The sequence below is a fragment of the Haliotis cracherodii genome, unplaced genomic scaffold (assembly GCF_022045235.1).
Source record: "Haliotis cracherodii isolate W230 unplaced genomic scaffold, xgHalCrac1.p SCAF_49, whole genome shotgun sequence".
NCBI classification, from domain to species: Eukaryota; Metazoa; Mollusca; class Gastropoda; order Lepetellida; family Haliotidae; genus Haliotis; species Haliotis cracherodii.
This window is the reverse complement of record NW_027266307.1, coordinates 1-144,179: the sequence shown is the minus strand read 5'-3', so window position 1 is coordinate 144,179 and position 144,179 is coordinate 1. Positions and strand designations below refer to the sequence as shown.

General features: G+C 41.0%; 2 protein-coding genes across 3 annotated transcripts; both read right to left on the bottom strand.

Moving 5' to 3' along the window:
- Window positions 1–5,159: 5,159 nt before the first annotated feature.
- Window positions 5,160–8,491, bottom strand: LOC139441924 (ribosome-binding protein 1-like). Its single transcript, XM_071222670.1, has 3 exons — window positions 8,321–8,491; window positions 6,251–6,880; window positions 5,160–5,171 (listed from the first exon to the last, which is right to left on the bottom strand). The coding sequence occupies exons 1-3, from the start codon at window positions 8,489–8,491 to the stop codon at window positions 5,160–5,162; spliced, it is 813 nt and encodes a 270-aa protein (XP_071078771.1).
- Window positions 8,492–50,979: 42,488 nt separating this feature from the next.
- On the bottom strand, window positions 50,980–135,978 carry LOC139441918 (calcitonin receptor-like). 2 transcript variants are annotated; one of them, XM_071222665.1, is made up of 14 exons: window positions 135,901–135,978; window positions 128,336–128,465; window positions 90,590–90,706; window positions 81,414–81,511; window positions 76,243–76,334; window positions 73,327–73,453; window positions 70,202–70,355; window positions 69,047–69,113; window positions 66,379–66,442; window positions 60,751–60,836; window positions 56,959–57,094; window positions 55,752–55,793; window positions 55,246–55,390; window positions 50,980–52,430 (listed from the first exon to the last, which is right to left on the bottom strand). In XM_071222665.1, the coding sequence occupies exons 2-14, from the start codon at window positions 128,460–128,462 to the stop codon at window positions 52,387–52,389; spliced, it is 1,299 nt and encodes a 432-aa protein (XP_071078766.1). In that variant the 5' UTR covers window positions 128,463–128,465; window positions 135,901–135,978; the 3' UTR covers window positions 50,980–52,386. The 2 variants fall into 2 exon arrangements, with proteins under 2 accessions (XP_071078766.1, XP_071078767.1); XM_071222666.1 differs by having other exon boundaries at window positions 55,358–55,390.
- Between the last annotated feature and the right edge of the window lie 8,201 nt (window positions 135,979–144,179).

Below are 144,179 nucleotides of genomic sequence, written 5' to 3'. Positions count from 1 at the left end.
AACATATAATGTATACTGAACAATCACAGTTGAGGATCATTAACAGCTTCGGGGATTATTTTTACGAACAAAATATCCCGAAAATATTAAAGATCCATAATCCTTTTGTCCAGTAAACAATCCTGCAATCACAGACTGCTTTGGATTGGAAACCCGTTTTCCCGTGTTTGATGGAAGAAGCCATTCTTCAGCAGATCCTCCGGGGAGTACTCGAGTTGAGGCTTGATGCTGACGTGTCCCAGGCCACATCTCTTACGCACTGGCCAGTCTTTTGGTGGTAATTGCAGAAGAAGAGACGTGCTATAACATGTGGCATTTCCTTCACTTAACGCTGCGTGTGTTGCACCTTCTGATTCTCTTACATAGATTTCCGATATAGAGAGTCCTTCAGTTGTGCTCTTTGATGTTTAATGTTGACAGAGAAAGTGGAATTTTCGACGAATCCGAATGAACCAAAATAGATCATTGACAATTGTCGTATGGAATTCTTAATGATTTCTTCTTCCGATTTCCTTATACGACCCTACGCGTTGGTTTCTCATCCACTTTTATCCGTATTTAATACTGAAATGCAAGTCTGTTTCAAGTCCTGATACTCGTGCTTGTCAAAACTCCTTTATCGACACAAGATTCAGGGGTAATGAAAACTTACAATGTTACACACACACACGCACGCACGCACGCACACACACACACCAACAACAACAAACACACACACACACGGCGAAATATCTTGTGTCGATAAAGGAGTTTTGACAAGCACGAATATCTGAACTGTATATATATATATGTGTGTGTGTGTGTGTGTGTGTGTGTGTGTGTGTGTGTGTGTGTGTGTGTGTCATATATTCAGCTCTGTCCGTCTGTAAAGGCAAAATGGAGCCACTGCCCATTCTTATCAGACGCAAGGCTCTGTATGAACAATGACTTTCCGTCACCATCAGGTCACTGCATTTGCGATGGGGAGCTACGAAGCGTGACGAATGTGGGGCAATTCATTTCGAAACAGGAAGAACGACTTTGCTGCTTTGAACTGTATTTAAGATAAACCACTGTTTCAATATTACGTTTTTTATGATGCCCTGGTATAATGTCACACATTGATATCAACTCTTCAATGACATGTTAGAATATGCCTCTGTGGTCCGCCAACTAACTGTATCGAATCAACGTTAGGCTCTAACTTGTTTTTGACCCCATTAGAACATAAAAGAATCCACTTATCGAAGAACATGCTTACCCTTTCGCCAAAATTCATATAATTATCACCGCTACTTTGCTCTCACGGCAAATGGAATCTGATGCGGTGGTAAATTGAGATGGGTTATTCTCTGGCGTTGACGTTGTATATTTCCTAAGTATAACTTACGTCGCAAAATACCTATCTCGGTTTTCCGTGTCATCTAAATCATAGGAAGCAATACGTTCAAGCTAGATAAGTAAAGACACGACGCCCTGATAAGTGTATTGTAGAATTCACTGGCATCGCGTGAGCTTGTTATTTCACCAATTGGTGTTGCATATGACGTATTTGTGACGTCGTGTTTACGGCGCCAAAATATTTGAACATCATGTCAAGGCCAAATACTAATCTTAATCCACATCCGAACCTAAACTGGAAAACATAGTAGTGTGTTCACTACATGAAACGAGTGAGTGAGTGAGTGAGTTTGGTTTAACGCCGCTTTTAACAGTATTCCAGTTATATCGCGGCGTGTCCGCTTAATGTGGGAGGAAAGCCCGAAGTGATGCAGGTCTCAGACGTTTACCACTTCGGTGAAACCCACGAGCACAGGTATGGTGCTGACAAACCTAGAAACATAATCGGGGCGAACCGGGATTCGAACCCACAATCATAGGTTTCTGGCGTGCCCAAGGGACGCAACTCTGCACAGCGAATCGCGGCGCCTTAGACGACTGGGCCACCCGTGCCCCCTACATGAAACGAACTAGCCGTATATATAGTGTACTACTCAAAAGAAGTAACATGGCCTGACAGATTAACTATAGAAATATGAACGAATAGGGTGGTCCTTAACTTCTTCAGAGTAGTATGCAACCTTATCTCAGTATGTTGTTTGTTTTAGTGAAGATCTGGGTAATAAAAGAATTGGTCTTCAGCAATTCAGCAAAAAGGCGACTATGCTTGTCGTAAGAGATGACTAACAGGATCGGATGGTTAAGCTCGCTGACTTGGTTGATGCATGTCATCGTATCCCAATTGCCCGGATTGATGCTCATGATGTCAATCACTTTATTGTCTGGTCCAGACTCGATTATTTACAGACCGCCGTCATATAGCTGGAATATTGCTGAGTGCGGCGTTAAACAACAAACAAACAAACAACATCTTACGTCGGAGTGCGAGGACACTCTATCAACGAAGTCACCGTGCCACTCGATCCTCAAGGGCTTTCGCGCACGAGGGGCGGTCGGGTAGCCTAGTGGTTAAAGCGTTCGCTCGTCACGCCGAAGACCCGGGTTCGATTCCCGACATGGGTACAATGTGTGAAACCCATTTCTGGTTTCCCCCGCCGTGATATTGCTGGAATATTGCTAAAAGCGGCGTAAAACCAAACTCACTCACTCACTTTCGCGCACGATGACATCGGTTATGAGGTTATTCACTTGTTAATGCTAACGATGTTGACGTATATTTAGGAGATAAACCTACTGTGTTTTGAAATTTGATGTAGTCCCACTGTAGAATAGATACCTCTTTTTTATAATTTTGAACCGAGCGCTTTAGCGCGAGGTTACAAATTATAATAAAGAGGTTTCTATTCTACAGTGGGACTACATCAAATTTCAAAACACAGTAAGTTTATCTCCATTCTACCATGACTGCAACTACGCTTTGAAAACGGCGCTCTCTTGCAACGCGCAATAACACCGGTGCACAGGTCCGCGATCTTAGAACATTCCGAAAAGTGGTCACAGGTAGTTGTATATGTAAGAAATATTACTAAAGTTCAAGATTAAAAAACATCAAAGTCGTGAGTAGTTCATAATAAGTGTTCAAAACACATAGTTTTTCAAACGAAGTTGACAAATAACACTCCTAACTTAATCCAAAGAAAGATGTTTTAATTTCTATCAAACTGTTGCACACTGTTGAACACTGTGGACTTGGCTGTCGTTTCTCGGAAATTTGTGAGAGAGGTCGTTTCTTGGAAATCGAACATGCCATCATTTCTATTGTAGGGGTGACGGGTAATAGAAAAAGGTTTTAAAATGCTAAACGAATATATTTCTACAGCAAACTTTATGAATAAACATTCCCATATACATTTAACATGTCTAAGAGTTATTAGGTAGATAGCAATTACCCCCAGTAAACAAGAATAACATCAAAGTAAATGCCTCTCTACCCCGAACTTGGATGTGGCAGAACTTGACCTAAATCACGGTTACTCACACCTCACAACTGTCAATGGCTGACAATCATGTGTTTACATTAACTTGATCTAGTTAAAAGAAGCAAGATGACAACCCCGATCTATGATGTGGTTCAACATTTACCTGTAGATTTACTGGGATTGATCGAGCCTGCTGGTACATCCATATGCTTACTAATGGAACTGAGTATGACTGAACAGCCACTGTTTAGGCTGCAGACGAGCCGGATATTTTGAAACGAGGAATCTGCATGGTGTGGCCTGTCAATTTCAAGATTTCACGGATCCAAAGCCAAATAGTGACAGAACTTAAACATTTGTGGTCCAGAAATAGTAGGTCGTGTATAATTTTTATAATGAATTTCATCAAGTTTAATAAGCTGTCACTTCAGTTGGGACATTGTTATCGTGGACTTTCGAAAGGGAGTGTTCTGATGCACTTTCAAATCCCCTCCTGCCAAATTCCAACGGTGGTGGTTGACGGAGTTGGTAATGGATATCGATCAGAAAAAGGTTTGTAAACACCATGTTGTCATGAATAAAATGTCTTCAAACATATTTTATTATGTTATATTTCACTTTCATTGTCGGTTGTTTCAATATGAAATTACCTGTTCGTGGGTTTCAGAAAAAGTTACCAAAAAATTAAAAAATGAACAATTATTATTTTCTATCTTTTTAAATTAGATATCACTCTTTCACTTATTTTGAATGTGTGAATCTTTGAATTATACCTCCCCACCCTGAAATGAGAACCGTCCTAACGTGTACCGGTTGTCACTGTACCATCTGCACTGCACTCTCAGTTATGGCTGCCAAAGAAATTGTTAACAGTAACGGAGGAAACCAGAAGCCAATTAACCCAGTACTGATGCACAGTGTGATGCTGTTCAACATTAACACGTTGACTAACTGTCCCTGCTGATGTAATGTTGTATTTTTCAAACAATTTTTATAATGTTATTGTTCACTTTCATTGTCGGTTGTTTCAATGAGGAAATAGCTAAAATTGTTCCGATTCTGGTCACCATAGAACATTTCTGTAGATCTAACATTTTCATAAACATTTCATTTGTATGCAAAAGATATGCCTTCGTTAAATCTTTTAATGTCATCATCGAAGCAGTCAGGGTTGCGGCCCAGAACGCCCCAAACATTCGATATCAAACTACCGTATTTCCTCTGTTTGACAATATACGCCGTCTATTAATTTCGCGAGAGCCCTTGACTCGGCGTGTATTAGAGACCTGTCTGGTATTAGAGACCCAGCGTGTATTAGAGGAAATATAGATATGTTTTACAGTTCATATGGGGGTGATCGATCGGCAGCCATTTTCTGTGAATCGATATGTAGGCTATCTATGTATTCATACGCACGTTTTTTTGTGAAAAGGCTTACTATATTTGAAAGGGGTTTCCGTAGCAAAAAGGAAACCTCTTTTTAACCAATCAGAATCAAGCATTCATCAATGTCATGGTAGAATCTTGAATGATTGAATCAATGTACGTTTGACATGCTAATGCTAAAAGAGGAGGTTGGGTAGCCTAGTAGTTAAAGCGTTCGCCCGTCACGCTGAAGACCCGGGTTCGATTCAATGTGTGAAGTCCATTTCTGGTGTCCCCCGCCGTGATATTGCTAAAAGCGGCGTAAAACCATACTCACTCAGTAATGCTCAATATAAACTATGGAAACGTCTCAATTTGTGCACTATGGACCATTGTCCATTTGTTTTATAATAAACAGTCGTAATATGTGTTCATCTACAATGCACCCTGTATAGAAAGTAACACTTGGATGAGAAAATGTTTTGTGGTAGTATTGTATGAATATTAAACGACTCATTCGTTCTAGTTGCTTGTGGATTTGGAGTTAAAATATGTACATTCCGTGTCTGATGGTGTTCTTTGACAAGACCACAGAGAGGCACTTTCCCTTGACAGACAGCTCAGGACGTGCTATGACGTTGACATTAATGCAGCGATCACACACAACCACGTTTGTGTCAGTTTGATTGACGTTAAATTAAAAAAATAAAAAAGGTTAACGATTTCTCTTCTTGTAACAAACATATTGTCAGTATGTTGATACCCTTTGCAAAATGTCAATGTGTATTTGTCGACCAAAACCAAATCAAATCAGCAATAAACATTCCGGTGAAGTAATATAAACACTGGTAGAATGCTCCATGGTTACAGTTGTATTGCCAACTTTGGCCATGCGTACCTGCTATGTCGATCTCATTAAAGTCAGATCTAAGTTCTCTCTGCCGCAAAACAAAGATCTGACGACATCCCATTACGGGTCACGTCAGAACGACCTTTCGCGAACTTTGACCGACCACTGAAATGTCTAACAAGACGTCGACATCAGCCAATTAGAAAGCAGCTTTACGACACTCGTTTCAACCTGGCGACTTCTATTTCAGACTATGCTTGAAAATATGTTGACACAGATCTCGATTAAAATTTTGAACAATGAACAAACATTCCGGAATGTCTAATATATAGTTGAAATTGTATGGCAGTGCTTCACACGTACTGTGCAACGCCTCCTCCCTTCAAAAGGTTATCCCACGGAAGCGAGAGATATACGATAATTTTGAAGGAATCAGTCGTACGGGCTGAAACAGTCGTTCAGAATACCCCGTGTTAACGTTTTCGAGTTGCATGATTAGAAAACACCTTCCGACTGTCACTTTAATGATTTGGTAAGCGACGCTTTGATTGGTCGGATGAGAGGTCGTTCTGACGTGACCCGTAATGGGATGTCCTCAGATCTTTGTTTAGCGATAGCAAGAAATAGGACATACATGCATAATGTGCTGCCCGTTGACACATTTGTACATTTGTACCTGTAGTGTTGCCAACTGAGCCTTGCGTACCTGCAGTGTTGCCAACTGAGCCTTACGTACCTGTAATGTTGCCAATAGAGCCTTACGTACCTGCAGTGTTGCCAATAGAGCCTTACGTACCTGCAATGTTGCCAACTGAGCCTTACGCACCTGCAGTGTTGCCAACTGAGCCTTACGTACCTGCAGTGTTGCCAACTGAGCCTTACGTACCTGCAGTGTTGTCAACTGAGCCTTACGTACCTGCAGTGTTGCCAACTGAGCCTTACGTACCTGTAGTGTTGCCAATAGAGCCTTACGTACCTGCAGTGTTGCCAACTGAGCCTTACGTACCTGCAGTGTTGCCAACTGAGCCTTACGTACCTGCAGTGTTGTCAACTGAGCCTTACGTACCTGCAGTGTTGTCAACTGAGCCTTACGTACCTGCAGTGTTGCCAACTGAGCCTTACGTACCTGCAGGGTTGTCAACTGAGCCTTACGTACCTGCAGTGTTGCCAATAGAGCCTTACGTACCTGTAGTGTTGTCAACAGAGCCTTACGTACCTGCAATGTTGCCAACTGAGCCTTACGTACCTGCAGTGTTGCCAACTGAGCCTTACGTACCTGCAATGTTGCCAACTGAGCCTTACGTACCTGCAATGTTGTCAACAGTGCCTTACGTACCTACAGTGATGTCAACTGAACCATACGTACCTACAGTGATGTCAACTGTGCCTTACGTACCTACAGTGATGTCAACTGAGCCTTACGTACCTACAGTGTTGTCAACTGTGCCTTACGTACCTGCAATGTTGTCATCTGAGCCTTACGTACCTACAGTGATGTCAACTGAACCATACGTACCAGGTGTGTTGCCAAGTGAGCCATGATGAGCCATGTATACATACGGCGTCGCCAACTGAGCTAAGCGTAACTACAGTGTTGCTAAATGAGTGAGTGAGTTAATATTTAACGTCACATCGGCATTATTTCAGCCATATCGTGACGGGTGTTGCTAAATGAGCTATGCGTACCAGTTATTTTGCTAATTTGGCCATGCGTATCTGCCATATTGTCAACTGAGACATGCGTACTTGCGGTGTTGTCAACTGGGCTAAGCGGACCTGCCATGTTTTCCAACTGGGACATGGGCAACTACGCTGTTGCCAACCCCTTCAGTGGCAGTTCATTGTGATTTGCCTGTAACACTACAGATTGCATTATGAATTAAAATTGATTAAGTACAAATGTGTTCCTAAGCTAAGAACTGGCAAATCACATTGATACAAACTTGCATTGATGCAATATGAAGACAGATCACGTAAGAGCTATATAAAATTAAGGAGGATTACTGACATTGATTGACGTTCAATTTCCCACGCAAGCGTTCCCATTCTTCTCACATTTTCCACATCAACTTGTCAAATTAGCTTTCAGGGAGTGAATGTTGTTTAATACCGAAATCAGCAATATTCCAATTACACTTCACGGTGAAGCGTAAATGAGGCTTGGCCAGCCTCACAAAGGGCAGGTCTTACAGAGAATACACACCGATTCCCCCCCACCCCCCAAGATCATCCTTAAACAAACGATCCTCTTAACTCGGGTCGTACGGCATGCGTGAAGTACAGTAGACCTAATCTTTTCGAAGTTCCCTAAGGAAACTTAAGGTTGGACAAGAATATAGTAGTAATACTCCTCTCAAATCACGCCAACTCTTGGCCACACCAGTTCTGGTTAAGGACAAAGTTGTTTTAATGAGAGCTCCAACGGTAATCCCTTATGATCATCAAACCGATTATAACAACTTTAAGTTGATCTACTGATCAAACAGGCGAGAAGGGGAAAGTCCATTACTTCCTTACATTATCCTCGCATTATCCTCGTTTAAGTGTGCAGAAACCGAAAAATGGCTCATTAATCTCAAGGGAAGACTTGAAACCGAATACAGAAGATTACACTTATCACCCACAATGTTATGGAATTGTGTGATTGCAGCCTATTGCCAGAGACTGTCCCTGGCTGGCTTCTTGGAAAGAGCAAATCACTGTTATTTCATTTCATATTATGTATCCTAATGTACCAATTACAGACCATACTCATCTGATGTAAATCATAGGTGGAATATCTGGAGGTTCGCCGGCATATCGACGCCGGCAGAACCATGGGGGAACTGCGAGGAGCCCCGAGTTTCAAGATGGATTGCGATAAGCTCTTTTCACCCATTTGGGACCGGAGATTGAGGGCATTGCCTGAACCTTGCATTCTCAATGGGTTTTATCGGCCTTGGAAGCATTTAACTAATCGCATAAATATCCGAGCTAGTGTTGGGTCAAAACGTCCCGTAGACCATTTATCTATTGATACGTTTGTAAGCCGACGCCTTTCTGCTCTCAATGTCAAGAACTAACCCTGGATCCACGAATTACAACCCATTGAGGTAGTGATTTCATAGAAAAGAATATTTTTTAAAATGTCAACATGCATCTCTGGTAATACAAACTACTACTCGCTCGAAATATCACGGATATCCCTCGTTGATTATTTCCCCGTCAAGGTTCGAGGAAGAGTTAAGTGACTTTGCAATATTCCAGCTATATGACGGCGGTCTGTAAATAATCGAGTCTGGACCAGACAATCCAGAGATTGACATCATCAGCATCGAGCCACGCGATTGGGATACGATGACATGCATCAACCAAGTCAGCGAGCCTGACCACCCGATCCCATTAGTCGCCTCTTACAACAAGCATAGCCGCCTTTTACGGCAAGCGTGGGTTGCTGAAGACCTATTCTACCCCGGATCTTCACGGGTCGAGTATTCATGTTACACTGCAGCATAGTATTTTAGTGGCTTAGCACAATCAAACCACCATTAGTTCGGACTAGTACTCACGCAAGCACGCACGGACGCACGCACACTTGCACGTTGCGATATTAGTGCAATAATCTTGAACGCGACGTTAAGCCCAATTTCACCTCACCACTCTCAATGAAGAGCTCCGAGTGAGGGTGTTTCCAAATTTCCTTAATATAAAACGTCAACACCAATGAATAACTAGTCTTAATTATCGGAAACCTAACTCGTAGAGATATTGCTCGGTAGTAATATTACTATTTGTAGACGAATATTAACATATCGTTTGCCTTAATAGACAACACTAGTGCTATGCCAGGTCTACTCTGAGTGTTTAATCTTCGAACAGAGCAAATCACGGAATGTTTTCCCTGTATGAGAGACAACCTGGAGACATTTTTCTTTACCTCAGCAGATATATTGACCTTATTTTCTGTAAATGTAAGAAGAAATAGTTGAATAAAACTTGACATTCGGCGCCAGATATCCACGCTTACTAACATATAACCCTAAAATTCTATTCAAGGTTCACAATGGGTTTTTTTAATGTGAAATTAAAATGTATTTGTGGTTTCAATTACACTTGATCTATCGCCACGAAAACTTTGAGTCATATGATATTACAATACTATTAAATCCCCATCGACAAAAATAAATATACTTCCGTGATATCAAATCGTTCGTGGTTTGGTAGCCATCAGTGTAGAATGGCCGACTTGATCCCTAAATAAACTACCAGGCAAAGTAAATATACACTTGAAACTTCATACTTCACTCTGTTCATTACTGTGTACAGTGAAATAGAGACGCCATCTGCGCGTCACCCGTTGTGGTCGGTTGGTTGGTGTATTGTTTAAAGCCGGACTCAGCAATATTCAAGGTATATGACGGCGGTCTGTAAATAATCGAGTCTGGACCAGACAATCCAGTGATTAATATCATGAGCATCGATCAACGCAATTGGGATCGATGACGTGTATCAACCAAGTCAGCGAGCCTGACCACCCGATCCCGTTAGTCGCCTCTTACGAAAGCATAGTCGCCTTTTACGGCAAGCATGGGTTGCTGAAGACCTATTCCACCCCGGGACTGTTTTGAGATATTCACTAATATGATGCATTTGATGTCGACTATGATACCCGTATCAACCACACCATCGAATAGCTATTTCATGTTTCTTTTGTTTTCTTGCCACCATTAAATATGTATACTTTCTTTAGCCCCGCGGGGGCACGGGGGGCCCAGTCGTCTTAGGCGCCGCGATTCCCTGTGCAGAGTTGCGTCCCTTGGGCACGCCAGAACCTATGATTGTGGGTTCGAATCCCGGTTCGCCCCGATTATGTTTCTAGGTTTGTCAGCACCTTACCCGTGCTCGTGGGTTTCACCGAAGTGGTAAACGTCTGAGACCTGCATCACTTCGGGCTTTCCTCCCACATTAAGCTGACACGCCGCGATATAACTGGAATACTGTTAAAAGCGGCGTTAAACCAAACATACTCACTCACTCACTCACTCTTTAGCCCCGCAGTTTATTTCTTTTTTTGTTAAACTGATTTTTTAAAATGAAAACAGTCACGTTATGTTTTTTTTTGGTTGATAATATGAAACTCTTGGCAGGAATTTTTAAATGTGTGTAGGACATTCTTATGAAAAAGAATTAGCAGACAAACAATGAGGGATTTCAGAGACTGAACAACTCAAACTTGCCAGGACTGACAATTTGCCCGAGTCTAGCCTCCATATTTTTTTATATTTTTATGACGAAACAAAGGTATCAGTTTAAAATGATTATTAACGTATGGACTGAGTTTGGCCGCTCGTATATCGCCATAAGCATTTTCAGACATACACTCAGAATGCTGTTGAGAAAACATAAGCGCCTCTGTAGCATGCGAATTTTTCTTTGAAACTGTCACTGGTAAGGCCAAGGAAATGTGAAACCCGTCGCAAGGAATTCATTTAAAAAACTTTTACGGGATCAGAAACGAATTTCCGGTTCTTACGTGATTCAATGTCGCATGCAATTATTAACATGAATTCTGAAAATCAATATCCAAACCCAAAAGGGTAATTGCACCAAACGTCCTATTTTGATGACAGGTGGTGGCCTCGTGAGACTAGTTAGAAACAAACTTAATTTACTTTTATTTCAAGTCTTCTCGTGATGTCATTAAGAGATATAGCAATGTATTTAACTGTAAATCTAAACACACAGTGAAGAGAATTATTGAAAACTGCCATGCAACACATGTGATGAACGGGTGGGTCGGGTAGCCTAGTGGTTAAAGCGTTCGCTCGTGACGCCGAAGACCCGGGTTCGATTCCCGACATGGGTACAATGTGTGAAGCCCATTTCTGGTGTCCCCCGCATTATATTGCTCGAATATTGCTAAAGGCGGTGTAAAACAGTACTCACTCACTCATTAGATGAACTGTCGAATGTACCATCTGTCCCTAGGCTGAAAAGATATGCCTTGATTATTGTTTTGAAAAAAAGAACATTTCATTTCGAATATATCGATGTTGAATCTGCCTTATTCTCATTATGCCGTTATTGAGAACATGAATACAATTACCCATACCATAGGCATGTATTTGCCTACGACAATAGCTCATCACCAATTCTAGTGTTTCAGTCAAAGTTTATGGTGGTCAAATCAGTTGTATACAATGTTCATTGCTTTGGGTTATTTTTGTTGCTGAGTTGTGTTTTATGCCGTTTATGCAATATTCCAGCAATATTACGGCGGGGACACCAGAAATAGTCTTCACATATTGTACCTATGTTGGGGTCGAACCAAGCTTTCTTCGTCACGAGTAAACGCTTAACCACTCTCCCACTGCCATACATTTGTTTCTAAATCTTGACGTGATGACTACATACGTTTACAGTCCGTAGATAACATATATATTCAAATGACATGCAACTAGTTGATTGTGGATACGTAGGTAATATTACTTACATGGCGCGGTGCCAGCCTGTCTATTACACACAAATAAACATGCATTGTTTATCACCTGGTATCTTCACTATTTGATAGTGATTCATAAACACATGCTCTACAATTCAAATCTTTTCAATCTATTTCAGTATTCAATTTAGAGACAAAAATACAATAAAATCTCTTCCTTACTTGCATATTCAGTACGGCAGTATGATTAGTGGTTTGGAAAGTAGTATATACAGTTTTCACCAAACCATAATTCATGTGAATGGATGTTTTTTCCATGAGATATTTTACATATTGTTTGCAAACCTGAATACATTAATGCATACACAGATAGATACATTTCAACAACAAAGAAAGTTTAATGCAGCTATTGATTAGCATTGGTGTGCTTAGCCTAGCAGACGACACTTCACTACTTTGCATTTTGATCTGAACTATTTTTCCCACTTATCTCTCATTCAATTCCTCTGCAATGTATATGCCATAAATCAGCTGGACAACAAAAATAACTTACCATTCTGCCATAGTATTTGTGCAAATGAGGTAGAAAATGAGTAACTAATGTAAACAGTCTGTACAGGAAGTACTTCATTTTGTGCTACTTACCGAACAACTTATTTTGCCTCCACGCGGTCCTCTGCTGGCTCTTGAGATTCCAAGGGTATATTTTAAAACACATTTTAATCAAAATGTTCAAGAGTGATAAGTTGGCATCCAGCTGTTTCTTGATCTACATATCTGAAACTTATAAAGTCAGCAATAAAATACCGTGGAACCTCAAATGCATGGTTAGCAGTGAGCGTTTAGCTACAAGACTACCATGATATCGATGGAATCATACATTGAATAGCCGTGATTTCTTTCGGATTTACGGCGATCCATTCAGATAATTTGTACCACTATTTTACCTTTACACTTAATGGAATCTGTTTCGGCAGATAATCGAGAGTGGTAGTTCCCTGTCGTTGATATTTCATATGAATATTGAAAGAACTTTAATTTGTCGCTTTTATTTCCAATATATTGTTTTCAGTTTATATTATTTTATTATATTCAGAATACAGACAATAATATGCTTCATCATGCATTCAAAGAATTTCCTGAGCCGAAAGATTGATTTAGTACTTATGAAAAGCGTGCTTCTTCATGCCCACATACAAGGCGCGTATATTTGGATGACACCTTTGAGATAAATTGTGCGTTGACAGTATAATAAACACCCTATAGTTAGTATAGTACGCTGTCATGGAGATTACGTATGTATGTACATATGTATACTTAAGTTTTCGTGTAGCTTGTAGCAGTATACACATTCAATGCTGTCCTGTGTAACAGTTCAAAGGTAAATGTCGGGACTTTCGATTCGAGTTGTTTTTGATAATGAATCCTTTCAACCGTTTTATATTCGAACATGACCACTCATTTCCTGAAGTATTTTGCTTTTATTCAGATCCACTCGCTAGTACTATCAAACGCCACCAGGACCAAAATTCTGATCTACGTGGCACAAAGTTTGTGGGATAGCTAGCCAGCAGTATTGCTTTAATAGAATTGGCCATGATATCCCCGGGAACCATGTCAGACATTGTGTTAGCGCTTCCTGTGTCGAAAGTGTATTTAAGCTTCAGTCACACAGACAATGCGACCGCGATGCAACCTCTTGGCGACTGATTTCCTTTTTAAGTCCCGTTTTATCACAATATAGATAATGATTATCGATAAGATCGTCTTGACTGGGCGCCGCCATTTTGTTTGAAACAAATGCAGGTGATATGAGAGGTGGAATCTGATTGGTCTATAGGAGAGGCTTAGAAGGGACAAAACTCGTAATAGCCACTGGTGGCGCTACGATCGAGTCCAGGAAGTCCAGCCTAGTTCGGCAAGGGTGGAAACTGGACTTTTTAAAGTCAGTTAACTCTCTTGGTCTCGGGAAGATGAGACCGGTGCAACTACTTCTGGCCCTATTTGGAATTAGGGTTTAATCGCCGATCAACTGAACAGGAACTGGTCGGTGACCAGTTGTCGAACGATCACCGATCGAAACATAATGCATATATAAAAAGGGTGCTTTTCTAAATCAAATCATTTCTTTGCAAATCGTCAAGATGTTAACAGTTGCAGTTGCTCAGCCTGCAAAGAATAAATCAAAATGCTGCAGTTGCTGCCATGATGGTGTACAGAAGGTGAGGTAGTGAGGTGAAATGGGGTTTAACGTCGCGGCCAAGATTATTGCACTTATATAGCGACGTGCATGTAGGTGTGTGTGTTTGTGTGGCTGCTTGTACTAGTCCGGACTGATGCCGATTTATAGTGCTAGCTCATTGAGATACCATGCCGCAGTTTAACATGAATACCCCACTCAGACACAGTATACTGACTCCGAGCCGACCAGTCCTTGTTTTAGCCCCTTAATGCCGAGCGCCAGACAGGGTAACAACAAGTGCCATCTTTTAACGTCTTTTGGTATGACGCGACCGGGGATCAAACCCCGGACCTTCCACTCCCCGGGCGGACGCTCTACCACTAGACTAGAGGCTGTCCTGGTGTACAGAAGAATGAGAAGGACACGGCGAAGACAGTATTGGCAGAGACCTTGGATCGCAAAAGGGCCACAGCTAGGAGACTAGGAGAATCTGAAGGCAGAGTTGGAGAGAGAAAGTCTTGGTGATTTCGTTGGCTACATCAGAATGGAGCAGACCTGTGCACCACAGCAGTTGTCTCTATTGTATCTTCTACAATTTCTGGTTCTTTTGTTTTCCTGCCTTTACGGACCATAGTGATGAATGGAAGTAATTGATGTGAACTCTCTGAGTACATATGACAAAATGCTGTAATGCCCAGACGGGTCTTTCATACACGGGGACATGCTGCAAACCCAACGGCGAATGATCGACGCACGCTTGGAAACCACTTTGCAACCGATCGACGACCGGTCACCGATGAAGCGACGGCCGATCACCGCCTCATCACTGATCAATCACCGATAGCTCGCTAATAGGTTGCAAAGAGTCAACACTCTTGTGTACACGAAACCGATCGCAGCACTGTGGAAACCGATTAAAATAACACCACTTAGGGACCTGTAAAAGACCAATGAATCCTCCATGCGACCAAATCGGTCGAAGCGAGTCTTTTGTGCATGTTCGAAAGACTGGTTGCGACCAAATGTGTTTTGGGCGTCTCTGAAACCTTGTAGCGACCTCGATGAAATCTTTCAGAGACCTCTGAAACCTCATTGCGATTGTGAAATATTTTGGTCGCCAGGAGGTTGCATCGCGGTCGCGTTGTCTGTGTGACTGATGCTTTAATGACCAGTACAGTAAACTACGGTTATAACGAACACGCGTACAACGAACTGACCGATATAACGAACTTACTTGATAGCCCCGGCCATGTGTTGCATATATGCTGTATACATGCTTATAACGAACTACGGTTATTACGAACTAAAACGAGTGGTCCCTTTGACTTCGTTATAACCGTAGTTTACTGTTGATAGTTTGTTCAATTGACCTGACCACGTTTGTAATATATCAGAGTTAGTTAAGTTTAACGCCGCTTTGAAAATGTTTTGACGTATTTGACAGCGTGGGGTATTTCTGTGCGAGAAAAGTGACGCATGTCAGATCGAGAACAACTTTGATAAACATATTAAACGTCAAAGCCAGAGAAAAACCAGTCTCTATCAGCCGCACTCAAACAATTCATATAAAATAGTGTGTGTTGCCTGCCGCCGCACATCAGTACCCCTGGCCATGCTACTGTGGCCTGTAAAGAAACCAGACAATCAAGTGATGGCCAGAACATCCACGATAGCGTTCTGACTGATTTTGTTGAAACCAATAATGAACCGTCATTCCACGCGCGTGTATCCCATTCTGTATGCAAGCATGCATCGAATATGCGTTAATTCTATGTATGAGTGAGTTGGGTTTAACGCCGCTTTTAAAAGTATTCCAGTTATATCGCGGCGTGTCAGTTCAATGTGGGAGGAAAGCTCGAAGTGATGCAGGTCTCAGATGTTTAACACTCGGTGAAACCCACGAGCACGGGCATGGTGCTGACAAACCTAGAAACATAATCGGGGCGAACCGGGATTCGAACCCACAATCATAGGTTACCCTGCGTGCCCAAGGGACGCAACTCTGCACAGCGAATCGCGGCGCCTCAGACGACTGGGCCACCCGTGCCCCCTCTATGTATAGGGATGGCAGGAGAGTTGTTCATACCGGTGCAAAATGCAGTAAACGATTTCGTTGATGCTCACCATAATCCTCCACGTACACTTATCCCTCAGTGTCAACACTGTGGTCATAATTTATCCTCATATTGATTTTATTTATTTCGAGGCAATAGGGCCCCGCAGTATAACAATGTACTATCATCTTTCCAGGACCTAGATGTCACCATGAGTCAGATCAAACTGGAAAGCTTCCTGGTCAGTCTTACTTGACCTCAACAAGGAAATTAGAGGTCCAATTAGATGTCATTTGCGTAAGGAGACGCGGATTAGTTTCTGTTGTTGATGTCTTTTATACTGACAGAGGTGAAGGTCACCTTGCGCCTACACGGTATTAGATGTATCTCATCTGATGTTCACCCTAAGCCTGTTTACAAACTAGGGTAAATTGAAATGATATTAACCTTGGATACTACCATTTTATCTAACTCTTGTCATCTATAACACGGGCGGTTGGGGAGCCTAGTGGTTAAAGCGTTCGCTCGCCACGACGAAGACCCGGGTTCGATTCCCGACATTGGTACAATTTGTGAAGCCCATTTCCAGTACCGTGATGTTGCTGGCATATGGCTAAAAGCGGCGAAAACCTCACTCACTCGTTCACATCTATAACATGTGGTCTAGAGGTTGCATCGTATGCCAGGAGAGCGGAAGGTCGGAGTTCATACCAAAAGATATCTTATCTAAGTTACCCCTTAAGACAACCTAAGAACTACATAGTAATTATATAGTCCCTAAAAGTCATGGCATGAAAATAAATACATGGATGCATGTTATGATAACACTACTGTCAGCTGTCGTTAACAAGTAGATGTTACGAACCTGAGGACCAAGGTAGTCATGGATAAATTATATCTTATATCAGGAGAGAAGAACTTCTTCAATAGCATGGAGAGAGGAATGTTGGTAGTTTGATCTCCGGTCACGTCATGCCAAGAGACGTTAAAAGATGATAGTTGTTGTTGACCTGCCTTGCGCTCGGCACTTAGGGGGAAAAAGGGTGGACTGGTCGGCTAGGAGTCTCACTGGGCTAGCAGTATGAAACTCGCCTTAGTCGAGACTAGTCCATGCAGACACACGCACGCACGCACGCACGCACGCACGCACGCTCGCACGTCGCTATATAAGTGTAATAATCTTCTTTTTTTTCTTTTTTTTATTATTCCACTTTTTTTGTCGTACAGCATTTCATACATATTAATGTTCATACTGCGATTCTTAAAACAGCAACAGAATCATACATCATGGGGGCATATGAACTAAGATAATTCAGTATTTTAGTTGATATGGTTAAAAAAATAGTTTGTGGCAACTGGACCAAAACTTCACAAACTTGTTGTAGTTACAGTTAGAGTAAGCTATCGCTTTAGTTATAAAGTAGTAATTTGCCAACTCTCTCTGGATCAACTCGAAAGACAACTTTTTTTTTTAAGATAAAATTTGAATATAGTATCTTTAACGACAGGGCATATAGCATTTAATGGATCATTTCCTTTAAATGGAAAGCCCAGTAAAACGTTTTCTTTGGTGAAATTGATATGAATTTCCGCCTTATTATTTATCCATCCTTCAAGTTCGGCCCAGAGAGAGTTAGCGTTTTCACAATTCCATAGTACATGAGAAATGTCAGCAATAACTTCATCACAACTCGTACACAAGGGAGAATCTTTATATCCCACTTTAAACAGGTATTTACCAACTGGAAGTATTTGATTAATGATTCTGTACTGAAGCCAACGCAATTGCACACTATCAGTACATCGGAAGGGTATTTCAGTTATATTTTTCCATTCATAATCTGTATAATATTTTATTTCATTTTCCCATTGCTGATTGGCTGATGTCCTCTGAAATGTTGAACTCAGTAGCACATCATAGTAGTATTTTGAACCCTTTGGACTCTTCGTAAGTACATGAATGTTAAATGTAAATCTGTCCAGATTCATCGTACATTTGAACTCATTATTGCGTTAAGGTGTCTAATTTTATTTATTTTGATGATGATGATTATTATTATTATTGTTTTATTTTATTTTATTTTATTTTATTTTATTTTATTTGCTTAATTTTTATTTATTTATTTATTTATTTATTTATTTATTTTAGGCTTGTTACCATCTTGATCTGCATTGTATATATATACTCTTGTACCACCGTTGGTGGTTTTTCAGAGAAATAAGACTGAACTGAACCGTTAACAGCTGAATGCCTTTAGGGTCTGAACGCGTTTTGCAGTTGAACGTATTAAGGGTCTAACCGTGTTTTATTACCATCGGAATGTCTTCTGGGTCAAAGAGTGTTTAACAGATAAACGTGTTTTGACTTGTACCCGAGTATTGTCCAGGGCCTATCAAAATCACTGCAACGTGTTGAATACACCCAACACATCCATAACATGGGATGGAGGGAAAGTTATTGCAGACATTCGTGTGACCGTTGTTATAGGTCTTTCACTGGACTTGCGAGATGGTACCCTATAAATTTGCCAAGAGTGAGCCGCCTGGTTTTACGCCGCTTTCAGTAATACGCCATAAATATCACGGCGCGCCTTGGTTAAACTACCATCGCTAGCCGCTGACGCATATGAATAGAAAAGGTTACTGAAGCGAACTGAATGTGCGTAACATATCTGGGTGATCACAAATACAGAGATTTTTTAAATAAACTGAAGACATAGGTGTAATAAAGTCATCAGGCTAAACACTAGTCTGGATAAAATTGATCAAATTTTGATGTTGGCAACAAGAAGAAATAAATATATAACATCAACATCTAAGCCAGGTTTACCTATATCTAAGCCAGGTTTGCCTACATCTAAACCAGGTTTACCTACACCTAAGCCAGGTTTACCTGCATCTAAGTCAGGTTTACCTACATCTAAGCCAGGTTTACCTACACCTAAGCCAGGTTTACCTACACCTAAGCCAGATTTACCTACATCTAAGCCAGGTTTACCTACATCTAAGCCAGGTTTACCTACACCTAAGCCAGGTTTACCTACACCTAAGCCAGGTTTACCTACATCTAAGTCAGGTTTACCTACACCTAAGCCAGGTTTACCTACATCTAAGCCAGGTTTACCTACACCTAAGCCAGGTTTACCTACAACTTAGCCAGGTTTACCTACATCTAATCCAGGTTTACCTACATCTAATCCAGGTTTACCTACACCTAAGCCAGGTTTACCTACACCTAAGCCAGGTTTACCTACATCTAAGCCAGGTTTACCTACACCTAAGCCAGGTTTACCTGCATCTAAGTCAGGTTTACCTACATCTAAGCCAGGTTTACCTACACCTAAGCCAGGTTTACCTACACCTAAGCCAGATTTACCTACATCTAAGCCAGGTTTACCTACATCTAAGCCAGGTTTACCTACACCTAAGCCAGGTTTACCTACACCTAAGCCAGGTTTACCTACATCTAAGTCAGGTTTACCTACACCTAAGCCAGGTTTACCTACATCTAAGCCAGGTTTACCTACAACTTAGCCAGGTTTACCTACATCTAATCCAGGTTTACCTACATCTAATCCAGGTTTACCTACACCTAAGCCAGGTTTACCTACACCTAAGCCAGGTTTACCTACATCTAAGCCAGGTTTACCTACACCTAAGTCAGGTTTACCTACATCTAAGCCAGGTTTACCTACATCTAAGCCAGGTTTACCTACACCTAAGCCAGGTTTACCTACACCTAAGCCAGGTTTACTTACACCTAAGCCAGGTTTACCTACATCTAAGCCAGGTTTACCTACATCTAAGCCAGGTTTACCTACATCTAAGCCAGGTTTACCTACATCTAAGTCAGGTTTACCTTCCATAAGCAGATATGAGTGTTGTTTGTATGTTTGCTGTTTAACGCCGCACCCAGCAATATTCCAAATGACGACGGTCTGTAAATAATCGAGTCTGGACCAGACAATCCAGTGATTGACATCATGAGCATCGATTCCCGCAATTGGGATCGATGACATGCATCAACCAAGTCAGGGAGCCTGACCACCCGATCCCGAGCAGGTGTGAGAGAATAAATAAATCAAGACCCAAGAAGACTTGTTATTTGCAAGATCATTCAAGCAAATTGAGAGACATACGCTCAATAAATGAAAGCGACAAATCCCGTTTCAAACTCTTAAAAATCTCTGCCATTAGAAGACTCGGCTGTACGATCCCGACCTTGTCATGAACATGCGTTTATGAATCACCATCAAATAACGACGACACGCTTGCTAAAGGAACGACTTGAACCTTCAAGTACACTTCTCTTTGACGTCAATACCCTGAGTCCCAGCAGATCACGTTCTTCGGTAACAATTGTGGCATTTGAGAACAAGATATTTTTATATTGGCTTCAACAAATCACCTCATCAGAACACCCTTTGTATATACCCGTGGGTGTAAGATAGCAGGACTCATCAAAACTTTAAAATACTTTTGGATAAAAACGTTAAAACAATTTGCTTTCTTAATAGTTCTCTGACAAGAGCGGTAAAGGATTTCATTACCCAGTTGGATCTTTGAACGAATGATTTAGGCTACAACACACTCTAGTTACATGATGTTTTATTGCGTTGCCATTAAGACATTAGCAGTTTTGCCTAGTTTGATATTTGAACCATCAGCGTGTAAACATTTACTTTGTCTCACGCCCGTGCCATTCGTACACTTGTCACCATTAATATGAAAATATCTCACACGGTTTTCGAATACAGTCAGCTATAAATGACTTTGTGTGTCATCGCGCACGAAGGGCATGCTCCCCTCACAACAGTTCATAGGAATGGGCGTTTGTCGTCTAAATTAAGTATTCGTACATGCTGTAATCAAATAATACCTGGACATATAGGTAATATTTATATAATTCCTTCATGAGGATAATGAACCCTGTCGTGCTGTCACCAAATATCATCAGATCATCATTATAAAGATTTTTTTATTTCTCAACAACTGATAATTTGGCGACGATGATCCACATTTTCATTGAGATTGTACAGGAAAAGGTGCCACGTTGCAATTGACGTACGTCCTTCGAGAACAATCTTAAAACACACACTGAAGTTGACATAATGTTCGCTGCAGAGCGACATGTAATTCTTCAGTTTTCATTTCTTTCAGCCTCCAGAGAAAACAATAGTAGGGTGTTTATGCCTTTGTCCGCCACAATACATACATTTGTATTCGTTAAAAGCAGCGAGATAGATGCTGTCCTGTGAGATCTTTGTCAACTTGTTTCATATGGCAATTTGTTCCTCACAGTTTTTACTCAACTAATTTTCTCTGAGATGTAAACCTATTGTTTGAATTATAATCGTTCTTATATGAAACTCTTTATGACTAAGTAGACAACGGCGACCTGACCGACGTATAACTGCCATTTTATCAAAATAAAATCTTTGACAAGCACATACGCGTATTTGTTTGAATATTGTGTTTTTTCCACACTTTTATCAGGGTATGGTGCTGACAAACCTAGAAACATAATCGGGGCGAACCGGGATTCGAACCCACAATTACACGTTTCTGCCTTGCCCAAAGGACGCAACTCTGCACAGCGAATCGAGGCGCCTTAGACGACTGGGCCAACCGTGTCCCCTGTATTCCAATGTGCAGATGGAAGTCATCTTATGTACAAGTGGAGGTGAGGTTGATTCAGTGGTATATACATAGGAAGTCACTGGTTAATTTCATTTGATAGACACACACACAAACATACGTATTTAAAATGATACCTTTAGAGCAATGTGAGCGTTTGGCTTTTAGCAGTACGCGCATTCATGGGACGCTGTCATGGGATCGTTTATATAACAGTACATGAAAGGACCTTTGATCTGTTTTTATTTCTTGGATTTTCCGGTCATTCATTTATTTAAAAGGCTTCCCGACAAGGTTGTTTTCCACAAAGCATCAGTTTGACCTTTTAATATTCAAACATAACCATTCATTTCCTGAAGTAGTTTGCTTTTATTCAGATCCACTCGCCAGTACTATCAAACGCCACCAAGACCAAAATTCCGAGCTACGTGGCACCAAGTTTATGGGATAGTCAATCAGCAGTAATTGCTTCAGTAGAATGGGCCATGACACTTCCGGGAGCCACGTCGAGCATTGTGTTAGCGCTTCCTGTGTGGATTGGTGCACATAGTGACCTTGTTACTAAAACTAATGGTGTAATACATTTTAACGAATCAATGGGCGTAGAGTTAGTTGAGTTTAATGCTGATTAAACAGTGTTAATTTTTTTCACGGATTTGCGAACAGCTGGTATCATCACTATTTGATAGTTATCAATGGATATATGATTTAGTCGGTATGGTACAAAGGACACTGGCTTTCGCAGACATATCTTTTGAATAAAAATAAAGGTGATTTGTCACTTTGTTTTTATTTTTAGTCCAAAGTTGTGCAGATCAAGTACTATTTTGGTGACACACACGAACATAGGTATACTACTGGCCAACCCAGGATTATAATCAGAGCAAATTGGGATTCGAACCTACGACTAGCAGATACCTGCATTGTTGACGACCTCTAATTTGCAACACATTTATGTTGAAGGTCAAACTGTTGCTTAACCTTCAGCATGCTTTAGCTAAAGAATGTATAGAAATTTAGACCGTGGTACGTACTATTTTGGCTGGTCTAATAAACATATTTCAGGAACATTGCAAAACAGAATTTCAACCTTTCGCTCACAAATGGTTGTGTTTGATGTGAAGACAATTCATCGTATGATAAGCTTTGAAGGAGCGATTCTAATTTACCAACGACACATTTTTAATGAGTATCCATAAAAACAACAAATCTAAATTGTTCTACTGATAATTTCGTGTTTCGTGTTTTGGCCCAAAACTAATAATTCTTTAATGTTCCAATCTATTTTCATCCAGATATGTACGCCGTCTTTGCAAATGTTGGCTACATACTAATTTAGTGGACACAAGTTATGGATAACAACTTCTTTAGTTACTGTAAAGGCGGCGTTTCGGTATAGATCCTTGTACCGTTGTCAAGCAAGACTGAATGATGAACATATATAGAATACATATAGTAGCTAGAGGATTTACAGTAACGACAATTGCATGCAAGAGAGAGATTAACATGAGTAGGTTAAGTAATGACAACAGAAGGTTAATACCGTAGCAACATGATGGACAGAGAACACATGATGAGGAGTCTATAAGACAGAAGGCCAAACTGGATATGGATGCATAGGTGGGTGATTATTGCTTTATGGAGTCATAGTAGGCGGATGGGATGTAATAGCCTTGATCTCCCAATGATTTTGCTTTAATAGCTTTGAGGAGATGCAATTTGCTGCTATTTAATGATATATCTTGTAACAAATATGCCAAAACATCCCGGCTGTAAAATTCATTTTTCGTTGGATATTTCATGCACTTGGCAATTTACACATCATTGCATCACCATAATAGGGTCTATTAGATACATACTTATCTGCCCCTGATTTGCATGCACTAAGCGGCAGAGTTTTAGGCCGTATAACTTCCGGCGCGTACAAGCTCCTGTCGCTTATATACCGCGGATATGAGAGTTCAGTCAGGCGTAGTTATCGTTCACCAATCTTTCTCCACGCCATCTTCGAATCCTAAATATTTAGCTTGTTTCACAAATGCTGTCTTTTAACTAATGTACATACGACTTTCAAATGTCAAATGAAACATGTTTCAAAGTTGCCAAATCCCTCTAGCATATACTGTTTCGCCGTCGCACATAAATGTATTGTTGATTGAAATGGATATCTGGTGCCTTATTGATTTGGTGAATTTTGTAAGTGCATATTGTGAACAGATACTTTGTAACTTTCATGTGTGGAAAGGTGTTGTTTCATACTGTATATTCTGGTCTCTGGCTGTGAACATCTGTATATGTTTTAACCTCAGGCTGTTTATAATATAGTTGTACCTTAGGTTAGATTTAAAGAAACTTTCTCTCGGTCTGCCAAAATTGCAGCTGAAAACATTTTAGTTTCGAAATACGCGCCGGAAGTGGAGAGTTGTCCGGGAAGACTACTCTGTCTAATATTGCTTAGGGGTTTCTGACAGAGCCTATAGCTGTTTTCGGCATCTGTTTCATTCGTGATAATTCAGATGTTCAGAAACAGAAATTCTAAAATTGTCTAAAATAACTTATGTATTATTATAGGTCAGTATGGTTCCCAATTATTTGTCTAGATGGAAGATATGAAGGTAGAGAGTCATAGAGCTTAATGCTTGGGCAGCCACGTCTTGGCGAGTCTTCCTTCTTGACTCAGATCAAGATGACTTCCTGACAGGACAATACTCCATTGAATATCTTCATCTCAAATGAAGTAAAGGCATCCCTTTTTCCAAGCAACCTCTTTGATGTCTCTCTCACTGTTCACGGGAATGTCTCTGAGCACACATTGGGGCGATCATTAACACTTGCACACTCATATCTAGACACAAAAGAGAAACATTTAAAGAAAAAAGAAATTCGAAAATTTATGTGTAGGCACGTGGCTAATGTGCCTATGGGCAGCTACGCCCCTGGTAACTGGAAAACTGTGAAAAACGGCGTAACTCTCCCAGCTCCCTCTCCCTCTGATGTCGATAATCTAGTTATGTTAATGTTTATATTTTTATTTCGAGGCAACAGGGCCCCGTAGTTTAACCATGTACTATCATCATTCCACGACCTGGCCCTCATCGTGAGGCAGATCAAACTGGAAAGCTTCCTGGTCAGTCTTGCTTGACGTCTACAAGGAAATGAGAGATCCAGTACACAGTATCAGATGTCTCACATCAGATGTTCACGATATGCTTGTTTACAAACCAGGGAAAATTAATACACCATTAGTGTAGGTGTTGACTGATCTATGAGGACAATATACATATATAAAACATCAATGCCAGAGATTTTTATTTCTCGATTTTCCGACGTAAGTGATTACATTGGGCGTAAAACCCAAAATAGTAATTCAAATTATTTGACACCGGGTGTTCGCAAAAAGGATAAGTATGTCTTGCTCTTCCGGTTAGCAAGCTGTCCAGAAAAATGACAAATTACAACTGCAGTTGTCCTTTTATTGTGAACAGTATCGATGACATTTTCTTCTTGGTTGATGTATAATATGAGTGAGTGAGTGAGTACGTTGTGTTTAACGCTGTTTTGAACAGTTTGGGAAGAAAGCCGCATAAATTCCAGCTCCAGCTTTTGGTGTCTTCATTTCAGATTTTTTTAGATAAAATCGAGCATGCTCTTTCTTCGAAGTTTTTCAAAGATCGTCATTCGACGTTGTGTGGTTTACACCATAAAATGCCTAAGTAACACTTTCAAAACGATTTATGGCAGACCTGTGGGGACATTCCGAATTTGAGGCATCGATGATAACATTGATGTCCGATGTTGACTTGTATCGTATATTACCGTGTTATTTTTCAAGTGACGCTCGCCTTACCGCGAACACCTAATATCATCATCCTGGGATAGTGTTAAGTAAGGATAAGAATTTATGGATGAACATAGCCGTGAGATCAAGGCTATTACATACCCCCAGCGTACCATCAACTCATTAAAGAGCCCAATCAGCCATAATCCTGTTGTTTATATTACTATTATCCTTTGTTTATGTCACTGACTTCAGCGTTGAGTGTCAATACTACCCCTGTGTGTACATAACAGGTTTCTCTACTCCACTATAATTACATCTGATATCTACTCCTATTTGTATATATACTTGTCAACCACTCAGTATATCACTTGCTTGATAACGGTGATAGAACCTACACCGAAATTGACCGCCTCCGTGGTCTAGTGGTAGAGCGTCCGCCCGGAAAGCGGAAGGTTCGGGGTTCGATCCCCGGCCGCGTCATACCAAAAGACGTTAAAAGATGGTACTTGTTGTTACCCTGTCTGGCGCTCGACATTAAGGGGCTAAAATAAGGGATGGTCGGCTCGGAGTCAGTATACTGTGTCTGAGTGAGATATTCATGTTAAACTGCGGCATGGTATCTCAGTGAGCTAGCACTATAAATCGGCATCAGTCCGGACCAAAATACTCACGGAAATGAAAAAAAAAATGTTTTTCTCAATTTAAAAATCGACACAAAGTGTTACATAGCTGTAAATACGAAATACCAAAACAACTCGAAAAGTACTAGTCTGGATTTGCTAGTTTGATCTCAGTGAACAATAAAAAATGTACTTTACAGGAGGTAATTTGTCGGCACTTTCAACATTCAAACATAAAACTAAGTCCAAATTGACATAGCAGAAACAGACTATAGGCATTATTCACCTGTTCTCACCTGTCGTCAAGGTGTCATAGGTCACCTTGATCTACTTACACCTGGTTATGCCCTGTTTCACAATAGTCTGTTTTATTCACATTTATACACACTTTTACGTGTAAAAAGGCATAAAAACATTTGATACGCTGTTTTTGTACCACGGCCCAATTAGTACTAATTTAGTTGTTTGAATGTTTACATATTTTGTATATCAACTGCATTTATTTAAGATCTGAGGTCGAAAAAACAGGGGTTTTTTTTCATTTCCGTGAGTACTTTAGTACAAGCAGACACACAAAACACGCACACGTACATGCACGTCGCCATATAAGTGCAATAATCTTGGACGCGACGTTCACCTGACCCCACCTCACCGAAACGTCACTCTTAATTGTAATAAATTCTTATCCTTACTTAGTACTCCAACTTCTAAATGCCTAACAAAGAGATTATAATTTCGCTATTATTTATTAACATAACTACTTCAAGGTTTTATCTATTTGGGGTTTCAGTTTTTGGTGAACATGCTGAAAGGATGATAATTATCATTGCACAATTTAACCTGTAAAGCTCACCTTTTCTCAAACACCTGGTATAATCACTATTTGACAGTGATGCATAAACACATGCCCATGATATAGATGGAATCGTACAACCGACTCTGCCTTTTGCAGAGATTTCATATGAATATGGAAAGGGTTTTGTTGCTTTTATTCATTATTAATTTAGTGCAGCCGTTTCGTGACAAAATTCACTTTGTGAAAAAAGCATGAAGCTTGGCACAGTTGGGGGTAATGGCATTCCATTTTTTAGATATTGGGCCACCTAAACAATCCAGTATTGCCGCCATGGAGGACTGAAATTCTAATATACACACCACCTAAGTATAGTATGAAAATTGAACATTATTCCTCCCACATTACTTGCTTTGTACTAACATGTCAAAAGAGCTGCATAGCAAGCTAGCCACTGACGGTGACGAAGTCTGGAGGCCGAAACAGACCTTTCCGGATCAACTGAGGATTGATGGGAAATATCAGTAGCACAGTAATTTGAGCTTTTGTGGTCTACATTACCACACGCTTCTAAATGATTCCAAGAACTCCTGAGATGTAGCTTTTAGTCACAGACGGGTTTGCAGAGCAAGGTGTGACTTTGTTGTGCCACATTTAATTTGTACACCACTTTGCAAATGTGGTCGCGACTGTGATCACATTTAATTGTCCCTAGCCAATAAAACCATTAGCCATTTACAACATTTTTCAATATATTTTGTTCTTTAAATATTCTGTTGTCATTGTGTTCACCATATGAGTATACAATATTGGTATAGTGAATTGACTGTAATGATGTATGTCTTAAAGATATGCCGAAGAAAAATAATATGCATATTTTGTTCATTTTTTCACACTTTAGATTACTGAATCACAATAACTAGTTTATTATAATAACGTTATTTACTTTACGGGTGTCATGTTGGGTAAATACAATCCAAAATGTTCATTATTCATAATATATTTAGATTGTGGGTCATATTCAGATGAGATATACAAGAATTCATTCCTACATGGCGGCCATATTGGATTTTTTTGGGTGGCCCAATATCTGAAAACAGTTGGAATGTTGTTCCCTACACCTGTGCCAAGTATCGGGCTTTTATCACAAAGTGCACAATTGACCCTATGTCTGTCACGTGACGTCTGCACTAGGAGTATCAGAACGAGCGGCCACTACCGTGTTTTTGTCAGTGGTGGCTTGGTGGCGTGGTGGCGTGGTGGCGTGGTGACTGCTTAACTCCCATGGTACGGCTGTGGTGTTTCTTATGATTATGAAAAGAGTTTTGTCGCTTCTTTATATTCAAATGTGTACAGGCAAGAATATCGACAATGGGTTGTGATATATCACTAATGTATTTTGTTAAACTGCGGCATGGTATCTCAGTGAGCTAGCACTATAAATCGGCATCAGTCCGGACTAGTGCAAGCAGCCACACACACACACACACACACACACACACACACACACACAATCACGCACGCACACACGCACGCACACACGCACGCGCGCACACACACACACAAACATTACCAGAATAAGGGGCAAGAAGTAGCCCTGTCAGTCAAAAAATGAAAGAAGTTGTTATCCATAAATATTGCCATGTATTCACTTTTGTTGAAGTATCGTTCTAGGATTAATCAGCGTTTGAAATCATCTATCGATGTCGTCCAGACTAGCCATGTTAATTATTATGTGTCATCCAGTATACCGATGTCTTCACTTCATATGCCAAGACTCTCAAAGCTACTGACACATGGTATTGCTGTATATAATGTATTGTCATCGAGGAAGCTTCGAAACAGATTTTCCAGTGCATTTTAAATATGCAATGTGATTTGAGAGAAAAATCAGCAAGCATTCCTGTGTTAAGTGTGTGCAAAATTAGGTTTCGAATTCTGGAATGTTTGGTCTGTATCTTCAAAATATTTAAAGGGCATGCCTCAAGGTGTCTGCCTAACCGACAGCTTGTTCCCTTTCTTCTTTGTTCTTTCAACATACTCCAGACAAGATATTCGAGGCACACTCATTTAATTAAAAAAAAATAACATGTCCCATTTTCGCCAACGACATTCGTTGTCAAACGAAGACCTTTTACGGTTTCGTTTATGTAACATAGAACACGTTTTTTAATACCCATGGTAGGGGCGAAGTCATTTCATATTGGAGCCCCAGGAGGGAATTCCCTTCGAGCCCCATCGGGTTATAACACTTTTATATTGCTCTATTGATCAAATGGACGAGAAGGGGAAAACCCATTACCGTGTTACATTTCCCCAGCATTAATGTTTTAGATCATGAGAGTTGGAGAATAATGTGTTAATCTCAAGGGATTACTCGAGACTGAAAAAAGGGCTTAGACTTCACACACTCGGCGTGATCGCACGGCTTCCTGTCAATATTCAATGTTCTGTTACAGACTGGCAATTACCTTTCAAAGAAAATAACTTTCGAATGTTTTTTTTCATTTAATGGCATCAACACCATGTTAGTAATGTGTGACACATATATGATTTGATTAATTAGATAGTTAAGGCTGTGAGAATGTACATCAGCTATGTTACAGTTCTCAATCGGTCGATGACGTCGGATGTCTTGTACGATATTGTCCAATAATATCCTGGCGTCGGACAGTAATCTATTTGATCCATTGTACCTGGGTCCTTTGTGTGACGAGCAAACACTTGCTATCCTGCAGAAGATCATGATTAAGGACCAAGATGATTTCACACTGCGATCTTTATCAACAGAAGTAAACACATCCACTGGATTCGATCTGAGATCTGTCAACTGTTACCCCTTCAAGACTATGGTACATTGGATATTTCACCTTGTTGGTATAATATTTCAATGCACCTGTAAAATGATACATGTTCCTGTTCCATACAGTTTTAGTTTTTTCTTTGTAAGAATATGATCAGTAATTTTCATTTCCATCCCACAAAGTCTAGCCTCGAAGCTTTGCAAGTAAGTATTCATATTTGTATCTCTGTCTCACGACAACCGTCGAAATATAACACAAACCTATCTTAGTTCAATCATAAGCCTGCGTCGTATTATGGGAGTTGAGATCGTCTAAGCGCTGTGGTCGTTTTATTGACCTGGAGTCTGTCACAGCAGCCTGAAGATGAAGCAGACAATCAGCTGTGGAAGATAAGCCTGCATTGACACGGGTCTTAGACATTTAGCACTTTGGCATATATAAAACGTCAACGTCGGGGAATAACCACTCTCGATTAACTGCCGAAACAGATTCCATAGGGTGCAAAAGGCAGATTAGCGGTGAAAATTAGAATGGATCACTGAAAAACACACGAAGGTACAGGAATATGATATGGGCGAATCTCGGAATGAAACCACACCCAAAGGATTATCAATTGCTTTGGGGACGTAACTCTGACCGTGTCCCATCAAGCTGAGATGTGATGGTGAACAATTCACCTTTCCACAGTTTCATCTGTTTCAAGAAGTGGGGTAGAGATATCGGTATTTAAGGCGAGCTAATAATATAACAATCAGATTTCAAAATAAATACATTTCTTAAAAAGGACCGTAAAGAACTAAGGGGCTAATGTTAACTGTTCTAATGAGTTCTTGTCACGAGTTCCGACAAGGTCTGGTTGTGTGTTGTGATAGGAGATGCTAACCCCTGGACACTGTTAGTGGGAGTCAGTAGCCCAGCAAACGTGGACAAAATAATCTCACTGTTGCCGTCGGGAAACAATCCGACTTTCCGGAGATTGTAAAACGGAATATTTTAGTTCGTTTCTTTGATAGCAAATAACACAGTGACTGACGAGGATTATTGAAAATCTATAAGTACCCGATATTTTATTGAATTGCAAAAGAGTAGTTTCCGTCACCATGCGCCTTCTGTTTAAATAACACTCATAAAAAAATTCTGTTCAGATTGTTTTTTGAATAACAGTTGAGGAGTTACGATGTTAACTTTTTAACACATCAATGTTGCCTCCAATTTTGTGGCAAATGTAATATTACAGTTGATGAGCGCGGAAAGCCCATCAGACATTTATTGATTTGATCAAAATAAAAAAAGCAATTATCTTAAAGACATTTTGATTATTGCAAGTGGTAGTTTTTTATGTTTGCACAACTTATGTTCAAGTGGCGTCTATATTCACGCTCCGAATTACTTTTTTGTTCTAATGGCATGGGCATATATACATGTACTTGGTGTGTGATGCACATATCAGTGCTGGTGGGTCAAACGAAGGTGATGAATGATAACGACCTGAGAGATGCAGCTGATACGCTATGATCAAACCGACGTAAACGAAACTCACAGTTCTGCTGAAATTGTATGAGGTTGATTAACTGGTCGAGTGTTTAATCAGTTTGCTTTCTCCATCGAGTGTTTACTGAATTAAACGAACGCTATTCCTCTATCCTTTACCTATATATGCGTTTCAAATCATGTGCAGCAAATCTTTTGATAAAACAAGCTAATATCAAAAATATTTGAATTAAGTTCATCGAAGCGAATTCGGGATATGTAGAGGGCAAAACACTCTTCACAAGACTTTATGATTTCAAGTTTATTATAATCAACTTTCACTTTTAATGTGTTGAGCAATATTCCTGCAGCATCAGCCTTTGGTGTCTACATTTAAAACTTTTTCAGCTACAATCGAGTATGCTGTTTCTACGAATATTTTCAAAGAGTGTCATGCGACTCTCGCTCAATAGTTGTTTGATCAAGATTACAACACTCAAGGCCCCAAGAAAACTTTCAAAAGGCGTAATTGGAGATATTTCAAATTTGACACATCAGTGACAAATGATGTCCGATGAAATTCCCTATTCTGACTAGTGCCATATGTTCACGTATTTTTTTTAGGTTAACAATTGACTTGGCTTTGCATGTGTTTGTGACGGGTGTCACCAGTGGGACAGGATACGCTCACCTTTTCACTAACATTTGGTATCATCACATTTTTACAGTGATTCATAAATACATGCTCGTAAAGGTAAAATGATTTCTGCATTTAGCAGACTTTATGATTATGGAAAAGGTTCTGTTGCTTTAACATGTGTACAGGCTGCTAAATCAACTTTAATGTGCCAGAAATATATCCATGCATAAGGGCACTGAAGCATGATTAACCCACAATTATTGCCTCATAGATAGGCATCCAAATGTGCAACCTCCTTAATTTCTCTTTTGTTTCTTCATACAAATCGGTGTCTGTACATGGCGCTGCCGACCTAGCTGAAGGAGGGAAATATAGCTGCAGCCTCCGGATCATGTCTCAAGACCTCGTCGTTGTAGAGGGCTGGCATAGGAGTGGTTAGTTCTTCTCTTGCTCTCTTCCTTAAGCTGCCAAGGAACTGGATTCTGCTGGTGTCTTCTGGTGGGTGGTTGTGTACAGTGAAACTTTTTGAGTAAGCGCCTACTAGCTCCTAACTCATTTATTTCCTGAGAATTTTCAAACAGAATTACTGGCCTACTCTTATTAATCAATCCGCTAATCATGGGCTGTGACTATTGTTAAGTGGGTAGACTGGCTGTGTTTGTTTAATTAATCCCACCTACTCCACTGTCTTACAATGGGTGTCTCACTAATGGGATGTCTTACTAATGGGATGTCTTACTAATGGGATGTAACCGGAATTTCTGCTCGAATTGGCAAACACGGGAATTTGACCAAGAATTTGAACTTATACTTTAGGTATATCGATGTTAGGATTTTAATAATGGTCAAATAACCGATTCCCTTCCACTGATATACGACAAAATATATTGCTGTGCGTGTATGAAACAAATATAGTGTCTGCATTCAAATGTCATATTAAGTTATTGAACCAGCCAAAAACAACACAGAAAATCCGTCAGTCTAATTTTTCAGCGAGACTCGTTCCTTCAGCTGAGATTGCAACGCACTTTCACCCCGAAACAAATAGCACTTAGTTGGTCAGCATGTCACGCTCGAGATCGTAGTTTGTCACAGGGGCGAACACCATAGGACTGCACCACATAAAGCTTTCACACCTCTTTACAAATGAAACACTTTTGAAAGCGGTGTTAAAAAACGAACTCAAATCCTAAGTCGTGTGTTCACTTAAATGATGGGATTTCACATCCACACGCATCAGTTCTGTCCTTTTGAACTTTCGTGTTTAACAAAACACTTGGTTGCCTTCTTTAATCATCTTTTACTGGTTTTATTTGAGATTTAGATCCTCAACAAAGTGCTTGAAACACATTGACAAATTTAAAATGGAAAATTACAAACTTCAGTAGAGTTTAATAACGTTTTTATTATGTAATATGTGATGGAATACTGAAATTATCTTAAAATATAAATTTGATATCTCACCTGGATAAACATGGCATTAATACAATATTAACGTAAACCTCAATTGTGTATGTTTGTTTTTCGAGGCGTGGTGTGGTGAAATGATTTATAATCGTCCAAGATTATTGCACTTCTATAGCGACGTGCATACACGTGTGTGTGTGTGTGTGTGTGTGTGTGTGTGTGTGTGTGTGTGTGTGTGTGTGTGTGTGTGTGTCTGTGTGTGTGTCTGTGTGTGTGTGTGTGTCTGTGTGTGTGGCTGCTTGTACTAGTCCGGACTGATGCCGATTTATAGTGTAAGCCCACTGGGATACCATGCCGCAGTTTAACATGCATATGTATACCCAACTCAGACACAGAAAACTGACTCCGAGCCGACCAGTCCTTGTTTTAGCCCCTAAATGCCGAGCGCCAGACAGGGTAAAAACAAGTACCATCTTTTAACGTCTTTTGGTATGACGCGGCAGGGGATGGAACCCCGGACGTTCCGCTCTCCGGGCGGACTCGCCACTACTAGACCACGGAGGCGGTCGTTTGTTTTTAGACGATTAGAAGTCGATTATTCCAGAACTGATCACTATGATCTTTATTCCTCCACAGGGGAGTTAAAGTAACATTACAACATCTGAGGGCCGTCATGCACCCGTGACAATGTTTGGACTGAATGTACCAAACATGTATCATAATTAATGCCTACCTACCCAACCCAAGTTTTTAACTATAAAATACAGAAGACCATGTTTTTGGTGCTTACGAGACAGAATGTGCAAAGAAGATGCGATGGATGAGCCTGTCATGCATTTCGACTTTAACATGTCCAAATAGCTTAGCATATATGTGGACGTAGTTTAGAGTTCTCATTTGATACTATTTGCCTAAGGAGAGGCGAATTATGTTCTCTTATTACTTGTCATTACCGTGGCAGAACCGACGATCACATACTCCTACATAGCATTGTATCAAACGCCAAGATAATGCTCACGTGTCAAGGTCATCTCGAAAACCAGAACTGGGGTCTACATAACTTAAGGCTTAATTATAACACGCGTTGACGTTTTGACAGTTTTTTGCCAATCATAGGTCATGTTTTGTTGGTGATCAGAATCAACATGTTGAGCAGTAGAAGGAAATATCAAGGCTGAAGATGTTTGATGAAATTCAGGCTATTATTCAGAAAAAAAGTCAGTTTCCGCCTCATTATGTTTTTATACATAGGAGTTCTATTCGCTTATTGAAACACAATCACTTAAGTGATTCTGAAATATGCATTCTTTCAGTTTTAACACAACACGTGCTTCTACTTCCCACAAATATTTCGCAAAAGGTGCAGTTGACTATTTACCGGTACTGCATTCATATATTTGAAACAATTTTCGAAAACAATTGATAAAAATGCTCTATAAAATTGATGCACTTTAGGTTGTCCAATAGAAAATAACGAGGAAGTTGGGTTTTTTTGCTCAAGGTGACTTCCATCGGAATGTAAGTTAAATGTTAGCTTTGCACCAGAACAGCTGTAGGCGATGCCTGTCCCAGAGAATACTCTTTCATCTTACAGCTTTTGATAACAGCAAAGTAGTGAAATACAGGATTGATCAACCTGAATTGGAGATCAAATTGAAAGATTCAACTGAAATTATTTATTTTGATATACCTTGATCTATGACAAAAGGTTAAGATGACATCTTCACAACGATTTTTTAAACAAATGAATGAACATTTTTCAAAGGTCAAATTCCCTTAAATATGATATCATGATACCATATGCCCCAACACTTTGGGTCTTCATGTCATACAATGATTCAAATAAGAGCGACATAACCTTTCTATAATAAAAGAAATATCTGCTAAAATCATAGTCCATTGTACGATTCCGACTGATGATATCAGGTGTTCGCAGAACCTATGGTGACCGTAAGGCGAACGTATCCCGATCACAAACACCCATCACAAACACACGCAAAGGCAAGCCAATTGTTCATTAAAAAAACACGGGAACATATCGTACAAGTCAAAATATGGAATTGCTTCGGACATCGTTTTTGTCAATGATGCAACTTTTGAGCAAGAGTCACATGGGGCTCTTTGAATCCTTCGTAGCAAGATGCTCGATTCTACCTCAAACTCGAAATTTGAAGCAATCCTTCTTGTCATACAGTCTTGTGAATACGTTTTACTCTGTATCTGTCAGCCGTTGTATAGCTTTCACGACGAAACATTTCCCTATGTAAAATGGATGTCCCCTTACCAGATTCTGACGGTCTATAATCTGCAAAAGCCCCACACGTTATGTTTACATGTGTAAACAACATGACACTTGGCGCCATCTGTCTGAGGTTAAAAGCATTAGCATCCTACATAATAGCGTACGTATTAGCTCGTAACATACATGTGGAAAATATGTTTACATGGGTTGTCATGATCAGCTGCCACTCACAGTCCACGATGGTCGTTGATTTGGTGTTTCAATGCTATGGCGTCCTACCGTCTTTCTGAGTGGGAAATCGCCTGCTACAAATTAATTCAGCACATCCAACTGGTAGAGGTTTTTGTTGTGAGCTTTTACACCTCTTTTAGCTGTATTCAAAGAATGTCAAGGTTTCAACGATTGTAGCCACGTGAGAAGGCATATCAAGCGACTGATGTGACCGCTAGGCCACCTCGGATGTGTAGGAGCGTGTACACACTAAACTGTTTGGGTAATGTACGCTTCACATGTGCAACCGTTTGACCATTATGTAACACGAAGATTTTGTAATTCCGTTTAACATGCACAACCACTTGAACTGTTAGTGTAACATGCAGATTTGAACTCGAAAATTGGTGTAACATTAGGCAAGTTCGTTTAACAAGATAAGTGCAATCTTTTGACAATTTGTGTAACCTCCAGATCGGGAATTACGTTTCACATGTGCAAGCACTTGAACTATGAGTATAACATGCAGTTTTGGCAATTACTTTGTGAACTCGAAAATTGGTGTAAGATTGGACAAGCACGTTTAACAAGATGAGTGCAATCTTTTGACAATTTGTGGAACTTGCAGAACAGGCAATTACGATTGACATGTGCAAGCACTTGAACTATGAGTATAACATGCAGTTTTGGCAATTACTTTGTGAACTCGAAAATTGGTGTAAGATTGGGCAAGCACGTTTAACAAGATGAGTGCAATCTTTTGACAATTTGTGGAACTTGCAGAACAGGCAATTACGATTGACATGTGCATGTACTTGAACTATGAGTATAACATGCAGTTTTGGCAATTACTTTTTGAACTCGAAAATTGGTGTAAGATTGGGCAAGCACGTTTAACAAGATGAGTGCAATCTTTTGACAATTTGTGGAACTTGCAGAACAGGCAATTACGATTGACATGTGCATGCACTTGAACTATGAGTATAACATGCAGTTTTGGCAATTACTTTTTGAACTCGAAAATTGGTGTAAGATTGGGCAAGCACGTTTAACAAGATGAGTGCAATCTTTTGACAATTTGTGGAACTTGCAGAACAGGCAATTACGATTGACATGTGCATGCACTTGAACTATGAGTATAACATGCAGTTTTGGCAATTACTTTTTGAACTCGAAAATTGGTGTAAGATTGGGCAAGCACGTTTAACTAGATGAGTGCAATCTTTTGACAATTTGAGGAACTTGCAGAACGGGCAATTACGATTGACATGTGCAAGCACTTGAACTATGAGCATAACATGCAGTTTTGGCAATTACTTTTTGAACTCGAAAATTGGTGTAAGATTGGGCAAGCACGTTTAACAAGATGAGTGCAATCTTTTGACAATTTGTGTAACCTCCAGATCGGGAATTACGTTTGACATGTGCTTGCACTTGAACTATGAGTATAACATGCAGTTTTGGCAATTACTTTGTGAACTCGAAAATTGGTGTAAGATTGGGCAAGCACGTTTAACAAGATGAGTGCAATCGTTTGACAATTTGTGGAACTTGCAGAACGGGCAATTACGTTTGACATGTGCATGTACTTGAACTATGAGTATAACATGCAGTTTTGGCAATTACTTTTTGAACTCGAAAATTGGTGTAAGATTGGGCAAGCACGTTTAACAAGATGAGTGCAATCTTTTGACAATTTGTGGAACTTGCAGAACGGGCAATTACGTTTGACATGTGCAAGCACTTGAACTATGAGTATAACATGCAGTTTTGGCAATTACTTTTTGAACTCGAAAATTGGTGTAAGATTGGGCAAGCACGTTTAACAAGATGAGTGCAATCTTTTGACAATTTGTGGAACTTGCAGAACGGGCAATTACGATTGACATGTGCATGCACTTGAACTATGAGTATAACATGCAGTTTTGGCAATTACTTTTTGAACTCGAAAATTGGTGTAAGATTGGGCAAGCACGTTTAACAAGATGAGTGCAATCTTTTGACAATTTGTGGAACTTGCAGAACAGGCAATTACGTTTGACATGTGCAAGCACTTGAACTATGAGTATAACATGCAGTTTTGGCAATTACTTTTTGAACTCGAAAATTGGTGTAAGATTGGGCAAGCACGTTTAACAAGATGAGTGCAATCTTTTGACAATTTGTGGAACTTGCAGAACGGGCAATTACGATTGACATGTGCAAGCACTTGAACTATGAGTATAACATGCAGTTTTGGCAATTACTTTTTGAACTCGAAAATTGGTGTAAGATTGGGCAAGCACGTTTAACAAGATGAGTGCAATCTTTTGACAATTTGTGGAACTTGCAGAACAGGCAATTACAATTGCAAGCACTTGAACTATGGGTGTAACATGAAAAGTGGGCAAATATGTTTAACACGAGCAAACACTTGAACTTTTAGTGTAACATGCAGATTTGACAATTACGTTTGACAAGTGCAACCACTTGCACTAATTTTGTAATATGCAGATTGGGTAATTGCATAGTCAGGTTAAGTAGGTTTCCAGCACTTAAGTGCTTGACGTAGGAGGCGACACAATTTGACCAGGTGTTCAGGCTATGTGTGTTCCTCATACTATCAATCACTGGTTTGTTTAACTCAGACTCCATTATTCAGAGAGCACAGTGATAGAAGTGAAATATTGAGACCGCGTAAAACAAGAAATAAACAAACAAAACTTGATATGTCTTATTTTGAATATTATAAAACTGCAGTACAAATTTGACCCAACAAAAGGAAGTTTCTGATATTTTATTATGAATTTCCTTCTCCCCAAAACCGAGTGTATAGAGTGAGTGAGTGAATTTGATTTTACGCCGCTTTTGGAAATACTCCTGCAATAGCACGGCTGGGGGCACCGGAAATGGGTTTCACACATTGTACCCATGTCGGGAATCGAACCCGGGTTTTCGGCGTGCCGAGCGAACGCTTTAACCACTAGGCTACCCGACCGCCCATCCGAGGGTTTAGAAGTGTTACAGGCTAGAGGGCAGCGATAAAGATACCTGTGCATGATGTGTATGTGTTCTTCATACGTTAGTAACCGTTATGTAAATGGTACGGCATCAATTAATTGACAGCACGATATCTGTACGATTGTAACGTTAGGCGCCTTTCTTCTTGCATACAGCTTACGATATAGGCGGAAGATAAACTGACTCTGCTTTTAGTGTAGATTTCATGTAATTATGGAAATTGTTTTGTTGCTTGTATTTCTATATTTTCATTTATCCAGATGCTTCCATGTATTTTGGAAACATTTACAAACGACATTGATCTCAATTGTATAAATGTCTGGTACCTCTAGATCTTGGGCAGTTGGTACACTGTATGTTTCTCCAGATGGTCGTAAAGTCATATGCAATCAGTGCCAGATCATATGCTGCAAAGCTTTAGAAGGATCCACTGAAGGGTCGTCAAATTACTATTGTCGTGGAGCAGTTACAAAATATGTCCATTGATAACCAATTTCGGTTTCCGGACTTCAACTTTAAAATGCAACTTTGTAAAGAAAAGATCATGTGTTTTGTCATGCTATTACAAAAATACGATCTTAAAATATGCCTATTCAAGTCCAGACTGAAGCCGACTTTATAGTGCTACTCAGCTTAGATACCATGCCGCAGCTGAACATGAATGCCCAACTCAGACACAGTATACTGACACTGAGACGACCTGTCCTTGTATTATGCCCTTGGTACTAAGCGCCAAACACAGTGACAACAAGCACCATCTTAAAAGGTTTTTGGGAAGACGCGTCTGGGGATCAAACACCGATCTTCCGCTTTCTGAGCAGACGCTCTGTCCACTAGGTCCCACATAAAGTGTGAGATTTGCACAAGGTTTTATTATTTGTTTAAACAATGTCAAGAGAGAAACAACAGCGACACAAACTATTCCACAATCATAAGGATTTATACGATTCCGCCTACAGCACGTGAGTCACTATGAAAAGTGTTGACACCAGGTGTTCGCGAAAAGGTGGGCGTATCCTATTTCGCCGGTGGCACCCGTCACAAACACATGCAAAGGCGCGATTTTTTTTCATCATGCAGTTAATGTTTGGTCGACCCTACTATTAAGTTCCACATATCTATGTTTCTATCAGCATTATCTGATCGTATTGGAGTATAACTGGCCTTCTTGTTTGGCATATTCTCCTGCGAGGGAACATTAGTTACAGAACAATTCTTAATAAAAAAATTAATTTGACGTTTACACGATATACGGTTTTTCCATTGGACGAGAGGATGGTCACATGACCGCGAAATTGACATTCATAAGGTATGAACGACAATATTTGACCTTAATACGTTTTTCACGAGATCGTGTTCTTGAAATGACTAAAACACTAACGGACTACTTCCACATTCCTGGGGAAACTCAGAGTTTCAGTATACATTGAGAAACGTCAGAGAGTTTGACGGCATGATTGTTCACGAATATCCTCTCTACGGCCTATCCTAATGAACAAAACGAAGAAATGCACATCCAAACTATCGTAGTATCGACTCGATCCGTGTCTTGGCTGACAGTGACCATCTTCAGCAATCTATGTATTTACATTAGTGTCTGTTTGACACACCTTTAATCACCTTTCAATGATCGATAAGTTGATCAATGATGACAAACACATGTAACCGCCACAGGTTCATTAACAACTTCGGAAATCTCTCCCGTCATGTTTATTGAATGTGTAGGCCATTTTGACGTCTTGTACTTGATGTACCGTAAATGTATTACGACGCGCTGTCATGTGACTGATTAACTGAGGTAGTTCTTAACAGACCTTTCTTGTCTAATGAGGTTATCATTTGAGTACATTTGTTCTAAAGAGACTACAAAAGTTGTCCCTGTTGAGCCTGTTGAGCATACATAAGCTCATGTCACCTCTCGTTGTGAGGAACTATTTTATTCCGCGATACAGCTGGTTGTTGTATGGCTGCCAGTGTAAACACGAAGTCATACGTACTAAATATAATTGTGTATAGATCAAGGTCTACGTCATTTGAGGTAAAACTAGTTAATTGAAAAATCATAAGAATTGACTTTCAATTTGTGTGAGTTCATTGGAGTATGAACCTTCATAGAGTGAGGACCAAACATTGTATGAACGTCGTGGCAAGCTCCAACGTTCATACAGTTTGGACCTCAATGAAGGTTCATACTCCAATGAACTTACACAAAGTGAAAATCAATTCTTAATTTATGCAGACATGGGCACTTTCTTTCATTATTTGATTGATTTAATCTTTTCGATGTGATTTAGGAGCGTGAAATTTGTGATTTAACACGTGAATAATTTGTAGACAATGGAACTACAATACAAAATAATCTAAATGCAATTAATGTCAAGCAAGCCCTTCCTTGATTTCCCACTTCTGTCAGGTATTTGAAGACTTCCTTCTGTTTTATGGTCACAGCAAACCCTACTTGGGGATACAGGTAGGCTGGGGCATTTCGCTGTTAGATTGCCTCCGTCAGTCATACCTTAATCCTTGAGAGTGGACTCCGATATCTACATATTTGCTGGGCCGACTTGCAGGCAGAGAAACCAGCGAGCAGTTTGGGTCCTTCAGGATACAGATGACAGTTGAGGCGAGCCAGGGAATACGATATACTGTACAATCTCAACAAAAGAGTAACAGTATCTTTTCTTTCATCAATTTCAAGTTAATGATTACATATTTATTGTATATCATGACTTCAGATTATTAACCCACTTAGATGGCAATTGACAGAGTTGAATGCGAGCCTTTAGAAACATACGGCGTCTATTGCACATGATAAACATGGGAACATGAAACTCTATTTTTTCCCTAATATTGAAAAATCGGCAGTTTTTTTAATCTTCGGACATTATAAAATTCCAATAAATAATAATGAAATATATAAAGGTAGCATTTCAGAACATACATCTGGTACCGAAGACCTAACATAGCCGTCATTCACTCACTTTAATACTCTCTCTCGGGTTTCTTGTAACCATTTAATATAATAGTAATCATGTAATGTCATGGGTAAAATATTAATCTAAACATTTTTAAGGTTTTCAATTTGTTCATCAGAGAAATGGTGGTATTGTAGGGTTTCAATGTGTTCGTTCGCTCTGAAGTGTGATAATAACCTTGCTCTTTTTTCCTAATGTTATCTATCAGTCTGTCCTGAAATATGTCCAATAAGAGAACATGCATATACCTGCAAGTCTGTTAAGGGATTATGGGAAATATAATATGTAATTCACTCATGGAATAAAAATAGCGAAAAATATGTTCTTACTTATTCTCTGAAATGATAATATTTCCCCCCCTCTCACAAAACCTACATTTCAGTTATAGGATTGTTGTAATAACCCCTTTCTATAATTGACAATTTCTTATGACTTCAATCACACATATCCCTTAAAACGTTTTTTTATTCTCATTTCATCAGTCAGTATTTAATGGCTTTGGATATTTTGCATGTAACAAATTGAAGTCTGTAACAGCGTACAGCCACTGTACCCAGAACGTGGGCGACATAGGCATTTTATAATCCCCACAGTTTAAGTATGTCTGGTTACTTTATACACAATCTGTGAATTTTCTTTATCGGTTTTTTAAAATTCTATTACGTTCTCGTCACAATTTAGCGAAACAATGCGAATTCGTAAAACTCAAACACTTAAAATCCCTTCTCACATTCTTATTGCACATAAAACATTGCCTGTATTAGAAAACAAACTTAGAGGTCACCTTAAAACAGGTAGCATGCGGAATTCAGCTGCTGCCAAAAGTTATTTCAGATTGTCTACAACATTATAAAATGTGCGGACTTCTTTTGTTCTTACATAAGTGTATCTGCACCGTGATTAAATGCTCAGAAATATTGATGTCATGTGACAATGCCAGCCAGAAAACGATATTATGAAGGTTTGTAGGGTGCACTGCAGCAGTAAGGGACACTCTTGTGTTCTCGCTATCAGACATATTCCCATAGTACTACTTTTTATGCAATAATATTACTTTTTTATGCAAATTTGTTTACGTGACGGGTGCTACCGGTAGGGCAGAACCTGCTTACCCTTATGGCGAAAATCTGACGTCATCGCTGATTTTCAGTGACATACCATCTGTGTCATCCCTTTACGGGGGGCACGGGGGGCCCAGTCGTCTAAGGCGCCGCGATTCGCTGTGCAGAGTTGCGTCCCTTGGGCACGCCAGAAACCTATGATTGTGGGTTCGAATCCCGTATTGCACCGATTATGTTTCTAGGTTTGTCAGCACCATACTCGTGCTCGTGGGTTTCACCGAAGTGGTAAACGTCTGAGGCCTGCATCACTTCGGGCTTTCCTCCCACATTAAGCTGACACGCCGCGATATAACTGTAATACTGTTAAAAGAGGCGTTATACCAGACTCACTCACTCACTCTTTACGCCCAATGGAATTGGGAGATAATCGAGACTGTTCATTCTCTGGCGTTGACAATTTTATATTAACAAATGAATAAGTCTGATATAATTCGATTTATCATAAGAGTCATATTGCTTAGATTGCTTTATGGAACGGAGTAAATATCAACATATGAACTATAACGGGAATTATCTGGGCATCAAGAGTGAGTGAGTTGGGTTTAACGCCGCTTTTAACAGTATTCCAGTCATATCAGGGCGTGTCAGCTTAATGTGGGAGGAAATCCCGAAGTGATGCAGGTCTCAGACGTTTACCACTTTGGTGAGACCAACGAGCACAGGTATGATGATGACAAACCTAGGAACACAATAATCAGGGAGAATCTTAGATTCGAACCCACAATCATAGGTTCCTGGCGTAACCAAGGGACGCAACTCTGCACAGCGAATCGCGGCGCCTTAGACGACTGGGCCACCCGTGCCCCGGCTACTTCGAAGACTCGTCTGGGGGGCGTTGAAATGGTCCCTATCGCGAAGCGGTAGCACGAAAGACCTCGATATTTCTTGTTTTGAGGAATTTTATGTAAGGCCATATTTGGAAGTCCATGATAACTGTATCCCTGACGCTTATTGTTCGAGCCTACAAAACACAAGTGAGGGACAGTGGGTTAGTACAACCTCGCCCGCTACTATAATGGTAAGTACCAACTGTTAATCTTATTGGTGTATATATTTGCCTAGGAAAAGCAAATGACCGGGAAAAGCGGCAAACAAAGATTGCGGCGCAAAATAAGGGTTCACGTCGCCATGCAAATTTCTGCGCATTGATGGGCGCAGTCTAAAATTACTTCCTTCCGGTGTCCGGCATACTGCATTCTTGCCTGCTGGTTCGGACATTTTTTTGTCATTCAAAAAATCGACATGCAGCAAACAAATCTATTGAAATACTGGCATCGTGATGCTTTCAAATCCATTGATAGTGGGCCGTACTAACACGAGCGTTGGCTCAGTAAAGTATGAACGGATGTGTGCATTTTCATATTAAATATTTCTTCGCTCAACGTCAAGGCCAAGGTGTTTTCAATTACCGCTTGTTTTTTACGTTACATCCATAGTAAAGTGTGCAGTCACGTGGTTGGTCATTGGAAGCACGCTGAGCCGCTGGGTTGCCTAGTGATTAAAACGTTCGAATGTTCGTGTTCGATTCCCCAAATCCAAACCTCACCCATCAATACACGTGTGCAGACTTTGAAATACTTGGCCACGTGGGTTCTGGCATTATTATATACAAGTGCAACAGTATCTCCATACAGTAAAATAAAGTTTTATTTATTTATTCATTTATTTATTTATTTATTTAATTATTTATTTATTTATTTATTTATTATTATTATTGTTGTTGTTGTTGTTGTTGTTGTTGTCGTCATTGTTGTTGTTGTTGTTGTTGATACACTGATTGTGGGTATCATGGATGGCTTATTGACCTTACGTGTGCAGTGTTTCAGCGACTGTTTTCAGCCTAGCAACGTTTTATTGACGTAATTCATTAGTCAAAGCCATCATTTTCAAGTCTTTGCCCATCACATTATACATAATTCGAGACCCGATGTAATCATAATCAAACACTGGGTTATAGCAAGTGAGTGAGGGAGTGAGGTTTTACGCCGCCTTTAGCAATATTCCAGCAATATCACGACGGGGGACACCAGAAATGGGCTTCACACATTGTACCCACGTCGGGAATCGAACCCGGGTCTTCGGCGTGACGAGCGAACGCTTTAACCACTAGGCTACCCGACCGCCCCAACACTGGGTTATAACATTCAAGGCCTTAGTAAGACTTTCAAAATGTTTTATGGAAGACATGAGGAAGACATTTCCAGGTTTGATGCATCAGCGACATGTACAAATGTAGTGCCCCATGCAATTCCTACTTTTACATGTTCCCGTGGGTTTTTTTCCAGGTCATTAGTTGACTTACTTTTGCATGTGAAAAGGGATGGAACATATATTTAATAACTCAAAACGGGGAATTTTCACCGGACATCAATTTTGTCACTGAAAAGAAAATGAAAAAGAGCAACATTGAACTTCCCGTATCCGCCTGTGTCGCTTCCTGCAGACCGTGGAACCGGGAAAACCATTGTCATGTACAGTAAAGTACGGTTATAACGAACTCAAAGGGACTACTAATTTTAGTTCGTTATAACCGTAGTTCGTTATAAGCATATATACAGCATAACTACAGGCAATAGTCGGGACCAATAAAGTAAGTTCGTTATATCCGTCAGTTCGTTATAAGCGTGTTCGTTATAACCGTAGTTTACTGTAATCTACTTCATTTCTTGTACTTTTCCACTTGGTTTCATTATAGACTAATAAGGTAATTTATTGCAGATGTCAGCGTTTTGAAGTACATTCGTGAAGTCCAAATACATATCTTTTATGGCAAAAACGCTAGCAGCGTGATGATGGACAGGGTAATTATTAACCAATTATGTTATGTCAACTCCACCATTACGACGGCGGTTTCTCGAGATCTGGCCATGAATCAAACACCTCATTCTAGAATGCTGTATATGAATATGTTTTGTGGTTGATTGAGAAGACTACATTATTTCGATAAAAGAACACTGAGATTCCCAATCACTAAATCTTCAATTAAATTGCATAATGCTTCAGTTCGATCTGTTGGTACGTGTGTAATCGCCATTGAGTCGCCCCTTCAGGGATATTTCAGCCATGGAAACTAACTACAGTATGTAAAGAGTCAGAGTCTTCTTGCAACGTCGACCTTGACCTTTCATCTCCATTAACCACGGACAGTAAATTGTCGTTGCTTCATTTTATATTAACGTTTTCTTTTTAAATTAATTTCCAGAAACGATTTCTGTTTTCTGAGTCATACGTCACCTTATGACCATCATCACAGTTTGACGTGTGGTGTGCGACTATATTATTGCCCTGTGATTCGTACATGTTGTGGCTATGTTGGAACATGTGTCAGTGTGTGTGAAATACGTAAGTGTGGGAGAGTGGATATACGACTTTGGAGTGAGTGTAGTGTGAGTGTGGTGTATGTAACGTGTTTGTGATGTGATGACTGTGTGATGTGATTGAAGTGTGTGTGAGATGTGAGTGTGATGTGAGTGCGGTGTGAGTGTGATGTGATTGTGATGTGAGTGTGGTGTGAGTGTGGTGTGAGTGTGGTGTCCATGCGGTGTGAGAGTGATGTGATTGTGGTGTGTGTGGTGTGGGGGTGTGATGTGATTGTGTTTGGTTGTTTGTTGTTTAACGCCGCTCTCATCAATATTTCAGCTTTATGTGTGTAATGTGTGTACTGTGATTGTGGTGTAAGTGTGGTGTGTGTGGTGTGAGATTGATGTGAGAGTGATGAGAGCGTGATGTGAGAGTGATGTGAGCGTGATGTGAGAGTGATGAGAGTGTGATGTGAGAGTGGTGAGAGCATGATGTGATGAGAGTGTGATGTGAGAGTGATGAGAGTGTGATGTGATGGGAGCGTGATGTGAGAGTGATGAGATTGTGATGTGATGGGAGAGTGATGAGAGTTTGATGTGATGGGAGCGTGATGTGAGAGTGATGAGGGCGTGATGTGAGAGTGGTGAGAGCGTGATGTGATGGGAGTGTGATGTGAGAGTGATGAGAGCGTGATGTGAGAGTGATGAGAGTGTGATGTGAGAGTGGTGAAAGCGTGATGTAATGGGAGTGTGATGTGATGAGAGTGTGATGTGATGAGAGTGTGATGTGATGAGAGTGTGAAGTGATGGGAGCGTGATGTGAGAGTGATGAGAGCGTGATGTGAGAGTGGTGAGAGCGTGATGTGATGGGAGTTTTATGTGAGAGTGATGAGAGTGTGATGTGATGGGAGCGTGATGTGAGAGTGATGAGAGTGTGATGTGATTGGAGCGTAATGTGGGAGTGATGAGAGCGTGATGGGAGTGTGATGTGAGATAGATGAGAGTGTGATGTGAGTGAAGTGTGAGAGTGATGGGAGTGTGATGGGAGCGTGATGTGATGAGAGTGTGATGTGAGAGTGATGAGGGCGTGATGTGAGAGTGGTGAGAGTGTGATGTGATGGGAGTGTGATGTGAGAGTGATGAGAGCGTGATGTGAGAGTGATGAGAGTGTGATGTGAGAGTGGTGAAAGCGTGATGTGATGGGAGTGTGATGTGATGAGAGATGAGAGTGTGAAGTGATGTGAGCGTGATGTGAGAGTGGTGAGAGCGTGATGTGATGGGAGTTTGATGTGAGATAGATGAGAGTGTGATGTGATGGGAGCGTGATGTGAGAGTGATGAGAGTGAGATGTGGGAGCGTGATGTGAGAGTGATGAGAGTGTGATGTGAGAGTGGTGAAAGCGTGATGTGATGGGAGTGTGATGTGATGAGAGATGAGAGTGTGAAGTGATGGGAGCGTGATGTGAGAGTGATGAGAGTGTGATGTGAGAGTGGTGAGAGTGTGATGTGATGGGAGCGTGATGTGAGAGTGATGAGAGTGAGATGTGGGAGCGTGATGTGAGAGTGATGAGAGTGTGATGTGAGAGTGGTGAAAGCGTGATGTGATGGGAGTGTGATGTGATGAGAGATGAGAGTGTGAAGTGATGGGAGCGTGATGTGAGAGTGATGAGAGTGTGATGTGAGAGTGGTGAGAGCGTGATGTGATGGGAGCGTGATGTGAGAGTGATGAGAGTGTGATGTGATGTGAGCGTTATGTCAGAGTGATGAGAGTGTGATGTGATGGGAGCGTGATGTGAGAGTGATGAGAGCGTGATGGGAGCGTGATGTGAGAGTGTGATGTGAGAGTGATGAGAGAGTGATGAGAGTGTGATGTGAGTGAAGTGTGAGAGTGATGGGAGTTTGATGGGAGTGTGATGTGATGAGAGTGTGATGTGAGAGTGATGGGAGAGTGATGTGAGAGTGATGGGAGTGTGATGTGAGAGTGATGGGAGAGTGATGTGATGTGAGTGAAGTGTGAGTGTGATGTGAGTGAAGTGTGAGTGTGATGTGAGTGAAGTGTGAGTGTGATGTGAGTGAAGTGTGAGTGTGATGTGAGTGAAGTGTGAGCGAGATGTGAGTGAAGTGTGAGCGAGATGTGGATCTGAATACAAGTAGACGATGAACAGAAGTCCTCTACAGTGTCGTCAAGTCACCCAACAATTCATCCAAACAATACCCCGATTAATAAGCTGATATGTTCTCTTAACATACAAACAACGACTGTTATGAAAAATATTAACAGTTATTTATTAACACAAAATATTACAGACAATGACGCGGCGTTACAGATGTCACATTAAGGATATCTGCTGACCTGGTTTTGTGTGTTCACTGCGCAACTGGAATTGTCGTGTCAAGAGCTCTATATATCTTAATTCACTGCATCGCCACTATGACGAGATGAATCACACTCGGGCTGAAGTCATATAGTAAAAAAATACAGCATAAAACATCGTTCAAAAAGTTAATTAGGCCCTTCTTTAGTCAGGTTGCGTGCTTGCGGCAACGGTTTATGAGAGTAGCGCCGCAACGTTCTTTTAAGTTTAAACAATGACAATACCATTTATCTCAACGTCACTGGGTGACGACCGCAGCGTAATGTTGCAGAAATGTATGTTAGTGCGAAAGTTTGCTGGTTTTTTTGCTTTGCTCACGATTGTGCATTAAAACATATATCGAGGAATACTCATTTTTTCTTAAAGATAAACGTATGAAGCATCTGTTGTTAAAAATATTTCAAATAGCTTTGTACCATTGATAAAGCTGTAATGTAAATTGTTTAACGCGGTAAGTGTTTGCACTTACAAACCTCTGTAGGAAGTGTGAATTTGACGCGGCAGTTAACAAGTGAGCTTTGCGCTACAAAATGCATACTTATCGCCTTCTTTTCCAACTTGGACAGGCGGTACAGGTGGCCCAGTTGTCTAAGGCGCGAACTTCGGTGAGTGAGCAACCTGTGACTGTGGGTTCGAATCCCAGTGTTTCTAGGTTTGTCAACACCATACCCATTTCACCAATGTGGTAAACGTCTGAAACCTGCATCAAGTTGGGCTGGAATCCCACATCAAGCTGACACATCGTGGTAAAACTGGACTTAAATGATATTCAGGAATACTTAATCCACAAAACAAGAGACCAGCGGGCATCCTTAAGACGGTACGCTTGTTCTGTAACCACGAGGCATTGTGAAACATCCTGACTTACATCTCGATACAGTGACGTTAAAGCACATTACTAAGGATACAAAGTTTACATGTGTTCACGAAAACAACATGTTGTGAATCTTATAATTTTAAAACGTCATAAATACATAACATACTCACCAAAGTGATGTTAAACCTGACAGACTCAGAGTGTATAAGTCTGGAAGGTAATTTAAGGGACCGACGTTTAGTACAATATCTGAAAAACTATTGGACCTACTCCAGTAAATAGAGGTTATCACGCGAGTGTGTTTGGGGATGGTAAATATCCTGCATTAGGAATAAACATTGTATTTAGCGAGCCTTGGCGAGCTAAATACATAGTGTTTATTCCTAATACAGGATATTTACCATCCCCAAACACACAAGCGTGATAACCTCTTTATCATATAATGTCATTCTGTAATTCTGTGCTTCAAAATCGCTTTCCCTCACTCACAAACATTACCGAAACATTGCGAGTTTTCCTGGAATGCGCGCATTATTATTTATTACGTCACAGGGTAAGTGATATGTCAGTCGGACAGTGACAGTAGCCAATATAGTTCCAACTGAAATCTGTTTCTTATACAGTGGCGAAGCAACATATACGCAAAACAACAATTGTTTTTAATTGCCTTTCGCGGCAATCCATCGGTCTGTCCGCTAGAGTAACTGCCCTTTGTCAAAGGGAAGCTACTCTAACCCTAGTCTATGAGACGTCACGGCCACGGTCAGACGTTGAAAGTCGGTCTGTCCTGTCATGATGATAAGAAGTGTAGTCAGATGTACACACAGCGACAAAACGAAACAAGGTAACAATTCAAACATATTTCCGCCAAATCCAACTATTTTAATTTGTGGAGGAGGTTTCAAGCCTCAGAGGTCTACAAGCACAGATATGGCTACTGATCCCGCTTGGCTAGGACTAGTGCCCTCGCCAAATTGTTTCGAAATTTATATCTCCAAAGTTGCCAAAACTTATAAAATGCCTTAGCTACGTCACAGTTAGACACAGATTTTCAGAATATTAGACTGTTCTTTTGATAATGATAGCAATTATCCCTGTAGTTTATCCAGATTCCCGATGGTTAATTCTGACTCGATCGCCGAATGACATGTTTGTTTATAAACAGTGAAAGTAGTCCCTACTTGACCTTTGATATTTGCATCTCTATCCGCATATGACCCCAACGGATATCGTTTTTATCCGTTGGCTTTATCCTGCCGAGAAACCTACCCATTATATGATAAAAGTTGGTATAAGATTATTAAACAGTCCTACACTGGTGGTGGTGATGGAGTGGGTGGGTGACCTGGTTAGATGCCGCTATTAGCAATATGTCACCAATACCACAGCAGGGGACAGCAGAAATGGGGTTAAAACATAGGACCGTTAGACAGTTCATCAGGCGATGGCAGCAGTGTCATGGTAGTGGAGACACATAATACCTTGACACAGCGTGTCGTCACTGATTTTCACCTATCCATCCATATAATTTTCACCGCTATTTTGTCTTTTCGAATCAGTGTCTTTAAATAATCGAGGCTTGATATTCTCTAGCGCTTTATATTCAATAACCCACACAAATCCTAGCCATAGATACTATTCCTGTTATTGTCAGTAAAATTAACAAAGAACCAAAAATATGTCCTGTCATTATTCCACGTCAGACGGTGTCAACAAATTAAAGGGGGGCACAGGTGGCTCAGTCGTCTAAGGCGCCGCGATTCGCTGAGTAGAGTTGCGTCCCTTGGCCACGCCAGAAACCTATGATTGTGGGTTCGAATCCCGGTTCGCCCTGATTGTGTTTGTAGGTTTGTCAGCACCATACCTGCTCGTGGGTTTCACCGAAGTGGTAAACGTCTGAGACCTGCATCCCTTTGGGCTTCCCTCCCACATTAAGCTGACACGCCGTGATAGAACTGGAATACTGTTAAAAGCGGCGTTAAACCCAACTCACTCACTCACTCAACAGATTTAGAGATTACTTTGTTTGAAGCGAGACCCTATACATTTAGCATAATATAAAAATCAAGTGGTGTTTGAATCAAGCTTGCAGGAACTGACATTCTGCCCGAGAACAGCCCTTAAGAGGTTTAGATACAGTTGAAACACTGCTATGTACAAAACCTAATGAGCGAAGAAGTTCTATCACACCATACATTCAACAATGACAATGTAACATGAAGACTATGTCGACAGTGCATGTGACAATGGTCACCAAACAACACTAACGTCAAAGATAGAAAAGCACCATATTACGAGTTCGCGCGATCAAATGTGAACACGTGACTGAGCATTCAGAGCTAATATTTCCATGTCTAAACATCAGAACTGTAACAATGGATTTCTGGAATGATCAATGTCATGTACGCATGCGCAGTGTCACGTGTTCCTCGGAACTAGCTTCGATGCGCTGTAGTCATCTGATATGAGAACTGGTTCTAGTACATGTATGCGCAAAATTAATCTTTCACGAGAACTGTTTTTTTCAGTTTATGGATGCGTAGTGTAAGCCTGGTTTTCGTTCACGTTTCGTAGACAGACACTGCCTCTGTCTATATGTCTGATTGAAGTTCCTTGGCATTTTAATAGTTTCAAGAAGGATTTTCCAGAGTTGTCCTGAAATAGCAAACGCAATAAGACCCTTCTCATTCACGAATTAAACCAAAATGTTTATGGGGTGAATCAGTCACTTTCTGTAAATGGCCAAGTCTGATGTGACGTACTTCAAATAATGTTTCTGTATAGAGGAGTAACACGTCGATCCAGAGTCATCTGGAACTGTCCAAAATGAACATCCTTGAAACAACTTCTGTATCAATAAAATTCTTTGGCTTTCCAGAAAGGCCTCACGGGGCGTGAGCTGTTATCAGTGTGTATATACGCTTGTCTTAATGTTGTAAGAACTGGGCTCAGTCTTTGTCAGTTGTTATCTGAACTGGGATTCATCATGCACTGCATCTCCGCGACCTCCTGAAACAAACCACACAAAAACCATAAAAAGAAAAAAGAAAATATAAACATGAGTAAATACTTGGGGTGGTGCACTGACATGTTTCCATGACGGTACACATTTAAAAATAGTACTACACTATGTTGTGTTGATAGCACGAAAAGGTATGTTACAGATGGGTGAGTGAGATAGATTTTACGCCGCTTTTAGCAATATTCCAGCAAAATCACGACGGGGGACACCAGAAATGGGCTTAACACATTGTACTCATGTGGGGAATCGAACCCGGGCCTTAAGCGTGATGAGCGAACGCTTTATCCACTAGGCTACCCCTCCGCCCATGTTACAGATGAGGAAACAGATGCAGGAATAATTTGTTAATGACGACATATTGAAAGAACAATCAACTTTTTTTTAGAAACAGTCGGTAATAACTAGTCCGCCTGTAAAATTTATATACTTATTGATAGTGACTGGGTAAGGTTAGTTTTCACCGGCTCCAAGAATATTGCATCATTATATATTCTTGAAGGGGGCACGGGTAGCCCAGTCGTCTAAAACACCGCGATTCGCTGTGCAGAGTTGCGTCCCTTGGGCACGCCAGAAATCTATATGATTGTGGGTTCGAATCCCGGTTAGCCCCGATTATGTTTCTAGGTTTGTCAGAACCATACCCGTGCTCGTGGGTTTCACCGAAGTGGTAAACGTCTGAGACCTGCATCACTTTGGGCTTTCCTCCCACATTAAGCTGACACGCTGTGATATAACTGGAATACTGTTAAAAGCGGCGTTAAACCCGACTCACTCTCTATGCTTTAAAAATCGTACCCGTTTTGGGAAACGAACACGAGCCCTCGGCGGGACAGGCGATCGGTTTAACAACAATGTCACCCAACCGCAACACATGTGAATATGGACAAATTGAACACTAAGTATTGGAACATCTACTGGAACATCTACTGGAACATCTACTGGAACATCTACTGGAACATGATAAGGCAGTGTGGACAGACATGGCACTTAGCTATAGTCAAAGACCATTCGTAACTGACGGGATTGTCAATAAAGAATGCTATCATGCGGTGATTGGAAAGGAATGCTAGAAGATGCTAGAGGTACTAGTCTAGCGTTGTGCACAGCCACTGCAGGTGGTCACAGCTGAACGACACTGCATGCATATGCATCAGCTGGTCAGACTAAGCAGCTGATTGGATCATGCAGTCACGTGGTCAGTCAATCAGAGGTATGTTGACGAGAGGCATGCTTGTGGATCAATTAGCTCAAATACACATATAAAGAACTTACAGTGATGACTACGATTTTTAACCTTGTATACTTATCGAATTATGTTATGGGAACAAATACCTTTTTGTCATCGTTGTTATCCATTTAAAATGTCAGGAAATATTATCAATAACCACTTGCCAACTGCTGTTTGCTGCAACAGCGGGGGTATTATCGTAACCTGTTTCATGCACACTTCAATACTGTTGAGTTTTTAATTCAGTGGTATCGAAAAGGGCTAAACGTTAGTGTTTCCTGTCACAAAGCGTGTTTCACTGAGAGCAATAGTTGATTAAGTCGATAATAACGGGCTTCCGCCCATAGCAACAGTCGCAGTTCCACAGATATCAATAATCGGTAATACTGAAGTTCCACAAATAGCAATAATCGGTAATACCGCTGTTCCACAGAGAGCAATAATCGGTTATACTGGAGTTCCACAGATAGCAATAATCGGTAATAACGGAGTTCCCCAGATAGCAATAATCGGTAATAACGGAGTTCCACAGATAGCAATAATCGGTAATAGCGGAGCTCCACAGATAGTAATAATTTGTAATAGCGGAGTTCCACAGATAGCAATAATTGGTATTAACGGAGTTCCACAGATAGCAATAATCGGTAATAGCGGAGTTTCATAGATAGCAATAATCGGTAATAGCGGAGTTCCACAGATAACAATAATTGGTTATAACGGAGTTCCACAGATAGCAATAATTGGTAATACCGGAGTTCCACAGATAGCAACAATTGGTAATAACGGAGATCCACAGATAGCAATAATTGGTAATAACGGAGTTCCACAGATAGCAATAATTGGTAATAACGGAGATCCACAGAGAGCAATAATCGGTAATAGCGGAGATCCACGGATGGCAACAGTCGGAATACTTAATAACCGTGTTCCACTTGTAGCACAATCGGTAATAACGGTGTTACACAGAAGCACTGATCCACCGATAGAAACATTCGTGGTCAGTTTTATGTACCAGTATTCAGTTATTAGTAATATTCGTAAGAGACACTTATTGAGTTTCATTAAGCCATTTGTGATACCGTTTATAACGTAATAAAGGTCACGGTAAATCTTTCAAAAAGTTCAATGATAGACATACGGAGGGCCTTTCAAAATTTGAGGCATCAGTGACCAAAATAATGTCAGATACAATTCCTTATTTTGACTTAACCGTGTGTTTCCGTTCCCGTGTTCCTGGCACATGTACAAATAAGCAAATTGACGTGCCTTTGCATGTGTTTGCGAGAAGTGCCACGGGTAAGGCAGGATTCTCTCTCTATTTCGCGAACACTTGGTAGCATCACTTAAGTGTGATTCATAAACACATGTTAATGATATAGTCTAAATCGCAAATTGTACTTTTTATAGCAAATATTTGTAACAATTATTAAATTTTATTTATCATTATATGTGTATTTGGGTTTTCTGGGTTTTTCTGGGTTTTTCGGTGAACATGCTGAGAGGGACATAATTATCTTTGCACAAATTAACCTGTGATTTAGTGGCATAGTGCCTTGAGGAGGAGCGGCCACTACCGTTTTTGATCAGTGGTGGCATGGCGACTGTGCTTTCCTCCCACGGTACGGCAGTGGTGTTTGTGAGACTGCGCCGTCTCTCCGAGTAGCCCGGATCATAGTTATGGCGTACCTGATTCCACTTCCGGCGGAGCACCGTCATCACCTAAAATAGTTCACAGCAGCATTCGTTAATACATGACTCTATATGAGAGACTACTGTTTTGCGTCGTACCAACTGTTTAGAGGCTATTATCGGCTCTTAATGAACAAATATAGCCTCGAAAACACGTGTTTAGTTGTGTAGCGTCACAAACTGAATTAACAATATTATCTGAACATAATTTTTGAATCAAAAATGAAAATGTAAACGGCTTAAGTATATGAGATATTTCAATATATCATTTTGTTCTGATTAATAATAGAGTGTGTTAAAGGTCATATTGAAGATATGTTGGTTGGCCCAAAGACTGAATGGCGAAACAAGAAGAAAGGTAAAATGTGAAGTCAATGTTTTTATACTTTACCTCCCCATTGAAGAAGCAGAAAATTAGCGCTACAAAGACGCCCTGTGAAAAGAAATGATACATTTAGAAAGTCCACTCTGTTTATAATTCAAAGGCCATACATGCAAAATTTATGAATATAGATAACCAGCATCTCCGTCTAGACATGATGAATTAACTTACACCATTCTGAACTGTGACACTGTTTACGACACAGTTAAATTAAGACAGTATATAAATTTGTCACATCCCATAAATAATGTCTTTGTAACCAAACCATGACACTACATTTCGAAGCACTGGGAAATTCTGTGCCCGGTGATGTAAGCACTCCCTGGTAGTGAAGGGCTGCAGAGACTTTGCCAAGTCTTATGGTATTTGGATTTGAAATATTAAATGATTAGGAATTAAATTATACATAAATTTAAACACTGTTCGCTATTTGAAAAAAAATGTTTGGGATCCTGTTTTATTTTTGAAAAGCATCCGTCGTCAAAATAATCATTATAGAATTATTGACAATACAAAAAGCCATGTAATGATAATTATGTAGATACTCAATGTTTTAAAAGCGCATATCATCACGAAATTATCTAATACGGGGAAGAAACGCACCGCAACGCAGATAGTATGTAGGTATTCTGTATGATGGCCCAGTCGTCTACAGTTTAACACCGCTTTGAACAGTATTCCATTTATTTCACGGCTTGATGTTGGATGAAAGCACGAAGTGATGCAGGCCTCAGACGTTTACCACTAATATTGCTTTATGGAACGAGATAACTGTAATTTCTTTCCAAACCAAACTTGCAACTTGATGGGACTGACACGGCCAGTATTCCAGTAATTCCACTATTCCAGTAATTTCACAGCATGTCAGCTTAATGTGGGATGAAGCCCGAAGTGATGCAGGTCTCAGACATTTACCATTTTGGTGAAACCAACGAGTACGGGTATGGTGCTGACAAGCCTAGAAATATACTCGGGACGAACATGGATTCGAACCACAATCATAGGTTACTGGCGTGCCCAACAGGTAATTGCGGAGCATGAGACGACTGGGCCACCCACGTCCCTCATTACATGCAGTAGACATAGGCCATCTTGACCGACATGTTTGTGCAAGCGGGTTTGTCTGTTCCTTCTGCATCTTTGTCTGTACCAGGTGGCACAACATGGTACAACACTTTACCACCTACATGAGATAGGCTGGCGGGTTTGTCTGTACCTGATAGGAGACGAGGAACGCTGAGACCATATTGAAGATGTAGACAGGCCTGGGTCCGCTGTTTGGCCTGAAGGGGATGACAAGGTATTGGAGGCCAAGGAGGGGGATGAGGATCAAGATGGCCCGCACAGCGCGTCTGGGGAGAAAAAAAACTGACCATGAATGCTTTTCTTTTGTTTTATTTTGCATCTGTGAATCAACACTTTCTTATTGTGTCTTACCTGTGTAAACAGAATCGATAAGATTCGTTTAACTGAAGTTTCATGATCTGATATCAATCGCTTTCAAATAACTATAGCCCCTCTACTCATTTACCCAACTGACCTAGGAATAACGGATGGGAATTATTATTATTATTATTATTATTATTATTATTATTATTATTATTATTATTATTATCAAAATAAAAAATACAGCAAAGAGGGTTTGGGTGATCCTGGCACAGTCAGGCTGGTTAGGCTCATCATCAGTTCAGGGCCCTCTACACGCAGTCCAGACAACGAATGGGACTTCTCCCAGGAAGCGCTGCCTAGTCAAACCCACCAAGAACTTTTCGGAGAATGTGAAGACATAATCTACATTTCATATTTACATTTTGATGCAAAATCACACATTGACGGTTTCGAGTTGGAAGTGACTGGTCCTGAGTAGCGAACAGAAAGCCTTGAAGTTCAGGCCAGACGACTTCATCCAAGCGAAGGACTCTGCAGGATTGCTGATCTTCTCAACACACTGCACATAAACTCGAAACAGTGGTCGTTCAGAGTCTGGGCCGACTTGATATGGCACTTCGCTTGGTTGACACTCATTTCTGTACCGCCCAGATGTACAAAATCATCAACAAAACCAACACTGACATTGAGATTATGTCCAACATCCTTGGCTCGTTTTAGAAAATTGTGGAATGCCTTGTTTTCATCATGAGTCTTGACATGCTTCACAAGAGGATTATCAGACAAATAAATGTGACTGTGCATTAGTGCACAAAACAATTCTATCATGAAGAGCCCCAACGTTAATCAAACCACGTCCTCCCATAATGATTGGTAAATATAAGCCATTGAGGGAAGAGCGATGGTGGTGGGATCTATATATTGTCTGAAATGATTCTTCGTGTGAGGGTGTCAATACCCTGAATTTCTTGTTTTGTCCAATCAACAACACCAAAAAATATGAAAGGACGGGTACAGCATAAGTATTTGTGGCTCTTACTTTGTTGCGAGTGTTCAGCTCTGAACTCTAGATTTTCTTAAGTCTACATTTGTACTCTGCCGGAAGTTTGTCCTTGATATGGGCATTCTGGAGTTTATCCCTAATCTGCATCCCTAAATACGTATAGGCCTGACCTTCCACGAGATGGTCAATAACTCCTCCTCCAAGTAAACTGACTTGCCACGTTCATTATTATTATTATTATTATTATTATTATTATTATTATTATTATTATTATTATCATCATTATTATTATTATTATTTATTGACACAGAACTCTCCACAAGACTGTATGACAAGAGGGATGGCTTCAACTTTCCAACAGTCAACTTTATCTTTATGTGGAGCAATATTCCTGCAGCTCCAGCTCTTGGAGTCTACATTTCACAACTTTTGAGGCCAGTCGGGCATGCTTTTGCCTCCACGATTTAAAAGAGCGTCGTACGACTCTTACACAGAAGTTATTTGATAAGGTTACAACATCGAAGGAGTAAAGCTTTCAAAACGTTTTATGGCAGTCATGTGGAAGACATTTCCAATTGCAAGTTTGACGCATTAGTGACAAAAAAATGGTGTCCGATGCAATTCCCTATTCTGACTTGTACTAAATGTTCCCGTATCCTTTTTCAACCAAACATATGACATGCCTTTGCATGTGTTTGTGACGGTTGCCACAGGTGGGGCAGGATACGCTCACCATTTCGCCAACAAACGCGTCCCTTTTTGGCAGAAATTTGTGATAAATTTGGAATGGGATTTGTCGCTTATACGTATCTACATACATTATTATATTTAATAACGATATAAGTGTATTGTTCATAAACATTATAATTTTATATACACAGTTTCATAACTTAATAAAAGGCGACATTAAGTTAACAGTTCTATTTCATTTCATAATACAACGCAGATTTCTGTTCTTGCGAATATGGAAAGAGTTTCGTCGCTTGTATTTTTTGTGTAATGTTTTCATTTCATATCTCTATTTTCTCCTCCATCAAACTTGCGAGCACCACTCATTCTCTGTGGAAGATTGTACGGAATTCCTCTTAGTTCTGTGATCAAATTATCTAGTTAGAAAACATTCTGCAGCGACCCAGTGTCTGGTGCTCTGTCAGTCGTATGGTTCAGTCTTTAAGCTGTCATCTTCCTCGTATATGGCTTTTCAAACAAGCCATAAAACCGCTACATTGATTAAAAAAACTAATTTGGATTTGGCATCAACGAATCTGAAAAACCACAAAATAGTTTGATTATTGTATGAAAAAGACATGTTGTTTTAATCGTGTTGACCTTACTGGTAATAACTGGGCTTTGTATTTGGCCACGAATCAGTTATCAGAACATTCGCCACCGATCGCTCCTTCGAGACTCTGATAAGTATGGATATAACACATCTGTTAAGCGAGCTATATCAGTCAAATCATCAGTTAGTAATTGGTTGTTTCTCCAACATAAACAGTTAGAGGCAGATTTAATGTCTTGGTCCAGACATTTCTTTTGTTGTACACAGCATTATTTCTAAAAAATGGCACTGGGCTTATGATGGAACTAGTGGACTTACAGTAACCATAACACGTCAACGCCTGAGAATAACAAGTCTTGGTTATCCGCCCATATTAAGCATGTGTTTATGAATCACTATCCAACTGTGATGATACCCGGGCCCACTTGCACAAAACGATTTTAGCGCTAAGATTATCGTAAGCCTATGTTAACGTATGGGAGTTACGGTCAACTTAGCGCTAAGATCGCTTTGTGAAAGTGGGCACAGGTGTTCGCGAAGAGGTATCTTCCCCTCGTCACAAACACTTGCAAGTCAAATGTTCACCTGGAACAAATTAAAAACGGATCATAATTATATTGTAAAAGTCAAAATGAGGTACTGCCCGTACATTATTTTTGGCACTTATTTTGAAATGTCCTCCACATGTCTACCATAATACTTTTGAAGCTTTACTAAGGCTCTGTACCCTTATAAAACACATCTTGTGTAAGAGTCGTTGAAAGAGCATGCTTCATTGGATTTCATATGTTATGAAATGTAGACACACAAGTCTGGAGCTCGACATAGCGGGACCTATTATATTTGAAAAGTTGAAGTCATCCCTCTTGTCACATGGTGGACACTATGATGATGTCATGATCGCACCCGAACATCGCACCCGAACATCGCACCCGCATCCATCATATGATCATTAGGAGCCGCTCTTGTAACACTTCAATGACAGCACAAGACATAACACAGTAGAGGGGGATTCCGGTTTAGAACTGACCAACAGCAACCTATGCTGGTCGTAAGAGGAAAGCAAATGGATCGCGTAATCTGGTTCGGTTGATTGCGTATCATCGTACCCTGATGCTCGCAATATTAATCACCGGATTGCATGCTCCAGACTTGATTATTTTACCGCCGTCATACAACTGGAATATTGCTGAGTGAGGCGTTAAACAAAAAAAACAAAAAACAAAAAAGTACATTCCAAGCTTTTAGAAATATTGAGTATATTAAGAGGTTTACAGAATCACTGGTTGCTAGGTGATATGAAAAACTAGCAAATAAAAGGCGATATGACGTACCTATTCTGGTGGTTTTCACTTGAGTTGAAGGCACGTAGTTTGGAACAAAGGATACGTAGAATATTCACCAGAAATAAAAGATTGACCTGAAATGAAATTGGGATGAATTTAAAACTCTGCATTGGTGACCATTGCACATTCATGATAAGTGTTTAAGCAATAACTAACTTTATCATGGAAAAGTTGAAAACTCACTTTGTTTTATAATCTTTTCAATTGTTTACAGATGAGATATAAAGTGACCTATCGGTAAGAATATATGACAACAAAATCACACAGATAACATATTGTCTGATAAAAGATATCAAGTATTCAAACTTATTCCACTTTTTGCTTACGATCTTAAATAAAGATACTGTCCCAAAGCCATTAGGTAATGAGAGCTAAATAGATTTGTAAACGTAAAACATTAAGAATCAGTATCACGGATCCTCAATGTTTGAAGGAGCCGACTTTTAAAACTATCACCTTATCGCTGGACTTGCGGTCTCCTCGAGATAAATTTGATTTTCAATTTTAATTTTTTTGTGCAAAATTCTTGCTAAATTGGCTCGTAACGAGGACACAGTATCCTTGCCAGTGAAACTGAAAACATCGTCTCATTCACTTGGGATCAGTATCTGCAAAGTCTGAACTTTTACAACAAAATAAAAGGATAAAGCTAGAGCCCCCAAACAAATTTAATCATCATTACTTCAGCGGTTAATTAGATATCTCTTTCTATAGTGTCTCTATCATTTTGGTTCCTTTCTGATTGATGAGTTAGTAAAGAAGTCCTTCTGCTGTAATCCCAGCTAGATCGGCGTGCTTCATTCCATCAATAGGCGAGGTATTGATCAGGGGCTTACGGATGTGAAAGAAGACGCTCAGATCAACGTTTACGACATCTGTGTTTGATAACAACTGAAGCACCGTGGACGACTGTAATACTTGATTGTAAATGTCAAAAGCGGAAACGGTTTCTGAACTGAATAAATGTACTGAACCATCTTTGGAATCAATTTTACAGGTCCTAGATATAGGATGACATGCAGTTGTTTACTTAAGACCTCTATATAGCTAATATCAGCATAATATATATACGAGGGGCATTCAAGTTCTGCAACTTCAATATAAAACCAAGTCGCAGAATATCTTTGTACTTTTATTTTTCAATATAAGCTTTTAATACCACTTTTATAGAAATCCGCAGATTGGCCCTCTAACCACGCCTCTGTGGCAGCCTTTATGTCCTCGTCATCCTGGAAGCGTCTTCCACATAGGGCAGATTTCATTTGCCGGAACAGGAAATAGTCACTGGGGGTTAAGTCTGGGCTGTAGGATGGGTGATTTAACTGTACAGCCCAGACTTAGCCCCCATTGACTATTGTGACGAGGACATAAAGGCTGTCAGAGAGGCGTGGTTAGAGGGCCAATCTGCGGATTTCTATAAAAGTGGCATTAAAAGCTTGAAGGACAAATGGAATAAGTGCATTGAGGTGAATGGAGATTATATTGAAAAATAAAAGTACAAAAGATATTCTGCGACTTGGTCTTAAATTGAAGTTGCAAAACTTGTTGAACGCCCCTCGTATATGTGTACATTTAAACACGTATGTCGTGTATGTACATCATGTATATAAATTGCAGTAAATACAAGCAGCAGGACATCGTAAATTTTGTGCTTTTCGACAACGTCATGAGCTTGTGCCCATGAATCATTGTCACATACCGCACGCGGATCAAACACATGCAAAGGCAAGTCAATTGTGTTATGTATGACGTTAATAAAGACATGCATGCATACCATGACTGGGTAATTTATGGATGGTATGTATGACGTATGTGCATGATGAATATGCATGAAAGTGGAAGTGTGGAGTATGCATGAATGGAAATAAAAGCGACAAAACCCTTTCGATAGCTACACTAAATCTCTGAAGAAGGCACAGTCCATTGTACGTTTCGACAATATCATAGGCATTTCGAAATGTCCTCCACATGTCTTCGATAAAACATTTTGAAAGACCTGTACTGTGCATGCTGAACCCACGGTCTATATACTGCCAATGGATAAGAAATATTTAGCAATATTCAATTAAGACAAAAAGATTGTAGATATTTGATTGTGAATACTGATAACTATTAGGAAAGATGAAGAGGGATAACGGCAACCTTTGACCCACGTGATTTGCATGATTTAAGTGATGACCATCATTAAAAAATGTTTATAAAGGTTATGAGGTATGTTCACAGGAATTAACTTAAGACTGGACTTTGTTCACATCAACACACTCAGGACTTATAATAGCACTGAATCAGTGTAACATGTATGGGGAAGGCTTGATATAGAGGTTTTCAGAAAGCATTTCTACAAATATAGAACGCAGTCGGAATCTTCCAATGGATTTTTGATTATGGAAAGGGTTTTGTCGTATTATATACATCTTTGAACATGAGCAAGTATTTGGCCCAAGCTTAATTTCCCAGGGAATGTATTTGGGAGTACAAATATATTGTAACAAAACTCACGTTGGGTCAAATTGTTTTTTTTTCTTATATGTTAGCCCTTCCTGTGTTCTTGCCAAAAGTTGATAACGTGTACGTGTAAGAAAGAAAATGGGTTTGTAGTCAACCGCCATATCTTCCGAGCTTGATTTTCGGTAGTCCTTCAGTAACCCCTGGATCCATTCTCGTGGTTCTCGCGATCTTACATTACCTGCACTTGATTTTCATTAGCCAGTTTGATTTGCAACGCTATTCAGGCCAACGGACCAATCAGAACGCGAGTTACAAATCAGCCTCAATGATGGTTTAGCGATATCAACAACATGGCGACGGTCCCACTGATTACGTCAGAGATTGCGAAAAAATTCAACATTGAAAAACTGACTGACACGCAAAACAAAGCTCTGAAAAGTCTTTTTGATCGGAAGGATGTCGTCATGTCCATTAAAATAGGCAGTGGTACGTCCTCCCTTACTCATTTCCTTTTCCCTTCTCTCGACGTTTGATTGGTCGGTAAAATGTTGATGAAAATCAAGGGCAGGTAATCGGTGATCGCGAGAACAACGGAAATGGATGCTTCTATGTCGCAGCCAAGGGGAATTTTACATGTGGAAGTGCCAAGCATCTCACACCTTCTTGGCTTCGTGTCGGCGTTGTCGCACTGATACCGAATCAGCGAAGGTTTCTCGGAGCGTTATCGTTTCTTTCCAAAGTGTGATTAATGGCAAATGGATTTGATTCTCAACATGCTGCATTTTGTTTTCGTTCAGTCTCAATGACTGTCGTATGAATTCGGTTAAGAAACTTACGTCCATTCACACATTAGTGTCTCTATCTCCTATAACTCACTGAATAGGTAAAGGCGACTTTAATAATGTCAGCTGATATCGGCTAATGGACCGCTTCCATGGGTGAAATACAATAATTTATCAAATATACGGCCAGTGCATCGTTCATGTGTGGTGGTTTTAAGAAAACTGCACGCACAAAAATAAGTGTATTTTTACTACATTTCTCAATCATTTGTGATTGGATGGAATTGTATTTTTCTTCTATTTATCGTTCTGTTCAACTGGAATGTCACAACAAATGTCATTAATCCATGGCTCTTTAGTAGATTTTCCTTGTTAGGACAATACTGTTTTATTTTGAACTGTTTGTTTGTTTGTTGTTTAACGCCGCACGTAGAAATATTCTACCTATATGACGGCGGTCTGTAAACGATCGAGTCTGGACCAGACAATCCAGTGATTGACACAATGAGCATCGATCCACGCAATTGGGATACGATGACATGCATCAACCAAGTCAGGACCCGTGAAGATCCGGGATAGCATAGGTCTTCAGCAACCCATGCTTGCCGTAAAAGGCGACTATGCTTGTCGTAAAAGGCGACTAACGGGATCGGATGGTCAGGCAAGCTAACTTGGTTGATGCATGTCATCGATCCCAATTGCGTGGATCGATGTTCATGATGTAAATCACTGGATTGTCTGGTCCAGACTCGATTATTTACAGACCGCCGTCATATAGATGGAATATTGCTGGGTGTGGCGTTAAACAACAAACAAACAAACCAAGTCAGCGAACCTGACCACCCGATCCCGTTAGTCGCGTCGTACGACAAGCATAGTCACCTTTTACGGCAAGCATGGGTTGCTGAAGACCTATTCTAACCCGGACCATCGAACGAGTAAGTAATACACATATGAACACTATAAGAATGATGCCATGTTGTGAACAACAGTGAACAGGTGACCAACGGAAGAAACAACGTACGCGGGCGAGGTCATGGGAATTCAATATCTCGTGTTTCGATCATTCAAGTACCGCCAATGAGTGAAATGGACGTTTCACAACCATGCAACTCATTCCGTAGGTGTTCTGTCAGGTGCAACTCTGGCCACGGAAGGACATGTACATTCAGGTTCCACAGGAATGCTGCCGTTACACTTCATGCATGCGTAATGATAGCATTGCCGTGTTAAAACAATGACGTAAGCATGATTCTTAACAACGTGTGGCTGTAGAATTTCATCACAACAGTTTTTGGGCCGTTAAGCTGCCTTGCACCTGAACCAGGTTTGTTGTACATAACTTCGCTGCCACTGCAAAATCTCTCAACTTCTTCGAGAAGCTTTAGAAGTTGGTGTACTAATGACAACAGGGCGGACATATAGCCTGGCAGTGGAGCGTTTGCGCGTCACAACAAAGACCCGGTTCGATTCTCCACATTGATGTTCGATAAGGGCAACTGGAAAATACTGAAAATTGAACTCATCCGATTCCAATTCTGATGACATTTGATGTGTTGGGCGCAATTATACCTTCAATGACCCAAACCGCCCTAAAAGTCAAATATCATACCTACCAATTGTGATGCCAAGAGCGAAATGAATTTTTTAAATATGTTTTTTTATGAAATGTATCAACACGTGCGCAGTTACGTTTTGTCCCAAATTCTAACGTGTAGCGACATTCCATTGATTACGTCATTTAATGCTATTACGTCACAGTGGTATAGTCCTGTGATGTCGTAATCTAAAGCATGCAGCGGTACAACTGCGTTTCCCAAAATACATGTCGTCAAAGTACCCCGGTATATGACAGTTGCGCAGCGAGGACAAAAAAAATTTATATTTACATATAGGCGGGTATCCCAATAGTTGAAGCGTTCGCTCATCGTGCCGAAGGCCGGGGTTCAATTCCCAACATGGGACCAAGTATTCTGGTGCCCCGCCGTGATATTATATTGCTATATTATTGCTTAAAGCGGTGAACAAACCAAACTCTCTAACTCACTAAGCAAGTGAGTGAGTGAGTTTGGTTTAACGCCGCATTAAACAGTATTCCAGTTTCATCACGGCGTGTCAGCTTAATGTGAGAGGAAAGCCCGAAGTGATGCCGGTCTCAGACGTTTACTACTTCGGTGAAACCCACGAGCACGGGTATGGTTCTGACAAACCTAGAAACACAATCGAGGCGAACCGGGATTCGAACCCACAATCATAGGTTTCTGGCGTGCCCAAGGGACGCAACTCTGCACAACGAATCGCGGCGCCTTAGACGACTGGGCCACCCGTGTCCTACCACCCCCCCCTAACTCACTAAGATGTATGTTTGTGTATAAAGGATACCCACCACCAAGGAGAGCACTACAGGACCAATCACAGCCCACATCATCGAGGACTCGAATAACCAGCACCTGAAAAAGGAAATTCACTTTAGAACGTGTCGTAAGAGGCGACTATATGCTTGTCGTAAAATGCGAATGGCCTCCGTGGTCTAGTGGTAGAGCGTCCGCCCGGACAGCGGAAGGTCCCGGGTTCGATACCCGGCCGCGTCATACCAAAAGACGTTAAACGATGCTACTTGTTGTTACCCTGCCTGGCGCTTGGTATTAAGGGGCTAAGACAAGGACTGGTTGGCTCGTAAAATGAAAGCAATAAAGAACATGTCCTTCTATTTGTTCTTGTTATGCTTTGAGGACACAGCTCAAACTGAGGGTGAAAAAGAAATGTTGTGAAATTTGAATATGTCCATTCAACCATTCAACCACCACTCTTTCCTGCATTTGTAAAAAGTAATCTGTGGCTAGGTATATTTGTGTAATACTGCATTGGTTCAGTGGGGTAAAAAATGAATCTGCAACCAAATTACCCCTACCATGTTTACAATGTTGTACATTTGTGTCGAGATACGAGAATTCACTGATTTTCAATGTATTTGTGTATGATTATGCGAAAAATACATATATATTTTTAATACTTTTAAACCAAATTATATTTTTAAAATGGAACCATGTAGAAGTATTCTTTGTGTGCTGACTCAGCGCCTGAACATTTCATTTTGTGGATATATTATTGCTCCGCGTCCGGGTAAGGCCTAAACAATCTATGCTTGTCGTAAGAGGCGGCATAATGGATCGTGTCAACGTTCCCCGACGGGTTTGGACGTTGCTGTTCATACCATCAATCACGTGTTTGTCTCACCCATAATCGATTTTTTAAAGGTCATCGTCATATACAAAAAACACAACATAGTAACACCAAGTAAACTCGAAAGCTTTCGACCAAAACACAATTATGTCGATCTATGATTCCACACAGGGAAAGCTATTTTACCAGCGTGATTACTGTTTAATGGGTGTCCAAAGCTATGTATGTTATATTTTACGGAGTTATCGATAAATAAGTATTGTCTCGTCCAACATTAGCGAAGTAATTTCAAATAGTGTCATACGACTCTTGATCAAAAGGTATTCGATCAGGGTTTACACTTTTCAAGGCCTCAGTAACACTTTTTAAAGGTTTTACTGTAGTCATGTGGAAGACGTTTCTATATTCTGACTCATCAGGGACAAAAATAACATCAAATGCAATTTCCTAGTTTGACTTGTAACATATCTGGGGTTTTTTTCAGGTGAACAATTGATTCGCCTCTGTATGTGTTTGTGACGTGTGCCTCTGGAAGGGCAGGATATATATACACCCCCGCCTTTTTAGCGAACACCTGGTATCATGACTACCTAATAGTGACTCAAAATTTAAATGATCTATGCAAGAGAAGAACCAGCCTAGATTTTCTGCCGAAACAGATTCCACCCTTGGCTTATAGGGCAAATAGAAGTGGAAATTATATGGATTGACCACTGAAAATCAGTGATGAAACCAGGTGTTCGCGAAAATGGTCAGCATTGTCCTGCTCTGCCGGCAACACCCGCAATCGACACAACGTGCATGGTTGGTATGTATCGCTTACGATATAGTCGGAATCGCACAATTGACTTTGATTTAAGCAGAGATTTTGAATGATTACGGAAAGAGTTTGTCCTAAAATTTGTTGACAACCAAATCTGATCCCTTTGTCAATGCGGTTACGTCTTCAGAATAATTCCCCATCCCAGTTATGATCACCAGTGGATAGTCAGCCAACGGACAGCAACACTTAACCTACAGTGAGCTTCATGATCAGGTGGCGGACACATTCGTCACTTCTCACCACTAACCTGCAAGACACCTCGTCTCCCTAGCGATCAATATTGTGCGCGACAACATGACGAACCGACCACAACGTGCGTTTGATTATAGGTACTGGATCACGAATTCCTCCTTAGTTTTATTGACATGTATCTAATCTTTTGTTAATGGAAGTCGTGCAACACGTTGACGATTAGTTTCGCTTTATCCGTTTGCTCGAAGATGATACCAAGCGACACTGTAGCTCACCTGGATATGTAAACCAAAACCGCATTGACATTCAAAAAAACTTTCAGCAGAATACTGAGAAAACAAATGAATTTTTTAATGATTTGAACAAAATATGACGTCACCATCATCATCAGAATCATACATACCAAAGTTCTTCCCTTCAGTCTGTCAAATAATCATTTTGAGACAATTTAAGAGCAAGGTCAAAACGGAAACGTTCAGCAAAGATTACGTTTTTAAATTTTGCAAAAATAACTCCGAAAAAATGTTTGGAAAATATTGTATTTTAAAAGACCAAACCATAATTTGCATTTTCAATGTGGCTGCTGTGGCGGTAACATGTAAAAGGGACAAGAACCTTTTGAACAAATTGAGTTGTCGACATTGGTTGGAAGAAGTATGTAGTTTCAGTGCAATTGGTACAGCACTAGTGGTTTCTAAGGAGAAAATGTTTTTGCCTCATGCCGAACAAACAGGCTCCAATATAAGACTTGTTTTCAGTCAGGTGAGCTACATATGGCCATGAGCAGCGCACGAGTCGTCATTCGGCTTGTTCCGAAGTGACACGAGTGGTTCTGAATGGAGGCGAATGCACTTACTTGACGTTGTCAGCATCACTGGTTCCACGAAGGCACGCATATATTAAAGTTGGAAATATTGGGAAAACTGAAATAAAAGGGTTTGATAGCATTTAGTATATCATTGTACAGAGAAGTGGCCACAACGTTTTATTCCATACGAATAACACATAATATACTCACTGCCAAAAGAAACATATAGAGAAGTATGTAAGCTAAGAATGTATGTACTCACTGTGAGTGAGTGAATATGGTTGTACGCCGCTTTTAGCAATATTCCTGCAATATCACGGCTAGGGACAACGTCACACATTGTACCCATGTGGGAAGTCCAACCCAGGTCTTCGGTGTGACGAGCGAACGCTCGAGAAAATGTCTCGATTACATGAAAAAGGTCATATTGGCGACACTAAACATTACTGAGCTGAACTCACTGTAAGCATGTACAATGTGTGAAGCCCATTTCTGGTGTCCCCGCCGTGATATTGCTGGAATATTGCTAAAAGCGGTGTAAAACCATACTCACTCACTCACTCACTGTAAGCATGGACATCCCCGTGCCATCACTGATTTTCAGTGATCTATTCATTTTATTTTCACCGCAATCTTGCCTTTTACGCCACTGGAATTTCTTTCGTTGAAAATTCGAGAAAGCATTGACGATCTACCAGTAAATGTCATCCAAATTATTAAAGGCAGAGCCTTTTGTTTCATATTGAAGGGATGTCAAAGCATCCTGTTGTAGGTGTGAAAATAGACCTAAAGAAGGTATTATTTCACATTAGTGTTTATCCTTCAAAAAATATTTGAATGTGCTGCATGTGCCTAGTGTTAGCTCAGCTTGTCTTGTCGTGTGATCTATTGTAACCACTTGTCCACTTTAACCTTTTGTATACACAAAAACAATTAAGGCGGCAGTTGTATAGCAATTACATACGTCGTGTCTCGATGGTTTTAATACATGCACTTTGGCAAGACAGAAACCTATAATCCTGGGTTCGAATCCCTGTTCGACCCGATTGCGTTTCTGGTTTTGTCATCACCATACCCTGCACGTGGGTTTCATCAAAGTGGTAAACATCTAAATTAAGCTGACACGCCATGATATAACTGGATTAATGTTAAAAGCAGCGTTGAACCCAACTCACTCATCTACTCACTCACTCTGTGACCTACCCCAGCCAAATATGATGCAAATCCACAGCAGCTTCTTCTCCTTGGTGAAGGCGAGGGCGATGAGCGTGTGGAGATAGAAGCCCTCACAAAGCATCCAGAAGTAGTTGCATATGGTTATGTACTGCGTGAACACGTGCAACACACGACACCACACCTGCAAGGTGATACCAGTTGTCACATATAGATATAATTTGTACATTCAAAGCTAGACCCGTGAAGATTCCGGGGTAGAGTAGGTCTTCAGCAACCCATGCTTGCCGTAAAAGGCGACTATGCTTGTCGTAAGAGGCGACTAACGGGATCGGGTGGTCAGGCTCGCTGACTTGGTTGATGCATGTCATCGATCCCAATTGCGTGGATCGATGCTCATGATATTAATCACTGGATTGTCTGGTCCAGACTCGATTATTTACAGACCGCCGTCATAAAGCTGGAATGTTGCTGAGTGCGGCGTTAAACAGCAAACCAACCAACCAATCATTCAAAGCTAACCTTGCAATTTCACAATGCAAACGCATGAGACAACGCAAGAAGCTGGCGTGATTTGACGTTTCATATTTAAAGAATAATGGTTAGATGCCGAATACACTTCGTCAAATTGGTGTCATCATATGATTCATTATTGTTTTCATTACCAATCGCTACTAACTCCTATGTATCTAAAGATGTTTGGTACTATGACTTGGTTCAAAGCCCATTAGGACCATATTGGTATTTTGTTTGTTCTCTTTTAAAAGTCGATACTACGACTTTCAAAACTCATAATAACGAGAATAAAGTTGTAATTACGAATTTTTCAAAACTTGTTATTACGACCAAAAAAAGTCGTATTTACGAGAAAAAACGTCGTAATTACGATGATGATGAAAGTCACAGTGATATAATGACAAAGCAATAAATAGAATCTTATTATAAACTATTTTTTCTCGTACTTACAAATTTATTCTGGTTATTACGAGTTTTGAAAAGTGGTAATTACGACTTTTTTCTTGTAATTACGACTTTTTTCTCGTAATTACGACTTTTAAAAGAGAAAAAAAATACCAATATGGTCTTAATGGGCTTTCGTAAAGATGGAACCGATAATTTTGATTCATAAACACGTGCTCGGAATCGAACAATAGACTCTGACCTCTATTTTTATCTGTTTATCTTACTGGCTGTATTTGCTACCTCCTTGGCTAAAAACAACCTCCTACTAAAGTCCACAAGACGAAAAAATGAGAAATTCTTTTGAACCATAAAAATCAATCTTGGAAATGTTCCGCATGCGGCCCGCAATAACGAAATATGTATACATGCCAGTGGCATGCCAACATGAAACGCTGGATGTGGCCACGGGCCAACACACAAAATAAACTCCTTTATACGCTGAGAGTGAAGTTCCCTCCGGGAAATCTCATAAACTGGCCTATGTAAACATGACGGACCGTGGGGAGTATTAACGGAGTATTTAAAGGTTCCCTTGCCTGAGAAGGACACAGGGGAGAGCGAATCGTATCGTTACATACCATTAAGAAACAAACGTGTGATTATTCGAAGCTTGAAGTTAACGATGTATGACTTACGTGTAGTCTACTGTCCTTGCCAGATACTTGAAGGAGAAAAGTAACGTGCCAATGTTCTTGTATATCAAACTGTATTTAAACATTAAAAGTATTTCAACAAATTCGATATTTCAAATTCGAAATTATATCTTGCAATTGTTTTGCTACATTGGGTGATTTGAGTTAATTGGTTTGTACTCCGCATTAAATACAAAACATGTAAACACTCAAAAAGGCGTTGTTATTAATCCTAATAGACTTTATGACGTCACTAGTTTACCCTAGCTGCAAAGGCAAGTGAGGAAGGGAGTCAGCTGGGTTTAACGCCGCTTTTAACAGTATTCCAGTTATATCACGGCGTGTCAGCTTAATGTGGGAGGAAAGTCCGAAGTAAAGCAGATCTTAGACCTTTACCACTTCGGTGAAACCCACGAGCACGGGTATGGTGCTGACAAACCTAGAAACATAATCGGAGGGAACCGGGATTCGAACCCACAATCATAGGTTTCTGGCGTGCCCAAGGGATGCAACTCTTGACGAGTTAGACGACTTCGCCACCTGTGCCCCCGTCCCTTTATCGAAGGTTAACAGTCACACATCGTGTAAAATCGCGTTGCGATCGTCTTTCTCGCCTTTCAACGGATAAGCATTTGATACAGAAGGGACTTGCCATACCCCGCGGGAACTAGTGCCAAACAATCTCAGCCATCTAATTGACATTTCAGAATTTTCGTTTGCTCAGTTGTCAAATTTTGAATCAAGAACAAAATACATGCAAACGTCGCCAGTTTGAAACTAAATCCGTAAAGCTAGATGAAGCTGCTTCCGGTTACTGTCGACTTCTAGTCATTTCATTGGTCGGTCAAAGTCAAAGTGACGTGACCTGTATTGGAATGTTCTCAGATCTTTGTGTAGCGAAAGCGAGCACTGAGATCTGATTTTAAGATTGTTCATTTTTATAAATTAATTCCAACGGAGTTAAACAGAGACATGTAAGCTTTAAGACAACCTTTAAAGGTGACAATTCAACAGTGAAATGCTGCAATCAACACTTCCCAAGAAATGACAAGTAAAAAAACACTTTGGATGATTCAAGGACTGATGTTTGATAACGACGAACGTCTTCAAAATATCTGTATACGCGAACGAAACACCATGTAGTATACTGAGTCCAGTCTCACTAAAACGACCTTTATAGCTTTATATAGTACAAAGTCTAAGGTTAAATGTTTCAGTCTTCGATGAGTGTGCACATGTGACTTGTGGACTTGGTTTTTTGTTTGCTGTTTAACGCCGCACTCAGCAATATACCAGCTATATGACGGCTGTCTGTAAATAATCGAGTCTGGACCAGACAATCCAGTGATTGACAGCGTGAGCATCGATCTACACAATTGGGATACGATGACATGCATGAACCAAGTCATCGAGCCCGACCACCCTATCCCGTTAGTCGCTTCCTACGACAAGTATTGGTTGCTGAAGACCTATTCTAACCCGTTTCTGCACGGGGGCAGTCAAGCATGGGTTGCTGAAGACCTCTTCTAACAGGTCAGTGAACACGGATGTTGGACTTACCGGGTTGTCTTGGATGACGGCTTGCTTCATGGCCACCTCGGTGTAGTTGATGATCCACAGCAACCCCGTCAGGATGTACGACACAAACAGATGCTGGTGGAGGGTCACTCGGTTGCACTTCAGCTGTCTGTAGATGATGTTATATTTGGAATGAGTGACTGACTGAGTGGGTTTAGCATCTCATTATGGGGGGGAGGGGGGGGGTCCGTGGAAAGACATAAGTGGCGCAGGTCACAGACGGTTACCTCTATGATGCAACGTACGACCAAGGGCAGAGATCAGAGGCAAACCCAGATTAACACTTAGCGGATCCTGGCACCTGAGGGAGGTAACTTTACCCCCACAGCTGTTTAGCAGTTTAAGGAATCAAGATGTATGACAAACTCCGTTATTGCTTGTGTGAGTGGCAAATGTTACCGGTATCGGCTTACCCTTTTCTCTGATTTTCAGTGATCCATTTATATAATTATCATTTTGTTTTTGGCCTTTCATGACCAATTGAATCTTTTCGGTAAATAACCGAGACTGATTATTCTCGGACGTTGGCGTGCAAAATGATATGTTGTAATGAAGGGGTATATCTGTGAGGGACGTCACGAAGAAAGTGTCATAACTCAATCTTTATCTTTCCTTGCATGTATAATACAAAAACATAATTCGTAATGACGATTCGATAAACTTCCTTATTACTTGCCCGTGAAGAGATCACCCGTTTAATAAACATACAGCTGTATTACACATTGGGTAATACCAAAACGCGTGCTTATATACTCTCGGAACACGTTTCTAGAACAAGTATTGAAAGCTATCAACATCCCTTGGCTTATTCAACGACATTGCGTGTGGAGATGATAGATCACTGAGGAGAGCTTATGCACACTCGATGACCCCAGCAACCTTGTTGCTAGGCTGACGTCACATGGCATTGTTTCGCCGAAGGATCTTGCAACAAAATTCCACAAATTACGTCATCGGGTATTGTGGTGTCTTTGAGGTGCAAGGCCCCGTTCCACAAGGCGATCGTCCTTTAGCGCAACGACAGTCGTTGGTCTAAGTTAAAGTATATGTGAGTTGGGATAACCTTAACGCTACGATAATTTTGTGGAACGGACCCCTGAATTCTAAAGGTGGGCCGTTGTATGGTATTATATTCATACGTTTCAACTTTTGACGTGTTTGAAGTATTATTGTGTTAAACTCAATTGGATTTTGCCGTGGATCGTGTAGGTGTCAGACTATTCACACTCAACAGTATAATTCTAAAAACGTTACAAATGGCAAGTAATAAATAAAATATTAAACTCGCTCCCGTGTAATACCAATTTTATGAAACTCGTGAATACCATAACTATTCACGAGTTTCATAAAATTGGTATTACACGGGAGCTCGTTTAGTATTCTATACATGTGTTATCGTGTACATATTTGTCCCAATTCGTTGAAAATTCCTTACCTTATTTTTAATACAAATTATCAAAACTACAGCTTATATTATGATAAAATATTCCCAACTTAATCTTATATAACCCGCATCTCCACCAAATTAACAACGTGTGTCGGTCTGACGTTGGTTAATGAACAATTTGCATACACATATATGCAAGAGGCCGACATATGGTTCTCAGTAGGAAGTGACATCTCGGAGACGATGGCTTGTGGTATATACAGTTCTACTTTATACATGTTGATTTTGTGCCTGTGGGTATGAATTTGGACGGCTTGTTGTCCATGTAAGTAGGATGCAAAATGAAAAAGTCTGAAGAACATGTACCAAAGTAATATTAAGATTATATAAAACATATGGAAAGTAAAATAATTAAAATGAAATAGAAGTAGAATAATAAAGGTAGCTAATTTTAAATGTACGAGAATTTGGATATACAGGTATATAAGATTAAGTTGGGAATATTTTATCATAATATAAGCTGTAGTTTTGATAATTTGTATTAAAAATAAGGTAAGGAATTTTCAACGAATTGGGACAAATATGTACACGATAACGCATGTACCATGCCACGTCATGGCAGCAAACATTCATTTCTCTGCCTCGTCTCTCCGATCCAAGCTCCTTACAGAGAAATTGCGCCGCGTAATGTATATTAACATTGATATTAGACGTACGTGATACACAGAGCCTAAAGATAAACAAAAGGCATCTGGCAATCTGGCAAAATGACGTTTCGCATATCATTCTCCGTTTGTTTCTAAATGTTTGTAAATTGCGGTAAATGATAAACATGCGGGTAAGATATATTTTCGGGTTATCCCTTTGGGTATCAGTTTGATGTGTTGCCGTGTACCGTACGATACACCAAACTGTACTCCCCTCGTGATAAGCCTACAATTTATAATAATGTGGTGAACAGGGGTAATTGCAACAAACAGACATCAGAGTGGGCAAGCGGTCAAATGTGTCATGCTAGCAAGCGCCAGGTGCTGAGATCGTATCCTGCTAGTTGTTATTCAGCCTTGGGACCAACAATATTTACAGGTATTTACACTGTTGCCATTACCCCTGTTGCCATTGCAGTACATACACCCTGTGCACTGAAAAGAACCCACTCGTCCGATGGCAGATGACCAGATGGTGGGAACTCGAATACGTACAAACACCCGAAACACAATTGTCAAAACTTGTGGTGTCACCCTGGGCAAGCGACTTAATTCAAATGTGTCTCTGTTCACCCAGCAGGACACGGGTACCCGATATGTGAAGTGAATGTAAAAACCTTCTAGCGCCCCAAGGCAGCTTGGGTTGTATACTCCCCAGGGAGTTGAGAATGACAACTGGAATGCAACTGGTCGGGGAGAAAATAAAACCGCATTTGAGCAGATACTAGTACCCGGATACCTGCGGTATATAAATGTATGGTTTAAATTTTAAATTATATAAAGTCGACTCGGTCTAAAGCTCACCTGAACAGATTGAAGACGACAATGCTGATGAGGCAGAGGACCAGTGAGGCTGCGTAGCCCGAGATGTAGAGCAGTATCACGCTTAGCTCGTTCTGAAATACAGGTATATCTGCGTAATGACTCCTGTTAATATCAAGTGAATGGGTGATATTGGTTGAACGCTGCTTTGGAAAGTATATCAGTTCTTTTACGGCGTATAAGTTTAGTGCTGAATGAAAGAAGTGATAAAGGTCGTGGGCGGGTGAAACCCACAAGCACGGAAATACAGTTGAAAACTTTCACTCATAACCATGACAAATCTGGGCTTCGAACTCGCTATCAGCGGATCCTGTTCGTCTAAACGACGCAACTGTACGTCGAATCTTGGCAACTCGGCCATCCAACTTTAGAGGCGTAATATCCTCATTAGGTTGATCGATGCTCATCATGTCAATCACTTAATTGCGTGGTCCCGACTTGATTATTTAGAGACCGCCGTGATATGGCGGTCATATTGCCGGAGTGCCGCGTAAATAACAAACAAACAAACAAACAGAGGTGAATTCTTGACATGTGAGGTTTTATTGAGGGACAGTGGTGAAGGTCTGAGCACCTCGACAATGCATTGATGCTATATTCCTCTACCCTGTGGGCGGTCGGGTAGCCTAGTGGTTAAAGCGTTCGCTCGTCACGCCGAAGACCCGGGTTCGATTCCCGACATGGGTACAATGTGTGAAGCCCATTTCTGGTGTCCCACCGCCGTGATATTGCTGGAATATTGCTCAAAGCAGCGTAAAACCATACTCACTCACTCACTCACTCGTCTGCCCGGGGAGCGGAGTGTCATTGGTCCCACCCCCGGGCAGGTCATACCAAAAGACGTACTAAGATGGGGATAAAACAGGTCGGCTCGGAGTCAGTATACTGTGTCTGAGTGGGGTATCCATGTTAAACTGTGGGCATGGGATCTCAGCGGGATAGCAGTACCAAATCGGCATAGCAGGCACAAATCAATCTCTCAGTAATTCACTCTAGTATGGTCTTAGTCTCTGCTCAGGTCCCTCCCCTCTACTGGGCCGAAAATACTCACTTAAAGCTCAGTTCCCTTCATTCATACAGTATTCTACGTCCCCTGTTCAGTTTTGGCATACAGTTCTGATCAGTTTTGGCATACAGTTCTGAAGTTTTCATGATCAGCTGTTCACGTGACCTTCTTACGTGAGAAGTAAGTAGCTGATTGGTCAATTGCTATGCATGAAATTTTCTGTATATATATACAAGGTATGCCTAACCCGTGAGAATTATTGTCTGCACGCTTGAACTTTGTCAATGTCCCATTTGCTATATGTATGTACATGTAGAACACATTATCCGAGAGTATTGATATCTGGGACAGTTTTAGCACACGGTGTATATATTTGGGATTCCAATAAAGCACACGAAATTGTTACAGTTTTTAAAAGTTTGCCTGTGTTTGAAGGAAACATGCACACGTTTTCGGACAAATAGATTTTAATTATCATACCATGTCAGAATGATAAGATCTGATTGGTCCATGTGATCTTGATAAAATACTGTGTACCCCGCCTTGGAGGGGACTAAATTTCTCAGCGGGGGAAATAAAACTAATTTACCCCGCCACGAGCAAGTCAGGCTGCGCGTGGATTTCTGAGCGGCAGAATAAATCCTTTATACCCCGCTTCAGAGCAAACAACCGCACGTTTTTTTTCGAGTTAGTGGAAGTCACGTGGCATAGCGCAAGCAAGCACGTCGCTCTGTATGTGAACTAGTCTTGAACACAACGAAAATCTCATTTAATCTCACCAAACCGCATTTAACGGCATCCTCACATATATCTATTAATCTTACGTAGATAAAACCAATATACAATCAGAATCACAGATCAGAATACATTCAGGCACAATTGGGAGCTCCAATAACAGGCGATAAGAACTGCATAAACATTATTTTCAATTTCATGTTTAAAATGGGTATTTATTTTAATACAAGAATCGCCATTACCTGTTACACTATCTACCTGGATTATTGCAATAAACTAAAAGTCCACGGATGACTTTAAGAGTGTCTTCTGTGTCATCTCGTTAATATTATTCCCTTAAAACGACATGAAACAACACGGCTCTGCCGTCTAGGTCTGTAATATTAATAATTGTCTTTATCGAAGACCAGATCCCACGATAAGTAGTTTCGTTAAAAGTCAAAGATCGAAAATCTAATAATATCAAAGAACATATATTTGTGAACGATGTTTTTCCATTCCCCGAAGCTATTACATGAGTGATGTTTACGTATGGATCAATTAGGGAAAAACACAATTCAAGTATTGAAATCTATTTCAGATCAGATGGCATTTCACTAAATGCGGCGTCGACTGGAAAATGCGGTGCGACAACATGATTGTGTAAATTTAGTTTGAATAAAGTTTATGTAAGACTTTCCCTGTAGGTTTCAAGACAGAAGTTCGAAAATTCCCCAGACCAAGAAAAAAAGTAAAGACGTTATCGTGATAAGATAAAAACACGTTATCATACAAAAGCTATAGTGGCAATATACACTACTTTATAAGAATGAAGTAAGCCTTAACCGTATTGTGATATACAGACAAACCTTGAAAATAATTCTAACTCTGATCAACAAGCATGTCATTTTCTATAAATTCTACAACTGTGTAGCTTTCAAAAAGTGTTTTGGATTGTAAGTTCGGGCAATGACGTGTCACTGTTCGTTTTTGTTCAGCTCTCCTACTCGACAGTTTGCATGGGTGCGCTTTCTCCGCTATATCCGTCAGCTTTCTCCGTTATATCCGTCAGCTTTCTCTGTTATATCCGTCAGCTTTCTCTGGGTAGACATGTTATATCCGTCAGTTTTCTCCGGGTAGACATGTTAAATCCGTCAGCTTTCTCCGTTAAATCCGTCAGCTTTCTCCGTTATATCCGTCAGCTTTCTCCGGGTATACATGTTACATCCGTCAGTTTTCTCCGGGTAGACATGTTAAATCCGTCAGCTTTCTCCGTTATATCCGTCAGCTTTCTCCGGGTATACATGTTATATCCGTCAGTTTTCTCCGGGTAGACATGTTAAATCCGTCAGCTTTCTCCGTTACATCCGTCAGCTTTCTCCGGGTAGACATGTTATATCCGTCAGTTTCTCCGGGTAGACATGTTAAATCCGTCAGCTTTCTCCGTTATATCCGTCACCTGTCTCAGGTTCTACATGTTATATCCGTCAGCTTTCTCCGTTATATCCGTCAGCTTTCTCCGGTTCTACATATCATATCCGTCAGCTTTCTCCGGGTAGACATGCTAAATCCGTTAGCTTTCTCCGTTATATCCGCCAGCTTTCTCCGGTTCTACATGTTATATCTGTCAGCTTTCTCCATTATATCCGTCAGCTTTCTCCGATTCTACATATTATATCCGTCAGCTTTCTCCGGATCTACATGTTATATCCGTCAGCTTTCTCCGTTATATCCGTCAGGATTTTCTCCGAGTATACATGTTATATCCCTAAATGTTATATAACCTAGCTTTCTCCTGCCCTACATGTTGTAGCAGTCAGCTTTCTCCGGATCTACATGTTATATCCGTCATCTTTCCCCGGTTCTCCATGTTATATCCGTCAGTTTTCTCCGGTTCTCCATGTTATATCCGTCAGCTTTCTCCGGGTATACATGTTAACGTTTTCTCCGTCAGTTTTCTCCGGCTAGACATGTTAAATCCGTCAGCTTTCTCCGTTATATCCGCCAGCTTTCTCCGGTTCTACATGTTATATCCGTCAGCTTTCTCCGTTATATCCGTCAGCTTTCTCCGGATCTACATGTTATATCCGTCAGCTTTCTCCGTTATGTCCGTCAGGATTTTCTCCGAGTATACATGTTATATCCCTAAATGTTATATAACCTAGCTTTCTCCTGCCCTTCACTTTGTAGCAGTCAGCTTTCTCACGATCTACATGTTATATCCGTGAGCTTTCTCGTGTTATACATGTTATATCACATGGAATGACATGAAGTCTACCCTTTCGGAACATATCATAAACAAATCCTAACCACCATATTTCCTGGCCACAAACCAAGATTCTCCATATTAACATCAGTTATTGGAAAAAGGGGAAACTACAAGACAGTATCAAAATCTATAGGGAGAATCTAGACACTAACTCAAACTTCAAATTAGCACCTTGTCACCACTGCACCTCCAGTGTACTTAATTGCATCCTCTTCTGTTAATCTCATCGGCTTCGTCATTATATCATTATCTTTGTACATCAACCCTATCTCATCGGATTCGTCGTTATATTTTTGTCGGGGGCAAACCTGATGAAGTAATAGTCGAATAAAAACTGTCTGCATATTGTTGTGTATTCTATTCAATTCTATAAACGAGCACTGTTTATGAGGTATTTTGTAGAAACCGATATTTTAATAATAATGTATAAAATTTCATTCGATGCTTGCCGTAAAAGGCGACTTTGCTTGTCGTAAGAGGCGACTAACGGGATCTGGTGGTCAGGCTCGATGACTTGGTTCATGCATGTCATCGATCCCAATTGCGTGGATCGATGCTCATGATGTCAATCACTGGATTGTCTGGTCCAGACTCGATTATTTACAGACTGCCGTCATACAGCTGGAATATTGCTGAGTGCGGCGTTAAACAACAAACAAACAAATGATGATCCCTCCTTGGAATTAGTTTACCGAAGTGAGGATACAGGGGGCCATGAGTAAAAGAAAACAATAACGCACATGTCCATGGTAAATCACCCGTAAACTGATAAAATAAAAATTATTTATTTTGCACATATTTTTCGACACGCTGTGTGTGTGGCTCCTTTTACTAGTCCCAGCCCGTGGCGGTTTCTAGTGCTATATGCTATAAGCAATTAAACATGGATGCCCTTATCAGACACGGAGCACTGACCCCGAGCCGAAAAGGTTTTTGGCATGACGTAGCCAGTGATGGAACCGTCGACTTCACCGGGCAGACGCCCTATCCACAACATCACGGAGGCAGTCTCTGGGCAGACGCTGTATCCACCAGACCACTAGACCTGCTCAACTTAACATTACCGCAGTCCTATAATTGTCGGAAACAGTACAAACGTGTACTCATCTAGGGAATCGAACGCGTTACGAACTAACGTTCCTCCCAATGTGCTACTCTACCTACCTGTACGAGGGGGCACGCCCTGTAGTCGGTCCATATGGCTCCAGTGTCGGGGTGAACGTACCATCTCCCATCCTCCATGCAGTATTTACGTCCGAATGCTAGAAAAATATAACAGTAAGGATTACTTTCACAGAAAAACTTTCCAACAGACTCTTTCATGTTTTGGAGTTCTACTAATATTCGAACATGATCAGCGTTCTGGACCAAACTGGTTTTCCTAGTTGTACCTAAAGACAGTGCAAGCCAAAGGATATATTCATCTTAGGTTTGTTTGTTTGTTGTTTAACGCCGCACTCAACAATATTCCCGCTATATGACGGCTGTCTGTAAATAATCGAGTCTGGACCAGACAATCCAGTGATTTACATTATGCGCATCGATCCAAGCAATTGGGATCGATGACATGTATCAAATTACTGCAAATTGAAAAGCGCATGAATACTTGGAAAGCTAGAAATTTAACTCTTTATGGAAGAAATACTGTTTTGAAACCAGTCCTCCTTCCCCCCCCCCCCCCCAACCCCAAACCCTGCATGTCACACAGGTGCATTTAAAAAAAATGTTCCATTTTTACATGGAAGGGCAAAGTCGATAAAATAAAACGCGAGGTTACTATATTGAATTCTGAACATGGTGGATTTTAAGTTCCCAATATTAAAGATCTAATAACACCCCAAAAGCTGAGATGGATACAAAGAGTAGATGATAGTCAACCAAAGTGGATATTTTTGGTCTCAAACAGAGTGGCCAATTCGAAGCTATTATGTCTTACAGATAGTTCACACATTAATGAAACTACAATTCCATTATTAACAAATAGATTCTGGAAAGATGGGCTTAAAGCTTGGTCAGACTTTATTTTGAAAAGTAAAACTCAATACTTAACAGAAGCAGAACTACCATAGGAATTGTCAAGAGATCAATTATGTATAAGTCGCTGGTGTGATAAAGGTGTTATTTTTGTATAACGAGGGGGCACGGGTGGCCCAGTCGTCTAAGGCGCCGCGATTCGCTGTGCAGAGTTGCGTTCCTTGGGCACGCCAGAAACCTATGATTGTGGGTTCGAATACCGGTTCGCCCCGATTATGTTTCTAGGTTTGTCAGCACCATACCCGTGCTCGTGGGTTTCACCGAAGTGGTAAACGTCTGAGACCTGCATCACTTCGGGCTTTCCTCCCACATTAAGCTGACACCATGCGATATAACTGGAATACTGTTAAAAACTCACTCACTCACTTGTATAACGATCTTATGCACCTGGAAGGTAGATTCTTGACTTATGAAGAATGCACCACAAGGTAATTTTAGCAACAAAATTCTTAACTTACGAATGTGTTCATGGAGCCGTAAAAGAATATGCGTATAAAATAAATATGATATAATTTAAGTATGTTTAATGCAACCCTCTATATCCTTTCAATCTGAGATACATTAATTATATCTTGGGAAGCTAATACTTGTTATCACCTTCTAAATTCCAAATTTGTAAAATTACCTTGCTATACTAAATGGGAACGAATACTTGGTTGTCACTATACAGAAAGCGATTGGAAAAATGTTCAATATCATTTCAAATAAGTGAACCCAAAGTATCGATCTGAAATGGCTACAGTATAGAATAATACTTAATATACTACCAGTTAGAAATTATTTATGTAAACTGGATCTATTGATTTACCTTAATGCGAACCTGAAACTACAGAACATTGATTCTATAAGTGTGAAATTGTTTCTAATAAATGGCACAAGCTAGAAAAATGGATTCTCATAATTACAAGTACCAAAACAGTTTTCAAATCAAAATCTTATATTAGGCATGAAAGGTAAAAACAACAATCCTATTAATGCAATCATATCATATTATTGGTTAAGAAAACTATTTTTAGATCTAGCATAAACAAGAATATATCAAATGTTGAACACATAAAGAGAAAGATTATTAGATAGTATGACCTTACTAAATATCTCTATTTTTCTAGTGGAAGTTCTTTTCCTTCTGGTAATTTGCTGAATGTAGCTTAACGTACATTATCTTTAAAGTTAAGTTTTTACCTGTATTGAAGAGCCATAATGTTTTCAATGCTTATCAAAACCTATACTAGTTGTATATTTAGCTATCATCTTATATGTACCTTTTCTATGATCTCGATCTCTCTCTCTCTCTCTCTCTCTCTCTCTCTCTCTCTCTCTCTCTCTCTCTCTCTCTCTCTCTCTCTCTGTGTGTGTGTGTGTGTATATATATATATATATATATATATATATATATATATATATATATATAGCCAGCTTGTATGGATTTCGATGACAATTTCAGCAATATGTAATAATTCATAATTAATGTATTTTTTTATATTAAGTCAAATATAATATGTGTACTGTAACAATTATGCAACAGTTGTTGCTTGCTTGTACCTGAAAATATGGAAATTAAAAAAAGAAGAAAAATAAAAGATTTATTCTCGCCTTGTCAAGGTAACAGCTGTGATTCAAAACGGCTCTGATTGTTAACACGTCGACGTAACAACTAATGTTGCTGAAATGACTTGGCACAGTGGACAAAGGAGCTTTGATGTATCTCGCTTGGAAAGGGCACTTCAATAAACTTTAAACCCCAATATCTAATGTACCTAATAAATCTAATGGTCATGACAATAACTATATAATTACCGTTTCATCATGTATAATCAGAGTGTCTAGACATGATATTGTTTGATGCCGTATTGGTGTTCTTGAGAGCGTGAAAAGCCTTTTGTTGCCTGTCATTTGCAGATGAAGCTTTACAGCAAAACACTGAACGCCTGAAATTGTGCTTACATGTGTTTCACGTGTGTTGCCTTTGTGTAGCCAAACGTGCGTCAATAGCTACGATCTATTATCTTTAAATGTGAAACACAAATGTCTTCTTTTGTGGTGTTTCTATACAATGTAGAGGTAGAACGGTGTTTCTATACAATGTAGAGGTAGAACAGTGTTTCTATACGATGTAGAGGTAGAACGGTGTTTCTATACAATGTAGAGGTAGAACGGTGTTTCTATACAATGTAGAGGTAGAACGGTGTTTCTATACAATGTAGAAGTAGAACGGCGTTTCTATACAATGTAGAGGTAGAACAGTGTTTCTATACAATGTAGAGGTAGCACGGTGTTTCTATACAATGTAGAGGTAGAACGGTGTTTCTATACAATGTAGAGGTAGAACGGTGTTTCTATACGTTGAGAGGTAGCACGGTGTTTCTATACGATGTAGAGGTAGCACGGTGTTTCTATACAATGTAGAGGTAGAACAGTGTTTCTATACAATGTAGAGGTAGAACGGTGTTTCTATACATTGTAGAGGTAGAACGGTGTTTCTATACGATGTAGAGGTAGAACGGTGTTTCTATACAATTTAGAGGTAGCAAGGTGTTTCTATGCAATGTAGAGGTAGAACGGTGTTTCTATACAATGTAGAGGTAGCACGGTGTTTCTATACAATGAAGAGGTAGAACGGTGTTTCTATACAATGAAGAGGTAGACCGGTGTTTCTATACGATGTAGAGGTAGAACGGTGTTTCTATACAATGAAGAGGTAGAACGGTGTTTCTATACAATGTAGAGATAGAACGGTGTTTCTATACAATGTAGAGGTAGAACGGCGTTTCTATACAATGTATACGTAGAGGTAGAACGGTGTTTCTTTACGATGTAGAGGTAGAACGGTGTTTCTATACAATGTAGAGGTAGCACGGTGTTTCTATTCAATGTAGAGGTAGAATGGTGTTTCTATACAATGTAGAGGTAGAACGGTGTTTCTACACGATGTAGAGGTAGAACGGTGTTTCTATACGATGTAGAGGTAGCACGGTGTTTCTATACAATGTAGAGGTAGAACGGTGTTTCTATACAATGTAGAGGTAGAACGGTGTTTCTACACGATGTAGAGGTAGAACGGTGTTTCTATACAATGTATAGGTAGAACGGTGTTTCTGTACAATGTAGAGGTAGAACGGTGTTTCTATACAATGTAGAGGTAGAACGGTGTTTCTATACAATGTAGAGGTAGCACGGTGTTTCTATTCAATGTAGCGGTAGCACGGTGTTTCTATACAATGTAGACTAAGGTAGAACGGTGTTGCTATACAATGTAGAGATAGAACGGTGTTTCTATACGTTGAGAGGTAGAACGGTGTTTCTATACGATGTAGAGGTAGCACGGTGTTTGTATACGATGTAGAGGTAGCACGGTGTTTCTATACAATGTAGAGGTAGCACGGTGTTTCTATACAATGTAGAGGTAGCACGGTGTTTCTATACAATGTAGAGATAGAACGGTGTTTCTATACGATGTAGAGGTAGAACGGTGTTTCTATACGTTGAGAGGTAGAACGGTGTTTCTATACGATGTAGAGGTAGAACGGTGTTTCTATACGTTGAGAGGTAGCACGGTGTTTCTACACGATGTAGAGGTAGCACGGTGTTTCTATACAATGTCGAGGTAGCACGGTGTTTCTATACGATGTAGAGGTAGAACGGTGTTTCTATACGATGTAGAGGTAGCACGGTGTTTCTATATAATGTAGAGGTAGAACGGTGTTTCTATACGTTGAGAGGTAGCACAGTGTTTCTATACAATGTAGAGGTAGAACAGTGTTTCTATACAATGTAGAGGTAGAACAGTGTTTCTATACAATGTAGAGGTAGAACAGTGTTTCTATACAATGTAGAGTAGAACAGTGTTTCTATACAATGTAGAGGTAGAACGGTGTTTCTATACAATGTAGAGGTAGCACGGTGTTTCTATGCCATATAGAGGTAGAACAGTGTTTCTATACAATGTAGAGGTAGAACGGTGTTTCTATACAATGTAGAGGTAGCACGGTGTTTCTATACAATGTAGACTGAGGTAGAACGGTGTTTCTATACAATGTAGAGGTAGAACGGTGTTTCTATACAATGTAGAGGTAGCACGGTGTTTCTATACGATGTAGAGGTAGAACGGTGTTTCTATACAATTTAGAGGTAGCAAGGTGTTTCTATGCAATGTAGAGGTAGAACGGTGTTTCTATACAATGTAGAGGTAGCACGGTGTTTCTATGCCATGTAGAGGTAGAACGGTGTTTCTATACGATGTAGAGGTAGAACGGTGTTTCTATACAATGTAGAGGTAGAACAGTGTTTCTATACAATGTAGACTGAGGTAGAACGGTGTTTCTATACAATGCAGAGGTAGAACGGTGTTTCTATACAATGTAGAGGTAGCACGGTGTTTCTATACAATGTAGAGGTAGAACAGTGTTTCTATACGATGTAGAGGTAGAACGGTGTTTCTATACGATATAGAGGTAGAACAGTGTTTCTATACGATGTAGAGGTAGCACGGCGTTTCTATACAATGTAGAGGCAGCACGGTGTTTCTATACAATGTAGAGGTAGAACGGTGTTTCTATACAATGTAGAGGTAGCACGGTGTTTCTATTCAATGTAGAGGTAGAACAGTGTTTCTACACGATGTAGAGGTAGAACGGTGTTTCTATACAATGTAGAGGTAGCACGGTATTTCTATACAATGTAGAGATAGAGCGGTGTTTCTATACAATGTAGAGGTAGAACAGTGTTTCTATACGATGTAGAGGTAGAACAGTGTTTCTATACAATGTAGAGGTTGCACGGTGTTTCAAATCCATGTTGAGGTAGCACGGTGTTTCAAAACGATGTACAGGCAGCGTGGTCTTTCGTTTTATCCTAGCGCGGTTAGTTCAACCATGGGCTAGTGGTTAAAGAGGATGATTCCCCTCATTAGTTCAACGTGTGAAGTCCATTTCTGGTCACACGCGTTACCACTGAACTATTGCGGCTGTTCAACGACTCTTCAACGCCATTCGGCTGCAATTCGGCGTTATAATCAGCCTAGAGTCATCACGCCGTGTGCTCAGCCCATATATCAAAACCAAGGAAATATATCTCCGTAGGACCATCAACATGAACCAAATGGGTCATTCCATAATGTTTCTCCAAGAACGAGACAATCTCAGTGGTAATTATTCCTTCAAGACAAGTAATGAGTGGATCCCACTGTCGGTGATCATTGCTTGACCCGCATCGTTTACAGAGGCAGAAATTAGGTTACGGTGGAGACTGATGGAGTACTAAATACACCGACCGCCAGGTCAAGTACACAGGAGATCTGCGATCTGTGACCTGTATTAACTCGATATCCATAAATAATCATTGTATAATTATTAAATTAATCATTTGACTGACTGATTTTTTATGAAATTGATGTGTAACTTGACAACGACATTTTCTAACGCACTTAGGGACAACTGGAATCATATAATTTTTACTTTTTGACCGCTTAGTTGACTGTTTAACCTATGTGTACTAAATAACCAGATTAGTTATCTTGTTGACTGTTTACCTTATTTACTAGGTAATGCACGAAATAACCAGATGTGCTATCTTTGTGGACTGTTTACTCTATGTATTCTAAATATCTCAGGGATGAAGAAGAAGTGAATGATGATGTATTCACTCTGATAATGGACCCGTGAATATCCGGGGTAGAATAGGTCGTATGAGGCGACTAACGTGATCGGGTGTTCAGGCTCGCTGACTTGGTTGATGCATGTCATCATATCCCAATTGCATGGATCGACGATCATGATGTCAATCCCTGGATTGTCTGGGCCACACTCGATTACTGGAATATTGCTGAGTGCGGCGTTAAACAACAAACAAACAAACAAACAGTCTGATTATGGGCTTTGGTTTGCCAGCACCATTCATCCATGAAGGCAGAACTCACGACTCTTTCCTCAAACATCAATCTGTCACGCTCTCAAACTATAATTCAAGACGGAAACCTAACTCACTCACTCATACACCTGATGAAGAATATATAAAAATTGCCCCCTCAGTGGCGCAACATTTGCTTTGCCTCTGTCTATATTGATACGGTTGCGAGTATGGACTGGCTAACAATAAGTGAGTTTAATTTAAGCTGCTTTGAACAGTGTTTCAGCTACACCACGGCGCGTCAGCTTAATGTAGGGGGAAAGCCCGAAGTGATGCAGGTCTCAGATGTTTACCATTTTGGTGAAACCCACGAGCTCAGGTATGCTGCTGATAAGCCAAGATACTTAATTTGGGCGAAACGGGATTCGAACCTACGATCATAGGATTCTGGCACGCTTGACGGACGCCAAGCGAATTCAGTCACCTCAGACAACTGAACCATCCGAGCCCGCGGATTAATTGATTTGTCTGATGCCGAAGAAAAAAATGGTCATGCAACTTAAGTACATTATGAATAATGAATTATATCCGATGATCGTGTACTTCCAGTGAAAATTTATCCCGGTTCAAATTGAATAAAAGATTGACGACGCGATTCTGAATGTGTCCGGCGTTCGTCAGGAGAAAATGGTCACTTTTCACGAGAAACCTATTGGGAATCGATGTGTGTATTGATCTACCTTTGAAATAATCTGTTCAGTGATCAATTATTTCTTGGCTGTATGGTCTCTTCAGGGTCCAATGATGCATATCGTCATCGTCAATAGGTCGCTCTTGATATTAAGCTTTTCAAGCGAAACGTATATAGGACATAATTATTTTTAGATTAATGCGCCATTCGTAATGAACCGTAGCATATGCCTTCAGAACGTACATGTACCATATTAGTAAGAAAAACGTACAATTTTATGGATAACAACTTCTGGTTTATTGCATACAGCGATGTTTCTATGTAGATTCGTACACCGTTATCAAACTGGAGTGGACGGCAGGGTTTTTGTTTAGTTTGATTCTAGTTTTAAACTTGACTCTACTACCCATACGCATAAGGATGTCTCTTGATGGTTGGTTGGTTGGTTGGTTTGTTGTTCAACGCCGCACTCAAAAATAATCCAGCTATATTACGGCGGTCTGTAAATAATCGAGTCTGGACCAGACACGCAATTGGGATCGATGACATGCATCAACCAAGTCAGCGAGCCTGACCACCCGATCCCGTTAGTCGCCTCTTACGACAAGCATAGTCACCTTTTACGGCAAGCAGGGCTTCCTGAACACCCATTCTACCCCGATCTTCACGGGTCGGATGTCCCTTGAACATTAGTAACTATATAAATATAGGAGTATATAACAGTAGAAGTCTCAGGATATTTGCCCTACCCGCCATCGTGACGTATTTCCATGTACAAATCAATGAAATTGGCAATGATACGGTGACTTCAGTATATGGTAATCCACCGGTGTGACATCGTTACCTAATGCATGTCTTTATTGCATGATTACTTTCACGATACTAGTAGTTTTATGTTGTGTCCAAGAGGCCATAACATGTAACGGTTTCTGATTCCTTCGTCTGTGGGCAAGAAACACGAGCCATGGTGCTCGTGTGTGTGTGTGCGTGTGCGCGTGCGCGTGTGCGTGTGCCTGTGCGTGTGCATACGTGTGTGTATGTTTGTGGCTATTGTATGGCTTAACATTCCCGGGTCTGAAGCCAGTTCTTTCTTCTTGTATGACGTCAGCATTACGACAAGACAGTGATGACCTACAATGCACACGAAACAATTGGATGGCAAGTAACAAAGCGGAGTTATTTCTGCAACTGAACCCACTGAGAGTCCATTGAAGCCCTTCAGGTAGACGTATTACCCTCCATTCCTGATTCAACATTGGCACTGTAATGTACCTGGGCAGCATTGATGTCAGATAACGGGACACGATAAATATACCAGCTGCCAACTGTGCACCGCACATTCAACCCACCCCATGGCTGCTACAAAATAGTTTCCAAATGTAAAGTCCGATATCCGAACCTCAATGTGGTTAAGAGGTAGTATAAAACATACATTATGAAATATTATTTCTATATTAATTTCCACCAATAGTTATAACCGAACATTAAACATATTAAACAGAAGCCCAATTATCAATACTTATGTGACAGTGAAGAAACTGGGACCACTCCGATGGATGGGTATAACCTTCAGTGGCCTTGACCCGGCTTGACCTTGACCCAGTGACCTCCAGGCTACCATGTGGAGCTTCCTGGCTGCAACCACCAGATTCGGTTGATTGCGTGGAATGTGACTCATAACATCACTGACTAGACTGTCTGCTCCAAACCCGATTTCTACAGGCCGCGTGATACAGATGGAATATAAATTAGGGCACAAAACAAAACAAACCTTCAGGGTTGAAACCCGGTTGGATCTTGACGGGACACGGCTTGTAGGAAGTCTCCCCAGCAGGCGTGTAGTCAAAGCACAACCAACCATCAAACGTTGAATTACAATAGAGGCGACCTGCGGATATAGGACAAAGTTTAATCAGTTTAATATCAATACAATTAAATCCTTTGATATTTTCATAACCTTATAAAACAGAAGGGATGCTCCACAAAGGATAGATACATTCGAAACAAACATTCACCATTGACACAAGGTGTTTGTGAAAGGGGTGGTCATGTCTTACCCTGAGCACAGCATCCGTCGTGGTTGAGTGAGTGAGTGAGTTGGGTTTAACGCCGCTTTTAACAGTATTACAGTTATATCACAGTGTGTCACAGTGTGAGTAAAGCCCGAAGTGATGCAGGTCTTAGACGTTTACCACTTCGGTGAAACCCACGAGCACGGGTATGGTGCTGACAAACCTAGAAACATAATCGGGTCGAACCGGGATTCGAACCCACAATCATAGGTTTCTGGCGTGCCCAAGGGACGCAACTCTGCACAGCGAATCGCGGCGCCTTAGACGACTGAGCCACCCGTGCCCCCTCGTGGTTGAAAGTCAAGGTCACAATAGAGTAGGCCTTCAACAACATGACGTTCTTTGTCGCGGTAATAGAAAGATCACGACGTTTTCCAAGTGTTAAACTGGCAGCTGTCTCCTTGGGCTGTCAACAGCTATTTCTGTTTGTTATGTAACCACTGATATTACTGTCACCGTGGCCAATCAGTGTCACTCTAAGACACCATGTTTTACTAGCTGAATAAATGTACTTATTTCAATTCTCAAGACCGCCTCCGTGGTCAAGTGGATAGAGCGTCTGCCTGGGGGCAACCACCCCAAACACACCCTACACACCCTACACACACGCGGGGGCGGTCGGGTAGCCTCGTGGTTAAAGCGTTCGCTCGTCACGCTGAAGACCCGGGTTCGATTCCCGACATGTGTAAAATGTGTGAAGCCCATTTCTGGTGTCCCCCGCCTTGATATTGCTGAAATATTGCTAAAAGCGGCATTAAACCATACTCACTACTACACACACGCGCATGAACGTCGCTTCACAAGTGCAATAATCTTGAACGCGACGTTAAATCCCATTTCAGCCTCACTTCAATTCCCGATTTAATTTACCTGGGATATAACACAGATTTGGTTTGGCTCCGGAAATGAAGTCATTCGGTCAACAGTGAAATCCTGTTTCAATACATCACTGAACCAAAGATGCTACCAGTAGAACATGAACCTTTTTGATGATCGTGTCCAACCTGTGAAATCTGTTCAGCTGCTCAACGACAATGCGTACAATTGTATACCTTCTTCTACGATTATTCACCTCGCAATACTCTATGATTTATATATTCAAAATTAGTCATGCTTTCAGGTGTCCAAATAGAAAGTGAATGGGAACTGAAATTTATTGAGAAAACAATTTGTAAAATGATGGGCCTCCTCATTGATAACATCTGTCCAAAATTTGAGGATAACAGATTTAGTAAAGACGCAGGCATCCCAAAGTGCTCCATTTCTTCATGCACATGAATCCGAATTTCAGCTCAGATTGGCAACGTCAAAACAAGGGAATTTGTCCAAGAACTTAAGCTTCAGATATATCGATGATTTAATAGTCCATAATGGGCACATAGCCAAATCCCTTCCACTTATTTACCCACGTGAACTAGACAAAAAAGGCGATAAGAGAAACCGCTTGATCTGTTTCACATTTATATCTATGCATAAACAATAAGAATGACAAAACCTGTCAACAAGATTTCACAGATCTAGCCTTTGGTGTCTACATTTCACAACTTTTGAGATACCGCCAAGTGGAATCTTTATTCGAAGATTTCCAAAAGCCTCATACATTTCTTGGTCAAATGTTGTCTGATCAAGGTTACAACATAAATTGAGTGAGAGTATTCCAGCAATATCACGGCGCGGGACACCAGAAATGGGCTTCACACATTGTACCCATGTAGGGATTCGAACCCGAGTCTTCGCGTGACGAGCTTTAACCACTGGGCTACCCCACCGCTACAACAGTAAGGCATCAGTGAAGCTTTCAAAATGTTTTACGCTAGACATGTGGAAGACATTTCCAAAGTAGCGGCTAAAATGATTTCCGATGCAATTCCTTTTTTTGACCGTGATAATATATCATTATATACCTCGCTTATCGTACAGCCAGACGAATATTGACTCATGTAAGCACCCAAATGCACTTGTCAATTTGTGTATATTGACGACAGGTCAAAAACCATTTACATATATTCCAATATAGGTTACACGTCACATGCATGCTCTGTAAAATACTTCTGGATCACACAGGGAGTGCAGATAAGACAAATGTACTGAGCCATTGAGCAAAGCCGGAAATATTGGTCACTAAAATAGCCATGATGGTCGATATTGAACACGGAAGTAGATTAATTTCCTGTCGGTGGATTAATAGTAGTGTCAATGGACTAGACATTTTGGGAGTATTCACCTTTCACATGACATGAGGGACATCTAAAAGTACGCGTTAGAGAAATGATTTATGTAGCCACCTTGTTGTTTCTGACATTGCCAATGGTAAGATGTCAATGTGAAGCTCTTCGTTAACAGTGCTGCCAAGTGTTAAGATTACTTCGTGATATACAGCTGTTAGGCTTCAGGTCAGTAGACTGATAGTGAAGGCTTTTCGTTCCATTTGCTCAACTGTTTCAACATTTTCTAATATACTATATCTTCAAACCTGATGAAGTAATAGTCGAATAAAAACTGTCTGCATATTGTTGTGTATTCTATTCAACTTATAAACGAGCACTGTTTATGAGGTATTTTGTAGAAACCGATATTTTATTAATAATAATGTATAAAATTTCATTCCATGCTTGCCGTAAAAGGCGACTTTGCTTGTCGTAAGAGGCGACTAACGGGATCGGGTGGTCAGGCTCGCTGACTTGGTTGATGCATGTCATCGATACCAATTGCGTGGATCGATGCTCATGATGTCAATCACAGGAATATCTCGTTCAGGCTCGATTATTTACAGATCGCCGTCATATAGGTGGACAATTGCTGAGTGCGGCGTTAAACAACAAACCAACCAACCATTACTATTGCAGAATTCAGTTGTATGACACTGAATAACGCTTACCTATAGCTATATTTCAGCAAAACTTGTCGCAATTCTTACCGCGCACCATAAGCAGCAGCATAGTATTCCTAAGTAATATATTTGGCATCACATTTATGCACGTATTCAGAACCATGGTATTCATTAAATTTGACACGGTGGTATTCTTGTGGCATACTACATATATTTACAGAACCATAATATCACCATGATATCCTTTTTACACCATGGTATCCTTATGGTAAAATCTTCAGAACCATATTCTTATGATAATTGCATGTATGAAGAACCATCATATTCACAGATGCATGATATACATTCGACACCATGATAGTCTTGTTGTACATGAAAATGCATGTATCCAAAGACATACTATTTGCCTGCTTACATGCTTACATGCTGACCCTATTCGCGAACACCTGCTGGCATGACTGATTTTTAGTGATCCATTCACACAATTTTCTCTGCGCATATACTGCGGGCAGTAGAAAGTATACACTTGAACGTTAGGTTTGACCTAAGGTAGAGCGTCCGCCCGGAGATCGGAAGGTCCGGGGTTTGATCCCCGACCGCGTCATACCAAAAGACGTTAAAAGATGGTACTTGTTGTTACCCTGTCTGGCGCTCGGCATTTAGGGGCTAAAACAAGGACTGGTCGACTCGGAGTCTGTATACTGTGTCTGAGTGGGGTATTCATGTTAAACTGCGGCATGGTATCTCAGTGAGCTAGCACTATAAATCGGCATCAGTCCGGACTAGTACAAGCAGCCACACAAACACACACACGTACATGCACGTCGCTATATAAGTGCAATAATCTTGGACGCGACGTTAACCCCTTTTCACCTCACCTCACCTTGACCTAAGGTTTCTAACGTTATCAAAACGTTTCTAGCTGAAACCAATCACCGAAACACTGCAAACGTATGGTCCAAACCAAAACTATAATACCTGTATAAAATACATTTATTTACCGTCGAATAACCATTTTTTCCTTTTTCAATTCTAGACACCATCAAACATTGGTGTTCACTTTGTTTTGCTGGGCAGTTTATTTATATTTGACAGCACTGGATGTTTTTTACACAATAAGTACTCAGAACCATGACGTTTTCATGGTATCCGTTCAGACTTTTTATCTATTTACTAAAACACCTGGCACACGTGTAGGACTTATGTTGCTAGATTACTTTTATATTGTGAATTAAATGTTTTAGAATGTAAAATGCAACTAATAATACGTTTGCATACAAAACTGTGAATATTGTGGGCAATTAAACGCCTCAATAGTAAAGTGTGAACTAGGTGCCGTAGTTATTTTGTGACGGGTTCCACCTGTGGGCGGGAAACGCTCACCTTTTCGCGAACACCTGGTATCATCACGATTTGATAGTGATTCATTAACACCTGCTTATGATACGGGGAGACAATTTAAGGAGACTCTGTCTGAGGTAACTCTTGTATGACAATTGTTCCGAAAAATTGTTATGTTCACTTCACTGCAATGAAAATATCACTTTTCTCAACTTCAGAAAACTCAGTCTTTCACACTGAAGTATATAATAAAATTGTATATGCATATTTGTAGCTTTAAATAATATGCTTTTTAGTTTTGTCTTTTGAATTGTCCCTCGTGAAGAATCTAAATCTTTGCTACTGATGACGTCCCCATCCTTAACCCCCTATCCACTGACCTACAAAAATGTATATTTCTCTCCCCCAACCTTCCCACCCCACTCTGAGAAACGCTCATGCGTGCCAATATAGGCAGCATTTAAATAAATTTATTAGAAAACAGTAAGCTCTCCATTTTTTCTATTGCCCCTGAAAGCAGTTTTGTTAACCCCAGATTGGATAGAACTGAAATTGGATCTTAAATTGATTAGTTCCCAAACACTTCCTAAACATAAAAACTTCACTTAGGACAAGCCCCGTAATGAAATAGGGTAAAGTACGACTCCGGGGAGAGAACATATTTTTTTCTACGGTGATATCTAAGGGAAATAATTTGCATCAATCGTGATTCGTTACGTGGGTAATAGTCAGTGCACATTTAGCGTGGTGTAATCAACCGAGAGCTTGCTTATTCAACAGTCATGATATATATTGACGTAATACTATTTTCCCCCGATTTTCACGGCCGGCCTCCCTCTTGTCATGCCAGGAGAGTACATCAATTCTATCCTTGGATGAGTATTGATCGTTCGTAGTAACGGACGTTTTACTTTGTTGTGGAACGGCCGGTATCCTGTGTTGGAACACCAAGGAATGCAACAGATGGCTTTTTGTTAGGTTTGGTATTTATTGTATCGATTGTTGGTAGAACATATGTTTTTTAAATGTGTACAAAATGCAACTGTACAAACTATAGTAATCATTTTCGTCAAGCTTTTCGACTCAAACATTATTGTATTTTGTCATTTGACTTCAGTTATATTCTACACGTTCACATAAGTTAAGATCAACCTGTTTGTTGCTTAACAAATATTCAGCAATATTCAAGCTATATGACGGCGGTTGTCCTTCCTATCATATATTAAGACCTTATAATTTTCCTAAAGGGTCTTTGTTGGTCTGGTTGAAGAGCTGTTTTGTCAGATACATTTGATCATGAAATCCAAATAAATTAATCTGCTCGTATCATAGGTGATCATAACAAAGCGACAAAACCATTTTAAAAGGCGCAAGAAATGTCAACAGAAAGCAGAGTCTATGCAGAGCATGATCTCGACTATATCATGAGCATGTGGTTTTTAATCACTATCAAGCAGTGATGATACCAGGTGTTCTCGATTAGGTGAAAAGGTTCCCGCAGGTGGCACCCGTCACAAATTACAATGTTACAACGGCTCTAAATTCACACTTTACTGCAGAGGCGTATTAGTAAATTGCTCAATATGTCCATAGTATTGCATACAAACGTACTATTAGTTATATTTGACCTTCTAAAACATTTACTTAACTAATGGATAAAACAGTCATATCGAAACATAAATCCTGCATGTAAGTGTGCTAGCTGTTTTAGTAAAATTAATGTATAACAAGAACGCATGTACGTATTTCCCTCAATTTCTGATGAGTGGTCCACTCCATTGACGTCACGAATAGAATATGTCATAGTTCAAGAACATAGCGGCCGCACACATTCGCTTTTACCGTAAGTGTAGCAGGGCGTGGAGTCATCCCACAGATAACATCCTTACCTTGTCAGCTTGCTGACGGGGGTTAACCTCTTTGGTCATGTGGACAAGGCGTCTGACCTCGGATCGGAAGGTCCGTGGTTCGAATGCCATCACGGGACTCGGAAATTGTATGGCCGCTACATTGGCGCCCAACGTGGGGCTGAGCACGTTCATATTAAGTTTGAGCCAAATAAGCCTCAGTACCCTACTATGCGGCCCGGGACGTGCCTTCTGTTGACGGGGGAGTATGTGGCAAGGCGTGGAGTCATCCCACAGATAATATCCTTACCTTGTCAGCTTGCTGACGGGGGTTAACCTCTTTGGTCATGTGGACAAGGCGTCTGACCTCGGATCAAAAGGTCCGTGGTTCAAATCCCATCACGGGACTCGGAAATTTTATGGCCGCTACATAAGCAATACGCGACGTTTAGTAAAACTAGAAGTAACTCTGTTTATGTTTCATATACTACTCAAAAGAAGTTAAAGAACATTTCAGAAAGATGCGGTGTTCCCTAAGGTTTTTTAGAAGTACATACTTATAAACCATTCGTGACCAACTCGTGTTATTCCGGGACAAGCCGAATAGCGACTCGTGCCCCTCTCGTTGCCATTTTGGCGACCAGGTTCCGTCTTTGCGCAAACGGGCATACCTAAAACAATTGTCAACTCGTTGCGTAATGGTTCACACATTTTCCCCATATATTATATATATTTCAGATGCAATTTAAAGCACATCGGGACGTGCGGAATTATACAGTATGATTGAACACATTTAACTGTGTCTGGGGTATATTTTTAGATGCAAGACATATGTAAAATCAAAAATTATTTCTGAGGGATTCTTTGACGAGAACTTGAAATCATACGCGCATCCTGATTGGTTTGTCGTATTTTCGCACATAACATTCATCGATAGGGGGACGAGTCTTCTTGCAGGTGACGGAAAGGGGCGAGTGGTGACGAATGACTTATAAACCTCCAGTGATGCATTACCATTGTTACAATAGGTTGTTCTTTTCTCCGAAAATCCCTCTGCCCACGGGATTCTCGAGCTGTGCGCTTTTGACTGAGAACTTTCGAGTACTACAATTGAAATTTCAGAATTTAAGTTATGTCATGTAAACAAAAAAAGCATCTTCATATCTGTCGGTTTATAAGTCAGAAATAAACCTTCTCCTATGGCTATCCGTGAAAATAATGCACTCTAGGGCAGGAAAAGCCCTACGTCCCGCGGGCTTTTCCTTTGCCGGACTGCATTATTTTCACGGATAGCCCACGGAGGCGGTTTATATCCTATACGTAATGCCGTGTCTTTGTAGATTTGAGGTTTATTTGGAGAACACCGCATCATATATTTCATACCTGACCTACAAATAGGACCCGTTAAGATCCGGGGTAGAATAGGTTTGCAGTAACCCATGGGCCATGCGTGCCCCGAAAGACGACTATCCTTGTCGTTAGAGGCGACTAACAGGATCGGGTGGTCAGGCTCGCTGACTTGGTTGATACGTGTCATCGTATCCCAAGTGCGTGGATCGATGCTCATGACGCGTCCAGACGCGATTTTTGTTAACAGACCGCCGTCATATAGTTGGAATATTGCTGACTGCGGCGTTAAACAACAAAAATGCAAACTGGAATAGCGTTAATAGTGAAAACACTACTCGCTTATAAACCTTATTATATCTAAAGCATTCATGGTTACAAGCTCTAACCCGCAACTGATACCATGAAAATATTTATAAACCCATCCGCATGGGCAAGTCACTGTCCTTCAAATGGGCAGAGGGCGTCAACATACATGCAAAAGCACGAATAGTACGTGCAGTACATGCTAATCAGTTTATTGTGAAAACAAAGTGTCAATCATAGGGTAGTCTCATCCTGACACCACGTTTTGCACGTGCACATTAAATAATTACTTGACCTGCTATCTGTCTGAATTGTGTAACCTGCCCGTGCCTTTATTGTCACCGCTGGATTTAGTATATTGTTTTTATCAACTTTTACCGGTAGAGATATATTTGGGGGGGGGGGGGGGGGGGATTTGGGAGTTGAGAGACTACTAGTTGAACGTGTCAGTCACGTTTGGACGTTGATTACGAATACTGAGGGAAGATATGAAACTCCACAATAAAATGGAGCTATGTATCAAATCCTTTAAATGTTTCTTGATTGAAAAGTATTGATTTTAGAAGCCCAATGGAGGGCCAGGTCAACAGATCTGTTTTGTATTTAATTGAGGAAATGACAAAAGCAATTTGTTGTGTCCCGATTATTGCGGGATTAACCGGTGGCTGGCATCCACACACACGAGACAAAGGGTTTCTTCTTCAAAACATTTTCTTACTATAAATGCAATTATGGACTTCGCCATGAGTACGAATACGCATGAAGGGAAAACAGGCCATTACGCCGATAAGAAATATTACTTACACGAATGACAATAACTGCAAAGTGCACTTTTCAAGAACATTCCATGTCCATTTTTCGAGCGATAAACATCACGTGACTTTCGTGAAAATCCATTCATGTCATTTTAACCTCTATTTTCCCTTCTACGCCCAACGGAATTTGCTTCGGTTGAAAATCAAGACAGATTGTTCTCTGGCGTTGACGTTTTTTACATAAACTATAAATAACATAACAAAAATGTAACAAATGCCGAAATGGAAGAAATAAATCTATTTAAAACAAAAGGATTGAAAATAAGATACAGAACTGTTTGAGCTGAGATACATGAAGGCGAAAAACCGTCAAAAGATTTCTTGGATGAAAGCCATTTCAGCAATATAACTTTCATGTTGACTTCAACGTTATATTCAATAGAGACGCAAAATGATACCCAGTAGGAAGTAAGTTCTTCCAATAAAAAAAATGCTATACCAGACATGACATTTGAAATGTGGACCTGAACGACATATAAGACAATTTCAATGTTGCTAAACTTTCTGATGAGCAGGCGAACACTAACTTGTGTTGAAGTACTCTTGCTGTGAAATCTTTGAAAAACGAGAAATGTCATGGACTTAAGGATGTACAGCGGAATTCATTTACTTGTTTCAGCTTGTACGTCAATTAAATGCTGCCGATTGACAGAGTATGTTAAAATAGCAGTATCTCTGAAGCAAGGATTTATTAGTTGTATAACAAACTGAAATAGACCAAACAATGTTATAACAGCAGAGCCACAAGGCTGTAGCTCACCTGAATTATAAAGAGTGGGTATGGTTTTTAGAAATATTCCGGCAATGTCACGGCGGGGAACACAAGAAATGGGCTTCACGCATTGTGATCATACGGGGAATCGAACTAGGACCACCGGCGTGACGAGCGAACGCTCTAACCACCGGGCTACCCCACCGCCCCTGAATTCTGAAGAAATTATCGTGTCTAAACTTGTTGGCATTTTCGATTGAAATTCGATGCACATGTTTTAGAGAACAGCTGGAATCCTGCATACAATCAGCCACAGGCTTTTGTGTGTCAGAGGAAATTTCGAAAAATGCAGTAACACTAGAAAAACGGGGTTTGTTAAGGCCAAGAGTCGTAGATTGATCAAAAACTAAAATACGCCAAATTACGTATTATATGTTATTCCGCACACCAAATACTTGTGGCAAATGTAAGTTCAAATCAGGATAACCATACATGCTGGTTAAAAGACCGAAGAAAGGACACTTTCGATATGGCCAACGTGCTTGAATGAGTGAGTGAGTTGGGTTTAACGCCGCTTTTAACAGAATTCCAGTTATATCACGGCGTGTCAGCTTAATGTGGGAGGAAAGCCCGAAGTGTTGCAGGTCTCAGATGTTTACCACTTCAGTGAAACCCACGAGCACGGGTATGGTGCTGACAAACCTAGGAACATAATCGGGGCGAACCGGGATTCGAACCCACAATCATAGGTTTATGGCGTGCCCAAGGGACGCAACTCTGCACAGCGAATCGCGGTGCCTCAGACGACTGGGATAACATTATTAAAGCCCGTGCTTCATTGTAGCTTCAATTCAGTGTCATTCATGCCTTGCATACATTAACATTTCTGCCCTTGTGTAACGGGAGATTGCTGATGCCTACATGGATGTGAAAACACCCCAAACACTCATATAGAGTGTTGCAGTTTCATGGTGTCAGTTGGACCCGTTAAGATCCAGGGTAGAATAGGTCTTCAGCAACCCATGCTTGCTGTAAAAGGCGACTATGCTTGTCCTAAGAGCCGACTAACGGGATCGGGTGGTCAGACTCGCTGACTTGGTTGATGCATGTCATCGATCTCAATTGCGTGGATCGATGCTCATGATGTCTATCACTGGATTGTCTAGTACAGACTCGATTATTTTACAGACCGCCGTCATATAGCTGGAATATTGCTGAGTGCGGCGTTAAACAACAAACAAACAAATCGTATCGAACATGCAGTCACAAGAATAACAAGGTTTATGTGGTCAAAGGTCGTAGCTTGATCTAAAATATAGCTATGCCAAAAATGATATTATATATTTATTCTATTCGAAAAGTCCTCAATGTAACATCCAGAAATGGCTAGGTGATAGGGCACAGTGGCATTTTCAATGTGGCCGCCATTCTTGTAATGGTGTCGGAATTGTGTGAGCACGTTTTAGAGACACCATAGACGGGATGAATACAAAGGTTTAGCTTCATATATCTTTTACCCGTGAAGATTCCGGGGTAGAATAGGTCTTCAGCAACCCATGCTTGCCGTAAAAAGTGACTATGCTTGTCGTAAAAGGCGACTAACAGGATCGGGTGGTCAGCTGCAGGCTCGCTGACTTGGTTGATGCATGTCATTAATCCCAATTGCGTGGACCGCCGTCATATGGCTGGAATATTGTGGCGTTATACGGAGTGCGGCGTTAAACAACAAACCAACCAACCAATTGCGTGGATTGATGCTCATGATAGTAATCACTGGATTGTCTGGTCCAGACTCGATTATTTACAGACCGCCGTCATATAGCTGGAATATTGCTGAGTGCGGCGTTAAACAACAAACCAACCAACCAATCTTATATCAATCTTTTAGTTTCAGAGGATATGTCGATACTGAAAACGTTAACTACAGACGGACAACCGGACGTAGAACAAAGCACCACGACAGAGGCTCACTTGACTCCCGTCAGGTGAGCTAAATTTGGAAACCGATATCTTCACTTTAAATCTTTTAATAATTGGATCCAAAAGGATGAAAAAAGTACTTGACGGTATAATAAATGAGGTTTAAAAGGGGTTTGACCTTTTCGCGAACAGCTGGTTTCATCGCTAATTGACAGTGATTCATAAATATAGAGCGCAAGAGAATAACCGTACTCGATTGCCCGATGAAACAGATTCTGTTAGGCGTAAAAGGCAAAATAGTGGATAAAAATAATAGGAATGGAACTCTGACAATCAGTGATGACACCAGGTGATAGCGAAATTATAAAACGGAAATCGCTTTCAGCAGAGATTGTTATTATGATCATGGAAAGGGTTTTGTCGTTATAATAATACAGTTGGTAGATATGCTGGCGAGATAACTGGAGTTATAATAGGAACCTTCTACAATGAAAATTATTCTTGTGTTTTGAAAAAATGGTTTGGGTCCGATTTATTTAGTTTTTCCAGAGGGTGTCGCCTTGGTATTTTTTTTCGATCAACAATAACAGTAAATATGACAAGGAATTACAATCATGTCAAATGACTAATATGTTATCAAATGACAAATAGATAGTGTATTTAGCATGACACATTACGTGGTCGATAAGCATTTAATAAAACGTTAGTGCAATATGCTCGGCTTTCTGGTTTGACAGATAAATCTAGAATAATGGATAGGGTTTAAAAGACTTTCAAGAATAAGTGAGTGAGTTGGGTGTAACGCCGCTTTTAACAGTATTCCAGTTATATCACGGCGTGTCAGTTTAAAGTGGGAGGAAAGCCCCAAGTGATGCAGGTCTCAGACGTTTACCACTTCGGTAAAACCCACGAGCACGGGTATGGTTCTGACAAACCTAGAAATATAATCGGGGCGAACGGGGATTCGAACCCACAATCATAGGTTCATGGCGCGCCGTAGGGACGCAACTCTGGACAGCGAATCGCGGCGCCTTAGACGACTGGGCCAGCCGTGCCCCTTCTCAAGAATGAATAAAGATGTGCTACAGGGGTAATTGGTTTGGGACAAGGACCATGCTCACTTTTGAGTATAAAATGTAGTTTAGATCTTGGGTAGATAATTGAAATGAATCATGGGGGTAATATAACACGATTTCTTTCAGATGCTTCAATACAATAGTTTCAGTATGAAATTCTGCACAATATGAATAATATCATAAAGAAAATAGCCTTCATATATGTCAATCATCGTAATGTGATTTCTGTAAGACCGAATTAGAAACTATAACATGTGTTTTTGCAAAGTAAAGCAATACGTCCGCTGTAGACTGTATAAGATGGCTGCTCGAAGAAACGGAATGCACCATGCATATCAATAAAGAAAATATTATCTCGGTTTTTAAGAAAATATAATAAGATATAATATATAAGATATATAAAATATAATCATCATAACCTTTAAGAAAATAATTTTCGATTAAAAACAATAAATAATACCAATTTTCCAGGCAACCTATTTGACAATTTTAAGTCATCATGTCTTGTGCTAAACATACAATAAAAACATTATCAACACAATATTTCATGTCTATCACTTGCATAAATTGGGATGGAATCTCAAAGTGAAGCCGGTCGTTGAGTTTGGGGAAATCCACGAGTATGGTACTGGTATCTAAAATAATCACCTCCTGTGATTACAATCAACCAGTGATAATAATATGTACGAATCTCGAAATCGAACACACAATCAGTGGGGCATGATATTCCGGTGCCTTACACGACACACCGACAGTTTGACGTCATAAAACGTGCCCAACAAATACATCTTGAAACTAGATGAAGTTCATCTACTCTCAGCTGAGATGAATTTCAATTACTGCATATAAATAAAATCATTAAACGTACGAGGGGCGTTCAATACGTTTTGCAATTTCAATATAAGACCAAGTCGCAGAATATCTTTTGCACTTTTATTTTTCAATATAATCCCCATTCACCTCAATAGTATTACACTTATTCCATTTGTCCTTCAAGCTTTTAATACCACTTTTATAGAAATCTGCAGATTGGCCCTCTAACCACGCCTCTGTGGCAGCCTCAATGTCCTCGTCATCCTGGAAGCGTCTTCCACGTAGGGCAGATTTCATTTGCCGGAACAGGAAATAGTCACTGGGGGTTAAGTCTGGGCTGGGCTATAGGTGTGTGTGTGTGTGTGTGGGGGGGGGGGGGGGGGGGGGGCGGGATTTAACTGTTTGAATCCACATTCACATATGGCAGCCACATGCAATCATGGATTTCTTTTGCTTTGCATCCCTCTTTGGTAAAGAACTTTATTACAGCGCGTTGTTCATGTTTGAGAGAATCCATGATTGTGACGACCCTTAGGTGAATGAAGCCATCAAATCTTATTTATTGTTGTGTCTGAAACTTGTTATGACACGTGTCAACCTGATGTTATTATAGTGTCACACCTGCCACAAGTTGACATTGTTTGTATAAACACAAATGCCCAAGTTGCAAAACTTATTGAACGCCCCTCGCATGTTACTGTTTCAGGCAACATTAATGTCTGACAATATATATCCAGTTTGTTTAATCTTCTGTGTTCCTCTGTTGACACACATTGATTATTATAATAATCAATATTCATCTTCAATAAACGATTCAATAACAGGGTATTCAGACATCGTCGGGTTTAACTATCAGAACCGAATTTGTGAAATTACAGGAGACATAATCAGTAATATCGTCGATTTGTGACCTTAACATTTCATTAAGATCAACAATTTGGTGAATACAAATATCATACTGAACGACCTATGAGTCAAGTCTTATTTACACTATAGCCAATTTGCTGAAATGTCTTGGTAAGGTCATGTTGTTTTACTCCGCAATATAAAAAATATACCATCCAGGTATTTTATCATTTAACATGATCAGGCCCGGTGTTTATTAAAACATGCAGCCCATGCAGTATTGTACGACGACACAGTCACACACTGAGGGTAACCAGCTCGCACTTCAATTATCTTTGACTTGTACCACATGTTCCCGTGTATTTTCAGATGAACAATTGACTTGCCTTTGCATGTGTTTGTGACGGGTGCCACCGGTGGGGCAGGACACGCTTCCCTTTTCGCGAAAATCTGGTATCATCACCATTTGATTGTGATTCATAAACACATGCTTATGATATAGTCGGAATCGTAGTATCGGCTCTGCTTTATGCAGAGATTTCTGCTGGATAGAGAAAAGGTTGTGTGGCTTTATTTGATATATGCATGGTGTACTTGTTTGGTTTTAGTTTACACCCCAATAATATTCGCTGTAACATATTCTCTTTATATCTATAACCTGTAAGTAACTGAGTCTGGGCCAGGCAAACAAGATATTAATATTATCAGCACTGCTCGAAGCCGTCTTGGCCAGGCAAATCAGATATTGATATTATCAGCACTGTTCGACGCCGTCTGGGCCAGACAAACCAGATATTGATATTATCAGCACTGTTCGACGCCGTCTGGGCCTGACAAACCAGATATTGATATTATCAGCACTGTTCCACGCCGTCTGGGCCAGGCAAATCAGATATTGATATTATCAGCACTGTTCGACTCCTTCTGGGCCACGCAAATCAGATATTGGTTATATCAGCACTGTTCGACGCTGTCTGGGCCTGGCAAATCAGATATTGATATTATCAGCACTGTTCGACGCCGTCTTGGCCAGGCAAACAAGATATTTATATTATCAGCACCGTTCCACGCCGTCTGGGCCAGGCAAATCAGATATTGATATTATCAGCACTGTTCGACGCCTTCTGGGCCAGGCAAACAAGATATTGATAATATCAGCACTGTTCGACGACGTCTGGGCCTGGCAAATCAGATATTGATATTATCAGCACTGTTCGACGCCGTCTAGGCCAGGCAAACAAGATATTGATATTATCAGCACTGTTCGACGCCGTCTGGGCCAGGCAAATCAGATATTAAAATTATCAGCACTGTTCGACGCTTTCTGGGCTGGCAAATCAGATTTTGATATTATCAGCACTGTTCCACGCCGTCTGGTATGATGGCACCAATCAACGAAGCCATCTAGCCACATCGCTCGATCCATTTAGTCGCCTCTTACGACAAAGAGTATCCCGACCTGACGAAGTCCAGTTTGAAAGACCGCCTCCAAGTAGTTTTACGGTTCATGTACTTAACATGTTAAGTTCGTCTACCCCCAGATGGGATGAATTTCAATTAGTGCATATCAATAAAATCCTTAAACGTATGTTACTATTTCAGGCAACAATAATGTCTGGCAAAATATATCCAGTTTGTTTAATCTTCTGCGTTCCTCTGTTGACAAATATTAATTAATCAAAATTGTCTTCAATAAAGGATTCAATAACAGGGTATTCAGACGTCGTGGGGTTTTAATTTCAGAACCGAATTTGTGAAATGCAGCAAAGTCGCTGGCGACATTAGTTACAGGAGACATAATCAGTAATATCGTCGATTTGTGACCATAACATTTCATTAAGATCAACAATTTGGTGGATACAATTATCATACTGAACGACCTATGAGTCAAGTCTTATTTACACTATAGCCAATTGGATTAAATGTCTGGGTAAGGTCATGTTGTTTTACTCCGCAATATAAAAAATATACCATCCAGGTATTTTATCATTTAACATGATCAGGCCCGGTGTTTATTAAAAAAATGCAGCCCAAGCAGTATTGTACGACGACACAGTCACACACTGAGCGTAACTAGCTCGCACTTCAATTATCTTTGACTTGTACCACATGTTCCCGTGTATTTTCAGATGAACAATTGACTTGTCTTTGCATGTGTTTGTGGCGGGTGCAACCGGTGGGGCAGGACACGCTTCCCTTTTCGCGAAAATCTGGTATGATATAGTCGGAATCGTACTATCGGCTCTGCTTTATGCAGAGATTTCTACTGGATATAGAAAAGGTTGTGTGGCTTTATTTGATAAATGCATGGTGTACTTGTTTGGTTTGGGTTTACGCCCCTGTATACGTAATATTCGCTGTAACATATTCTATTTATATCTAAAAACTGTAAATAATTGAATCTGGGCGAGGCAAACCTGATATTGATATCATCAGCACTGTTCGACGCCGTCTGGGCCTGGCAAACCAGATATTGATATTATCAGCACTGTTCGACGCCGTCTGGGCCAGGCAAATCAGATATTGATATTATCAGCACTGTTCGACGCCGTCTGGGCCAGGCAAATCAGATATTGATAGTATCAGCACTGTTCGAAGCCGTCTGGGCCAGGCAAATCAGATATTGATAATATCAGCACTGTTCGACGCTGTCTGGGCCAGGCAAATCAGATATTGATATTATCAGCACTGTTCGACGCCGTCTGGGCCAGGCAAATCAGATATTGATATTATCAGCACTGTTCGACGCCGTCTGGGCCAGGCAAATCAGATATTGATATTATCAGCACTGTTCGACGCCGTCTGGGCCAGGCAAATCAGATATTGATAATATCAGCACTGTTCGACGCTGTCTGGGCCAGGCAAATCAGATATTGATATTATCAGCACTGTTCGAAGCCGTCTGGGCCAGGCAAATCAGATATTGATATTATCAGCACTGTTCGACGCCGTCTGGGCCAGGCAAATCAGATATTGATATTATCAGCACTGTTCGACGCTGTCTGGGCTTGGCAAATCAGATATTGATATTATCAGCACTGTTCGACGCCGTCTGGGCCAGGCAAACAAGATATTGATAATATCAGCACTGTTCGACGCTCTCTGGGCCAGGCAAATCAGATATTGATATTATCAGCACTTTTCGAAACCGTCTGGGCCAGGCAAATCAGATATTAATATTATCAGCACTGTTCGAAGCCGTCTGGGCCAGGCAAATCAGATATTGATATTATCAGTACTGTTCGACGCCGTCTTGGCCAGGCAAACAAGATATTGATATTATCAGCACTGTTCGACTCCGTCTGGGCCAGGCAAATCAGATATTGATATTATCAGCACCGTTCGACGCCGTCTGGGACAGGCAAATCAGATATTGATAATATCAGCACTGTTAGACGCTGTCTGGGCCTGGCAAATCAGATATTGATATTATCAGCACTGTTCGAAGCCGTCTAGGCCAGGCAAACAAGATATTGATATTATCAGCACCGTTCGACGCCGTCTGGGCCAGGCAAATCAGATATTGATATTATCAGCACTGTTCGACGCCGTCTGGGCCAGGCCAACGAGATATTGATATTATCAGCACTGTTCGACGCTGTCTGGGCCAAGCAAACCAGATATTGATATTATCAGCACTGTTCGACGTCTTCTGGCTCAGGCAAATCAGATATTGATATTATCAGCACTGTTCGAAGCCATCTGGGCCAGGCAAATCAGATTATTGATAATATCAGCACTGTTCGACGCTGTCTGGGCCAGGCAAATCAGATATTGATATTATCAGCACCGTTCGACGCCGTCTGGGCCAGGCAAATCAGATATTGATATTATCAGCACTGTTCGACGCCGTCTTGGCCAGGCAAACAAGATATTGATATTATCAGCACTGTTCGACGCTGTCTGGGCCAAGCAAACAAGATATTGATATTATCAGCACTGCTCGACGCCCTCTGGGCCAGGCAAATCAGATATTGATATTATCAGCACTGTTCGACGACGTCTGGGCCAGGGCAACCAGATATTGATATTATCAGCACTGTTCGACGCCGTCTGGGCCAGGCAAATCAGATATTGATAATATCAGCACTGTTAGACGCTGTCTGGGCTGGCTAATCAGATATTGATATTATCAGCACTGTTCCACGCCGTCTGGTATGATGGCACCAATCAACGAAGCCATCTAGCCACATCGCTCGATCCATTCAGTTGCCTCTTACGACAAAGAGTATCCAGACGTGACGAAGTCCAGTTTGAAAGACCGCCTCCAAGTAGTTTTACGGTTCATGTACTTAACATGTTATGTTCGTCTACCCCCAGATGGGATGAATTTCAATTAGTGCATATCAATAAAATCCTTAAACGTATGTTACTATTTCAGGCAACAATAATGTCTGGCAAAATATATCCAGTTTGTTAAATATTCTGCGTTCCTCTGTTGACAAATATTAATTAATCAAAATTATCTTCAATAAAGGATTCAATAACAGGGTATTCAGACTTCGTCGGGTTTTAATATCAGAACGGAATTTGTGAAATGCAGCAAAGTCGCTGGCGACATTAGTTACGGGAGACATAATCAGTAATATCGTCGATTTGTGACCTTAACATTTCATTAAGATTAATAATTTGATGAATACGAATATCATACTGAACGACCTATGAGTCAAGTCTTATTTACACTATAGCCAATTGGATTAAATGTCTGGGTAAGGTCATGTTGTTTTACTCCGCAATATAAAAAATATACCATCCAGGTATTTTATCATTTAACATGATCAGGCCCGGTGTTTATTAAAAAATGCAGCCCATGCAGTATTGTACGACGACACAGTCACACACTGAGCGTAACCAGCTCGCACTTCAATTATCTTTGACTTGTACCACATGTTCCCGTGTATTTTCAGATGAACAATTGACTTGTCTTTGCATGTGTTTGTGGCGGGTGCAACCGGTGGGGGAGGACACGCTTCCCTTTTCGCGAATATCTGGTATCATCACCACTTGATTGTGATTCATAAACACATGCTTATGATATAGTCGGAATCGTACTATCGGCTCTGCTTTATGCAGGGATTTCTGCTGGATAGAGAAAAGGTTGTGCGGCTTTATTTGACATATGCATGGTGTACTTGTTTGGTTTGGGCTTACGCCCCTGTAATATTCGCTGTAACATATTCTATTTATATCTAAAAACTGTAAATAATTGAGTCTGGGCCAGGCAAACCTGATATTGATATCATCAGCACTGTTCGACGCCGTCTAGGCCAGGCAAACGAGATTTTGATATTATTAGCACTATTCGACGCTGTCTGGTGTGATGGCACCAATCAAGGAAGCCATCTAGCCACATCGCTCGATCCATTTAGTCGCCTCTTACGACAAAGAGTATCCAGCTTAAAGGACCGCCACCATGTATTTGTATGGCTAATGTACTTAAAATTTTGAATTCCCTTTGGATTTTGGTAACCTAGGCGGTAACTAAAAACAACTTGGGCCTTTATTATACAATAATAATAATAATAATAATAATAATAATAATAATAACGATGATGATGATGATAACAATTATAATTGCTTTTTATAGCACAGTATTCACTCTGCATAACTGCTCTCTGCGCTGCAAATGAATCTTAGAGTCAGAACGTGAGTGAATTGGGTTTAACGCCGCCTTTAACAGTATTCCAGTCATATCACTGGTATCAGCTTAATGTGGGAGGAAAGCCCATATCATAATGGTTCTAATGCTCATGTTAGTTAAAAGCCTGAATGATTTATCTTTGCATAGTGTTTAGTGTTTATTTGGTTTATCTTTCTCAATGCGCCTTAATGCAACCAATCAGTTAATGTTTTTCTCAACGTCACTTGTGTGTACTCTATTAACCGTCTTTTGAGAGTTAAGAGTCAGTTTTTCTGTGGGGGGCACAGATAGACAAATACTTACGAAGTAAAGATAACACTTACATCCTCCAAAAATAAACATTTACATCAAGACTTTTCACCCAGTTGGTTGGTTGGTTGGTTGTTTAACGCCGCACTCAACAAACCAACCAACGAACTGGGTAACTGTAAATGTTTATTCTTTTTTGAGGATATAAGTGTTATCTTACTTTTCACCCAGAATAAGCCTAGTCTGTGTTTTTTAGGTGCGCTCGTCACGCCGAAGACCCGGGTTCGATTCCCCACATGGGTCAATGTTTGAAGCCCATTTCTGGTGTCCCCCGCCGTGATATTGCTGGAATATTGCTAAAAGCGGCGTAAAACCATATTCACTCACTCATTCACTCATGTATTTTCAGACACGCGAGTACTCACGAGAAGCCTGACAGTCACTGGTGTAAAATTCTAACGATAATTGATATCTTTTTCAATAGCAGCCTCTAGTTTCAAAGCGTGAACAATTAACACTGTCACGAGTCTGACATGAAGCATAGGAGGATACTTCCGCCCCGTGTCAATGGTGATCTGGGCACAGAAGTGTTTCAAACGAACTCTTCAATTGGACATGCGGCAACCAAACACCAGTTCTCAGTTTGAAGGTGTATTCATCGAGACTACTACACTCAAAAACATCCAATAACACTCACCATCGCAGCGAAGGGGAGACTTCAGAGCTGAACATCTCGATTTGAAATACTTGAAACAGAAGAAAATGTCTGTGGATTGTTTTTTTTCTCTAATTTTGGCGATTCCTTTAAGTATGAACTTGAACCGCAGGTTGGGTTACCTTTCCACTCACGCGAAAATCCGAGGTAGAAGAGGTCTTCAGCAACCAATGCTTGCCGTAAAAGGCGACTATGCTTGTCGTAAGATGCGACTAACGCGATCGGGTGGTCAGGCTCGCTGACTAGGTTGATGCATGTCATCGTATACCACTTGCGTGGATTGATGCTCATGATGTCAATCTCTGGATTGTCTGGTCCAGACTCGATTATTTACAGACCGCCGTCATATAGCTGGAATATTGTTGAATGCGGCATTAAACAACAAACAACATTTCCACTCGGTTATGTCAAGATTACTGTTATAACATGAGCCACATTCACCCAGTGCAGTTCTGAACCTTTCTCGCTGGCCTAATAATACGGCGGGCGGTGGGGTAGCCTAGTGGTTAAAGCGTTCGCTCGTCACGCCGAAGACCCGGGTTCGATTCCCCACATGGCCACAATATGTGAAGCCCATTTCTGGTTTTCCCCGCTGTGATATTGCTGGAATATTGCTAAAAGAAGGCGTTAAACCATACTCACTCTCATATTTCGAGACACGCGAGTACTCACGAGAAGCCTGACAGTCACTGGTGTAAAATTCTAACGATAATTGATATCTTTTTCAATAGCAGCATATAGTTTCAAAGCGTGAACAATAAACACTGTCGCGAGTCTGACATGAAGCATGGGAGGATACTTCCGTCCCGTGTCAATGGTGATCTGGCTCGGAAGTGTTTTTCACTAATACTACGGCCACGTATGGTAACCCAGCTTTCATCGGGCAGTAAATGGCAGGCTCGGGCTTCTACAAATGATAATGCCCTGAAAAATAACATTACCCTTATAGTATTAATACAGCTGAATGCGGTGGTTCACGCAATGCTACAAAACCTCCCCGTCCTGTGACTGCGAGTGTTTTTTGTCAAAGTGGAAAGCCGAGTCGCCCTTGTGAGCGTGAATTTAGTTTGCGACAGATAATTTAATCAGTGGTTAAGACACACAGGGATATCCAGTGTGTCCAGTTTCCCAAACGCTGAGGACAAATTACTTTTCTTCCTACAAATTCTACAGCAAGTGTATTTTCACTGGATAGGATTTCGCCCGGATTCTGTGTGTACTAGATTTGTTCAGACCCCATGTGTATCTATGTGGACTACATTTGTAGTGGATACCTGACAAGTCTCTGTGTGCATCTAGTCGTAATCCCTCTAGGTCCATGTGTGTTCTGACCATGATCTCTCCAGGTCTCTGTGTTTTTATCATGATCCCTCCAGGCCTCTGTGTACCTAATCATGATCCCTCCAGATCTACGTGTACCTGATCATGATCCCTCCAGGCCTCTGTGTACATGATCATGATCCCTCCAGATCTGTGTGTACCTCATCATGATCCCTCCAGATCTGTGTGTACCTGATCATGATCCCTCCAGGCCTCTGTGTACATGATCATGATCCCTCCAGGCCTCTGTGTACCTCATCATGATCCCTCCAGATCTGTGTGTACCTCATCATGATCCCTCCAGATCTGTGTGTACCTAATCATGATCCCTCCAGGCCTCTGTGTACCTAATCATGATCCCTCCAGATCTGTGTGTACCTCATCATGATCCCTCCAGGCCTCTGTGTACCTGATCATGATCCCTCCAGGCCTCTGTGTACCTGATTATGCTCCCCTCCAGATCTATGTGTACCTGATCATGATCCCCTCCAGGCCTCTGTGTACCTGATCATGATCCCTCCAGATCTATGTGTACCTGATCATGATCCCTCCAGATCTGTGTGTACCTGATCATGATCCCTCCAGGCCTCTGTGTACATGATCATGATCCCTCCAGATCTGTGTGTACCTAATCATGATCCCTCCAGATCTACGTGTACCTGATCATGATCCCTCCAGGCCTCTGTGTACATGATCATGATCCCTCCAGATCTGTGTGTACCTCATCATGATCCCTCCAGATCTACGTGTACCTGATCATGATCCCTCCAGGCCTCTGTGTACATGATCATGATCCCTCCAGGCCTCTGTGTACCTCATCATGATCCCTCCAGATCTGTGTGTACCTCATCATGATCCCTCCAGATCTGTGTGTACCTGATCATGATCCCTCCAGGCCTCTGTGTACCTAATCATGATCCCTCCAGATCTGTGTGTACCTCATCATGATCCCTCCAGGCCTCTGTGTACCTGATCATGATCCCTCCAGGCCTCTGTGTACCTGATTATGCTCCCCTCCAGATCTATGTGTACCTGATCATGATCCCCTCCAGGCCTCTGTGTACCTGATCATGATCCCTCCAGATCTATGTGTACCTGATCATGATCCCTCCAGATCTGTGTGAACCTGATCATGATCCCTCCAGGCCTCTGTGTACATGATCATGATCCCTCCAGATCTGTGTGTACCTGATCATGATCCCTCCAGGCCTCTGTGTACCTGATCATGATCCCCCAGGCCTCTGTGTACCTGATCATGATCCCCTCCAGGCCTCTGTGTACCTGATCATGATCCCTCCAGATCTATGTGTACCTCATCATGATCCCTCCAGATCTGTGTGTACCTGATCATGATCCCCCCAGGCCTCTGTGTACCTAATCATGATCCCTCCAGATCTCTGTGTACCTGATCATGATCCCTCCAGGCCTCTGTGTACCTAATCATGATCCCTCCAGGCCTCTGTGTACCTGATTATGCTCCCCTCCAGATCTATGTGTACCTAATCATGATCCCCTCCGGCCTCTGTGTACCTGATCATGATCCCTCCAGATCTTTGTGTACCTGATCATGACCCCTCCAGATCTGTGTGTACCTGATCATGATCCCCTCCAGGCCTCTGTGTACATGATCATGATCCCTCCAGATCTGTGTGTACCTGATCATGATCCCTCCAGGCCTCTGTGTACCTGATCATGATCCCTCTAGGCCTCTGTGTACCTGGTCATGATCCCCTCCAGGCCTCTGTGTACCTGATCATGATCCCCCCAGATCTGTGTACCTGATCATGATCCCTCCAGATCTGTGTGTACCTGATCATGATCCCCCCAGGCCCCTGTGTACCTGATCATGATCCCTCCAGATCTATGTGTACCTGATCATGATCCCTCCAGGCCTCTGTGTACCTGATCATGATCCCTCCAGGCCTCAGTGTACCTGATCATGATCCCCTCCAGGCCTCTGTGTACCTGATCATGATCCCTCCAGATGTATGTGTACCTGATCATGATCCCTCAAGATCTGTTTGTACCTGATCATGATCCCTCCAGATCTGTGTGTACCTGATCATGATCCCTCCAGATCTGTGTGTACCTGATCATGATCCCTCCAGGCCTCTGTGTGTTCTGATCATGATCCCTCCAGGTCCACGTGTGTTCTAATCATGATCCCTCCAGGCCTCTGTGTGTTCTGATCATGATTCCTCTAGGCCCCCGTGTGTACCTCATCGTGATCTCTCCACGCTCTGGATATTCCTTCATATACAGGCCATTGCACATCCAGTTGGTGTGTGTCCATCTGTCAGGCTATTTGTAGGTGCGATATGGACTGCTAGACGGTTGGGGTGATCGAGCATCTTCAGTATTGAAGTCCACACTCGTCCTTCAAGGTTCAAGGTGTTTGTGTGAGAGAGGAGATGTGTACTCTGTAGATGAGTCGGGGATGGAGGAATGTGTACCTTGTCGGCCCCTATATTTATGTGCTAAATGGTCATATAGACTCTACACCAAAGTAACGGTGAAGATGAGTATCGATAACTGACAATTATTAATAATAATAATGATGAAACTGACTAAATGGCTTTACAGATTAGCCTTCTAACGGGACACACCACACAATCAAGGCAGACCACGGATGTTTGATGCCGCTGTACTGTGTTCTGGAGCCACCACGAGGGTCACCTCAACCTCCCGTTCCCTTACAAAATACATGTGTATGGGCAATGACAATAACCTCACATTTCAGCCTAAATAGTGGAACGGAAAACAAAAACAACAATACCATTTTCGTAATCATGAGCGTCCATTGTACGATTTCGACCATATCGTCAGCATGTGTTTATGGATCACTATCAAATAGTCATGGACACCAGGTGTTCACGAAGAAGTGAGCGTATCCTGCCCCACCGGTGGCACCCGTCACAAACACATGCAAAGGGATACAAAATTTTGAGTTTTGAGAAGAAATCTAAGCATAAATTTGTCTGGATATAAAACTTCGAATTCCAGTTGAAAAAGGAAAAAATTCTTCAGACAGATTATGGTGTCCATTTTCATCGGCGAACGTTTACATCTCCATAAATGCGAAAGAATATTGAAGTTAATTCTAATAAATAAATAAATAAATAAATAAATAAATAAATAAATAAATGAGCAGCAGTTGTGGGCGTGGCCTAATTCTTTTTAAGTTCATGGAATCATGTAAGCAAAAGAATTTGCTACTTTATTTTGTGCTGTACACTAATTGTGACTGATAAGTATGTACACGCATGTGAAAGTCGACGAACCACCACAAACGTCAGACAAACGTATAGTACCGAGCAACCGATCAGCTTTAGCGTAATAATGTCAAGACTATTTTCATACATATTGCAAATGGCGGCTTCCATAAAGTAGGGCCGGTAAAATATGACGAGAGCTTGAACAAGCTTTATTAACAAGCCTTCCTGGCCACTGAACTTTGGAGCTAATTTCATACATTGATTTGTTAGTGATCAAGTATTGACCGGATGATAGGGATGGATAAGAAGTGTATCAAGATTCCACGGGGCATGCACTTCTAATATATTACGGGGGGCACGGGTGGCCCAGTCGTCTAAGGCGCCGCGATTCCCTGTGCAAAGTTGCGTCCCTTGGGCACGCCGGAAACCTATGATTGTGGGTTCGAATCCCGGTTCGTCCCGATTATGATTCTAGGTTTGTCAACACCATATCCGTGCTCGTGGGTTTCACTGAAGTGGTAAACGTCTGATACCTACATCACTTCGGGCTTTACTCCCACATTAAGCTGACACGCCGCGATATAACTGGAATACTGTTAAAAGCGGCGTTAACCCCAACTCACTCACTCATTCTTATACATTACACAATGTTGGGTGCGGGGGTGATTATCAAGAGGAATGACCGGCAATGAACATGTCTCACATAAGCGACATTTAAGGAATTGCTTAGAACAATGACAAGAAATTGGACGGAACAGATTACTTCTCAAAATTCTCGTCATTTACGACACAAAATGTATGATGTACCAATTTTGGGGTGAACTGCCTGTTTAGTTGATTCAGAAAGTCAACGAAAGTCTCGCATATCTGCCGAAACATATAAAGTGATGAATATTATATGAAATGATAACTGAAAATTAGTGACAACACCTGGTATTTGCGAAAGGAAGGTCCTGTTCTGGCGGTAGCCCCTGCCATTGATCAGTTTGTATTAAAATAGTACGTTTCATGAGTACGGACGTGCGAACACTCCATGTTACGGTCAAGGCATGGGGCAGCATTGAGCATTATGTGAGGCAAGTGAAGCGTCATATTTAATAAATTACTCTGAATGTCTTCCACAAAACCAAACCCAGAATCAGATCGTGGAAATATGTGTCGTGAAAACAGGGATCAGTGGACAGGTGACTAGCAGCAGCATTCGTGACCAACTCGTGTTATTCCGGGACAAGCCGAATAGCGACTCGTGCCCCTCTCGTGGCCATTTTTGCGACCGGGTTCCGTCTTAGCGCAAACGGGCATACCCAAAACAATTGTCAACTCGTTGCGTAATGGTTCACATATTATTTCCCCATGTATTATATATATTTCCGATGCAATTTAAAGCACATTGGGACGTGCGGAATTATACAGTATGATTGAACACATTTAACTGTGTCCTGGGTATATTTTAGATACAAGACATATGTAAAATCAAAAATTATTTATGAGGGATTCTTTGACGAAGAAATTAAAATCATACGCGCATTCTGATTGGTTTGTCGTATTTTCGCACATAACATTCATCGATTGGGGGACGAGTCTTCTTCCAGGTTACGGAAAGGGGCGAGTGGTGACGAATGTAGCAGCAGAGGGCACAGTCTGGAGCAGGCTCCTCACAGCGATGGCCCGTTCGCGGAGCTCTCTATACTATCGCTGCCACCAGTCAAAACTCCCCACTGTGAATAGGTGGCCCCAACCATGCTTGGAGTTGAACTCGCAGCCGAATGACCGTTATGTTTTCAAACAAGTGACGACTGTCGTGACGCCGAATACACTTACCGCTGCTAAATTACTGTTCTTTGCTTGTCAACTTGAATTTCTATTTCATTAAAACTATCATATGATTGATATACATAGTAAGAATGTAAGGGAGACGTTGGTTGATTTTCCGTTAGTCTGCAATCTCGAACCAATCTGATTATCAAAACAACAAAGTAAATTCATCTGGAAAACATGGTCAGTCGTAAACTTTTTCAAAATGAAATATGATGGCATTCCCAAATACATAAACAAAAGTATAAACGTTACTACATTTGGGGTTAGAGGGCAAATTTCAAGATTTTTGTAATGGCCGCGCCCACACTGGTGGCAGCGATGTTACCGAGAGTGTAACGAAGGTGTCACGCGCTGGGAAGGAGCTTGAGTCTGGAACAGATTGTACAGACGTATGTTGTGTTGATGCTAGAATAGAGGTAATTGAGGAGGTAGAAATACCTACCCGAGACATGTTTAAATTAAATTACGACAGACGGTAACCTATTTCATGCCAGTGTCCAATCGGCAGGCCTTGTGTAGGGGATATTTCTGGCTTGCGTAGACGCTCCTGTGTGCTGTAATCCCACGCATCGTAATGCCTACGGATGCCACATAGAAACTGGAAAAACTGCTTCCCTAACACCTTTCTCTGACATATTAGTCGACGTTAAGTGATCGGGAATGCTTCGCTATATTCCGCCTCTTAATGCACTCAGTCTACTACTAAACACCTGTGACGGGAAATGCAAAAAACAACATTATACTTTAAAATGTACAATAGTAATTGATAACGTGCGTTTTACGTATAATGTACGCCCCGAAACATCACCGATTTTGTGATTCTGTTGCTATAATGCAAAAAAAGAAGACGCAAGCAGTAGGTAGCGGAAGAGCACACGCGGAGTACTTTTATGCATGTCGTGAAGCGCCGGAAGTGGGAAGGTGTCTATGTATATATCATGGCGCGATAACGTACCAATCAAGTAGCTTCTGATTAATACCATTGAGTTGTCTGAATTGACCTGAACTTTTAGTTACACTCAGGCCGCTATCAACATCATCAGAGGTACAAACTTATTTCAACAACATAATACATATACATATAACTGTGAGGTGAGGTGAAATTGGGTTTAACGTCGCGTCAAAGATTATTGCACTTATATAGCGACGTGCATGCACGTGTGTGTGTGGCTGCTTGTACTAGTCCGGACTGATGCCGATTTATAGTGCTAGCTCACTGAGATACCATGCCGCAGTTTAACATGAATACCCCACTCAGACACAGTATACTGACTCCGAGCCGACCAGTCCTTGTTTTAGCCCCTTAATGCCGAGCGCCAGACAGGGTAACAACAAGTACCATCTTTTAACGTCTTTTGGTATGACGCGGCCCCGGACCTTTCGCTCTCCGGGCGGACGCTCTACCACAAGACCACGGAGGCGGCACATATAAATGTAGACTAGATACAAGAACATTTTTGCCGATCATGTATGCATATTTACACAGATTCCCTGGGGTTGCAATATATGTGCAATGTGGGAGAGTTACTTGATAGGTTTAAACAATGACAAATTTTACAAAATTTGGACAGTTTTCCCAATGTTCCTGATCGTGAATTATTGAAAAGTAAATTCATTTTATGCATATTGGGTTTGATGTAGTAGAATATGTGTAGAAAATGTTTTCTTTCGTTTTCTAAAGATGGACAAATAAACAAATAATGCAATTAGTCACCTATGACAGATAATTTACAAAATGGGCATTTCCTTTCGGTTACATATTTTTCTCCATCTCCCAGTCGAGCACTAACAGGTTAACATGTAACACAGTACTAAATTACTGAGATGGATGTTCATATCATTCTGAGTATTTATGAGTGAACAGGTATTGGCCTAATGTCACAGTCTAGATCTCCGTGTCAACAGGTGTGAACTGTCATCATGTGTTGCGTACGGATCATGTTACTTCTCCGGACACGGTCGTGTTATGGTTCTAAAGTCGCCTAATCTGAGATCTGTGCATCTCTTTGCGTAAAGATTTAGTTATCTTGTTCAGATGGAATTGAATACGTTAACTCAGCATAAGATTCAGATAGATTGACTTTGAATAACAGCGATGTATACAGTTCATACGCCCTGGTATCTACGCCTTGGAAGATGTATGTTGGTGTTATCAATCATCTGTCTACAGCTATGTTATCCGTGATATATGTATGTTGGTGTTATCAATCATCCATCTACAGCTATGTTATCCGTGATATATGTATGTTGGTGTTATCAATCACCTGTCTACAGCTATGTTATCCGTGATATATGTATGTTGGTGTTATCAATCATCTGTCTACATCTATGTTATCTGTGATATATGTATGTTGGTGTTATCGATCATCTGTCTACATCTATGTTATCTGTGATATATGTATGTTGGTGTTATCAATCATCTGTCTACATCTATGTTATCTGTGATATATGTATGTTGGTGTTATCGATCATCTGTCTACAGCTATGTACAGCTAAATTCTACCATGAATTCGGAAATTACTCGAAACCCACTCAAGACACTGGACTCACGCTGCGCGTTCGGTTCCAAATTCAATTTAGCGCGGTTAAATCTACAGGTAGCCTAGCTCTACATTGAAAACACAGTATGTTTATCTCCTAATCGATATATTTCGGTAATACCATTCACCTGTATCTACAGCTGTGTTATCCTGAATAGATGCATGTCGGTAATACCATTCACCTGTGTCTACAGCTGTGTTATCCGTGATAGATACATGTCGTTGATATCATTCACCTATGTCTACAGGTGTGTTATCCGTGATAGATGCATATCAGTGATATCATTCATTTGTGTCTACAGCTGTGTTATCATAAATAGATGTATGTTGATGATATCATTCCCATTTATCTACAGCTGTGTTATCCGTGATAGATGCAGGTCTGCGATATCATTCATCTATGTCTACAGCAGTGGTATCCTAAATTGAAGCATGTCGGTGATATCATTCCCATGTGTCTACAGCTGTGTTATTCGTGATAGATTCATGTCGCTGATGTCATTCGATTGTGTCTACAGCTGTGTTATCCTAAATAGGTGTATGTCGATGATATCATTCCCATGTGTCTACAGCTACATGTAAGCGTCATTAACAACTAATATCTACACGCTTGAGGGTATTAAAAACAGGAGAATACTTTTGCAAAAAGGTGAATATGTTTGATAAATTATCTGGAAGAAATGCCATATTCGTCAACAGCATATGTATGTGTTTTTAATAAATGTATCCTAGTGAGACTAACATCAGATGTCCTTTCTATTCCGGGGTTTAGTGGTTTCACTTCATTGGCGCCCAATATTCTTTTTTTAATAACAGCCGGTTGCGTTCAGGAATAGGAAGCGATGTTAATAAATGAATGATGTTATAAGCTGAAGATCAATAAAAATGGGTTACCACGGATATAAACAATGATAATTAAAGAACGCATCAACGCATCCGGGTTCTTTTCACCAAATTACAAATAATGAATACACAATAGGAATTTCAATGACATATTAAAGAGCTAAAAGATGAAATACAAGTGCCGGTCTGTAGCAGTCAACTGAGCATCTGCATCAGCTTTCGTCTGATCCAGCGGAAACAAATTGTTGTTTCGTTACGAATGTCCAGACTGGGATACATCAGTTGATCTGTGTGTACTGTTTCCTATGCGGAACAGAATGACGTCGCACCGGAAGAATAAATAAAAATCTATCTGTTTGTCCATCAGCTGTTTCCCGTTCTGGAAATACCATCAGTGTGGATGCCCGGTCCTATAATTGATAGTGTCTTCGGCGACGCAGAATGTCGATAACAGCAGCAATATGAAACCAAGCTTCAAGTAGGATTCCCAACTTATCTTTATTCCTGTCGAATTCATGAAGTCTTTGATTGCCCATCAGAAGATGGCGTGAAACTCAAACGTAAACGTTTTGGTTGGCAACTAGTTTATTTAGCTTGGCTGTCATCAAACATCTTTTGCAAGGAAATAATGAATCATGTAATGTGGTGTTATCAAAATATGTAAACGTTGTTTGGTGATATGGTTAGGTGTTTCCACAGTCAGCTCGAACTGTCGCGTGTCGGGCGTTTTAACGACATTTCTGAAGTCAATCCATCTCGGACGTGGCGCGGTGCAGCTGGTTACAAAGTCAAATCATCAAAGATACGGGGTCAAATATCAGTAAAACGTGACTAGATTCCAATTTTACGACATTAGTGACAGTATCGCGAACACCTTGTGTCATCACTGATTTTCATGAACCCTCTAATCTTGTTTTTAACCACTATGTTACCTTTTACGCTCAGTGGAATAATCGAGACTAGTTCATATCTAGTGTTGACGTTTTATATAATTACTACTCCGTTAAAGAGTGAGTGAGTGAGTGAGTTCGGCTTAACGCCGCTTTTAATAGTATTCCTGTCATATCACGGCGTGTCAGCTTAATGTGGGAGGAAAGTCATGCAGGTCTCAGACGTTTACCACTTCGGTGAAACCCACGAGCACGGGTATGGTGCTGACAAACCTAGAAACATAATCGGGGCGAACCGGGATTCGAACCCACAATCATAGGTTTCTGGCGTGCCCAAGGGACGCAACGCTGCACAGCGCATCGCGGCGCCTTAGACGACTGGGCCACCCGTGCCCCCTCCGTTAAAGAACACCCGATTCTTTCACATTACCAGTATACTAAATCAGTCATGCCATGACTTGCTACTAGCTTGCTACAAACACAGGAATATACAAAAAGTTGATATGTTTTATAGATAAACGTTTTATTCACATATGAGTGAATAACAAAAAATCGTTAGATATTAATAATTGCACCTTTTTTGGAAAAGCGCTAAGACGTTGAGTGATTCCCCTTTTTCACAGTACTTCATTAGAGCGTCTGACGCGTATATTAACCCCTATATATTTTTTTGTTCAATTTAAAAGTCAAATTATATACCTTTATTTTACAAATATCTATCTTTGGAAACGTTACATACTTTGAATGCAGACATCCTACCAGCCCCGTCACCTGTAGACATTGCAGTATCAGGTTCATGGTGTACCAGTTACCCAATGAAGAGCAAAAAGTGACCTTGAAATATAGAAGATGTACTGAAGCATCACAATCGTCATCCTCAGGCTCAAAAGTTCCCTCGGGAGTTAGGGTTTGGTTTGAAATTATCTGCTAGTTTTTTTCGATGTGCTCAGAAGGATCTGTAGGGGCTTGTACATCATTGAGATATCAAACGCAGACATCTGCAGAAACGATTATTAATATATGTAATGCCTCGCAAGGAAATAGGTGCACTTTATAAAATGTCAGTATCCGTGTCTGAATGTTTTATAATCGGCTTCGTCTGACGATGTCATTATGATATTACAAATCGTTTCATTATTTGTAGTCTGGCATGTTGATATCTGTCTTGGTAGTGTGTACAAGAGTGTGACACATTTTGAGATCACGTATCATGTTTAAGTAGAGATTCTGCAAATGGCCGGATAAAACATTAAATTAGCATATCGTGTAATTTGTTTCTCAAGTCATGTTTATTTCGCAATCGGGTCACATAGTCCATAGTGCAGTTGAAAGATTATGTTAGTGTTATATGCCCAGTGAAAAATAACCTTACAGATCTAATAAATAAATGCAATTATGTAAAGGCTCACAATGTGACGCAGTCCACGACCACAAGTATGGTGCTGTAAGATCAAGGATCACTATCATTAAGCAAGGGAACAAAAGTAATTACCAATTTACGCTTTGCGCAAAAAATGTAATGAAATTATAGGTTATGAATACACAATGCCTTTTTAGAAAGGGGTCACATGTTACAAATGTTACATTGGGAAAAAACACTTAAATTTCTTGGTCGAGAATAAATCTGTTTTGGGCTATATAACATGTTACGTTCGACGACTTTCTAAAAAGGCATTGTGTATTCATAGCTTTCGGCGATGGGAGCCGTGCCAATTTAGACTAATCAAAGAGGTACACAAAGTAAGGGACTACCAGTTGTCGGACCTCCACGTTTGTGGATGTCTCGGTGGCCCATGACTGGGCAGGCTAGCCTGCTGATTTGTGTGCTAGCGATTAGGTACCTCACTCTGAGAGTATGGGTTCGAATCCTGGATTGGATTACGAGAAGTTTTACTTTACAGAGAGTGTTATCCCAAATATGGCATTTGTTACATGATAGGTTATTCTAAATTGGTTTGCAAGGTGTCGCAATAACACAAGGTCATCTGTACCGTTTTGAGTGAGTGAGTGTGGTTTGATGCCGCTTTTAGCTATATTCCTACAATTTCACAGCGGGGGACTCACGAAATGGGCTTCACACATTGTACCCATGTCGGGAATCGAACACGGGTCTTCGGCCTGACGAGCGAACGCTTTAACCACTAGGCTTCCCGACCGCCCCTGTACCCTTTTGAATATATTCAAGAAATTACAGCACGATGGTTCGTCCTAAAGTATAAATGACCTACCGCCGAGCCTAATGTTTTGTCACTTTCATATACCTTTTCATCTATCCTGAAGCTGATCGATCAGAACTCCTTTCATTCAATAGCCTACCCTTTCCCAACTGTGATACTAAGCTGTTGTCGAAACGGATTTCATTTTGAGATAAAGACAAACCATCTTTGTCTTTGAAATGGATTTCTATCATCCACCGATATTGTTCCGCCCTTGTATAATACATCATGTTCTGCCATCATGAAACCCCACTCAATTTACTGGATCCCATACAGGCTAATTCCACAAGAATGAACGACCACAGTCAATCCTTTCATCAATGTCGATGGCTCAGCAACGAATGCTCTCCCGGACAAATGGATGGTCACTTCAAACATGTATGGAAATTAACTTTCGGACGTAAATGGTAATCCCCTGGGAGATGATGGACCGCAGGGATTATCTCCATCGTGCTTGACCACCTTATTCCAGAGGATTCCGTCAGCAACAATCTACTTGGCTCTCCATTCTCTCAATGCCCAAGACATAAGACCAAGATAATCGCTATTCAGCTCGGTTGGGTTAATGATGTTTACAGTAATTCTGTAGGTGTGAGGTTACTACTTTCACACTTCGTTATTAGCTGAAGAGAAATGGACGATATTTGCTACATGTACTTCATGATAGTCTTCGATTCTGTTTGTCACAGACGGACGACTGACTGACTGACTATGGTTTTACGCCGCTTTTAGCAATTTTCCAGCAATATCACGGCGGGGGACACCAGAAATGGGCTTCACACATTGCACCCATGTCGGGAATCGAACCCGGGTCTTTGGCGTGACGAGCGAACGCTTTAACCACTAGGCTAACCGACCGCCCCACAGACGGACCATGTTCAGAAGGAGCTCTAGATCTGTTGGTAGTCCAGGCTTAAATGTTTGTCTGGATTAGGTCACCCTGACCCTTTCCCAAAAGCTACATAAAGATGTTTTTAAAACTTCTGGCCAGGAGGTATTATATTTTTAAAAACGTCGAGGCATGGGTTATGGGTGGACGTGTTACCGGATGTTGTGCTGTCGATTGAAAATGTTCCACCTATGTCTAGAATTAGTACCACGTGGGGCATTAAATAATTGTCTCAGTACAGGTACATGGAGGATACTTGATAGCATTAAGATCGATACATTTTATACTTATTTAGTTACTGATCAAATAAAGTGGCATTTGAACTATATGGATCAAACTTTCTGAGAATACCAATATGAATCTTTGGTGTTCTGTTGTGCTGTTTGTAGGTAATAGTGTTTTAATGATAGGATTGCAACGATATTTACGGTATTACTTGACTTACATAGAATTGTAGAATTCCAGAGCCTTAGATGCGTAGCCACCTTGTAACATTCAGCGTGAGTGAGTGGGGTTTAACGCCGCTTTTAACAGTATTCCAGTTATATCGCGGCGTGTCAGCTTAATGTGGGAGGAAAGTCCACAGTGACGCAGGTCTCAGACGTTTACCACTTCGGTGAAAACCATGAGCACGGGTATGGTGCTGACAAACCTAGAAACATAATCGGGGCGAAACGGGATTCGAACCCACAATCATAGGTTTCTAGCCTGCTCAAGGGACACAACTCTGCACAGCGAATCGCGGCGCCTTAGACGACTGGGCCACCAGTGACCCTGTAATATTTAGAGGAGCCACCCGAAACACATTATCAATACTTCAAAAACATTCTTAAAGAACGTTCTAAAACTTTTGGTCAAAACTCGACAAGGGCGTCCCGACAAGCCGTGTCCTCAGACTGTAATCATCTGAAATCCTTCAAATCGATGAAAATGATTTCAGGATTGATACAGTAACTGTCATTTCATAACATTTTCAGCTATGTTTGTGTGGTTTGATAAGTGATTTGGAACCATTCTTTGTGATTTAGTTTTAAAAGAATGTCTAAATAAGTGTGCATATATATTGCTGTTTGGAAAATACTTTCGAGTCTTGCAATGATATAGAGATCGGTATTGTGATTATATTCAGAGACTCGGCATGATATTTCGAAAGTAAAAGCCTCACTGGGAAATTGCTACGACTAATTGAAAAAATACTAACGAAAAACGAAAAAAAAGTAGCCGTGCTTTCCCAAAAGTTTAATAAAAATATATACCGTTGACTTTAAGGTCGTGTATTGCCGATGCGATGTAAAATTTTAACTCACTCACTTAAGGTCTTGATTTACAGTTGCACGTCTATGCTACGGAATCGATACCAAACTTCCACATTAACAGCTCGGACAATTCCTGGGTTGAGACAAGTTACTAGCAGAACGGTACGGAACCGGTTTAGAGAGCGCAAGATCCAGCCCCTACGTCCACCGATGTGGCCAGTTTTGCTCCAACGTCTGCGTTAGGCATGTCTAGCTTGGTGGCGACAGCATCGGAGGGTTAGAAGACAAGATCGGGATGGTATACTGTTCACAGATGAGTCCAGGTTTCATCTGGACAGCTCTGATGGCCGTGCAAGGGTCTACAAGCCTACAGGAGAACGTTTCAGCGACGCGTGCGTTACTCAACGTCTTCAGCTTGGGGTTGGAAGGGTAACCAGTGGTATGGAGTGGTATTACAACGCATCATTATTAATGGCAATTTGAATGGCGGACGCTACTGGGCTGACATCGTTCGAGTAATGTTCTACCCTTTGTGAAAATGTAGGACATAACGTCGCTTTGCAGCAGGGTAATGCCCGCCCATATGTTGCACGTGTTGTAAACAGACGTTTTGAGGCTGCATAACATTGCTGTACTGCCATGACCGGCTGTTTCTCCAGAGCTCTCACCCATAGAACATGTCTGGGATGAGAAAGTGAGACGCATACGACAGGACCATAACCAGCCGCTAGCTAGCAATCTTCGGTTGACGTTTGGAAAAAAACATCCCCGATGCTGTTTCTTAAGTTTTCTTATTTTAATGCGACAACAAACGAACAAAACTGTATAACAGCGCAACACATGCACGTAGCTGTAGCTCTTCATTGGGCTGTTGATCCACCTGATCATGGACATACTAACTACACTCCCGTGACAAAAGTTTGTCACGGGTTACCGTTCTCCCACTGACGTCCTCATGATCATTGGCATACTAACTACACTCCCGTGACAAAAGTTTGTCACGGGTTACCGTTCTCCCACTGACGTCCACCTGATCATGGACATACTAACTACACTCCCGTGACAAATGTTTGTCACGGGTTTCCGTTCTCCCACTGACGTCCACCTGATCATGGACATACTAACTACACTCCCGTGACAAATGTTTTTCCCGGGTTTCCGTTTTTCCATTGACGTCCACCTGATCATGGACATACTAACTACACTCCCGTGACAAAAGTTTGTCACGGGTTACCGTTCTCCCACTGACGTCCACCTGATCATGGACATACTAACTACACTCCCGTGACAAAAGTTTGTCACGGGTTTCCGTCCTCCCATTGACGTCCACCTGATCATTGACATACTAACTACACTCCCGTGACAAAAGTTTGTCACGGGTTTCCGTTCTCCCATTGACGTCCACCTGATCATGGACATACTAACTACACTCCCGTGACAAAAGTTTGTCACGGGTTACCGTTCTCCCACTGACGTCCACCTGATCATGGACATACTATCTACACTCCCGTGACAAAAGTTTGTCACGGGTTACCGTTCTCCCACTGACGTCCTCCTGATCATGGGCATACTAACTACACTCCCGTGACAAAAGTTTGTCACGGGTTACCGTTCTCCCACTGACGTCCACCTGATCATGGACATATTAACTACACTCCCGTGACAAAAGTTTGTCACGGGTTACCGTTCTCCCACTGACGTCCACCTGATCATGGACATACTAACTACACTCCCGTGACAAAAGTTTGTCACGTGTTACCGTTCTCCCATTGACGTCCATGCTATTTCAATGTAGCTGGTGTAGCAAAGAAATTTAACATGTACTGGTACAAGCTCTCGATTTTGCATTAATGAAGAGCACAGTAACGGCAAATGTAAGCAGTAACTGCTAATACAGATGCCAAGATACGTCACCCGAAATTAACTAGGTCTATGTGTCATAATGTTGGCAGGGAAGCCGTATCTGGCTTCGCAAGGAGTGACTATGGGTGAGGACTTACCGTCATCCGGGTATGGCTTCTGCAGCACGGTCTCATTGCACTGTCGCCATGCGTCATAGTCGATCTTAAATAGTGCTTTACTGGCACCTTGCGTTGACACTTCGAGGGCCGTTCGTGTGATATTCATATCCTGCAACAAAACAGCATTCATGAAGCACCTGCTGGTTGAGATGAAAGCGACAGTTTTTTGAGCTAATTATTTACCGCAATCCATGTATCTGTACAAGCGTGAGGGATGCAGGGCTCTGTCACTGAATGTGTATTAATAAAGGGGCCTAAAACACTGAGTTTAATCAAATTGAACCATGAAGGGTCGAAACACACAGGGATGATTATGTGATGCAAATAAGATGAGAAAAAATATGAATAAGAAATACCTCGTGAATCGTCCAAATATGACAAACATATAAAACGTTCAATATGTACAACGAGGTTTGTCTTGTAAAGGGACAGTACCGGAGAGTGTTTCACTCGTTGGTACAGGTTCAATTCCCTTAGATCAAATACAATTTGTGAAGACTATGGGAGGTGTTCCCCTCGATTATATACAGACTGCCGTCATATAGCTTGGCTATTGCTGAGTGCGGCGTTAAACAACAAACAAACCAAACAAACCAACGAGATCATCGGGGCAGAAGTAGCCCTTAAACGCAGTTACAAAGAATAAAGAAGTCGTTATCCATTAAAGTTGCCATGCATCCATGTTACTGTCAATAATACGGGTTTAAAGACAGATGAAATTTGATCGACTACAATTTTGCATGGAGAAACAACACTCTCTGACAAGTTCAAATATCAAGTTCAAATATCAAAATATGAACGTCTCGAACGTTTTGATAGACAATAAAATCTGTAAAACTAAAAATACGAACTATGGATAGTTAGATGCTGCAAAAAACGTACCCCTAGGTAATGTATCATCAATTCCACAGATGCATATGAAAGTTGAAATGTATGTATAAAATCATTAAGAGAAACGTGCAACTTTAAGGATAACAACTACTGGTTTATTACATATAGCAATAAACCAGAAGATGCTGTCCATTAAGTTGTGCGTTTTTCTTAATTATTTGCCAACTTCTAGAATGCAAATCAAACAGTTATGTATAAAATCAATTCATTTATGTGCGTGCGCAGTGGGTTTACGACAAAGAAGGTTATAACCCTTTATGATACAGTGTCATCAAGCAGATATATTACTACAGGTTTTATATATAATATAATGAAAAACGTTAAAGGAACATACTACCTGATACAGCAATACACAATACAATAGTCAATGGCATAAACGTGGCAACCCTATTTTCATCTTTTCTTGGATTCTCTGCTTCCCAAGTTAAACACGAACATTGAACACGCAAAGCACTTTCTCTCGGTCAATGTTAACCTTAAATATTGACACTACACCAGCAATCCATTTCTGTGCATTGTTTAAAAATATTAGCCTAAAGCTGTGCCCGAATGCAAACAGTTTGACGTGCTGTTCTTCCAAAGATCGGATGATATTTAAATGAAGCAGTATGACTTTTACACTGGAACATGCTCACGTGGGGCCTCGTCGCATAAGTGACGATCAAGGCGTTATTGGAAGAGGAAATAATGAAACATAATACACTAACAATAAAAAAAGAAGGTGTAAAATGCCAACGGCCATTCTGTCAAAAGACAAACGTGCTAATCCCTATTTCTCTACACAGTCAGAAAAAAAGAATGATGTAATTACGTCTTATTAGTTGACCTTTTTGGGCAACATTTTGTCACATCTAATGTAACGTATATTAAATATCAGCTGACAAATAACCTAATTAAAAATGATACAGGTTTCATTTTTACCGTCCGATTGAGGAGGTCTCTGTGTTAAAGATGGTTGAGTACGTGAAGCCAGAATAACTTGTCTGCAAGGCAGGTTGTGTGTATTGACGAGGTTTTACTGTACGTGTATCCTTCATGGATGTTTGTGAACATCTATGATACTTTTTTGTTGATAGTAGTAGTAGTAGTAGTTGTAGTTGTAGTAGTAGAAGTAGCAGTAGTAGCAATAGCAGTAGTAGCGGTAGTAGTAGTAGTAGAAGTAATAGAAGTAGTAGTCGTAGAAGTAGTAGTTGTAGTTGTAGTAGCAATAGAAGTAGCAGCAGTAGTACTGTAGTAGAAGTAGTAGTTATATTTGTATTAGTACTAGTAGAATAAGAAGTAGCAGTGGTGGTGCTAGCAGCAGCAGTAGTAATAGTGGTTGTCATAGTGGTAGTAGTAGTAGTAGTATGTTTTTCAGTTCTACAATGGCCCACTTGCACAAAGCGTTCTTAGAGCTACAACTATTGTAAGCCTATGTTAAAGTATGGGAGTTACGATCTTCTTAGCGCTATGATCGCTTTGTGCAAGTGGGCCCAGGACCAATTTGGTAAAACCCACGAGCACGGGTATGTTCCTGACAAGCCTAGACCTTACGCAATCTGTTTCGGCAGATAATCGAGACTGGGTATTCTCTGGCGTTGACGTTTTGAAGTTAGGACTGCACCACTTTGGGTCTTCTACCCGCTATTAACACAGTCGGGCAGCGTCTAGTCGAAACTCACTTCAACAACAGCCGTAGTTGGTAACTGCAATATTAGCGGATCGTACTTCGGTTTAGACGATTACACATTAGTCATTCACAATCACTCACGCCGGCAAAAATGGCCCTTTTAACTACGAAAGGTTTCTGCAATAGAATTTTATCTGTCAATCACTCTTCCGTGAACGGTCAAGGGTGTAATAAAACTAACGGTCGTTTCTGTATCGACTGCGATGTAAACGGTAGCTCCGATACGAGAGGCCGGCACTAAAGTCGTAACACTCTAGCTGAGATCAGCCGCAGTCAACTCCTGTAGAACCACCTTGTACGTGCGATCATTAGGGAAGTATTTCTCTTTATCGAAACTGTAAGGTTGACTCGTGTATCATACATAGACTGAACCGATCAGGTAGAAAGTCAGGTTCAGTGCTGCTCTTACATCACTTTCGTAAGTGTACCATGTCTCTCTCTCTCTCTCTCTCTCTCTCTCTCTCTCTCTCTCTCTCTCTCTCTCTCTCTCTCTCTCTCTCTCTCTCTCTCTCTCTCTCTCATGTTACAGTGAGGGTACTTTTTTCAGCAATAATCTTCTTATAATCTTCCCATTCATCTCAGAATTTTTAAATCACAACTCAAGATACGTGTTTTACGTGAAGCATTAGACTTCAATGAGGCAGATATTTTGGTGGAGAAACTGTTCTGAGGCACTGTGTCACGCGCCACTTTACATTGCTGTCTCTATAATTAAAATGATTGTCATTGTTCAACCGTAGACCCGTAAGCATGTACCAAGTGTATGGAGGCCAATGTAAGAACACAATTATGTTTTTATGATATCTCGAAGTTACTGGTGTGACCAATATAATATAGGTCTCTCTCTCTCTCTCTCTCTCTCTCTCTCTCTCTCTCTCTCTCTCTCTCTCTCTCTCTCTCTCTCTCTCTCTCTCTCTCTCTCTCTTCCCCTCTCTCTCTCCCTCGCTCTCTCCTCTCTCTCTCTCCTCTCTCTCTCCCTCTCTCTCTCTCTCTCTCTCTCTCTCTCTCTCTCTCTCTCTCTCTCTCTCTCTCTCTCTCTCATTTCAGATATTCCAGCAAATGTAGATAACATGAGAATACAACCATTAACGGAAAAACTTTTGAGGACAATAGAAAGCAATTTCCATTAGTGCGATATCACATCCACAAAACATACACATATCTATCTATCTATCTCTCTCTCTCTCTCTCTCTCTCTCTCTCTCTCTCTCTCTCTCTCTCTCTCTCTCTCTCTCTCTCTCTCTCTCTGTAGCCAACATGAGAATAAAACCATTAACAGAAAAAAAACTTTTGGTGACAATAGGAAGCAATAAACAATATTGATTAGTGCGATATCACATCCACAAAATATACACAGATTGTTTTAAACCTATTCAAAGTCCTTTGGGGGGGGGTCGTTGCACTTAATTATCAGCAATAGCTGTTTCTAGGAGATCGATAAACAGACATATGGGCAAATTCACAACATGTATAAACAATAGGATATGTACCGTTACAGGCACAACATGCTGTCTTTGATCGTATTTTCACTCTGGTCTGCATTTAAATAAAACCATTTTTGACAATTTCTTACACTATATGTGAGTCTAATTGTTACCATGGCATCGTTTAAACGCCACACTAAATTATGCTTTACCGAGAGACGTATATAGCGGCACACTGGCGCACAGACTTTTCTCAGCTTCATCTATAATAAGCTTTAAAGGGACCAAACATCATTTTGATGCTATTTGGGGACGTTGAGCACGATTCAAATGAGGTTGACGTTTTTGTGAATAGGCCTAGTTGTGACGTCACCACTGACCTTCATCCAACTGACGGTGAGGATAATGTAGGTCAACCGTCTGACAATTAGGACTGGCTTCATTGGTCAAATTCATGCGGTATGCAAATTAGCTTGTGAAATTTGTGAAAAGCTTCATCACGTGACAGGTCATCCAAAATGCATATGTGTGTATAACACGTGTTTGTTTCTTTTGATGCCATCAGCTACTTCATATACTCCCTCGTATCCCGTTTGTATTTTCCACCACTCGCTGGGACTATTTTCTGCCGAAGATTGCCGAAGGATACAACTACAATTTTACCTCTGATACCTCCCGCTAATAACGTCATTCGTCCATTTATTGGACGTCGGTGGGGATTCCGGGTTAGAACTGACCCCAGCGACCTGTGCCTATGCGGCTCGGGGATTTGGTTGATTGCGTGGATGGTGGCTTATACCATCAATCTGATCCAGATAGATTCGATAACTAACAGGACGTAGCCTTACTAACAGTCTTTTTGTTGAAATATTGCTGATTGCGGCGCTAAAGAACAACAAAACAAAAACAACCAAAGCGTAATTTGAGAGAAAATTACGCTTGTATTTCGTGGTGGTGGAGCCAAATGTACATGTATTGGGATTGTACCGTTACCCTTACCGTTACTCACGACGATTGCTATCGGTAGGGCTGACCACGTCCGTCCCTTTTGTCTGGTGTTATCACCGTAAATTTAATTTGCTAGAAAGTGAATATATCTGTCCTCTGTTCCTGCGTTTCTGAAAGATTTACTTATAGGAATACCATTACATCACTGGTGGTGTACATTCAGAGTGTTTTCTTCACAGTTGCAATGCCTAGTTACAAATGTATGCATACGTGTTTGAATATAACAAGTTCACTAAATGTGTGCTGAAGATTAAATCCTCTAACATCTTGTGATGGAAGTCATTGTCATATTTTGAAAATGAGAAATTAAAAGGAAGCCATTGACTGATATCTAAAGACTGGAAGACGTAAAGTCACACGTGATGTAATTTATCAAAAAGGAATTCCCTTTCTGTGCACGACTCCAATATTAGGACTTATGTATTTAAAAACCCAGTGGTGCTAAATATAGCACGTCACAGTAAGCCTGTTTACTATATTTCATAGTTTTACAATATTCGATTCGAACGCATGTTTACTGTGGTATTGGCGTCATATAACAGCAGAAAACTGTAATATATATTTCATATCAGTCGGATTGCCCGTAGAATTGGCGATATTTGTTGTTGTCCGCTGTCACATCTGACCATCCGACCATGAAGTACAGTTGCTAAACATGAATCACTTCAACGATATCTCTGAACAATGACGTGAACAGCTGGGCATGATAACTAATGACATTAATATTGAACCACGATTTGGCATCAAACGGAAAGTCTGCAGGTATTTTGAACACACACCGATGTGATACTTTGAGGTTTTTCGCACAATTGACTAAATGTATAACGTATCGCAAACACCTTGTGTCATCACTGATTTTCATTAACCCTCTTATCTTGTTTTTAACCACTATGTTACCTTTTACGCTCAGTGGAATAATCGAGACTAGTTAATATCTAGTGTTGACGTTTTATATAATTACTACTACTTCGGTGAAACCCACGAGCACGGGTATGGTGCTGACAAACCTAGAAACATAATTGGGGAGAACCGGGATTCGAACCCACAATCATAGGTTTCTGGCGTGCCCAAGGGAAGCAACTCTGCACAGCGAATCGCGGCGCCTTAGACGACTGGGCCACCCGTGCCCCCGTCAATTCCTGAGAACAACAGGGCTCGATTATCCGACGAAACAGATGCCATCGTGCGTAAAATTCGAAACAAGTGGGGCCATTCGTATGAATGGACAAAATCAATGATGACACCAAGTGTTCCAACTGAATGGTCTAACTTATGATTGACGTTATTGCAACACGCTATTGCAGTCCAGCTGGCACCCCAATCATCGATACGCTTGTGGAAACCTAAGACGAGGCATCGGGGTTTCATTCGCAGCGACTCTCCAGTACCATCTCGGTAGTGGGCACCAGAAATGGTCGTCTCTCAATGTAGCCATGGACACCGGGCTTACGACCTAACTCTTTTACCACGTAACTACCCCTCCGCCCCTCATACATTTAGCTCATCCCGCGTTAAAATAAGGACATGTTGGAGCCAGTTGGCAGCCAAGCATACCCGATGCAAGCTATTCAAAACAAACATTGATTGTGTTTATATTTTTAGTAATTCATAAACACATGATCATGATATAGATGGACTCGTACCATCAACTCTGCCTTAAGCAGGTATCTCTTATGACTATGAAAAGGAATTAGTCGTGTTTAAATGTGCCTGACCTCAAATGTTATTTCATGATTAAAAGGTAATGTCAGATAAAGTACAGATAATTGCAAACGGTTTTAATGTTAGATATTACATATGTTGCACTTTATATCAAATGTTGCAGTTATTGCAACTTTCAAAACAAGTCTGGGTAATGGCAGCATACAATGGGACAACAAAGCATCACTTGGATTCATCGTCTTGTGGAAGGAAAGTATAATATAAAGTTAACCGGGGTAAATAATTTATGAAACAGTTAATAGGTGAGGTGAAATGAGGTTTAACGTCGCGTCTAAGATTATTGCACTTATATAGCGACGTGCATGCGAGTTTGTATATGGCTGCTTGTACTAGTACTAGTCCGGATTGATGCTATCCCACTGAGATACCATGCCGCTGTTTAACATGAATACCCCACACAGACACATGTACTAGTACTAGTCCGGATTGATGCTATCCCACTGAGATACCATGCCGCTGTTTAACATGAATACCCCACACAGACACAGTATACTGACTCCGAGCTGACCAGTCCTTGTTTTAGCCCCTTAATGCCGAGCGCCAGACAGGGTAACAACAAGTACCATCTTTTAACGTCTTTTGGTAAGTCACGGCCGTGGTTCGAACCCCGGAAATCCTTGTTATGAATATAGCCCACTTTTAAACAACACCACAACCTGACTCAAGTATATATAAAGTACTTCCAAACTCAACTCAGAAACCAAACGTTATGACATGAATAATTCCGTGTAAGTTAATGTTCTGTGTGGACGGGAAGTCCAAGGTCGGATCGTTACAAACAATCAATCATCATCAAGTGATCGAAATTATTTCACTCTCAAAATTCTTACCTTGGTAACGAATACCAGGTATACGCCAGTCTGAGGCCTCCAACACCGTCAGCCACCGACACGACTCGACGATCGCTGTCAATAGTGGCATCTGCATTTCACCTGCTGTCTATATTGACGTACCGCTGTAGTCGTTGAGTGAGTGGTAACATGACGGTATGTATTGACTGGTTTAATGGCATGAACGACAACAGCCGTCTACAGCTGGCCAAAGTTGCAGTAGTCGTCAACCGGCGGACTCGTAGTGTTGTCGTGGACCGCTGGTTCTTCATCTGGACACCATAGTCTCAGCAGGGATCATCGTCATGGGATGTTGTATGGGTTTAACATCACATTCAGGGTTATTGCCCGTATGCAGCAAGGTGCATACACGTCTGTGTGAGGCTGCTTGTGAATATAACAGTCCCAGCTTATAGAGACTTTATAGTGCTAGTATACAGAGATACCATACACACTTTGATATGGCTACCCAATACAAACCCATGTTACTGACTTCGATCCGTCCAGGCAGTGTTGTGTTCGCCTATTGTCGAGCACAAGGTATATTTGAACGTCTTTTGAGGATCTTCCACCCTCCGACCTTCCGACCTCCGGGCGGACGCTTTGAATTATCCATTTGACTCAATATGTTGTGATTCCAATTATACAATCGCTATAGCTGCAAGGTTTATAATAACATGACGCATGTATTTGTCTCAGAGGTATTATTGTTAAGTTACTCTCGGGTATTGTGTGCGTGTGTGTGTGTGTGTGTGTGAGAGAGAGAGAGTTGGGTTTAACGCCGCTTTTAACAGTATTCCAGTTATATCGCTGGCGTGTCTGCTTAATGTGGGAGGAAAGCCCGAAGTGATGCAGGTCTCCGACGTTTACCACTTCGGTGAAAACCCACGAGCACGGGTATGGTGCTGACAAACCTAGAAACATAATCGGGGCGATCCGGGATTCGAACCCACAATCATAGGTTTCTGGCGTGCCCAAGGACGCAACTCTGCACATCGAATCGCGGCGCCTCAGACAACTGGGCCACCCATGCCCCCTCTCGGGTATTGAAGTCAAAGACGTCAAACGATCATGAAATATCACAGCTTTATGTGATATATTCCTTTCTGCACGTCATTTTGTTCTGCTGGATACATTGAGTGCACACTGCATTAGTAAACCCATCGAAACGACGTCCCTTGTTTCATATTCTTAAACTATTACACTTTTACTGATATAAAATACACATCCTCGAACCTGTGAGGTATCCCAATTAACAAACTTGTAAAACATTATTTGCCCTAGGGTCTGCGATATGCACGATGTTTACATTCGTGTAAATTGCGGCTTACAGCCTGACGGGTTGAAATGTACACGCCATATGTTAACTGAGTTACTACTTATTCAACTGCGGTAGATCGTTACAATATATACAGCGTATTACATACAGACTGTGGTAGATGGTTATGTGGTACATTTACATACAGACTGTGGTAGATGGTTATGTGGTACATTTACATACAGACTGCGGTAGATACCTATGCGGTATATTTACATACAGACTGTGGTAGATAGCTATGCGGTACATTTACATACAGACTGTGGGAGATAGTTATGCGATACATTTACATACAGACTGCGGTAGATACCCTTTGTGGTACCATTAACAATGTACATACAGACTGTGGTAGATAGTTATGCGGTACATTTACATACAGACATGCGGTAGATAGGTATGCGGTACATTTACATACAGACTGGGGGAGATAGTTATGCGGTACATTTACATACAGACTGTGGTAGATAGCTATATCATGCTTTTACATACAGATTGCAGTAGGGTATCTAGAGGTTTGCAATATACGCGGCACAGTTACATACAATCTGCGCAAGTTGCTAAAGATATATATTACTTAAAAGTTGTAAATAAATATCCCAATCAAAAGTTGAGTGGCACAATGCCGTGCTTCCTTCCAGTACAAAGAGAAATATATTTCTACGCCCAGCACATGTACCACCTGATTCCTGTCTCACAGCTGAGTGAGTGAGTGAGTTGGGTTTAACACCGCTTTTTAACATTATTTCAGTTATATCACGGCGTGTCAGCTTAATGTGGGAGGAAAGCCATCAGTCATGCAGGTCTTAGACGTTTACCCACTTCGGTGAAACCCACGAGCACGGGTATGGTGCTGACAAACCTAGAAACATAATTGGGGCGAACCGGGATTCAAACCCACAATCATAGGTTTCTCTGGCGTGCCCAAGAGACGCAACTCTGCACAGCGAGTCGCTCCTGTCTCACAGATTAACCATTATCCATACATAATCATACCATGGCCTAAGCTATGGATAGCCTTATATCATATTATTCTCAACAAGAAAACAACGTGGGGTCGTACTGATTCAATTTGCGCCCCGTATTTAGTGTCATTTATAGCCATACCCATATATTAATTACGACATCCAACCATCAACCCCGATGGGCGGTATGAAGTCTCCACAATAGCGTGTTAACATACAACGGAAGCATGTGATTAGATTGATGACATGTTAGTTGAGAATATGCTGCTTATTAAATTACGTGGTTAGACGAAAACTATATAACAAGGGACATCCTTGATAAGCAGGGAGTGAGTGAGTGAGTTGGGTTTTCACGCCGCTTTTATAAGTATTCAAGTTATAATCGCGGTGTGTCAGCTTAATGTGGGAGGAAAGCCCGAAGTCATGCAGGTCTTAGTCGTTAACCACTTCGGTGAAACCAGCGAGCACGGGTATGATGCTGACAAACCTAGAAACATAATCGGGGCGAACCGGGATTCGAACCTTCAATCAAAGGTTTCTGGCGTGCCCAAGGGACGCAACTCTGCACATCGAATCGCGGCGCCTTAGACGACTGAGCTAACTGTGCCCCTTTGATGAGAAAGGAAGTACTCACTTTTCATGTGAATACAGGTAATTAGGGTTCACGCCCAAAACGGAAACCGGAAATTGATTTCCATTACATAAAGCATGCCAGCCACACAAAAATTAATGAAGGAATCATTCATGGATTCCAGATACCTTATGGAGTTATGGAGTTCCTGTAATTAGAATAAATGTATTAAGGACAATTGGTCATTTTGACAAGAATTGGAACGGATGAAGCCAGAGTCGATGGCAAGTCATTACACTCTTGGAATTCTCAGGGGTTTATCATTTTTCTGTCAATTAATGCACTCATTGTTTATATAGTAGATGAAATCAGCGTAAATGCCTTATCCCGCATGGCAAACCCTTAAACTCTTCAATCAGAAGACCCATGTCCAGCAGATACTTAACAGACCTTTGGCCCCAGCTGGACAGATTTTGAAATTGCAGCCATCCCTAGACCCAGAGACAGAGTGAGTGAGTGAGTTGGTTTTAACAGTATTCCAGTTATATCACGGCGTGTCAGCTTAATGTGGGAGGAAGCCCGAAGTGATGCATGTCTCCGGCGTTCTACCACTTCGGTGAAACCCACGAGCATGGTATAGTGCAACAAACCTAGAAATATAATCGGGACGAACCGGGATTCGAACCCACGATCATAGGTTTCTGGCGTGCCCAAGGGATGCAACTCTGCACAGCGCCACAGAGACAGAATTTTCCCATGCTGAAGTGAAGGGCTGTCTTTTCCACTTCTCCCAGGCGATACGGAGGAAGACTAAGCTGTCTTCAACAAGGCCAATCCTGACGTCCGTCGATGGATGCGAAGAGCTGCTGGGGTTCCCCTGCTTCCCATCCTCGAAGGCCAAGATGTCCTGGTTAGATGCCATGAACTGAACTCATGAGGCTCCCCGAGCTGATAAAATGAACGATTTTGTCGTCTCTGCATGCGGTGCAAGACGAGCCCTGCTCTCCACTGAGGCTGTTGACCCATCACTCCACTGTTGAGCCCAGAACAAATAATAACCTAGAAGGATTTCATTCACGCCTCAACAAGTCATTCCAGCTCCGCCACCCAAACATCTTCAGATTTATAAAACGTATTAAAAGGCTGAACTTTCTGAGAGCCTAAAAGTGATACAAATTATCTTTGAAGCTGACCTATTACCCAGAAAGACTGTCAGCAGGGAGAAAGAGAACCGCTTCAAGAGCTGCAAGGGACTGGTCCAAAGACTGCCCTTCTGTACCTGGATGCGGTTGGCCCTATGATACTCAATAAGTAAAAACTGAGGAAAGATGAAACTGAGAACTTTGAGATTATGATGTTTTTTGTGCTTATAGCCTTCTTCTGTTTTAAACATAAAATACATACTGGTACTGGTGCTCTCATTTATGAATTGTCATAAATTGTTATTGTTATATAATGGTCAAATGTCAAATGAAATATTGTTTTAAAATTACACGTTTACACAAACCTAAGTACTTGTTCAGCTGGAGTGTGAGTGAGTGAGTGAGTTTGGTTACTAACGCCGCTTTTAATAGTATTCCAGTTATATCACGGCGTGTCAGGTTAACGTGGGAGGAAGCCCGAAGTCATGCAGGTCTCAGACGTTTACCACTTCGGTGAAACCCACGAGCACGGATATGATGCTGACAAACCTAGAAACATAATTGGGGAGAACGGTATTCGAACCCACAATCATAGGTTTCTGGCGCGCCCAAGGGACGCAACTCTTAGACGACAAGGCCACGACTATGACTGAGATTTCATGTTTGAGAATGGTTGTGCAATCAAACGTAATAATTGCTGTTTGAGTGGTTCTTACGTTTTGAGAGTTTATGCGTTTTGGGAGCTCGAGCATACCGTAACTAGTCCTTGTGAAACTGACACTAACACAGATGCCACCCGTGGATCGATGTTCATGATGTCAATCACTGGATTGTCTGGTCTAGGACTCGATTATTTACAGATCGCCGTCAAACTAGCTGGAATATTGCCGAATGCGCGGCGTTAAACAACAAACCAATCAACCAACCAACCATCGGATTTATATGACCATTATGTTTCGAAGAATTAGAATAACAGTAAATTCAAATCCTTAGTTCTACATGTACAAACCGTAAATGTGAATATATAAAAAATCAAATAGGACAAAGCAATATAACCAAACAAATAAAGCGACAAAACCCTTTAAAAAATAAAAATACTCTCTGTCCATTGTACAATTCGGACTTTATCACTAGCATGTAAAGATTCGAAATCATGATCACATGATTCTGTCACACCAAAGGGACGTAACTCTTGCACAGAAAACTATGGCACCTTAGGCGATTCGGTCACACGTGTCACCTTGGGATGTAACGGTTACCGTACATCAACGTGTTGTGAGAGAAACACCGCCAGCAATCAGCGGAAGAGATCTAGCGAACGTGTAAAAGCAGGTGTAAGTGATTATGTTTAACACCTGTCCAAATACAAACCAATAACAGTAAAAGCCGCATGAGTACTTAGAATCATTGGTATATGGGCCCATCACATAGTTGCGCTGTGGAACATGAGGTCGTCCATCTATAGCATACCATTGACTATTTAGTGACAACGCTCCAGGGTAATGTGAGACACACGTAAGGCCAATACAAATCGTTAAAGGGGGATGAGGCTCGGATTCCCTTCATTTGACCTTTGCTTCTTCTGGAATGATATTTCCTATCAGTGTTAACGTAAAACATATAATCCTTTGGGAGTTGAGAATATAAAAGACGGGATGTGAGGGCAGATGGTTTGATTGATGATGGCAGTCTGGCGAACACGTGACACATCACACATCCATTGTTGTTGGTCGATCCCGGACACCCCATCTTCCTGGTGACTATAATTGCTAACGTTACGTAAAGGGCAATGGATGTTGGCTATTATCCGGATTAACCGGATCATTATCCGGATTAACGAATCACTGTTATCACGTATGTTCCTTTACCTGACTACATACGTTCCCATCGCTTGGCAGACAAGGTATAATAACAATAATATTGACACCAATGTGATTGACAACATTGAGGAAAAACATGGCAAATATGCGGATCTCGCTTTCGAAATGTCACGCTTGCATCCCAAGTACCAAGTTGTCCGACTCCCCATTGTTCTCGGTGCTTTAGGTTTGATACCCCCCAATCTGTTGACTGACACTGGGAGAGTACCCGGGGTTGCTGCCAGGCATTCAGCCCCTTCTGACAATCTGGGTAATGCAGAAGTTCTGGGTGGGTTTGACTAGGCAGCGCTTCCTGGGAGAAGTCCCATTTGCTGTCTGGGCTGCGTGTAGAGGGGGCAAGGGCCCTGAGCTCACGATGAGCCTAACCAGCCTAACTGTGCCAGGATCACCCAAACACTCTTGCTGCATTTTTTATTTTAATCTGTACATGATAATAATAATTCCCACTGTATAGCTGAATTTTAATATAGACATTGTAATATTTAAAACTACATTTTTACAGAAACCGATGACCTCAATTTAGTTTTGGCATTCGGTTCATTTTCACATAAAATATTAATGTTGATTGCTCATCTTAATGCACCATCCAAATCATTACAATTTTTGGTCTCTGAAATCGTCAAAGAAATATCTCCTCTTGATGTTCTACACGTAGTCTACAGTTGGACGCATAGAATACCATGAAGGATACACACCCATATTGTGAACACCATGGAGACCGTCATGCATGTCGATATTTACAGCAACACGTCAACGATAAACCCACACTGTGTCCACCCTCCACTGTTTGGTCACGCTCCGCTCTCTCACTATATATAATTCGGATGTATAATTATTAACATGGTATAACCAATGCTGTTTATTTGAACCTATGGTTTGAATAGATTGGATATGCTTCAGTTCGGATCACTGGACATGTGGCCCTGTGGATGTTCATGGTAATCATCCGGAACGTGGTTTCCGAACAATTGGACCAGACAATCCAATGATTGACATCATGAGCATCGACCAAATGTGATTTGGTTGGTTGGTTTTGTTTGTTTAACGCCGCAATCAGCAATATTCCAGCTATATGACGGCGGTCTGTAAATAATCGAGTCTGGACCAGATAATCCAGTGATTGATATCATGAGCATCAATCCACGCAATTTGGATCGATGACATGCATCTACCAAGTCACCGAGCCTGACCCCGCCGATCCCGTTAGTCGCCTTTTACGACAAGCATAGTCACCTTTTACGGCAAGCATGGGTTGCTGAAGACCTATTCTACCCCGGAATCTTCACGGGCCTAATGTGAAAGGGCTTTCACGGTATAGGTATCACTTGCAGTATACAGTATTTCAAGTCTTATATACAGTATACCACATGCAGTAATATACAGTGGACCGCGAGAAGTGCGCGCTGGGCAGTAGCACACATCCCCCCCCACCCACCACCACCACCACCACCACCACCACCACCCCCCCCCCCCCCCCACCCCCCCCCCCCCCCCCCACCCCCCCCCCCCCCCACCCCCCCTTCAAGCAAACCCCACGTCAGGCGTGCACTGGTCAGTTGTCTGAAACGGTAAACTGTAAGATCTTCCAGACGACCATTGCACTAGAGGTATGGGACTGCAACTTGATACTGTTGCCTTATTTTGGCAGGACTAACGAGTCTATGCATAGTTCAATCAAAATCGCTCAATGAAATCGAAATCGAGTTCGTACACTGTCGTGCAGATTTCGGTCGATTGCAGGTTTTGCAAAGCGCGTGCACCGCCAACTCGTTGTCAACAGATATTTTCCAAATCTTTTTCATGTTTTTAATAAAGGTGATCGCGTGATTTGATGCACTTTGCGATGTAAGACCGTTTTATCACAAAATAGATCTTGATGATCGACCATATCGTCTTGACTGGGCGCCACCGTTTTGTTTGAAACAAATGCAAATGATGGAATCAGATTGCGTCCATAGGAGAGGCTTAGAAGGGACATAACTCGTAAATAACCACTGGTGGCGCTACCGATCGAGCCCAGGAATTCCAGCCTAGTTCAGCAAGGGTGGAAACTGGACTTTTAAAGTTAGTTAACTCTCTTGCTCAGGGAAGATGCATCTAGACCGGCGCAAGCTGGGCAGTTGAGATCTGGGAGCTGAACACGAAATACCTAGTGAAGCTCCAATGCACAATAAAACGTTGTGGACCCGCAGACTGACTTGTGTTATATATTGACGAAGTATCCCCCAGAACAACTACCATTTTCTACCGCGGATATATGCTTGACGATATTGCTGTTGGCCCAACTGTACCACGTGGGATAACCTGCACGTAAATACAAGCGACCACAACATGTCCATGATCATTCAACCAGAGTCCATTGTACAAGTCCGACTACATCAAGGGCAGGTGTTTATGAATCACTAT

Coding starts and splice junctions, on each gene's coding strand:
- LOC139441924 (XM_071222670.1), bottom strand. CDS start 8,491: ATGCAAGGTTCAGGCAATGCCCTCAATCTCCGGTCCCAAATGGGTGAA. Junction 6,881..8,320: donor ATTTACATCAGATGAGTATG/GTCTGTAATTGG, acceptor ACAACATTGCAG/GTACGTAAGGCTCAGTTGGC.
- LOC139441918 (XM_071222665.1), bottom strand. CDS start 128,462: ATGAATATCACACGAACGGCCCTCGAAGTGTCAACGCAAGGTGCCAGT. Junction 60,837..66,378: donor CTGTAGTGCTCTCCTTGGTG/GTGGGTATCCTT, acceptor ATTTCATTTCAG/GTCAATCTTTTATTTCTGGT. Junction 52,431..55,245: donor GCCACCACTGATCAAAAACG/GTAGTGGCCGCT, acceptor GGTTTGTTTCAG/GAGGTCGCGGAGATGCAGTG.